The sequence below is a fragment of the Podarcis melisellensis genome (assembly GCF_964234715.1).
Source record: "Podarcis melisellensis genome assembly, chromosome: 4".
NCBI classification, from domain to species: domain Eukaryota; kingdom Metazoa; phylum Chordata; class Lepidosauria; order Squamata; family Lacertidae; genus Podarcis; species Podarcis melisellensis.
The window spans coordinates 82,004,558-82,145,674 of NC_138531.1; the positions used below are offsets into that span (position 1 = coordinate 82,004,558).

The following is a 141,117-nucleotide window of genomic DNA, read 5'->3' on the forward strand; positions in this document are numbered from 1 at the left end:
ATCAAACATTAAAAGTCTGGTACTGTAGTTGTTGTTCTCTTTGACATCTGGTGGGAGGGCATTCCACAGGGAGGGCGCCACCACCGAGAAGGCCCTCTGCCTGGTTCCCTGTAACTTGGCTTCTCGCAGTGAGGGAACCGCAAGAAGGCCCTCGGTGCTGGACCTCAGTGTCCGGGTAGAACGATGGGGGTGGAGATGCTCCTTCAGATATACTGGACTGAGGCCGTTTAGGGCTTTAAAGGTCAGCACCAATACTTTGAATTGTGCTCGGAAACGTACTGGGAGCCAATGTAGGTCTTTCAAGACCGGTGTTATATGCTCTAGGCGGCCGCCCCCAGTCAGCAGTCTAGCTGCCACATTCTGGATTAGTTGTAGTTTCTGGGTCACCTTCAAAGGTAGCCCCACGTAGAGTGCATTGCAGTAGTCCAAGCGGGAGATAACCAGAGTATGCACCACTCTGGCGAGACAGTTCGCAGACAGATAGGGTCTCAGCCTACGTACCAGATGGAGCTGGTAAACAGCTGCCCTGGACACAGATTTGACCTGTGCCTCCATGGGCAGCTGTGAGTCCAAAATGACTCCCAGGCTGCGCACCTGGTCCTTAAGGGGCACAGTTACCCCATTCAGGACCAGGGAATCCTCCACACCTGCCCGCCTCCTGTCCCCCCAAAACAGTACTTCTGTCTTGTCAGGATTCAACCTCAATCTGTTAGCCGCCATCCATCCTCCAACCACCTCCAGGCACTCACACAAGACCTTCACTGCCTTCACTGGTTCTGATTTAAAAGAGAGGTAGATCTGGGTATCATCCGCATACTAATGAACACCCAGCCCAAACCCCCTGATGATCTCTCCCAGCGGCTGCATGTAGATTTTGAAAAGCATGGGGGAGAGGACAGAACACTGAGGCACCCCACAAGTGAGAGCCCAGGGGTCTTAACACTCATCCCCCCCACACACTTTCTGAACACGGCCCAGGAGGAAGGAGCGGAACCACTGTATGGCAGTGCCCCCAGCTCCCAGCCCCTCAAGACCGTCCAGAAGGATGTTATGGTCGATGGTATCAAACACCGCTGAGAGATCCAGCAGAACTAGGAAACAGCTCTCACCTTTGTCCCTAGCCCGCTGGAGATCATCAACCAGTGCGACCAAGGCAGTTTCAGTCCCATGATGAGGCCTGAATCCTGACTGGAAGGGATCCAAATGGTCTGCTTCTTCCAGGCGTGCCTAGAGTTGTTCAGCAACCACTCGCTCAATCACCTTGCCCAAGAATGGAAGATTTGAGACTGGGCGATAGTTGGCCATCGTGGCCGCATCTAAAGATGGTTTTTTAAGAAGCGGTTTAATAACCGCCTCTTTCAGTGGTTATTCAACCAATATATTGCTTGATTGTGAGAAAACCTCTAAGCGGTTTGCAAAGATATAAAATAAAAGATTGAAAATTATCCATTGAAAACAGGTAAAATATTCAAAAAAATAATGAAAATCAAGAATAGTGAAAAAGGAAGGAAACACGTTAACATGTCTCAATAGGTGAATGCACCTGTCAGCCATCAATAGGCAGGGAGTTCCATGTGTAGGTGCTGCTGCACTAAAATATCAGTTTCTTACAAATGTGGAACAAATATTATGTGACACTGTAACAGCGCCAGTTTCTGATATCAAAGCAATGAAGTGGGCTTCTATGGGGTAAGGTGACGTTGCAAGTAAACCTGGTGAAAGAGGAAGTCTCCCCAACGAGTCAATGATCTTTACCCTACTTTCCTAATATCTACTGACTATACAGAAGCTCAACATAAAAAAAACCCAAGATCATGGCCACTGGTCCCATCACCTCCTGGCAAACAGAAGGGGATGAAATGGAGGCAGTGAGAGATTTTACTTTCTTGGGCTCCATGATCACTGCAGATGGTGACAGCAGCCACAAAATTAAAAGACGCCTTCTTCTTGGGAGAAAAGCAATGACAAACCTAAAAAGCAGAGACATCACCTTGCCAACAAAGGTCCGTATAGTTAAAGCTATGGTTTTCCCAGTAGTGATGTATGGGAAGTGAGAGCTGGACCATAAAGAAGGCTGATTGCTGAAGAATTGATGCTTTTGAATTATGGTGCTGGAGGAGACTCTTGAGAGTCCCATGGACTGCAAGAAGATCAAACCTATCCATTCTGAAGGAAATCAGCCCTGAGTGCTCACTGGAAGGACAGATCCTGAAGCTGAGGCTCCAATACTTTGGCCACCTCATGAGAAGAGAAGACTCCCTGGAAAAGACCCTGATGTTGGGAAAGATGGAGGGCACAAGGAGAAGGGGACGACAGAGGACAAGATGGTTGGACAGTGTTCTCGAAGCTACCAGCATGAGTTTGACCAAACTGCGGGAGGCAGTGGAAGACAGGAGTGCCTGGCGTGCTCTGGTCCAGGGGGTCACGAAGAGTCGGACACGACTAAATGACTAAACAACAACAAATACAGCTTGAACAACAACTCCCCACCCCACCCCCTGTTCTCTTGATGTCTCCGCTACCCACCTCTCCTTTTACTCTTTTCAGATTCACTGCTGAACCTTGTTGTGCACTTTCAATAAATCCTGCCCAGGAAAATGCTCTCAATGAAGGGTGCCCACCCAGGATCAATAATATATGTGTGCATAAACAGAAGATGCCTCTCCCTTATACTGCATACCAGTCCTTACCCCTTTACCCTGCAAAGTGATTTGCCTAGATGTCAATGCATTTTTAAAAAAAAAAAACCAAACTGAACAAAAAACAAGGCCTGGGGCAATCTCTCTAGAAGCCCTGGAGGGGTTCAGGAGAACGACAGCCTGTTCTGTAACTGTGTTACTGGCAATCTAGCCATGGTCTGGCAGTCTAGTAATGGAGTTGGCACTCTAGCTGTGTTTGTGTCACGATGCAGTTTGCCTGTCACATTTTGGCACCTCATGCTGCATGAATCTTTGGCGAGTGACTGCGGAACATATTTCACAAGAGAGCACCCAACAGAATTATAAATAAAGCGAATGCATAAGGCTTCGCCTAGATAAAGCCATTATTTTCAGCAATCTAATTTATGTACTCTAGGTATCCATCTGGACCACAAACCACTTGGAGTAGATCTGTATATATCCTTTAGCTGGAGAAGTACATACCATAAAGTTCAGAGCTGCTCAGAGAACATGCACAGAGGTACTGACCACCAAGTTCTGCAGAATGAATGGGAAGGGCTAGTTTGAATGGAGACAGTTCTACTGCACTGTCTTCTCCTGACCATTTGTTACTATCTCCCTAATCTCACTCTGTGCAGTTAAAAAAATTGGCACGGTGAAATATATGTATGTCAGAGCTGCCCAAGGTCCCAGCTCACAGAGGACCAACGCCAGTTCTTGTTACATACAAAAGTCTTTATTAAGGTTCAGTTTCCATTCCAAAGCCGCGGCACGCAGCTCTACGTCTCAACCCTAGACCGCTGAAGCTCCGTCTGAATCTCCTCCCCCCAGACACCAGTTCAAGACCCTAGCCTTGCTCCACCTCTTCCTTTGCTCCTTTCTCCTCTGGGTCCGTCTGCCCGCCGGGGTGTTGCCCTTTCTGGACTCTTCTGATGCTGAAGAGTCCCCGGATTCTTCCCCCTCCCTCCGGCGTGCTTTAGAACCTGGCTCCCAACCCTCGCTCCCAGCTGTCCCGCGCGCCTGGGCATTTGAACTTGGCGCACGCGCCCAGCCGGCAACTTTCCTCCTGACCGTTACGCTGCTTCTGTCACTGCTTCCCCCTTCGGGGGGGCTCGCTGGATCTGACTTCCCCTCTGTTCCCTCACTCAGCGATAGGGGCGTGGTCAGCCCTGACTCATCCTCTCTTTCCCCTGGAGGGGAAGCCGGTCCTGACACATGGGACTCTTCCCCCCCGCTACGCTCTGGTGGGGAAACTGGTCCTGATCTCCAGCTGCTGCTTTGGGAGTCACCGCTGGTCCCTTGCTTCTGGTGCGTCCCTCCCGGGACCCCCTTGCTCTGGCTATCGGTGCTCCCTTCTGGGAATCTTCCGAATCACTGGACAGGCTCATGGACTCTCTTCCCCCACTGTCATCCTCACCTACGCTGCCCTCGGATTGTTCTCCTTCGCTCTCCGCTTCCTCTTTCCCCTGTGCCTCTGCTCCTGAACCCCTGACAATATATATTTACCCTTTTTTGCATATGGCATAGCACGTTGCAAGCTTTAGCTCCTTGCAAAAGATAGAAGAACCTTTCAGAAAGAACTGGTGACAGATGCTTTATCTATAATTGCAGATTGAAGGTGCGGGAGATTTTACCTCTATAATGTATTTACCTGGTTGTTGTTGTTTTTCCAACCAATTCATGTTTGAGGCTAATGGATAATTAAATGAAAGTTATTTGTAATACGATGAAGGCAGGAATAGAAATCTGATGGGCAAATATGCAAATTGTTTCAGGGACTGCAATTCAGTTTCCATGCTCACATGTTTCAAAATAGAAATGCTTTCAAATGATTCATTGACCATATGCTTATCTGAAGATTGCAATCCTGATTCTGATATAATATGGCCTTTTAAAAAAAATGAATACATTCAGATAAATACATTCAGATAAGGTATATTATAATTGATCCAATGTGTTTTACAATGCCTTAGAATATACAGTTTTATTGTAAAAGGATTAAATTGCACTGATCATAATGCTAAGGAAGGACCTAATTAGGAAATTCTGTAAGAATGAGCTAAGACGGGATCGGGGAGAAGTTCAGCTTACATTAAAAGGTGAACCTACTAAATTTGCGCTTTTTGGAACAATATGTAAAATGAAAATTTATTTTCTTTAATGTGTGGGAGTCAAGTTCTTCTAGCTTGTTACCAGTGGTCAATTTCATTTCCCAGGTGTTAGAAGAAGCCACAAGGGGATCATCTATCTTGGACCTGGACCTCACCAAAAGGGAGGAACTGATCAATGAATGGGAAGTACTGGGAAACCTGGGAGGAAGTGTCATGTCCTCTTGGGTTTCATTGCAGAGAGGCAAGGGAAAGCTGAGTGTAGTCAGGCATGCACTCTGGCCTTTAAGAAGGCTGATTTCAAAAAGCCTAAGGAACTACTGGGTGAGATCTCACGGTCAGAAATACTCAAAGGGAGTCCAAGGTGGGTTGGAGTTTCTTAAAGGTGAAATATTGAAGGCACAATTCCAACAAGAGAGGAAAGCGGGAGGCATCTAAAGAAACCAGTCTGCCTGCATAAGGAGCTTACAGATGAGCTGAGATTCAAGAAGGGCATGCATAAGAAATGGAAGGGGCAAATCACAAAAGAAGAGTCGTCAACAGTTGGAGGGATTTCACTCCCCTCACCTCCTGCCTCAAGATGCAGTTCTAGAGAACAAAGGACTGCAGAAGGAGCCCTGGCTGGAAAGGAAACAGGTATGTCTTACATGCAGAAGATCTCACGTTTGAATCAGATATAGCCCACACTAGGAAATGTGCAGACAGGAGATCACTCAGGCCTGCCCGGGCCCATCAGGGGAAGCGCAGCATGGACCACCCAGCCCCCTTTACAACAGCACTAATTGGTGGCAATATTATTATTATTATTATTATTATTATTATTATTATTACTACTACTACTGCTACTACTACTACTATAATTTATTGCCCATCCTTCCCCCCCACCCCCAGGTTCAAAGGCAACAATTACACAATATTAAAAACCATTTTAAACAATTTAACATTACAGAAATACCGTATTTTTTGCTCTATAAGACTCACTTTTTCCCTCCTAAAAAGTAAGGGGAAATGTGTGTGCATCTTATGGAGCGAATGCAGGCTGTGCAGCTATCCCAAAAGCCAGAACAGCAAGAGGGATTGCTGCTTTCACTGCACAGCAATCCCTCTTGCTGTTCTGGCTTCTGAGATTCAGAATTTTTTTTCTTCTTGTTTTCCTCCTCTAAAAACTAGGTGCGTCTTGTGGTCTGGTGCATCTTATAGAATGAAAAATACGGTAAGTTGGGTTCCCAAATTATACATCTCACGTGTCAAAAGCCAGAGTAAAGAGGTGCATTTGCCGAAACCTGTAAAATGACGATGTCAGGTGCACCTCTGTAGGGAATTCCACAACCTAAGGACTGCCATAGAGAATGCCCTCTCCCAGACCACCACCACCAACTCAAGCTTCTGAGAGCAGTGGAACAACCAAGGGGGACCTCTCTGCCAATCTTAGCACCCAAGAGGGTCTGCAGGGAAGAAGGGGTCTCAGTCATCAAAGCATTGTATGCTGTCATTGTATCACCCATGTTAGTAGGAGAGGAAACCTTTATCTCTATTTAGACTCAAAACAAATGGAATCACACTTTGCCATTGATTTCAGTTTAGCTATTTCATGTTGGGATCTCGCTTTGAAACTCCTCTCTTGGAGAACAGCAACCTTAATGTTAGCAGCGGAGTGTCCAGGGAGAGTGAAATGTTCACCTATATGTTTCTGAATGTCAGATTTGTGTCCATTTATTCTTTTGCACCACCAGGACCAAGCCCAACTCTGGCATAAGTGATCCTTGATGGCTTAAGCATAGGTGAGGGAAATATTTGGTCCAATACTTTTAATACTCCCAGTCATGTTGACATGCTCTTTTAAGGCTCCCAGAAGATGCCATTAGTGCAGCCTGGATGTTAATTGCACATAAAATTGCAAAACAGACTCTTGTGGCCATTATTCACTCTTCACTGATTGTCTGACTGACCCAATTCACCAGTTTTTAAAAATAGGCGCAGTGTGAACCTAGTCAATGCTTTCCTTTTCTCACCCGATTAATTTGTTTCTCCCACATGATATTGACAGTGAGTTTCTAGGGACTATACCACAAACCTAAAAATTGCTCCCCCAAATAAATTCTCCTCAGTTTTCTTTTCTGCAAATGGTGATGCCTGATATTCTCTGGATAAGCAAACATTTGATCACTGCCTGACAATATTTCATTACAATATTTGACAATTATTTGGCATATTTGGCATATATTGGAACTCAGGTCCAATATATATTTGGCATATAGGGAACTCTATACTTTTAAAGCAACAATATACAACTTTAAACAGCCATGGCTTTCCCCAAAGGATTCTGGGAACTGTAGTTTGTTAAGGGTATTAAGAGTTATTAGGAGACCCAGACCTTCAGTTTATGGTGCTTGCTTTCACAATGAATGTTTGTTAGGAACTGCAGGAATTGCAAAAGTGTACCAAACTAAGGTTTAAATTAAACAGACACATTTTTATTGCAGGTAACATTTGTCCTTTTGATGAATGTTGTGTGTTAAACACAAATAGTAAAACACAGTTGTTTGGTGCAGCAGAAAACAATATTTGCAAGTATGCAAAATGTCACACTCATATTTGCAATTCAAATATAAGCCCTTCAGACTTTCTGGTGTTTCTTGATTTGATTGGCAGGCATTTCATAATCTTCCCCTCCTGGGTACAGCTATTATTCCCATCTTGGACAACAAACTGAACAAATTTACTTTTCCTTGAGTGTTATCCTACAAAATATTAACCTGTAGAAATAGCTATGATTACAGTTCCATTGAACAGTAACAGTTAAACTGCTGTTAAACTGTGATGATATAGCTATCTATTTTGCTATCATTTAAGGAAAAGGTGTGAGAGAAAGGTAGCAGCATTGTAGCTGCTATCGCTAGAGAAAGGTAAGTCCCTCACCTTCTGAATGAATGCCAAATGTGTATGAACACGATAATGAACTCATTCATATCTATTCGTTACTCAAGGTATTCATTTAAGTTCAGTTTTTCATTCTTGACAAACCTCTAAAATGTTGTAGGTGGCTACCATCTTGGATGAGCAACTGTGGATACGTCAAATTCATGGCGGATATAGGTATCAATGATTGCTAGTTATGGTATCTATGGCTTTAGGTCCATCTGAAAATATGTGAGAAGGAAACCCAGGGCTTGGAACTGGCTGCCAGCTTCTGTCTCCCCTGTCTTAGTGTTGCCCTTGTAGAACTCAGCAGGGAGGGAAAGGATGGGGAGAAAGGTAGAATGAGTGGCCTCTGTCTGTCATTGGCTATGTCTGTGCGTCTGTTTGTTGGCCTCCCTCTCTACTGTCCCCAGCCACTAACTGTACATCTACATTAATTCCCCGCTGCAACAGCACTGGTTCACTCAACTGCTGCACCATTACAGCCTGCCCAACTTATAGCTCTTCCCAACAACTTGTTTCATCCTGATTTGCTTGCACAAATTTGCAAGGAGGTTAAACAAGGTTTCTGCTTATTGAGCATTCATTTTAATCTGCGTGCATGGAGGTGATGATGGAAGTCACCATTATCCCACACTTGCATTCCCCCCCCCCATCCCTGTTCTTACCACAAAATTAAGCTGTTTGGGTTTTAGGGTTTTGTTTTGTTTTGTTTGGAAGCAGGCATGTTATACAAGAACACCCAATCCACTCTGATTTCACAACCTAAATCTGCTGGTATACAATGGAATTGTACCCACAAAAAGTGTCGACAGTCTGGAAGTTGCCTTAGTTAATTGAGAGAAGTGGCGGAAATGACTGGCAGAATCCGAGACCAGGAAGAAGAATCGGTAGAAGAAGGTTGGAAGAAATTTAAAGATTATCTACAGAAACATTGTAAAATTAAGGAATGTTAGAAGGATGCTGGAATGAAGTTATGTGGTTTTAGAAGTAATGTTATAAAGGAGCATGTAAAAATGGGTTGTCAACAGGTGAGAATGTAAAGTTACAATATATTAAGATACATGATTAAGATAAAAACAAAGATGGAAAGGATTTGCTGAATTAACTAATTGAACTAGAATACAAAAAAGGGAGGTGTGAGGAGGTCATGGAAACAAGTAAATGAAAGATAAGCTATGGAAAAATTGATTTGTTTTTAATTGTTTTTATTTTTCAGTTTTTTGTAATTTTTTGTTTTATTATCTTTTTCTTACTTTTGTAATTTTTGAAATTTTAATAAATATTACTTTAAAAAAATAGTTAATTGAGAGAAGGGGACCGACCATAGCTTAGTGACAAAGAATGTGCTTTGTAAATAATAAGAATAAGAATAAGAATAAGGACTCAGGTTTGTTTGCTTGTTTAAATTATTTTAAACCCACTCTTCATTCTGGCCTCCTCTGCACTACACAGTTAAAGCAGTATCATAACGCTTTAAACAGCCATGGCTTTCCCCAGAGAAACTTTGTTTGTTAGAGGTGCTGAGAGTTGTTAAAGGCCCTGATTCCCCTCACAGAATTGCAGTGCTCAGAATGCTTTAACGATAAATCCTTCTTCCTAGGGGACTTTATTGTTTGCGGGAGATTTAAGCATGAGGCTGATCCCCAGCTACTGCTCCTTATAACCGTCACCGTGAAAAGGCAGCAACATATTTGCTTTGATGGTCAAGCCAGGCATCATGCCAGGATTGTACCCAGCGAGCACAAGAGTACCCTTCGAGAAAGAAGCTCTTACACACGCCTTTCAAAGTCAAATGTAATGGACCAGCAAACACGAAAGGTCAAAACAATCAATAAAGTACTCTGTAGAGCTACGGGAGGGAGATAACGTTCCCATGACCCACACTGATTGATTTCCATTTAAAATGGAAACATTGCCGAATGCATATTCCACTCATCCCCATCCATATGTATATCTAGCTCTAAAATGTCACAAACTGACAAGCACTCTGCTTTCTGCATTGCTTCCACTGCTCTGACCTTTATTTCTTGTAGGCCTGCAGGGTGGTATAGAGTTTACTATGGCATAGCGCAGCGCCTTAATGGTTCCACATCTTTTTGCTACTCAAAAAGATGGAAGGTGAATTTGCTCCCAACTGACGCCCTTAAACGCTCCAGCTGACTTGGGTCTGGGTGCCTTCCTAGTGCGTGGAGATCACTGTGACATTTTCCACCGAGTTCATGGGAGGAGGGTTCTGTGTCTCCCAGAGAGAACCAAGCTGATCAAAGTAGCAGTTTCCTTTTTAGAAAGTGCACAGTACACAACAGGCAAGTGACAATGTTAAGGTAAAGGTAAAGGTACCCCTGCCCGTTCGGGCCAGTCTTGCCAGACTCTAGTGTTGTGAGCTCATCTCACTCTATAAGCCGGGAGCCAGCGCTGTCCGCAGACACTTCCGGGTCACGTGGCCAGCGTGACAAAGCTGCTCTGGCGAACCGGCACCAGAGCAGCACACGGAACGCCGTTTACCTTCCTGCTGGTAAGCGGAACCCTATTTATCTACTTGCACCCGGAGGTGCTTTCGAACTGCTAGGTTGGCAGGCGCTGGGACCGAACAACGGGAGCGCACCCCACCGCGGGGATTCGAACCGCCGACCATGCGATTGGCAAGTCCTAGGCGCTGAGGTTTTACCCACAGCGCCACCCGCGTCCCTGTGACAATGTTAGAGCAAAGCTAATCAATTACAGCAGTGACATTTAAATGCAAATCACTGGATGCCTTGTTTTGATATTGTATAAAAACAGTCAAGTATGTACATCCCAAAATTTTGACTGGTTCCAATATAAATAAAGAGCCTGCAGCCAATGAGTTGCTCCCCTCATCTCCACTGTCCTTTTCAGTAAACTTTACGCACTTTCCCCCTCATATTACTCTTTCTCTGTCTATTTCCTACTCTGCATCCTTCCTTCAACCATCTTCCCAACTTATCTCCTACTACTAGGACTACTTCCCAGTCCTCAACCTTTCTCACAAAGGTACTTGTGCCATTTATCCAGCCCGTGTAATGTTTTAATCCCAGACAAATTAACAGCTACCTCTTTCTTCACAGAAACTGGATGGCAGATATTCTGACATGTTTGTACCCAGAGCACTTGAAATGTTTGTGAGCAATCTCAGGAATCTTCAGGAGCCCTATTAAATAAATAAATAAATAAATAAATAAATAAATAAATAAATAATTTATTATTTATTTATACCCCACCCATCTGGCTGGGTTTCCCCAGCTACTCTGGGCGGCTTCCAACAAAACACTAAAATACAATAACCTATTAAACATTAAAAGCTTCCGTAAACATTGCTTCCACTGCTCTGACCTTTATTTCCTTGTATTAAAAGTATTTGCCCAATGTTTTCAAGGATTCCTTGCATCGGTGATGATGTTGTGTTAAAGTTCTTAACCCCTCATTAACTCCCCCAACACACATTGCTGTTGCCACTGCCAGGTATGTTTGGGGGAAAGAGGAGAAGCTCGGGACTCAGCGACTCAAGAGGTAGCCAGCCCTACCATGAGGTAGAGTGAAGCAGCTTGCTCAGACAGCTTCTTAATTCCGAGTCCTAGAATTACTGTCAGTCTCATAGTGGATAAGAAAGCACTGAGGTTTTCTTTGTTAAATGTGATAAGAACTAATCTTTCAACCCCTCTCTCCGCTCCACACACAAAGGTCTTGTTTGACTGCCATGTGCATTTCTAAAGATGGATGTTTCTGGTGTGATTTCATAGCCTCTGAAGGCAGGGACTAACAACTAGTTCAGAAATCTGAAGAGCCAACTGCAAATTAGCCTTTCTGTACGTCAGGGCTGGTGAGATGTTACTGGCCTACAATTCATAGCATCCCAGTGGCCATGCTGACTGGGGCTGCTGGGAGGTGAGAAAGGCTGAACATACAACAACCTGACTTGCCCAAATGAGGTGAGAGAAGCCTTTCCTATTTCTTTATTTCTGCCCATCATGCTGCCGCTACTGACACAGGAAGTGAACTGAGGGTGAGAATGTGGCACCCGTTACAGCGGTACCTCGGGTTAAGAACTTAATTCATTCTGGAGGTCCGTTCTTAACCTGAAACTGTTCTTAACCTGAGGTACCACTTTAGCTAATGGGGTCTCCTACTGATGCCACGCTGCTGCCACGCGATTTCTGTTCTCATCCTGAGGTAAAGTTCTTAACCCGAGATACTATTTCTGGGTTAGCGGAGTCTGTAACCTGAAGCGTCTGTAACCTGAGGTACCACTGTAATATATCACACACAGAGCAGAGAATGGGTTATACTTGAAAAAGTAGCCAGCCTTAGCTGCCTGGTACTTTAAGGGTGCTTAAATGTGCACAGTTAATACTCTGTTGAATAGGTTTTCCTCCCCTTCCCCATATAATAATGTGTTGTATATAAATTAGTGCAGAGTGATTCAAAGGCAAAAGAACACACTGTTTTTCTTCTTTATAAGTAGCAGCATGGAATTGTGCAGTTAGGCGCAGCAGGTGGAAATGGCCTGCAAATATTCAAAGAACAGCTCATGCTGGCAACCGTGCCACAGACATCTTTTAAAGCACTGGGAGAATCAGAGCATCTCATTCATCCACACAAACCTATCAAGAGCTAAGAGCGGGAAATGTCAGTGTTGAAAAGCAAGTGCCTCGTGTGCCTTGCTGTCGGATCGTGTGCATAGAGAGACGAGCAGAAGACACTGCAAGAGTTAAATGCAAGGTTGCAATCCTATCCGTTGAGTTCAGTGGGACTCACTTCCAAGTACAGTGGTACCTCGGGTTAAGAACTTAATTCGTTCTGGAGGTCTGTTCTTAACCTGAAACTGTTCCTAACCCGAAGCACCACTTTAGCTAATGGGGCCTCCTGCTGCCACTGCGCCGCCACTGCACAATTTCTGTTCTCATCCTGAAGCAAAGTTCTTAACCCAAGGTACTATTTCTGGGTTAGCAGAGTCTGTAACCTGAAGCGTATGTAACCCGAGGTACCACTGTAAATAGGGCTGAGCTAAATAATGTACAAGCAGAGATAAGTAAGCCCCACAGGGCGAATGACAGCCACTTGTTAACTATGTCTGCACAGCACTGAACCATTCCTCCACAATCCTCCACAGTCATATGATGCCTGATGATAAAGTTGTGGGCCTCCTCCTTCTTGGTCTCTACTCATTAGATACAGTCCTTATGGGTAAAAACCCTGATTGATTGGGTCACAAAACCATGGACTCAGGGCACAGGTATAGAAACCCAGAATCATAGAATTATAGAGTTGGATGGGACCATGAGGATCATCTACTCTAACCCCTTGCAATGCAGGAATCTTTTGCCCCACGTGGGGCTTGAACCCGTGACCTTGAGATTAAGAGTCTCATGCTCTACCGACTGAGCACAATACCCACCAGAGAGGTGAGACGGCAACTCCCATCAGCACCATGCAGCATGGCCAATGGTCAGGGATGATGGGGGGGTTATTGTCCAAAACACCTGAGGGCATCACATTAGTCACCTTTGCTCTGCAAAATGGAAGCCAACACTGGAAGGCAATGTTGGTAGCTTCCATCATTCCACCTTGGGGATGCATGTATAGGCAAGAGCAGGCCTAGGGAATCTGCCACTCTCCGGGTGCAGATGGGCTATCATTTTCAGCATTCCTGACCATTGGTTATTGTAATGGGAATTGGGGTTGCTTGTGCGTAAATTCCAAACTGCTCCGAGCTGGTTGTATAGCTGGACCTTTTCCCGGTTTGACAGACCTAAAAACACAACTGTCTCAGTCACTGGCAGAATCCGTCAGTGGGCGTTTCCTAAACTTCTTCCAACATAAGAATTCCTTAACAGCCAACCTCCTCCTCGCTTCTCTGCGCGGAAGCCTTCTGCGCAGAGTGGGTGTGCCAAGCGGTGGTCCTGCACTCTCCTCACTGACCTCACTGGAAGAGTCTCGGAGCCTCCCCTCCGAAGTACTCTCAGCCTCCCCTTTCTTCCTGGTGTCACCTTGGTTTCCTTCCCCAGCGGAAGCTCTCTCTCTCTCCTTGCTGGTTCCCTCTCCGGCATCATTAGGGAGCCTTACCTCTCCACTCGGCTCCGATGTCAGTTCCCTGACAGTTATGGTTGCTGGGGCTGCTGGGAGTCCCCCATCGTCTGAAGCTTATCCCTACTTTTAAGTGGTGCAGAGTCTCACACTTCCTGCTCTCGTTCAGTTGCTCTACTATCAAATAATGCACATGAAAACTGCACTTGGAAGATTAGCTTCACCTGGAGAATAGCACTCAACTGAAGAAGCACTCTGATTCACTTTTAATAAGGGGTGTGCATGTGTGTGCTTTCTTCACTTTTTATTTATTGAATTAATTTCTTTAGGAGAGTTTACAATCAAAGAATCCCTAAGCAGTGATTCCATAAGGTGTACATTTATCCCTCCGTAACTCAGCAGTATCCCTGCTTGGAAGAGTTATTTTGTTCATTTCTCCCACGCTGGGTTTGTCTCATTTTCAGGGGAAAGCTGAAGAGCTCTTCGAATCAGGAAACAAACTACTTTCCATGCACTATCCCCCCCCCCCCATATATCAAATTGGCCAGATAAAGTGTGTCACCTACTTTGTTTATAACAGGGACAGGGAACTTGTGGCTGCCTTTATGCCACGGAGCGCAATTCAGTGTTTTAGTATAGACATCTGAGGCCCTAAACACTTGGGATAAGAAGCAGGACCAGTGAGGGCTGTGGCCTAGGGGCAGGTCCAATGGCCAAACAGAGAGATCTGGAGAGCTACATTCAGGACTTTGCCACTCCAGCACTGAACAACTTTGCACCTAGTTATATGAAGGTATTGCTTTTGAATTATGGTGCTGGAGGAAACTCTTGAGAGTCCCATGGACTGCAAGAAGATCAAACCTCTCCATTCTGAAGGAAATCAGCCCTGAGTGCTTACTGGAAGGACAGATCCTGAAGCTGAGGCTCCAATACTTTGGCCACCTCATGAGAAGAGAACACTCCCTGGAAAAGACCCTGATGTTGGGAAAGATTGAGGGCACAAGGAGAAGGGGACGACAGAGGACAAGATGGTTGGACAGTGTTCTCGAAGCTACCAGCATGAGTTTGACCAAACTGCGGGAGGCAGTGGAAGACAGGAGTGCCTGGCGTGCCCTGGTCCATGGGGTCACGAAGAGTCGGACACGACTAAACGACTAAACAATAACAATATGAAGGTATGTGTCTCCCAGAGCCATTTTTGCTCATGCCACCCACCCTGAGAACAATCTGTGTATGTCTGTTCAGAAGTATATCCCTTTGCATGTTCAGTAGAGTTTACTCCTAGGTAAGTGTGCCTAGGATTGCAGACTGAGAACTAGCTAAGATGTTGATTCAAAAAGCCACATCCTTGGTCCCTCCACTGGATCCAGCTCCTTACATCACCAGCCTTCTCCTCAGGTACTGACATTTCTTAGGGGCCCAATTTGCCTCCCTTAACAGGCTGGGAGCCTCCCCAAGGTCATCCAGTTCCCATTCTTCTCCAGGATTGGACCATCCCTTCCATCACATCTTAGCAGGACTTGTGACATATCCTTCTCGAGGTGAAGTGACCAGAATTGTACACAGTATTCTGAGTGCAGTCACACCATAGATTAGTATAACGGCAGGGCATTTTTTTCAGTCAGAACTCACTGGAACTCAGTTCCGGCACCTCTCAGGTGGGTACCGTTGCCATTGAAAGAGAACAAGGGAGGCGTTCATGGTGAGTTCTAGCACCTCATTTTCTAGAAAAATAGCACTGTGATATCAGCAGCTTTGTTTTCAATGTCTCTCCTAATGATTGCCATTTTCAATGCTGCCACACACCGGGTAACATCTTCACTGAGTTGTCCACTGTGATCCCCAAGGTATCTATCCTAGTCAGCCGCTACCAGTGCAGACCCCATGAGCTATAGGTAAAATTTAATTACCTTGCCCCAATTTTCAGCAGGAAGCGAGTGCCACTGAAGTGGGTAGAGGTGATATAGAAGCAGTTCTCCTTGGTAGATTTCAGCGGGTTTGCTTTTAGTGCTGAAAATAGGAGATCAGTAGCAGGCAGCCCCAATCTAAAAATAAAATAAAAATGTGTTCATCACAAAAAGGAACTGAAATGACCATGAATAATTTAGGTGCTTGTTCAAAGGCTGTTTATTAAAGCAACTCTGGACTTGCTGCACAGTCATTTTTGCTATGCCTATCATACAATACGTTGCACTGTTCTGTGCCTTAATGGCTGATACCCAGCTTCAAAACAGAGGTCAGTTTCATTACTTCTAGTCATCCTCCCTGTCCAGTAACAGTGTAATAACAACGCAATGTCACAATACATCAAAGGCGCCACGAAGGAAATTGTTTTCCCCTCCCCTCCTCTGATTATTATGCTGATAATCAGGAGGATACAAGGGAGGTATTTTTATTCAGCTGCAGGGTATAAAATTAAGGTTGGGTCAAACAGGTTCTGGTCAATTTGAGAATGAATGTGTGCACGATGCAGCTGAGTTTTGACAGGGAAACATAAGCAGCTCCCATAACAAGAGACAAATCCTATCCCGGATGGTGATTTTGGAAGTGGTCCATTGTGTGGTTCGCATGCTTCTGTCATCTCTCCTTTTGGATGTAGCACAGCTATGGGTGACTGTGGTGCAGACAGAATCAATGTTTTTGTTTGCTCTAGCACTATATGAATGATGATAAATAAATAAAAACATTCCCAATGCTTTTGATTACGAGGTTGGCTGGTGGAAACTTAAGTACCTGCCCCCCAAAACAGGATTTTAAAATTCCCCTTAAGAGCCTACTGTGTACAAAGTATGCTTCTAGACTTCCTTTTCCTTTCTTGAAAGGCCCATCTGTAGAACCATTGTGTGCGCACATTTGCACCTGTCTAGACGGCTTTGCTAACACTCGCCTGCATCATCTGTTGTCCTCTCGCCTCTCTGGAACTCATTGACTGCTTTTGCTGCTTGGAGGAGCATCGCGGCATCATCGCCGCCTCTGGCGCCTGACCCAGAATTTACATGACAGTGCACACATTTCGCTTTGCTCTACTGTAGCGTGGAAAGTTACATCGCAGGCCAAAGACAGCATCTTTCTGTGTCTCTGGGAGCAGATTGCACATGCTCCCTTCTCCTGCTCCTGCTGCAAAGTTTCTGTCCTTGACATTTCTGGCTACACTTTCCATGGGAAGCTGCATTGTACTTGTAAGAGATATTTTGAACCGATGCGCTCTTTGTCTATGTTGCTTATGTTGTTGTTGTTTAGTCGTTTAGTCGCGTCCAACTCTTCATGGACCAGAGCATGCCAGGCACTCCTGTCTTCCACTGCCTCCCGCAGTTTGGTCAAACTCACATTGGTAGCTTCGAGAACACTGTCCAACCATCTCATCCCCTTCTCCTTATGCCCTCCATCTTTCCCAACATCAGGGTCTTTTCCAGGGAGTCTTCTCTTCTCATGAGGTGGCCAAAGTATTGGAGCCTCAGCTTCACGATCTGTCCTTCCAGTGAGCACTCAGGGCTGATTTCTTTAAGAATGGGTAGGTTTGATCTTCTTGCAGTCCATGGGACTCTCAAGAGTCTCCTCCAGCATCATAATTCAAAAGCATCAATTCTTCGGCGATGTTGCTTATATATGTATTTATAAGAGAACACTGAAGAGGATCTATGGTTAGAACCCCTAGCATGGAATTCACCCTTTTCAGAGGTGCTAGAGGGTTGTTTTGCTTATCTATTCACCATGATACAACATCCCTGACCCTTACCATGTCAGTCCCTGCCAGCTCTGACCCTATCAGTGGATATCTGAAACAAAGTTCTTTTTTATTAAAAAAAATGCCCCAGTGTGCATCATTTTATACTTACTTGCCCTGAACCATATTTGACATTTAATTGCCCAGCAATCCATTTTGGAGGCATCTTCAAATTCCCTTTACCCTAGCATATGCATTTTTGTACACATTCCCTGTCTGGAGAAGAGCACTGCAAAACTGGAAAGAGTGTGGATTTTGAAGAATGGACGTTTTTTGTTTCTCATGTTCTTTTTGAAAGTGTGTATTGGGTAGGTTCACCTTTAAATGCGGACTGAATCGGTTTTCTCCCCACTTCGTGGCAGTAGCACATGGGAGGGCATAAAACTTGACCCCTCCTCACTCCCTTGTCCAAGGACTTTCCAGCCAATTTTGCGTGGTTAAATTCTAAACGAAACAAGGAAATGTTCTATCCCAGCCCTTTCTGTATAATCCACGGCGCTGATTATTTTGACTCTTGAAATAGAGACTTCGGTTTTGGCATGGGTTTGGAGGCAACAGCTGTTTCCATGCCCATGTAGGTAAACAGAACTGTGTAGTGTACGGCTAATGCTGCAATGCATTCCAACACTGACCTTTGCTATGCACTGTGCATCATTTTACTCAGCATTGTCTGTGTTCTGTGGCTTCGTCTAGTAATCCCCTGCGGCTCCTGCAGTTCATGCCATACAACTCCATCTGGACCCAAAAATCTGGTGTGTTTGCTTGTGTTGAAATCTAGCTGTGCATCCCGGTCTTGATTTTGAAAGCATGGGTTGTTGTTGTTGCTTCCTTGAGGTTGTATTTCTCCCCACAGTGCGTGGCCAGGAAGAACACTGTGTATGCATTTGCAGAGTTACCGGTACCTCTTAGGGAACTGAGAAGAGGATAATTACAAAACAACAGGCACAGACCTAGTCATGGTTGATTGCGATTCATCAGGCATTTTGGATCACAAGCAGGTTCAGCTGGAAGCTTTCTCAAAGGACAATATGTTATGACTGTTCAAGGTGGCAAAAGGATGCCCCCTATGTCTTCTTGCATGAGGCAACAGCGGTGTAGAAGTAATATGTGGGTTTCCAGACATGTCCACATGTTACCTTCAAAGAGTGTACAGTCTGTGTACCTATGTACACAATAGTTGAGCTGTGCAGATGAGCATGTGTACATTCTTTCACATCAAACATCATCATCATCATCACCACCATCATTATCATCATCATTTATTGAATACAGTGGTGCCCCGCAAGACGAATGCCGTCCGGGGGCTTTTAAATCGCCCCGGACAGTCCCGGGGCGATTTAAAAGCCCCCGGTTAGGCAGGCAGGGGGGACAAAGACTTTTGCCCCCCACCCGCCTTCGGAAGAGGTCCTGGACCTCTTCTGAAGGCTGGCGGGGGGCAAAAGTCTTTGCTCCCCCCTGCCTGCCTTCCCGGGAGAGCGGGAAGGCAGCGCTGCTTCTCCGCTCTCCCGGGAAGGCAGGCGGGGGGAAGCAAAGACTTTCGCCCCCCGCCGGCCGTCAGAAGAGGTCGGGGGACAGACTGTCCCCGGACCTGGTCTGAAGGCGGTTTCCATAGGAACGCATTAATTGATTTTTAATGCATTCCTATGGGAAACCGTGCTTCGCAAGACGAAAAACTCGCAAGACGAAAAGACTTGCGGAACGAATTAATTTCGTCTTGCGAGGCACCACTGTATCTATATCTCCCTTCATCTAGGGATCACAGGGCAGTTTACAAGATAAACACTGGTACACATGTAGAGACATTCTGTCATTTAAAACAAACAAACCTATAACTAAAATACATTAGTAAAATTATAAAGTAAGGTTTGAAACTAAGCACGACCAAGGAGAAGGAATGATGGGAGCTGGAGTCTAACAACCTCTCTAGAAGGCCACAGGTTCCCCACATTTGCCCTAACAAATGTAGTTAGGCTAGGCAACTGGCCATCGTCGGAAACATTGTCCGGGAAAATCCAAAAAACTTTTTAAAAAAAGCTCAACAACTTTGGCCCCCTCCCCCAAAACTTTACCCAAAAAAGTTCAACTACTTTTCTGTCCATATTTTCACTTTCTGAAATATGGCAGCCCTATTTCAAGAGGCCTTTGCACCACTGAATGCTGCTGTAATGCCCCTATTTTCTTGATGTCTCAATCTGTGTTTTAAAATTTGTATGTTGTATGTTCTATTTTTTTTATTTTTTTGACCGGGAGGTTTATATTCCTCAAGTAAATAAAGAAAATCTGCTAACGCCTGGGGTGACTTTTCTGAGGAGGGTCAGTGGGTCCATTTTTCTGCCACCTTGGCCTGATTCTGAACCACAACAGAGGATGCCTTATATAGACCTCTCCAGAGATCTTACCCTTCAAATCCCATGAGACTCTGAAGGTCCATGAGATTTCACACTCTCCTCTTCCTGTGATGACAGGGAGATCTCAGTCATCGCAAGGGCTTCCTCCTCAGCTTGTGGCACCCAGGAAGCTTCCAAAACACCAGCAGTGGAGCCCAGCAATGGAGGACAGGAGATGGATCAGTGTTGCTTCCTCCCACCATCACGGAGTAAAGGTTGTCTAACTGTTATGGGCTCCCAGACTTCAGAATCAGGGTGGGCTACAAATCCAATAAAGGAGCAGTAAAATAAATACTGTAATACAATTTAATTTTGGACTAAATTGGGCCATAATGTTAAACCATGTTTAAATTATGGCCCTGCAAAGGTTTAATCAAATTGCTGGAAATGTAACCCAAGAAAAGCAGATTTTTACAAGTAAGGTGGTCATGTTCAAAAATACAAGGATTCTCAGATATGGTATTGTCAGAGTTAGCCAGCTTATCAAAAACTGGCAAAGGATCCTGTTGTTATAGGCCTTCTTGGACTATTAAATGTAATAGATATAGATGACTGGGCACGAATTTTAATTTTTATTTTTGCAGCAGAAAATGTGTTGGCTAAGTCTTGGAAACATTATACAAAATGCGATCAGGACGGAAAACGTTTGCCTGAGGTTCAGGGTATATTGGGAATGGAAAAATTAAGACGCAATATTAAAAATTACCAAAATTAACAAGAATCTTATATACAGTATTGTCAGTTTTTTCATGGGCAAGTTAAAGAGACCAAGTCTATGTAATGTTCTGCTTTGCTTGCTGTTGAAAAACTTTTAATAACAAAAATTAAGATGCCGGTGATGTTTTACAAGCATCTGGGATTGAGCATGAAACTTACTTTGCAAGCAAAATTACTTGCAAAACTAATAAATACTAGGGAGGTAACCCCTTTCACCAGGCTTTTATAGAAAAATAAGTAAAAGGGGCTGCTCGCAAGGCCACTTTAAAGGCAGCTTGAACCACATGGAAGCAATACATTTTCCCATGGAAGTGTGTTTTGATGAAGCTAACGTATGGCATACATTCCATATAATTAGAGATGGTATAAAATAACTGCAAAGAAAAATGAAAAAGCCCTCCACGAAATGTCAAGGGGCAACACAATTCTGTGCAATAAACAGCATGTGTTTATAAATAGAAGATCTTGCCAGGGAATCTTGATTACATATTGTGACAGAGTTTTAATATTCCTGGACAAAGGGAATGTGGGCAACGAAAGATTCTTTGAGTTTAGTAAAACAATGGATACAATCTCGCTTTCAAAATATTGATATTGGCGCAGATACAGACAACATCACATGGACTGAACGCGCTGCCGGAGTAACTATAAACACAAGGTTAGAGCAAAGAGCATATTGTCCCGCAAAGCCAGGATCTGAGGAAAGGGCCTCGTGGGGCACCCTACTGATGCAACTCAGGTTCACCATCCCTTTAATAGTGTCAGAGAGTGACTGGCCTCTCAAGGGAATCTCTGAAGATGAGAGGAAGAACAGCAAATATGGATAAAGATAACAGATTTAAGCAGGCTGACCTAGCTAAATAATAAAAATTGAGCAGAAAATAAAATAGACCTATAGATTTAAAAAGAAGAAGAAGAAGGAAGGCTAAACTTATCCATCCTTATTGGGAGCGAGGGTGATGGTGGTTTATGACCGAACGGAGAACATCCTTGTGTTGCCTAGACAATTGGGGGTAACACTTCCTATTTTTATCACAATACACCTATAATATCCAAGGGCATCTTTTTCTTCCCATGCTGTGTTACAAGCCAGTGCTGGGGAAATATGGACTATCACCCAGTTGCAGTGCCAGCCCAATACATTTTGCTGCCTGAAGCAAAGGATGAGATGGCCAGCACCCATTCTATGTGCAGAAGTTGAATCTTACTTCCACAAAGGGGATACCGGTAATACTGATATAAGAAAGTAAGCTAAAACAACACAGGCCTTTTCCTGTCCTGGGGCAGGCTCACCACCACCTGTTTCTTTTCTTTATTATATAAATAAAGTTTATTCAACAACAAACAAAGGGGGATTGGGCAGCAACCTTCACTGCATCTGAGGTCAGCTGATGCACTGAAAGGCTAGGGCAGGGGTCCCAAACCTGCAGTCCATGGGCCGGAAGCGACACACAGAGTTTGTTTAACTGGCCCACAAGCCGCCCCCGAACCGAGCCGCCCGCTCAGCGAGTCCCCATGCGCTGTGCTAAACCAGCGGAGCGTGGCACGGAGGCTCTCTTCCGCGGCTCCAGAAATTGTTTCTGTGCATGCCCAGACACCGAAAATCGCTTCTGGGCAGGCACGATTTCCGGTGTCTGGGCATGCACAGAAACAATTTCTGGTGCTGCAGACATGCGCAGATGCGATTTCCGGTGCTGCGGATCTCTGGGAGTGACCCGGCCCATGCCCAGTAAGCCTTGCCAACCCCTGGGCTAGGGGAATGCCTGGGGACCTCAGGTAAAATGGCCAAGGGAATGTTGGTTTCTGTTTATGCCACTGTGCAGTGCTCTTGGAGTCACAAGACTCTGTTTACATTCCAGAGACATTCCAGGCTGTTGGAAGTCTCACGGAAGACAGGAGTCGGATGTGATGTTACTGGTTTCCTGTTCCTTTGTTTTTCGGTTGCTCTCTGCTCTCACAGAGAGAGGATGTTTCTTTTCTGTCTGTGTAGTGAGAAATAAAACGCTCTTTAGCCATATAGCTCATACTATCTTAGCTCCTTCCCTGTGCTGGATACTCTGCGTAATGGGAAACGTGCCTGGAGCCTTATCAGAGGTTCAGGTTGTTAATCACGTCGGAGGCAATTCTGGAGGACTCAACCGGAGGAGTCGCTCGGTCAAACGCAAGTCTGACAGGGAAGTGCCAAGTCACACAGGCAACTGCTTCACTCTGCCTAATGGTAGGGCCAGCTCTGCCCAGTTGCCTAGGCAATTTAGGACACCTCATGTCTTCCAAAGCTGTGCTGCAGAGGCTGATAGCTGGAAAGCAACTGGAAGGAAAACCCTCAAGAAGCATTAATATGCCTCCTCTGCCTGCTAATGACATCACTCAAGTCCATGGAATTATGTCAATATAATCTCTTAGGGATGGGCCTGATCTCATGTGCCAACTTTACTGAAACATGCATTTCAGCAGACTAAGGAAGTACGAGACATCTGATTTGTGAGTAAAGTATTTATTAGAGGAGATACAGGGAATCATTTCCTCAAAGGGGTTATGGGGTTTTCTTTGGACATGTTAGCTCTCAGAGACAGTAAATTTGAGAAGGCCTGCAATACCTGACAAATGATTTGGCATGTGAAATAATCACTCATTGCCAGCTTTCTGATTCCCCCACAGCAAAACGATGCAATGAGGTAACACAGGAATTATGGCATCCTTCAGAAAGTAGTATTGCAAACATTAAATCCATCACAGCGTCCCAGGCAAAGCCACTTTACCCTGAGAAATAGTGTTATTATGCCTGGTTGCAATAGTTCAGCGCTGAAGCATTTCAGGGCCTGAAAAAACAGAGATGATGTCATGTTGTAAAGCAACAAAATTCCTTTAAGATCTGACATACATCTTCACATGTTTAAATTATAGTTCACGGACGACGATTTTTGCTTTCTTGGTTGCTCAAAATTAGCCCCTTGGGCACATAACTTGTCCAGAGTCCAAAATGCATTCATTTTCCTGTCAGGCCTCCAGAGATCATCATTTCCCATTCATTCCTCTGGCCAGAAGGAAACCTCTGTGGAATAGAATGAAGCAATAAACCTCAAAACATCAAGTAGAACCAAGATACTAGTCCTTTGACTATTGATACATGTGGGTGTGAAACTCTTACTGAAGCAATAAACAACATGTTGTATACCTATCCGCACTACAAACTTATAGTGCTTTTATTATCTTTGCAACTGGAATGGTTTCTTCCCAAAAGATGCTGCGAATTGTAGTCTGAGTGAAGTCCTGAGAATAGTCCTGAGATCCCCTTACAGGACAACAGTTCCACTTACCAGATTTTCCTGTGAAAGTGAAGGATTGTCCTAAACACTCTTACTACAGAATTAAGTCCCGTTGAACTTAGTGAGGAGGGATCTGAAGGAAGGAAGAGAAGAGAGCTTTGAAGGTAAAGTCAAGGAGCTTGTCCTGGATCTGGAAGTAGGCAGGAAATCAGCACAATAAAGGGATTTAAGGATGGGTGTCATGTGATCAAAATGATGAGAGGAGTGAACAATTTTGCCTACAGAGTGTTGTATAGATGTGAGGAGACTGAGGTGAGGACTCGTAAGACCAGAAAGGAGAAAGAGGTCTAGCATCAGCATGGCAATAGAGAGAGAAACACTGTAAAATACTTTTCAAATGGGATATGCAATAAAAACTGAAAGATCATTGATAATGGGCGTGCGTAGTGCTTTGAGTCCCTGACTGAAATCTGACCACAGTCATGACCATCTCGCTATTCTCTTAGAGCAGATCCACACCATACATTTAAAACACATTTCATGCACATTTAAAGCATATGACTTCTCCCAAAGAGCCCTGGGAACTGTAGTTTGTGCCAGACAAAGCTACAGTTCCCAGCACCCTTAACAAATGACAGTTCTCAGGATTCATAGGGAGAAATCATGTGCCTTGAATGTGATTTAGATGTATGCTGTAGATATGTCCCTAGTCTCATCCACTCTCTGCCTCCCCCATCTGCAATATGAGGATGATAATATTGACCTAACCTAAAGGGCTGTTTAAAGGATTAACTGAGATAACGGATAAAGGATGAGGACCCTGTGGCCTTTAAAATGTAGCTGAACTTGAACTCCCATAAGCCCTAGGTAGCATGGCCAGTAGTCATGGATGGTGGGTATTGTAGTCCAACAACATCTGGAGGATCACAGTTTCCCTATCCCTTATGTATATAATGTGGTATGAATACTCAATAAGCTCTCCAACACTACCTACAGCTCAATCCCATGCATGTTTACTCAGAAGTAAGTCTCACTAGGATTGCAGAGGTTCTGTGTTCATGTGTTTGGGAATAAGCATAATTAAAGTCAGTGTGATTTACTTTTGAGGAAACCTGTCTAGGAGTGGATTGAAAGTGACAGACTGAGCTTTTTAGAATCAATGCTCATACTAAAATTCAAAGGCATATTCTCTACTGCAGGGGTAGGCAACCTAAGGCCTGGGGGCTGGATCGCCTTCTCAATCCAGCCTGCGGACGGTCTGGCGTGTTTTTACATGAGTAGAATGCGTTTTATTTAAAATGCATCTCTGGGTTATTTGTGGGGCCTGCCTGGTGTTTTTACATGAGTAGAATGGGTGCTTTTATTTAAAATGCATCTCTGGGTTATTTGTGGGGCATAGGAATTCGTTCATTTTTTTCTTCAAAATATAGTCTGGCCCCCCACAAGGTCTGAGGGAAGGTGAACCGGTCCATGACTGAAAAAGGTTGCTGACCCCTCCTCTACTGTATATTTTGAAAAGTTGTTTTGTCTGTTCACTATGCATTTAGACACCTCTTTAAGATACCGCACCAAAATTTTGCATGATGGTTCCTGAGATCAAATAGGTGGTTTCTATGTGCAGATACAATTGGAAGTCATTTTGAATCAAGATAGCAGACTGAACTTTTCAAAACTGCTCTGGTGGTTTTTTTTAAGTTTCTTAGACTTTACCAGAAATGCCAGATGCTGCTGTTTTGTTATGTTAACATTGTTATAGGTTTTGTTTTCTGGTTTTAGTTGATGATTTTATTAGAATCTGTGTTAGTTTTAATTGTGATACTTGTATAACCTGCCCTAGAATTAGTTAGTGAAGGGCAAGTTGTAAGTACAGTACATATAATAAATGCATAAGAAGTTATGAACAAAAATCCTGGGTTATTCTCACCCCTTACTTTAAAAACTTAATAGTATTTGGGTTACTTTAGGAAACAGCTCAGACTTTGCTTGCCCAGAACATACTGACACATGGGAAAGCTGCTCAAAAATTAGATTTTACCTCAGAAGAAAAGAGCTGAGTTCCCTCCCATTGATTTCCCCATGTCCTCCTGCAGATTACTGAGCCAAAGAACAGTTCCTTCTTTCTCTATTAGGAAACTGAAACTGGGATCACAATGAAAATGATTAATTTTGATCACAGTTTAGCGTTTTGACAGACTCTGAGCTTCGCTTCAGTCAGCTGCAGATGCTGTTAATAAATTTAGATGTGAAATTATAGCCACAGGTGATAAAGTTGTCAAGAAACATTCTTGATGCCTAGAATTCAGATTGCGTTTCCAAGAACACATAAGCTACTGGGCAGTTTTCTGTACTCTGAGACAAACGTCTCATTAGTACCTCATTAACACCAGCTGCCAATGATAGGCAGTTCGGGGGCAAGCTGCTGTTCAGAAAGAGACTCCCATGAGGCCTGAAAAGAAAAAGCTTTGCCAAACGAACAGCCATCTCAGCAGGGTTGGCCCAAGACAACATGCCGCCTGAGGCGAAAGACAATATGACCATATACAGAAGCCAACTATATGGGCACTTGAATCTGACTACAGTACCAGTGTTGGAATGTATATTATTTTGTTTATTAAATTCATATACTGCCCTACATTCGAAGATGACAGGGCAGTTCACAACATCCTCCACCAAACATCAGACAACAGGACGGGTTAAGGGACTCAGGACAGGCCATGTGGCCACAGAGGGGAATGGCTGAGGGTATCTGATGTTGATCCCTGTATCATTCGCCTGAGGCAGCCACCTCACCTTGCCTATTATTTATTAAATTTATATATTGCCCTTCATCTGCAGATCTCAGGGCGCTTATAGTCTTGTGGCACCTTGAAGACCAACACATTTATTATGGCATAAGTTTTCATGGACTGCAGTCCACTTTATCAAACACATGAGATATTATCCTGAATGGCAGGTATTACCGTATTGGCCCGAATATAAGCCACACTCCCCCCCCCCCCCAATTCTGAACGTGAAAAGTTAAAGTGCGGCTTAAATTTGCGACCTTACAAAAATTGGCTTTTACGATATCGCTGCTGAAACAGACATACGGTAAAACGGAACAAAAAAAGTTTTATTGCCGATTTGCGAGCTTGAGACAGTTGTGCAATTAATTCTAATGTCATTCCTCACTTTGCCTGTATTTTACAGCGTTGATTTTTTATTTGCATTTACAGTGCTACAAACAGGTGTTTAACCCACTTGCGGGTCCTCTCTAGTATCCATATGATTTTCTTCTACATTTGGTGTGAGTGCTTGTGGAATTGTAGCAATTGAACAGCAATTTTAGCCATTGTACTGTAACTTTTGCAGGCAGCTTATATTCGGGTATTGCTATTTTTTTCTCTTTTCTCCCCTTGAATTTTAAAGGTGTGGCTTATATTTGGGCCAATATGGCATATATTCATATGGTCAGAGGAGGGATTGTAAACACTGAGGAGGGTGGATAAGTGTCCCATTTTACAGAGGGGAGACCTCTATTTGAAGGGCTATCGGACCAAAAATCCTACGAATGGAGTGCAAGGGTGTTGAATTCAACCATCAACCATCTGGACAGCAAGCGGAGGAATTGCACGAGTCACCTGTTTGGGTCTGTGTACACACTATACTTTCAAAGCACATGCAAAACGCATTCCCTGTCCCCCAACAATTCTGGGCGCTGTAGTTTGCTAAGGGTTGCTCTATGAGAGCCCAGAATTCTTTGAGGGGAATATGTGCTTTAAAGGTCTACCCAGCCACAGTCTTAGTCTAGCCTCGCTTCAACACCATTTTAATGTGTAGCACAGTAGATGGCAGTAGGTGAAGTGGGGACAGGGTTGATCCCAACCATGGCCAGCCCAAGACATTTTGCTGCCTGAGGCAAAAGGCAAACTGGTACCCCTCCATGTCATGTACAGAAACTGCCTGAACTGGCAGATGAATTGCACTTTGACAACAGTGACCACTGGGAAAAGCATACTGATGACAAGACAGCTAGCTATGGGGTTCAGGATAAGTCTCATACATACACATTTCTTCCCCCCAGTGTTCACCGCTGCTCCATTGCCCTGCCTTCTGCTGCCTAAGTTGTCCGCTTCATGCTGCCTAATGGTGGAACCACCCCGATATCTTTTAGGTAATCGCTAGCTTCTAGCATCTCCAATCTCATCTGGTTGTGTGCAGGAGCTCACAGGCTGGAACCAGATTTTGGTTCTAATGCTGCTAACTTAAAGGTAAAGCTAAAGGGACCCCTGACCATTAGGTCCAGTCGTGACCAACTCTGGGGTTGTGGCGCTCATCTCGCTTTATTGGCCGAGGGAGCCGGCATACACCTTCCAGGTCATGTGACCAGCATGACTAAGCCGCTTCTGGCGAACCAGAGCAGTGCACGGAAACGCCGTTTACCTTCCCGCCGGAGCGGTACCTATTTATCTACTTGCACTTTGACGTGCTTTCAAACTGCTAGGTTGGCAGGAACTGGGACCGAGCAACAGGCATTCACCCCGCCGCGGGGATTCAAACTGCCGACCTTCTGATCAGCAAGTCCTAGGCTCTGTGGCTTAACCCACAGTGCCTTACATTGTCCCAAATGGCTCACCACAAGCTAGGTTTTCCATGTAGCTGTCACATGCTGACATGGTTGAGTTATTTTTGCTATGCTAAAGAAGAAAAACTGGTTGCACAATATGGGTGATGCATTTTTATTTTTTTTAATATTATTAGGACATTTGGTCAGATGTTAGTTCTCCTCCAAAAATACTAATTAGACATGAACACTCAGTTCTATCCAGCATCTGCAGGAAAATTCAAGTTCACGACGGCACAACTGATGCACATGCCCAAGGGACCCTGTTTGCACCATTGCCTGCAGATACCTCAGTGCCTATGGGTTTTTTTTCCTGATCTAAGGGAGGCATAAAATGTTTATGAGGATCAGAAACTAGGGTTGAGAGAACGTTCCAGAATAGCAGTGGAATATCAGCTCAGTAAAGACTTCCAGTCCTCTAAACCGGAGCATCTCACCAGGAGCCCAGTAGATGGCAGCACCCCCAGGTTTGGTTTCCTTCTGACATAGGATCCAACTCCACAATTTCTGCCTCCTCAAAATACATTGGGCAAATTGTAAGATGAACTGTCAATATCACTTTGGGCTTCTAAAAATCCACATTTTGAAGTAATGTAATAAATCATCATCATCATCAAACCTGTGCCAAGTGATGCCAACTTAAATCAGAATAACCTGCATTACAGCTGGAACATGTGACACCATATGTGTGCCCTTTCTGGCTACCAGTGCAATTATGGATCTTTAAGGCCCTAAATAGTTAGGGACTGGATTAATTTGAGAACCATCTGCACTGGAGGAGACTCTTGAGAGTCCCATGGACTGCAAGAAGATCAAACCTATCCATTCTTAAGGAAATCAGCCCTGAGTGCTCACTGGAAGGACAGATCCTGAAGCTGAGGCTCCAATACTTTGGCCACCTCATGAGAAGAGAAGGCTCCCTGGAAAAGACCCTGATGTTGGGAAAGATGGAGGGCACAAGGAGAAGGGGGCGACAGAGGACGAGATGGTTGGACAGTGTTCTCGAAGCTACCAGCATGAGTTTGACCAAACTGCGGGAGGCAGTGGAAGACAGGAGTGCCTGGTATGCTCTGGTCCATGGGGTCATGAAGAGTCGGACACGACTAAACAACAACAATATGCACCTGCACAACTGCCTGTAATCTAGGATCTGCTGCTGAGGCCCTGCTTATATGTCCACCAGCAACACCAGTTAGGTTAGTGAGCACATGAGACAGGGCCTAATGGGTGGTATTCTCACAGCTGTGGAACTCTTGCTCCAGTTAACATTTGCTTGGTCTCTTTAGTTCTGGCATTGAATAAGGCCCCAAAATTATATTTTTACTATTGCCTTTCCTCAAGAACATTTAAGTGACCTAAAGCTGCAATCCTAACTCCACTTAATTGGGAGTAAACCCAGCTGAATTCAATAAAACTGACTTCTCCATTGACATGATTAGGATTGCACTCTCATTCAGGATCTCTCTATTTGTCTGTGTCCACTCAATGCTCACTCAATGCTCAATACTCTGCCTGAGGTTCTATTGCTTTGTTTTTCTCTGTACAGTGGTACCTTGGGTTAAGAACTTAATTCATTCTCGAGGTCCGTTCTTAACCTGCAATTGTTCTTAAACTGAAGCACCACTTTAGCTAATGGGGTCTCCCGCTGATGCCGCACCGCCGGAGCGCAATTTCTGTTCTCATCCTGAAGCAAAGTTCTTAACCCGAGGTACTATTTTTGGGTTCTCTACCTGAAGCATATGTAACCTGAAGCGTATGTAACCCGAGGTACCACTGTACATCATTTTGTGAGGGCTCAGCCCCGAAAAGTGACTAATAAATAACTGGAATGGGATGAGTGAATGAATGAATGAATACAGTTCAGCTCCTTTTGATGTTCTTATCCAGCTACTCCCCTATCAGACCTCTAACAACAACAACAACCCAACAGATCTCTATTTATTCACATGAGATTTTGGCTCTTTTAGCTTTGAACAAAAAACACTACTTAGAATCTGTAAAGCTGCTGTGCAAAAAACAATTGCTTTCAGAACTCTTTGAATATTGTACAAAAAGTGACCTAGCCTTAACCATAAACCAAACAAGATGAGCAAAGAGGTTCAGGGGAAAAGGTGCATATGTTTTGATATGAATTGCATGTTTTATATAGATTATTTGGCATATTTTCCAGGCACTACAATCGTTACCAGAATTTATACTCTTTGATTTTGGATTTTATGATTTATGGATTTAATGGTGCAGCAGGGAGGACTGGAAATGTCCCCTGGCTTAAACTCTGGAAAGCCACTGGGAGTCAAAGTGGAGAACATTGAACTAGATGGACCAGTGGTTGGAATCACTATAAGGCGAGTTTCTCTGGTCTGTGGAATTTATGGTGAACCAGTGGTTGACCAGATGTTGTTGGGTACCAATTTCCATCAACCCCAGTCAGTGTGGATGGTGGTCAGGGATGGGAACTGCAGCCACAACACCACAAGGTAGCTTCCTATCTAGAGGACCAAAAGTTCCCCATCTTTGTTCTGTGAGATGTCTTCGGTCCATTACTTGCCATGAGGATCAGTACTGCAGCCTTTGCTTGCTTGCTTTATGCTCCATGAGCTTAATAGAGCTAAGGTGGGGTGGCTGGCAGCTGGAGGGTCTTTATTTAGGTGCTTGCTCAGGATGCCTGCAGATTGCTCTCCTGTTCTTGCAGAGAACACCCTGTCCACTCCATGAAAGTACTGCATGTTCCAAAGCTCCTAGAAAGCGCAGTTCATAAATTGCTCCTTCCTCTGAGTCACTTCTTATACTTTTAGAACCTGAGCACACACTTTGTGACGGAGAAGGGAAGATGATCAGCCAACAAATGCTATCCAAGGTTACAAACATTTGAGTCTCACTAAAGGGCAGAACTACATGTTACATTGAGTCTGAGGTCATGGCACTGCAGAGAGAGACAATGTGCCAATGTTGGACCCTGTCTCTCATCAGACCCTGCCAAGATGGCCAATGGTCAGGGGTAATAGAAGGTGTAGCCCATCAATATTGGGACTGGGGGCACAGGTTCCCCATCACTAACCTAGTCTATAGGTGGCTGCCTTCTCCAATAACATTTGCAGGCTATGCTTGCTTCACATCATTGATCTCTCCAGGCTAGGAATGCTATGAGATCAGAATTCACAGGTGGATCGCCCTAGATGTTTCATGCAGATGGAAAACATTTAATGCAATACGTAGTTCCATCTTAGTGTTACATCAAGCCCAGTAACGAAAACAAAAAGAGAGAGAAATAACCCATAACTTAATTGAACTAAAACACATTGTATGTGGGAACCATAAATATACCCAAAAAATTTTTACCTTGTTGTTATACATAAACTGTTTGAAAAATACAGAATATTTCTTGTTGGCATTCATACGTCTTGAAAGACAACGGAGTGCACCTGCAGGGGTGAAGCAGTGTTAGCAGCACCAAAGTGACCTCCCTGGAGCACAAGCTTGGGCAGTGTGTATGGAGGTCCTACGCTGCCCAGATGACAATACCCCCTTCTTGGCCTCGTTGATGTGGTCCAAAGGAAAGCAGAGTGATACATTTGGCACCAGCTTAGTTGCAGGAGTTGCTGGAAGCGGCTGCATAAGGCACCATCCACCCATCTTAGGGACTCCAGTCCAGATTTGTGTAGGGTTTACTCCTTTGCCTTGTCCTCTCCCAAATATATCCTGCAAGGCAACACAGATGGGCTTCCTTCCCAGGTGACAAGCCTCATCTGCCCATGACTTCCTCTACAGCTCATGCAGAAACCTCCTTCTTGTACCCATGATCGGTCTCATCCACTCAATCTTTGCTTGCAGGGCAAGTCCCTAACTCTCCATGGGTATGAGACCCATCGGCTACCCACACTTGGTTTAGCTGTCCAGTTGAAACAATTTGTGGCCCCTGTCACATATTGGCAGCTTCTAGGAGCCACAGGCGAGAGCTGAGTGCAGGGTGGGGACCCATAAGGAGAAGGATGTGTCCCCCACCAGAGGTACTACCCATCCCCTATCATCCAATACATCCCAGAATACTTGTATTCTGTAATAAAATGCAGAAACTCACCAACACAGTAACACAATACTTTTTTTCTCTTTTTTTGCTTTGAGAAGGCTATAACTGTCTAGGCTCGATGGAGTCCAATAACATCTGGAGGGTCACATGTTTTCCGTTCCTGTCCTAGGTGAATAGCAGTACAAATTGCTAAATGTCTTTTGACCTCTGATGACTTGGTATATCTCATCATAGTATTTTATTCAAAGCTAGGTAGCAATGAGTCTTGTTTATAAAGAAGGAATGCAAGAAATATTTAAATATGAAACAATGGCATTCTGTTTTTAAGACCATGAACCCTGATGTAAACTAGCTTGAAATTGTAATTATTCTTGCTGGGTGCACTCTACCAGTAGCTCCTATTTAATCACTGAAGATGACATTCTGCAATTTCATTCTAATGATGCTTAGAGATAAGTCAAATATGGGGGAATATGAATCTTCTTATGAACTGCCAGTGATATTTTTCTAGAAAAAGAGATGCCTGAATTCACCATGAACACCTCTCTCATTCTCTTAGAATGGCAATAGTGCCCATTTGAGATGTGCCAGAACTGAATTCTGGTGAGTTCCAGCTGAAAAAAGCACTGTAAACTACTATGAAGTACCTAAAGGAAGGGTAGCATAAATATGATTTTTAAATATTCATTAAAGCAGGGTTGATGAACACAAACGCCCATCAGCTTTAACTAGCAGGAGGAATGACCAGGAATAACAGGAGCTGGAGTTCAGCAACATTCAGAGGACCAGAGATCTGTTCTGTATTAAAGGTTTGCATGGTATGATAATTCACACAATTCACTCCTCAAATGTAGCATATCTTTGCTGCTGTAGACATTTTAAAGGAGGGCAGAGGAGCTATGACTCCCATCTTCCCTGACCAGTGGCCCAGCACCCTTTTAAAGCTTAGAAATATTGTCTCCTCTTTTTCCATTTTTCAAACCTGATTGCCATTGCTTATTTATCCAAAACAGCAGCATTCATACATAAGAGATCGGTTCTGAGCAAGCTTGGGGAAACCCCAAGGATTGGAGAACTCCAATTTTGCAGGGGAAGGGGATAACCTCAAAACACACCAGCAGGCATGGAATGCTGACCGACCAGGGGACAAAAAGCCAAGGGGGTAGAAACGGGATAGGGAATGGGGTATCCTGCAGGAGGGCATGGCTGGCTGGCTGAAATGCTGAACAGAAGCCCTATGCAGCGCAGCACAGCATTTTGTTGCAGATCCTGCCTGTTTATTGTGCTTGCCTGAGTGTTATGATGCACGGCCTTACTTTGGCTTCTTACAGCTGATATGGAGAAGGCGCTATTTCAAATGAAAAATTAAAGGCAGCAAGGATTCAATGAGCAGGAAACATCTTTGCTCCTGAAATGTTAATGCTCATGTAGCTGAAGCAAATGTGCAGACATTTCTCTCTAAAGGCAATATGGTCTACGACTAGAAAATAATTGCTTCACCCCAAAGCCAAGTAAACTAAGTCATACAGGTCAACTCCTCCATAGCAGAAGGGGTGTCCCAGGAACAGTGTCTGCTTGCCAAGGGATTACAATGCAGTCACAGAATCACAGAATTGTAGAGTTGGAAGGGACCCAGGGGGTCATCTATTGTCCATCGCCCATTCTCTGGACAAAGGGAAAGGGAAACACTTTCCAATTGCTAGGCAAACACAGAAAAGACTATCAGCCACTTATGGGAATTTGGAACGAGGCAACAAAAATAAAGTTCTATTGTTGTTGTTTAGTCGTTTAGTCGTGTCTGACTCTTCGTGACCCCATGGACCAGAGAACGCCAGGCACTCCTGTCTTCCACTGCCTCTCGCAGTTTGGTCAAACTCATGCTGGTAGCTTCAAGAACGCTGTGCAACCATCTCATCCTCTGTCGTCCCCTTCTCCTTGTGCCCTCAATCCTTCCCAACATCAGGGTCTTTTCCAGAGAGTTTTCTCTTCTCATGAGGTGGTCAAAGTATTAGAGCCTCGGCTTCACGATCTGTCCTTCCAGTGAGCACTCAGGGCTGATTTCCTTCAGAATGGATAGGTTTGATCTTCTTGCAGTCCATGGGACTCTCAAGAGTCTCCTCCAGCACCATAATTCAAAAGCATCAATTCTTCGGCGATCAGCCTTCTTTATGGTCCAGCTCTCACTTCCATACATCACTATTGGGAAAACCATAGCTTTAACTATACGCACCTTTGTTGGCAAGGTGATGTTTCTGCTTTTTAAGATTCTGTCTAGGTTTGTCATTGCTTTTCTCCCAAGAAGCAGGTGTCTTTTAATTTCGTGGCTGCTGTCACCATCTGCAGTGATCATGTAGCCCAAGAAAGTAAAATCTCTCACTGCCTCCATTTCTTCTCCTTCTATTTGCCAGGAGGTGATGGGACCAGTGGCCATGATCTTGGTTTTTTTTGATGTTGCGCTTCAAGTTATATAGTAGGGGCAAAATGTAAGCTACACATATTCCAAATGAACTGTGTTACTTTGCGAACAGCCCTGCCTTAAGTTGTCCCTTTGTGGCTGGGCTGAGGTTTCAAGACAGTTTGGCAGACACAATTTCTCCCTTTGCTGCAAATAAAAGTGGAAGAAGACAGTGGAATTGTGTCTCAGAATTTCTATAGGGGTGGAAATCTTATGCCACCTAGAACAGAACGAGTAATCCCAAGAGTGCCTACATGGAAAGGGCTGCTGTTTAAGGTTCTCTTTGTCTGCCCAGCCATTTTCTCTGAAAATACAGAGTGGTAAATAGTGTAGTTAAAGCAAATGGGCTGTAAAAATACAAGCTGCTAAGCCCAGCCTTAAAGGGGAAACTTAGGGCAGAGCTGTTCCTATGCATGAACAATATGGATATAGGATCTGACTTGCAGGGAAGGCTTGCAGCTCCCTGAGACAGAGAAGTTAAAAGATGGCGCTGGGAGGGGGTGGTGGAGATCCTTTATTCAGAAGGTCAAGACATGTGGTCTTAGCTCTTTGCTCATATTTACATAAGGGGGTGGGCTTTTACCAATCCTTTCCTAGGAGGTCACCCAGCCCAATCCCCTGCCCAGTGCAGGATGGAGCTGTAGCATTCCTGACCGATGGCAGTCTGGCGAAGAAAAGCTCAGGAAGGCTGTTCCAATGTCAAAGAGCTCATTCCATTAGGAAGCTTCTCCTTAAGCAAGAACAGGTGTGGGAAAGCTTTGGCCTTCCAGAAGTTGCTAAACTAGAACGTTCATCCTCCATAGCCATGAGCATGCTTGCTGGAGCTGATGGGTGTTGTAGTTTAGCAACATCTGGAGGGCCATGCTCGCCTGCTCCTCTTTAAGGTGTAGACCAGAGTTTGCATTTGCAGGAGCATCAACATCCTGGCTTGAAAGCCTCTCCCTTGAAATGGAGTCCTCCCTAGCTAGTAAATTTTACAAGGGCAGCCGCTGCAGATATACCAGCTAAGGAAGGGCGAAATTTCAAGCAGGTGGAGCCCTCCTAAGATTAAGGATTTTGTTTCTAGGCACACTGCAGGAACACTGTTCTTGACTTTTGAAAATGGGCTGCAAGCTGCATTCTACACCATTCTGTTTACTCCTGATTTTTTATTATTTGCCTCACTGAGAGTGGGAGAGAATAAGGGAGGTCAGTTGCTGTCAGGAAGCATGAAAGGTCGTTCTGTTTACGATAATTGCGAAATTCCAAATACTGAAGAAATTGCGAAATTCCAAATTCTGAAGAAGTGTGCATGCACACGAAAGCTCATACCAAGAACTAACTTAGTTGGTCTTTAAGGTGCTACTGGAAGGAATTTTTTTTTGTTGCGAAATTCCAAAGTTCACATCAGGGCAACACCTTCAGTTGGCCAACCTTAATATTATTTATTAGGCACACAGAAAAGTCCACATTAGACTGACGCCTTTATTGAGCCAACCCAAATGCTTGTTCACTATTTCATGGCATTTTGGCTGCCCTAAATAAAGGTACACCCCACCCCCTTTACCGACACGATTGTTTTCCTTATAACAGCTCCCTCGGCTTGCAGTTGCGAGACGTTTCTCCAATGCTTACAACCCATACTAATAAAAACGACAAAAGAAATAAAATAACCACCAGCGTTTCAGCGAGCCTCTTAATGAAGAAATTCAGCAAGCAAAAATTAGCAACCATAATGGAAGACTAACAAACGAACAAAATTAATCAAGCCGCTTTACTTCCACCGCAGACCCAACCACGCGGGGGGTGGTGGTGGTGGTGGTGGTGGTGGTGGTGGGTGGGTGTGTGTGTGTGTGTGGGGGGGGTGTGTGTGTGTGTGTGTGTGTGTGTGTGTGTGTGTGTGTGTGTGTGTGTGTGTGTGTGTGTGTGTGTGTGTGTGTGTGTGTGTGTGTGTGTGTGTGTGTGTGTGTGTGTGTGTGTGTGTGTGTGTGTGTGTGTGTGTGGTCCCGCTCGGCGGGCGTGGCGAGGGGCGGGGCTTGTAATTGCAGCAGGCGGGGTTGGAGAGGCGACCGCGGGGGCGTGGCTAACGTTGCTGTGGGGCGGAGCTTCGCGGCGGAGCTTCCCTGCGCTTCGCCCTGGGGGGCGTGGCCAGCTGCGCCGCTGCCTGCCGCACTCGGGTTGCTTCTATGCATTGGCGCGCGAGCTGTTCGGCGCTGCGAAGCTGCTGCTGCTGCTGCTGGGCTGGTGGAGATGCTGCAGTAGCGGCGACGTTGGCGTTGGCTGGGAAGCCCTTTGCTGCTGCTTCATTCATGGTGGCAGGAGGGGTTGCCGTGGCTTCCGCAGCCGCCTTCTCTTGCCCAGGACCAGCCTGTGATGACCCCGGGCGTATTTCGGGCTGTTTGAACGGCGGCGGCGGCGGGGGGGAAAGGGGAGCTTGATGAAAGCGATGTCTCCCCAACAGGATCACATTGGGCAGGGGCGCTCTTCCTCCCTGACCGGAGGGTCCCGGCTCTCCGTAGCCTCCGACGCCAGCAAGGTGAGTGAACCCGCCGCCTCCCCTTTGAAACCCTGCCTGGATCGGGGGACAGGGACGAAAAGCACCTCCTCCTGTGCAGACAAGAGACAGACCGGTGGCCTCCTTCGCCCTTGGGATTTGCAGCGAAGGCTCCCCGCTAATAATAATAATAATAATAATAATAATAATAATAATAATAATAATAGCTTAACCTGCCCCTTCCTGAAACTTGCAGGCTGGTCCTGTACGCGCAGCTCGGGGAGCAAGCCCTGTCGGTTTCCAATGGAGCTTTGCTCCCCTAGGAAGCCGGGCTGGCGCTGCAGCCTCTCCGCGTGCCCAACTTAAAGCACGCTCGTGGGGAAGCAGCTCCTGCAGAGTTCAAGTAAACAGACCTCAGTGGCAACTGCAGCCTCTTAACTGGTAGGGAGAGCTCGAGTCTGTGAAAGCCCCTCGTTCACTTTTTTCATGACCCCCCCGCTTCCCCCCTATGTCATTTTCTCTCCCTGTCCATCAATTTCGGGAAATAATGGGGGGGCGGTGTACCCCCCCACCCTCGATGTCTCCTCCCCACCATTTCCAGTGGGTTATCCTTGTCGATGCATTTGTCCTGAAGCGTGCTGGTGGTGGGCGGGGAAGGTCAGGGTGGTGGCGGCGGTGCAAAAAGCATCGCTGCAACCTGCGAAGGTTCCCGGTCCTTAAATGCTGCGGAAAAACGGTCCTGTGCGCGCAACGCGCACGTTTCGGGAAAGCGCAGTAGATGGAGGTCGCTTGCGCTGGGGGGAGGGAGAACGGGGCTGCGCGCCTCGCGGGAAATGTGCTGCATAGCTGGCGCGGGGGATCGATCGATCTTTCCCTCCCCCGCCCTTGGTAAGATCTCCAACGGAGCGCCCCGCCACGCCGTTTCTTGTCGTGATCGAGAGAAACCACCGAGCTGCTGTTCTTGGCACATCGCGTTCCTTAAAAGCGCCACCAGGGATCCCCCGGGAGGCGCGCGATCGCCTCGGTTTTCTTCCCCTCCGTCCCTCCCTCCGCGCCGCATGCGTGCTTCACCTTCCCTGCCCCAGGTTTGCATGCCTGGATTGGTGCGTTTTGCACTTGACGGATGGACAGACGCGGTTCTGTTTTTGAGAAGCCGCTGCATGAAGGCGCTCTCGGGGCTTCTCTTTCTTTCTGCGCCGGCTGCTCATGGACGTGAGGCTCGGCGACCGGGGGACTTCGGGATCGGTCTGCTTTGAAGGTGGCATCGTCGCGACAGGCGGGCCGGGCGATCTCGTCGGGGTGGCATTTTCTACATAGATGCTGGCTGGATCTGTGGTGGCTCCCTTGGCATGTATTGTTCCAGGTAGTCTTAGATCCTGGACTTAATGGTCTTAGTCTCTACCTTCTCACCCACCAGTACTGTGTAATGATTCACTAGCGCTCCCCCACCATAGGAATGTGTATTAATTCACCTGCTTCAAATTGTGGGGTGATTGAGGGCCCACCTACTCATTTTGCTGAATGGGCACCTGGATTGTGTCCTAAAGTCCTGTCCTTGTGGTGCCATTTGATGCCTCTAAATGAGAATGGGACAAAAAGTGGAGAAGTGTTGGCATTCCTGGTTTGGCTCTCGCCTGCAGCTGTATTTCTATTTAAAATTACATATTTTAAATAGAGTTGTGCTCTTGCCCAGTGCAAGCTTATCTGAGATGTATGGGGAAATAAACCCCCATTGAAAAAATAAGCATAAAATATTTGTGCAACAACCCTGTAAGGCAGGCCAGTATTGTTATCCCCATAGTAACGACTGCAAGGTATGAGTGAGGAACTCAGGCTGAGAGATTGGGTCTGGCCTAATGCCATTTTGTGGTTGATGAGATTTCTGAACTTTTTGGAGAAGTGAACGGGAGGTGCACTTGTTCTTGCTTTTGCACGATGTTGTGGTTAATGTGTTGTTTGAATCAAGACCTGGGAGACCAGTGTTCAAATCTCTATGGGACTATGAAGCTCATTGAGTGACCTTGGGCCAGCCACTGTTTCTTCTCAGCTTAACCAACCTCACAGGGTTATTGGGAACTGTGAATGGAGGAATGATGGGATTTAAATGGAATCTCTGTAATATACGCTGCAGCAAGGCTGCAGATAGATGGCTGCATCTTTTTAACATGTGTGTTCTGTGTACCTGCAGCCACGTCCAGCTTCTCGGCATGTCTGTGAGACAGAATAATGCAACTATAACTGTATGTGCAGCTGTCACACAGTTTTCTCTGCAGAAGTGACAGTAGTACAGGAAATCTTGCCTTTCAAATAATGGCCCCTTTCTCTGCATGAAATCTTAGGGTATTTCCTGGAGCAGGCCAGCAGATGATGGAGAGGAGGAAAAGAGTTGGGTAGTTCCTCTTCCCATCACCAAATAAGGGGAGTTTTAGACATTCCCTGCTGTTTCTGAATTGACTTTGGATAGTACAACGTTTTACATTGGCGTACGAATTGATTTTTATACCTGGTTTTTGTTATACTGCATAAGATTCCATATCTGCTTGTTTTTCCTTAAACAAACTCTTAAAAACTGCCCTAGGATAGTAATAAAGGACATGAACTTCTGCTGACCTAAGAACTTAAGAAGAGCCGCACCAAGGGTGCATCTTGTTCAGTATCCTGTTCTGGGAAGTCTGCAAGCAGGCATGAAAGCAGCAACAGTATTTGTCCTGCCCACCCCAGCAGCAACTGGTATTCTGAGGCATCCTGAACATAGAGGCTCCTTTTAGGTTTTGCAAACAGGACCTGCCGCAACAAAATTTTGCAGTGCGGAGTGCTGCTTTTCCGGGTGCTGGCCAGCCCGCTCCATCACCTTCAAGGATATTCTTTTCTATTACCCCTCCCACTTGGTTCTCTGTGCACTGCCCCTCCTCCTAGGCAGCTTGGCCACTGAGCATGCTCAGTCCTCATTGGGCTCTTTTGGATTCTTCTCCCTCCCCAAATATTTTTGCTCTTCTGCAGATCTTGGGTTTCCTCCAAAGCCTGCTGCTACCTCGCTTTTGTGCATAGGTGGCACTGTTTTTGCAGTGCCAGAATCCACATGCAGCAAATGAATGTGCTGTTAGAGTATAAATAATGTAATTGTGGTGCCCTGAGGCTGATGGGATCTGTGGCAGGGGAGCATGTATGTGAAGTCTGGTATGTAGGTTGACTAGTAATATACAAAAAAGGCTGAAATCTTAAATCACACCCCCTGACCAAATAGAGAAACCTGTGTTGGGAGCTGGTTGTGTTGGAGTATTGCTTTTTCATATTCTTCCACCTCTTCTAACTCTTAACATTCAAAACATGTTTTGGGATGAGCCCTGGTTGAAAGTAAATGCTGCACTTGCTGTATTGACTCCGCTCAATACAGTTACACTATTTCTAGAGAACTCGTACATAAATTGATGGCTAAAAAAGACCATTTGTAAAATCTGTACTGTGTCCTGAAACACTTTTGCATATATGTTTATGGCAAATGGTGGTAAGCATTTCCTTTATTGCGTAGTCTACTGGTTTTCCAGTGGAATCCTGATCATGATACAGGTAACCTTTAACAACGTATAGGAATTCACTGCCTTTTTATTGTTTCGGATCACAGGATCTGTGATCTTCCACTGCTCATCCTACAGGAGCTCAGCTTAAATTCTGGAGGTTAGTATTGGGTTATCAGTGTGGTGTAGCAGATAACATTTCAGTACTAGGCGCGAGAGACCCAGGTTCAATTATGTGTTCCACCATAAGGACCAGCAAGTCTCACCTTTTTGGAGGGATCACTTAGCTCTGGCCCAGCCATACAGTAAGGTGGGCTGCAGCATGAAAGAAACAGAATACAGTAGATGAAGACAGGAATTAATGCTATAGCATCAGCTTTGCCAGCTGAGTATCTTAGGTTCAATCCCTAGTATCTCCAGGTATGGCCGGGCAAATGCGTGTCTGATAATAATAATAATAATAATAATAATAATAATAATAATAATAATAATAATAATAAATAATAAATTTATTATTTATACCCCACCCATCTGGTTGAGTTTCCCAGCCACCCTGGAAAGCAGCTGCCAATCAGTGCGAGTGAGATGGACCAATGGTTTGATTGAGTGTAAGGCAGCATCCTATTTTGTTAATGGAGTAGCAAGATTTTTAAGAGGTTAGGTATATTGTTTGGGTATGTTCAATGAAATACAGGTAAATTAGAATAAGCAGAGTGTTATCAACCAAATGCACCACTCTTAAGTCATTTGGATCATCTGTTGTGCTATAAACACCTAGAGAATTCCAGTGCAGAAACTGCACTATGCTACAAAATTTCCCTGCACTTCAGAACTTGCTTTGGTGTGTGGGCTTGCCTTTGTGTGTGAAACCTGGCAGAAGAAAGAGTGTGATTTATGAGTCAGATATGTTGGGGGCTCAGAATATGTTTCAGCATACATTCTCTCCCCCCCCCCAGTTTTTTAAAAAACTGGCCCTGCCAGATACTATTCCAGAATAAATAGTGCGAAGACTAAAAGGAACCAAGCTGGGAAGGAAATCTCCTATTTGCAGGGTTTGCATTAAAATGTCATTAAATCCCCGCAAGCGCATTCTCCTTGGAGAATTGCTGCAGCAGGCTGCCAGATTGCTTATTGGGATTTTAATGCCTGCCTGGGTTATTACAGTACACTTCATAAATATTTCCCGTCCTGATCATGTTGGGGAAAGAGGGAGAGAAATGGGGACTCCATATATGTAGTTTTATCCTGGACCACAGCCCTCAAGCACAATGTGAGACTCCTGTCCTGGTAAACTTTTTATTTTTGCCCATTGCATTGGCCCTTCAGAGTCAAGGAATTTGAGCATCTGAAATCCTGTTCGACTGTAGTTCTGGTGGAAATAAGAAATCATGCCTTAGCTTAAGATCAGAGGGGTAACTGTGTTAGTCCTTTCTTATAAAAGCAACACAGAAATCCCAATGAAAATCCTCATCATTATATATTTTACATGTCTGTTTATTTGCACATATTTTAAAATTTTATATATGGATGTTTTATGATGGCCTATACTTATAATGCCTAGTAAAGGTTTGGCAAACTAAAAGCAACACACATTCTTGAGGCACCTTAGTGACTATCAAATTTATTCTGGCATAAGCTTTTGTAGATTGGAGTCCAGTTAATCCAGTGCATTTGATAAAGTGAACCGTAAGCCACAAAAGCTCATACAGTAATATATTTACTAGTTTTAAGGTGCCACAAGATTATTTGTTAACATCGATACTGTATGGAGAATAGCTGAAAATGTTTTATTGTAGTACTGCCAATGCCTCCTATATAGATTTTTATTTCTGTGTGGGGCCAGGCTAGATTCCAGTGAGTATTTGAATTACCCATGTCAGACTATTAGTAAGAGCATAAGTATATGAATACAAGTAACTATAAAATGAGACTGCACTATCTTGCAGTATCAAAATACTGCAGCAAGGAAACATTTGCTCAGGTATGTATTCTCACTATGGTTGCCTGTGACATCCTGTTGGGAAGCTTTAATACAGGGAAGGAGTGGGTTCTTATTCCATGCATCTGATGTGCCACAAACATTTAAGTTTCCTTCTTTGATCTCATCCTCCTGTAAAAAGTTTCAGTTCAACATTGGCATGCATGCTTCTTGCCACATCTTTGAGACAAATGGGATACTTGTGGGAATGAAATCTTCTGACCTTGGGGTTGTATCCAATGTTCGCCCTTCTCAGAGCAGACCCAATGAAACGGACTGACTTAAATTTAGCAGGTCTGCTCCTGAGTAGAACGTATTTAGATACAACCCTCGATTAGCAAATGTGTAAGTGGGAAGCCTCAATCCCGTATGAACAGAATTGAGCACACTATAACGTTCTGTAGTGAGTCTAAGGAGTTGCTGGTTTTTAGATAACGGTGGCAGGTGAATCAGTGTAAATATCAGCTTGTGAACATGTTCTTGCGTAATTTCAGATAACGTAGAGCTGAGTTCTGATAGCTACTTACAAACACACCACACAGAAAATGTGTAGTGATTGTCCACACAATGAACTCATTTCCCTCTGTGGCTAGTAAGTATAACTAGCTTTACCATGTGGCCAAATTGTTAAAAATACCTGGTGGCCCATATCTGTCCCATGGTGAGATTATAAGTCATCACCATGTGGTGTTCTCCTTAAATTGCATAGACACCTTATATTTTAAAAGGATGCCTTGCAGTCATAACACAGGTATGCCCCTAATGCCTTTGAAAAGGAGCCTGTTTAGGCAGTGTTACTCTGTAAGATAGAGCTGTTGGTTTGGTGTTAGCAAGGCTGGGGAAAACTGGCTGCCTGAGCCCTACATCCAAGGATCACAGGGCGGCTTACAATATAAAAACACAATAATACATAACTTAGTAACAGTAACAACAACAACATAACCCCCCCCCCAAGTTTAAAAGGCCATAGATTGTTTAATTAGCCACCCCCCAGACCTCTCCTGGAGGAGGCACATGAAGAAGGGCCCCAGAGTATGATTGCAAGGTTCGTATCTGTTTATATGGGGAAACGTTCAATTGTAATATCTGACTAACCAACCTCCTGGGTGTATTCTGTCTCTCACAAAATAAATGCAGAATGCATACAGATCTGGGTGTGTGAAAATATGCCGTGAAATGCATCAGTGTTTAATAGGTTATCCCTAAACTGGAATAGACAGGATAAAGTGGGTGGGGTAGATTTTCTAGGAATGGAGTGAGAAACTATGGTTTGTGTCAAGCTTCTATCAAAATTTGGCCTATTAATAATTATCATTGTGAAGTCTGCTACAGGTCTTCTCTAATCACATCTTTTGAAACCAAGAGACAAATGACATTGTATGCTGGAAGATCTGTGGCTTCCCCCAAGTGGGCTAACTCCCCTTGGTATAAACAGTGCTGAAAAAATACAGTTACTTGATGCCAATGGTAGAAATGTGAACTTTTTAGGTAGCCAACATTTTTCTTCAGTGCTGGGACTTGGGTAGTTGCCTCAGAGAATTTGAAAGAGAAATTCTGTGATCTGGAAAGGAGCTTGTGAGTCATCAAACTGAATAGAGAGGAAGATATTTATATTAATTATCGCATCATGTCTTGTGCATCAGAGAGAGAGTTTAAGGTTGGTTATTTAGTGCAAATAATTTAAATTGGTTTAGGGAAGCAAATGCTTTGAGAATAAGACTTAAGCACTTCAAACAGATGCACAACATATTGACTAGCAGGGGTTAGAAATTTGCAGTGACTTAAAGGCCCCTGTAGTATGTAATAGGCACATTTTTGAGAACTATTATACACATTTCCTTTTAGGAAAACAACTTTCCTAAAAGGTAACTTGTATAATAGTTATGCAAGTCAGAATTATCACAAGTGTAGGCTTTTCAGCATTCTAGAAGTGTTTATACATATTTAGTAGCAGCATGGCAGGCAGAAATTCAAAAGAGGAAGCTTTCTAAAGTGTAATCTCAAGAAAAGCTGCATATTTCGAAATTCTTCCTCATATCTGTTTGGCGCAGGAAAACAAAGGTTTATGTACCTGTTAGTGACCGCTGCTCCCCATGTGACAAGCTGTTCTTGTTCATAGATCATTTTTCTATGTGAATTCATTCACAAACCTAAGGACAGTTTGTTATAAAGCCGGTTGCTGCCAGGACAGCTCAGGCGTTGTAATCAAGTGAGTACATTACATACTGTGACAGCCATGTGTCGGTCCTTTGTATTCTCCATTGTTTGTTATCAGAGGTGTTCATAATACTGTACTGTACTGTAGTTGTGTTTCTCCGTATCTCACATTTGCTTTCTGCTGGAGCATAGCTCAGGGTGACGTGTGGCTGGCTGGCTGGGACTGATGGGAATTGTACTTCAAAATAGTTGGAGGGCACCAGGTTGGCAAGGCCAGGGGATTCCGCCCAGCTTCCTATGTAACCTTGTGTATGTGAGTCGGGAGGAGGTAGGATGCTTTTTCAAATAGTATTGCTTCAGATGGCTTATCTCTTTTTGCCCCGACTTCTTCTGGGCAATAAGATTGGATCCTGTTTTGTGTGTCTGAGTCCTCTGCATTTCTGTTTTATTTGCTTTCCTATGCTTTTTATAGAATCATAGAGTTGGAAGGGACCGTAAGGGTCATCTAGTCCAACCCTGTGAGATCCAGGAATCTTTTGCGCAATCTTGAACCCACAACCCTGAGATTAAGAGCTTCATGCTCTGTTGACAGAACTATGTGTTTTTATTCTTATTCTTTTATTCTTACTGGTTTTTAGCTGTGTTTTTGTGTTATATATACCATTTTTTGAAACTTTAAGCTATTTATAGGTGCTTTCAAATAAATAAAAATACAGGATTCCTTTAAGGCTGCACATTTCGGAGCTCATCACATTGATCACTGAAACATTGAACGTCTATGTAAACATGCCTCAAACAGAGTTGCAGGGATCTTGAAATGCTTCCAAAAACTTTAAAAATTGATTTTGTAAGGGTCAGCAGGTACGATCAGGTTCAGTTCAGGTACTGGGTTAGGTTGTCTCCTTCTGCATGACTTTCAGACTGTGTCTATCAAAAAGCGTTCATGTGAGTTAAGAAAGATGTAAGATTAGCAACAAAATGGCACCAACAAGTTAGTTAAAAGGAATATGAAGATAAATGTAATTAAAAGAAATGATAAATTTTGGATAAATACTATGTTAAAACTAAGTATGTAAAAGTCAGGAACTAAATTATCTAAAATTGGGGATATAATATTGGAAAATTATATTATAAGAATTGAAATAAGGTAATAAATTGCTGGGTAAAGTTCGAGATTTTGGAATGCAGGAACGAGAGCCGTGAGGAAGTCCAAAGAGACGAATGAAATGTGGATATTGAAAAATTATATGTTATTTCTTATGCTTTCTTACTGTTTAAACAATTTTTTAAAATAAATATTATTTTAAAAAAACAACAAAAAGCGTTCATGTGGTAATTATTGCTGAGACGACAATGGAATTCCGGCACCCAGATAAAATGGGAACGCTGACAGCGGCCAGGGTTCACTTTTTGGCCTTGTAGGAAGGAGGGTTGCTCTAGCCTTTGACATCTCTGTGATGGAAACTGGAGTAGAAAACCAGTTCAGTTTTTAGACTGAAGTGCCGGAGTCAGAGGGATGTTGGACTCTGTATCTGTTTCTGTGGTCCTTTGTTTTGGGCCTCCCCATTTGGGGGCCTGTTCTCTTCCTGGAGGCCATTTTGAAGAAGGAAATGGCAGCCAAACAAAGTCACTCGCTGTGGGATCCCTGGTTCAGTGGACAAAATGTGAAGACAGGAAGAACATATATTGAAACCCTGTTTAAATATGGCCATATTCAAACGAAATTAGCATTTCATGACAGGAACCATGTAAAGTGAGGTAAGTTCATAATGGAGGGAACATACTTCGTTATATCCCATAAACGCACGGGCAAAGGCTGCATGTACAAATGTAACATTGGTTGTACATCAGTGCCAAAGTTTCCACACAGAACCCTAGAAAATTAAAAAGGCGGTTCTGCCTTAGGCCTCTTTGCAGAACTAACCACAAGACCTGAGTCGCTTCGAACGAGGCAGTCGGTGTTAACTTGTCTTTTGGTTTGCAGCTCAGGAATTTCTCGAGACAGCAAGGCCAAAATATTAAGAACTGGAGCTAGTGCAAGAGGTATTGATGTTCGTTTTTTGGAACTGTGTATGTATTGTGGCAGATTTATTTGTCTCCTGTCTCACATAAAGACATGTATCGGTGTGACTGGCTTCAGGTTTGCCTGAACTAAGATGTCCAAATTTGATTTTTAGTGTTCCTATTTCGTTGTTTCTCAAATATGGAAAGATAAGAACGAAATGAAAAGAATGTTGACCAATGAACAGGAGAAAAAGTGAATTTTATTTAAAACAGTGTTGACTGTGTCTGAGAACTTCTTTCAGATCCACTGAGCACCTACATGTGGTATTTCTAAATAGAGCTAGAAAAACTCTAAATTTTGCTTATGGCAATGAATTCTTACATAAACTCTATACAGGGCGCTTAGAAATTGAAAACATTTCCCCTGCTTTGTTTTGAAGCACACACTAGTGAAGATTTTTATTATTACTGTATACCGATTCCTAGGGTGGGCTATAATTGGGTGATACCTTAATATATTCTGTTTTTGGCTTGGTCCTGCACAGTTGCCTATGAGTTCAGTGTTGCTATGTGTAGGATTGTACATGTTGTAATTAGATTAAAGATAGGATACTTATTTACAAATTAATAGTGTGCCATTGTACTTCCATGCTACAAACATTATAACTTTCATTATTACCTAGGTGAAAATTTGAGTAGTCTTAGGCTGTGACACTAAACACAATTTCTTTGGAAGCTGCATTGAAATCTTGGGCAATTTTATTATCCCAGCCGTAGGCCAATGTAAGTTCATCCAACAGCAGCTATGTGTCAGTTAGCACAACATACCATGTTTAAATCAACACTAATATGCCAATAAAAACTGCAATATCAAAAGCAGAGAATACATTCTCAAATTGCCCAGGATAGCTGATTACATTAGAAACAACCCAATTGGACCTTAACCTCTGTTTAGCTATTGCAAAAGATGCTTCTCCCCTGGCCACAAACCCATTTCTGTGCGCATATTTTATTCTCTGTGTCCAGTGATGATATTTTTTTTAGGAGTGGCCTGAATAAGGAACATTCTAGTAAAGACCAAAGTTTGTTTTTCCTCTTTCTTTAAAATATTTAGATACCATTTTTCTATTAAGATACAACTAGAGTGTAGAACAGTAATAAAACACATAAAAATATCAAACATAGAGAACAATCACTGCAGAGTGGGTAAATGGCTTAGCCTTAGGACCACCTCTCTCCATATGCAGTTACCCAGACTTTGAGATCATCCACCAAGACCCTCCTTTGTGTGCCTCCTCCACGAGACGACCCAAGGGTGACAACACAAGAACATTCCTTTTCTTCATTGGCTCCCCATTTCTGAAATGCTCTCCCCAGGGAAGTTTGGCTGGCGCCTTCATTATACACCTTTAGGCACTAGACAAAAACTTTCCTCTTCTTCCAAGCATTTGACTGATTGACATCCTTCTAAATATTTTGCAGGAGAGGGGATTATTCACTTGTTTTTGTTCTTGTTTTTGTGTTTTTTATATTATAATTTAATGTTGTGAACTGCCCTGAGATCAACAGGTCTAATAGGACTGTATATAATTTTAATAAATAATAAAATAAAATAAAAGTGCAGGCAACCAGCAGGTAAAAGAATTAACAGGCCCAGCAGCTTCAGCCACAAATTTATCAAGGAGGAATCAAAATAGGGGGTGGGGAAGCTGTGGCTCTTCAGATGTTGCTTGGTTACAATTCATGTAGGTCCTGCTGGCTGGGGTTTATGGGAGTTGGGCTCTCAACAACATCACTTTTGCTACCCTTTCTATATGAATTACTTTAAAACAAGCAAACAGGTGGTCTTTACACTGCTCAAAAGGCCACTGAGACAGGCTTCCCTGGGATTTCCAAAGTTCAGCCACAGAGAAGTCTCTGCCTAGTTCATGCCAAACATCCACATATGTTAGTGGAACATGTAAGAGAACCTGCTGTCCCAGGCTCTTTCAGGAGGAAGAGTGGGATATAAATTGAATAAATAATAACCTCTGAAAGTCATGATGAATGGGCAGGCTCATATTGAGAAGACCATTCTTCTGGTATTCTGGTCTCAAATCGTATTATTATTATTACTGTATACCGCCCTATACCCGCAGGTCTCATATTGGACAGGAATGGTGAATATGGCTCATGGGCTGCATTCAGCCTGTAAAGTTCTCTTCGGGGGCCTGCCAGTCCTCTGCCAAACTTTGATGTCTCTTCTATTCCCGATTCCTTAGCACTAAGTCATATTAGCAGGGTGCCATGCCAGAGAGAGAACAGGTTATTTTGCAAGCTAAGTGGAGGGCTTTCCTACTTGTTGCAGTGCTGGACTGGGAGAAGTGCTGCAATCGTGAGGAAAAATAATTGGTTCTGATCTTCAGAAACCTGTCTCTGAAGAGTGATCTTTTCTTACTCATTGATTCCCCTTCCACTGCTGCTTCTTACTGATCGACAAGCATCAATCCTCTCTGTATGTCTGGTATGTATGTGGTTGTGAATGACTGAGAGCCTATGTTTTAATGGTATAGCTTCTTCTTGGTTTCATAATAAACCCAACTACTGGTGATTGAGTCAGGTTGTGCAGAAAAAATATATTCCTGGTGAATCCAGTAACTGGAATACAGAAGTTGGTCATCCCTTATCTGGGTAATGCGGATTCAACATTGTCCATATGTGATGTGAATGGATACTAGTGTAGCCTGCTGTAGGGTAAAGATGTTTAGGACTTTCAACTTCTTCCTTGGCTTTATTTATATGTTTTGGTATTTCTTCACACTTTGAATGAGTTTCACTCTGGGTGAACTTTTAAATTCACTTTTGTCGTCATCTCGTTGCCCTTGAGAGGGAGTTCATGCTGAGAAACAGTATCTGAGAGCCAGTAATTTGCTTCAAGCTTTCCTACATGTTTTGAGGTCTCTGAGTGGGGTTTCTTCGGCATTGGAACTTGGCACATTTTGCATTGGCTCACTTGCAAAGAGACGTATCCCTGGTAGCAGTTTGGAACACGATTAGGACTGTCTGAGCCATGTCATTTTAAAAAATCCTGCTGGGAAAGCCCTGAAGTCTAGGAGGATGGGCACACTCTGCCAAGTGTTAATCTACTTGCTTTCTTTGTGTACATTTCTGTGTGCATGCACACTCTTCTGGTTAAACAGAAGCTGAAATAAAGAAGCATGTCAAAGTTGTGCTGCAACACTACAACGTCGTAGTCCTGGGCTGAAAGCCTATTGGCAAAGTGTCTTGTTTAAAACATCCGAGTTTTTTAAGCAAATGGTTCTTTCCACCCCAGTTTGATTAAATGGCAAGTGATCTCCTGCTGGCAAATGTAAATTATAGCCATAGTCTTGTATAACCTTTTCACCCTTCCACTATTGATGATATATAATGTACAGGCTTTTCTTTTCTCAGCCTTGCAACAACCCTGGGAGCTGACTTGGGATGTAAGAAGCTGCTCTGTTTTTGTTCCACTGCAGTTCATATTTTAGTAAAAATGATATTATTCATCTTGCTGTTTGTAGCGCTGAAATTACATAAGTGACATTGTCATTATGTTATTCCATCCCATTCATTTTATTGCAAAGGAAACAGTGCAAATGTGGTGGTGGTGGGGAAGTTATCAATTTCATAGTTTGTGTTTGTGGACAGAAAGCAACAGTAACAGTGAATACCAATTGTATTCGCTGGATTGATTTCCATTCCGGGCATGGGATGAATAAGTGAATATTGCCAATTTGTGCTTCAATTTCCTCCAGACTTCTCCAAAATCCCTAGAGCTAAATGAGTCACAGTACTCCTATTTTCTAGGGCCCACACTATGTACTCTCTTTTCTGGGCTGTACTTAGTTTCTTAGGACAGAGGGAGCAGTTTCATACTTTGACTAAAGGACTTCTAGCCCAGTATTGTCTCCTCTGATTGGCAATTGTTCTCTAGAGTCCTCAGCAGATGCCTTCTAATATATGCAGAAACATTTGTATGACCACTCCCCACCCTCTTAATTTTTAACTTTTCACCTATTCTTGGGTGGGGGGGAGTTACTGGTTTTGCTTTTGCTTTATTGTGTATTTTGCATTTTCATTTTGTCTTTTTATGTTGAGAACCACCCTGTGATCTTTGAATGAAAGGTGGTACACAAATGTAATAAAATAAATGAATAATCTAGCTTTCGGACAGAAAACAAAATACAACTTTCTTCCACAACTGTTCTTCGTTAGTGTTCTTTCTTTCAGTTTGCAGTGCTTGACTTGGGAGGAAGCCTTTCCTTTTTATTATGACTGTTTTCCATAAATTTTTGGGTGCAAATAAAAAAAAGCACTTTTTACTCCGAGGAGCTTACAGAATAAAGTTAACTGGCATCCAGCTCAGTTCTATAGTTCAGGGCCTTAGTAAAGGTGTTGAGTATGTCTTGATTCAAGCAAAACAACTTGATTCAGACCATTACTCCAATATCACAGACCCTTGCACGGCACAGCATCTGTGTAAGATTGCATCAGGCAGCTTTGCCACTGTGCTTTGTGAAGCTGTTCCCTTGACAGTGAAAAACTAGAGGCTAGAGCCCATGGAGCTTTGTATCAGACAGAATTAAGTGTTAAGAAATATGCTTTTCCAAACACCAGATAGTTTGTGTTGACAGCCCCGGTATGCTAATATTAACTTTCAATGGGTTATCTGTTTCTAAAGTCTTTAATTTGTTGTACCCCAGTTTTTAATTCAAAGACAATGGGAGCCAGGAAGAAAGTGATATCCCATAGTCCAAACTCTGCTTCATGTGTGTGTCTGTGTTTTGTCTGCATCAGTTTGTCCTGTGAGATACCTGCCTGCCTGCAGGTGAGAGTGTGCCTGCTAAATTTATATCAAACTAACTATCAGCTAATCTTTCTACTAAAAGCTAGTAGAAATGGAAGAATGTTAGCATCTTTCTGGAGGACAGCCAGGCTTGAGGTGCTTAAGGCTGTGGTTGCAATCCTTTCCCCAGCTCAGCTCCTATCCTATTACTTCATTAGTTCTAACCCTTCTCCCCACTATTTTTGTACTCGTGTCACAATATGTGTGTATAGGAAAACCCTCAAACCCTGTAACCAAATCTTCAGTTTGGGTAGGGTTGATTTATGAAACAGGATAAAGAAGTAAAGAAGATGATTTATTTATTTATTTATTTATTTAAAAGCATTTATAAATTGCTGAATGTTTAAAAATCTTAATCAGAATACAAAAGTACATGTAAACAAAACAGTATGATAAAAAGAGAGACAAAAATCAGTAAAGTAGTAGTATAAAAACAGATGAAACACAGTAAAGATAGGGTCCAATCTTATGGGTCCAGGGCAGTAGTAAAAAAATGCCCTTTTTTGTTTCACTACCTATTTTGTATGATATGGTGCCATGAGTAAATTTCCCCCCAGATCTCTTAAGTGGTCTTACAGGTCTGTACAGGGGCAGTGATCTTGATCTGTTCACAGGTAACCTAGTCTATTCAGTGGATCAAGTGCTTATTTCATGGCCACTGGCTGACACGATCAAATGCTGTACAGTATTTCCTTTAGTTCAGGAAATAGCAATGGAGACAATGGCTGCTTCTAGGTGACCATTTTAATGAGCGTACACTCTGATCTGTTTGTGGAGAGATTTATATGTTGCTGTCTATTCGTCCAGATTTGATTCTGGGGGAGATTAGACAACATTGTGTCAACCAAGCAAGTGGTGTTATCCCATACTCTCCAGTGTATTTTCCTATGACTTTCTCTATATAAAAAAGTCTGAACTTCTGGGGAAGCAGGCATTTTTCACAAGAGCTCGAAATCAGCTTTAGTTGTGCAACTTGAATTTGTTGGGATGGGATAAAATTCTACCTGGAAATAATGATAGTCTGAAGGAGCCCAGTATCATTCCTAAAGTGTATATATTGATTGAAATGCAAGTAGGAACTAATGGGCCTCAACCCAGGCTCAGATACAGTAATGGGAAAATTTAGTTGGATTATCTGGGTTCTCCCCACCCCTCAACTCAAGAAATGTATGTGCAAACTGGCTAGTAATTCCTGTACGGCAGGGGGTTGAACTAGAAGTCCCTTGGGGGTTACATCCGATTATATGATTCTAATAAATTTTGAGGACTGGTAACTTGTTTGCAAGTCTGCATATACTAGGGTTGTCATCTGGCTAAAGAAAACCTAGCTGATTAATCATATAAGTGTTAATCTATTTCAGCACTTTAATATTGTTGTTTATTAATTGCCTTCTGCGCAAGCGTTTCAAGGTGATGAACAATAAAATTGTGAAATACAGTTAACACAAATGAAATACAAGGGATAGATTTAAAAAGCAAAAACAAAACGAAATCGACATCCATGTTATAGACCCATTCATCTAGTTGGGAAAGCCTGTTGGAACAAAACTGTCTTCAGTTGTTCCAAAAAGGGCAGATGGTGAGCACTTGTCATCTCTCAACAGGAATGCTGTACCACAGAATAGGGACAGCCACGCTGAAAGCCCTACTCTGAGTTAGTATGAAGCAGACTTTGATATCTTTGGAACTTTTAGGAGAGCCAGTTTCTCAAGTAACCTGATCCTGAGTTAGTATATATGAGAAAAAGATGTAGTTCTAAATTTTTAAAAAAGTTACTTGTTATTAGATTATGCATGCATATGTTGCAGTTAGGCATGAGTTTAGAGCAGGGGTCCTCACTGTGGGGCTTGCGGACACCAGGGTGCCCCCAATGCCCCCCATGGTGCCTACAAAAAGGTCCTGTGCCCTTTCCTGCTCCTTCAGATGTGGCAGCCATTTTGTGTTTGTCACACACCTCACAGCCACCATTTGTGACTAGCGCCTGCACCGCTTCCTCAAAAATCCAAATGTGCACACTGGTGCAAGAAACCTCACTATCCTTTCGTAGAGGCCTTCTCCCTTCTCACGCACTGGACTGAATGCCTCTTAACATATGCTTGCAATCTGCAGTTTATAAGTACTTATATTAAACACTTTGCCAAAATATTTTACATTCCTTTATTTAACCGATTAAATGATGCCCTGACACCTACCAATCTGTATAAGGCTACAATCTTGCAGTTACTTATTTGGGATTAAGCTCTAAGGAAGGGAGTGGTATTTCATTTTTTTATATTTGGTGGTGTCTCGGGAGACAGTTCTCTTTTCTCTGGATTTCATCAATCCTGCATGTTGGACATAGTTTAGTAGTGTATTTTTAACTAATCCCAGAATGTGTCTCATGCTGATATTTTTGTTGCTGCGAGTGGAGCATGTTACCATGAAGCATTAATTGTGTTATAGTGGAACCTTATGGAAAGCAGGTTTCCTATAGTGAGTGTATGTAATATATATACAAATATAGCTAGCAGCAGGTGCCAGACTGGGACCTCCAAGCAGCAAAGTCTTGTAAAGTCCAGACAGGATATGGTTATTAACAGTGGGCACATTACTCTGTCATCTTTATCTTGTTGTTGAACCTTAATCCATTTTTAAGGCAGAAAACTTTGAGTCTGCAGACATACAGTTTACTTTCTGTATATGAGAGAGGACACTTCCATAAGAACAAGTAGGATCTGGAACACAATAATTGCCAATTAGTACCAGAGATGTAATTAGTCAGTGGGCAAACAAGTTTAGTAACTCTTCCAGAATAAAATGTGCTAGAGTCCAGTAGTCTTCTATATTCCCTTACCTGGCGACCACCACATTGCCAGCATGGAATATTCTGCAGACATTTCTCTCTTAGCTTCTGAGAACTGGTGAAGCCATTTCTGCCAACCTGATGTTTTAGGACCTTCAAATGGAACTGATTTGGTTGTGGTTGTTATTTTTTCCCCTTTTGTGTTTTTCTTCCATACAGCTGCTATTGTGAAACATTTCTTACATTTTAATTTTGTTTCTGTTTTTCATCAGAAAATGAAGAGCTTGGCCCAAAGGCGTCAATCGGCACCATCCTTGGTTCTCAGCAAAGCGCTGACCAAGTCCAGAACAAGTGTCAGGTAAGGTGGAATGTGTTGTTTCTGGCTGTACTTTTTTGCAGGTTTCCTGGCCCAGATCATAATGTGTTTTTGACAAGTAGTTAACCACACAAGGCTGAAACGCTGTCTGGAGAGAGATTGTAAGACACCCCCACAGCAGCATTTTCCAGGTGGTATTCATTCTGAAAAGCACGTACATGTATTGAGCAGAATGTGATCAAGACTTCATAAACCAGGCTTCCCATATTTGAATATATCTTGGATTAGAATGTTGATAATTGAAAAGTTATTTATTTACTTAAATGTATATCATATCTTCCATTCAACTAAGTTTTATTCAGAGTAGACCCATTGACATTAAGGAACATGACTAAGATCCGTTAATTTCAGTGTTCTACTTTGAGTAAAACTTAGTTTCATACTACCTCAAGGCAGTATATACAGACCTGCTTACATTTAGCAACTTATGAATTGCCCAAGGAAAGTTTTGTTCTAGGTTGGCCTATAAATGGCATACATACTTAATAAGATTTTCTAGTGGGGATCTTTGCAAGAAAATTAGTTATTTGAAATAAAGTGCAAGTAGTATACGGCCTGCAGGCTGCATGTAGCTTACATACCCTTTCTGCAATTTTTTACCTCAGTTTGCTCTCTGAGGACCCCTGTCAGATGCTGAGTGGGAGCCCATTGCTATTTACCGAATGAACATTTTCCTTCCACCCTTTCTCCCAATTGATCCCAGTCGGCAGTGTAGCTAGCCGCTCGGGTGCCGGGTGCGGCGCGTGTGTCCTGCAGCCGGGGGCAGGGCAAGCTGCCCATGGGGGCGAGGCGCACTGCATGGAGCCTCTCCACCACCGCCTCCTCAGCTGTAGGGCGGCTGAGGGAGAGGTGGTGGGCAGACACAAGTCCCACGCTGCCGTTTTAGGCAGTGTGGAGCCTTCAGGTGCTCAAGCCACCACATCACTCCCAGGAGACATGTGTGGCTTGGGCATGCTGCAGGCCCTACAGTAAGTGCCAGCCACATTTCGTTACATTTGTTAACTGAACTAAAAAGTTTCGTGATCCCAATTTTTATTAGTATTATTTTTTAAAACTCTTATTTTTGTCATTCTGTCACCCCCCCTCAGTGATGACACCCAGGACGGACCACACACCCCACACACCCCTTCCTCCGCCATTGACCCCAGTTTATCCTTTCCACCATCCTATAGGCAGGTTATGCTGGAAAACTGTGTGTTTGGTCTTAGGCCTTTCTAGTCCAACCTCGACCATACTGGCTTTCCACTGAAGACATGGCCCCATGTTGAAAATGATTGATGGGAGTGTGGTTTCCTGCCTTACAACCAACCTACCCATTGTTTTGCTGTGAAAATTGCTTTCATTAGTTATGGATATGTTAGTTGGCTTATGAAGCTTTGAATTGTGGCGATAATTCTGGCCGCAGTTACAGTGGCGGAGGAAGGGGGCGAGGGGGTGGTCCACCCTGGGCGCCGCTGCTGCAGTCATGAGCAGAGGATCCCTCTGCTGCTGCTGCAGCCGCGAGTGGAGGACCACGCAGCCGTGAGCAAAGGATCCTGCCACCGTCCATACGGTGCTATCTGTAGCGGCGCATGCGCTGTTGGGAGGTTCGCCCCGCCCCTGTGGGCAGTTCGCCCCACCCCTTGACACCCCACACCGGGTGCCGGAGAGCTTCCTTCACCCCTGCGCAGTTATCCATGCGCTAGGAACAATTGCAGATAACTCAAATGAGCTGTATAGGAGACTATCTTATCTGCTAGATACAGATAGGTAGCCGTGTTGGTCTGCCATAGTCAAAACAAAAAATTTTTTTTCCTTCCAGTAGCACCTTAAAGACCAACTAAGTTAGTTCTTGGTATGAGCTTTCGTGTGCATGCACACTTCTTCAGATACACACTGAAGAAGTGTGCATGCACACGAAAGCTCATACCAAGAACTAACTTAGTTGGTCTTTAAGGTGCTACTGGAAGGAAAAAAATTTTTTGTTTTATCTGCTAGAGATGGTGGGTTTCAAACTTCCCATCTTCAGGGAACCACTTTCACATTGACTTGCCCGTCCCAGAAAGCCTGTCTACTGAATTCCTTTGCTTGTGCAGCAATCTGGAGCATATAGGGTGCAGTCAGTTCATGCTGAGCACTGCATTGTAAACTTGCTCTTCATGGACTGAGTGAACCATAGAGCACCTCTAGTACTTTTCAAGGAAGTTTGTACTTGATAGACTCGGAGCTCAAACTAATTTATATGACACTGCATGCGACTTGAGATATATCTGGATGATAAGATTTTACTAATGCTTGTGCAGCATTTTCTACCTGCGTTGTCTGTCTTAAAGGGCTTATGTATCAACTATCCTCAGATTAACTGGCACTGGAGAGATATGTTTCTCTCTCCACATTTTAATGTTCTATCCCAATAACCTTTTGAAGCAATTCCTACTAATTTATATGATAGTTCATATAATTTACAGGGATTGCATCTGTGAAAGAAATTGGCAAAATTACATAGGAGCACAGTTTCAATGAACTCTGAGCTCAGTTCAGTTGATCATTTTTTCTCTTACTCGCCCGTCCCCCGCTCCCCATATTTCCTTCTCTGATTAACAATAAATCATTTTCTTCATCAATAATCAAACAAATGGTGTTTTGATTTTCTGGTCTGTGCTCGGTAAATGCTTGACTCTTGTGGATAGCTCCTTTTTATAAGCAGAAAAGAGCAATGAGTGACATGACCTCTGGTATGTTCAGATCTTCAAATATTTTGTTTTTAAAGCTGTCCTAATACTTAGCACCCTTTTTGTAGGCAAAACATTGATTTCAAGCTTAAATGGATTATAACTTTATTCTGGCACTAAATCCTGTTGTTGATACTTAGTGCACTGTCTTTTTAGTGGTTGATTAATGATCTGTAGATTACAAAACTCCTTTCCAAATCCAATTTACATCTGTGGGGGATTAATATGAATAGCCTTTCCTTAGCAGTTGAGTCATTTCTGTATTTATTAAACATAATGAGGGAGTTTGGTCAGGAAATATTTAGAAAACCTAGTAAGTTTATAGCTTCATACCATTTTATGGTCCATTCTCAAATGTCTTCTTAGTACATGTATATAAATAGTACCTCAACATAGCATTGGCCTATGGGATTATCCCACTTCCTCCTCCTCCTCCTCCTCCTCCTCCTCCTCCTCCTCCTTTAAAAACTCTTAATGACTGTTACTAGGATCCAACTATTCTAACGTCTGCATTAGCATTAGTAGGTGGCATTAGCATTTTATAGAAATTACAGCATGACTGTAATCATGCCCTGGTTAGATAAAGGTAGAGGCTGTTGACTTAGAATCATAGAACCGTAGAGTTGGAAGGAAATCTCAACAAAAGCATCCATGACAAATGGCTATTCAACCTCGGCTTAAAAACCTCCAATGAAGGAGAGTTCACCACGTCCCTAGGAACTCTTTTGTTGCAATACTATGAGCTACAACATGAGTCTGACCAAACTGCGGGAGACAGTGGAAGACAGAAGTGCCTGGCGTGCTCTGGTCCATGGGGTCACGAAGAGTCGGACACAACTAAACGACTAAACAACAATGAGAAAGATAGATGGATATTTTTGTGCACATCTGCAATTTCCATTTTGTAGAAAGAAACGTGGCAGGAGGCACCCTATCCTGCTCTGTCCCCAAGGTTCCAGGTTGATACCTTCAGAAACATTGGATGGTGTTCCCCTGCAAAGAATGGCCCAGCCATGTTTGTTAATTTCATTGGGTGTTGTTGTTAGTCATTTAGTTGTGTCTGACTCTTTGTGACCCCATGGACTATAGTATGCCAGGCACTCCTTTTTCCACTGTCTCCCACAGTTTGGTCAGACTCATGTTGTAGCTCATAGTATTGCAACAAAAGAGTTCCTAGGGACGTGGTGAACTCTCCTTCATTGGAGGTTTTTAAGCCGAGGTTCCACAGTTTGATCAAACTCATGTTGGTAGCTTCAAGAACACTGTCCAATCACTGTCCCCTTCTCCTTGTGCCCTCCATCTTTCCCATCATCAGGGTCTTTTCTAGGGAGTCTTCTCTTCTCATGAGGTAGCCAAAGTATTGGAGCCTCAGCTTCAGGATCTGTCCTTCCAGTGAGCACTCAGGGCTGATTTCCTTAAGAATGGATAGGTTTGATATTCTTGCAGTCCATGGAACTCTCAAGAGTCTCCTCCAGCACCATAATTCAAAAGCATCAATTCTTCGGCGATCAGCCTTCTTTATGGTCCAGCTCTCACTTCCATACATCACTACTGGGAAAACCATAGCTTTAACTAGACGGACCTTTGTTGGCAAGGTTTTTGGTGTACTCTTGAGTAAAACTTAATTCACTGCCACCCATTATTTCCTTTAGTATTTCCTTTAGTAGCAAAGCTGGGTAATAAGTGTTGACATAGACATAATTAGAACAAAAAACGTGGCTACTGAGAAACAAGGGAGAGATATTGGAATCTTTAGGGGAATCCTGAGATTTGCAGAATTATTTTTTAAATCCCTAAGAGGACAACATTTTTTAAAAGCCCAGTGACAATTGATCATGCTTAGCACCAACATATAAAGTTCAGTTTCTCTTGGAAAAGGAAAGAGGGAAACAGAAGGAGGAGCAAAATGGCTTGATTGAGCTCCTTATAGCTTATAGTATTCCATGGGACGACTGGCACCAACATTTCTGGTTGGGACTAAGGATCACAGCATCATTTTATTGCAGAGCCTCCTTGCATAAATATAACATAAATCTAGTTAAAACTAGGATGCAGTCTACTTGCTAATGGCAGTGTACCAACTGACTATGGGAGGTTTAAGCACACAATTGATAGGAGCCACCCTACCCTTGACCCATCATTATTATTTCAGGCTTGTCTGGATTCAGTGTCAATTAGTTTTGCCAGTTCATAGTACTGATAGGACAGCATTGGTAATATTCAGATATCCTTTCTATTTCTATGTTTGTTTTTCCTCTTTCTTCCATCAGTGCTGGAAGTTTTTACAAAATACTTGCAGAATTTTCCCTTTAAAAAGGACTTTTGTGGGAAATGCTAAGCTGGTTTGCACTAGATATGTTGAAAATGACAGTCCAGGTTTCAGCAAAAACTGGATCTTGCATTTAAATCTGTGAATATCCGATAAAAGGATAGCTGGCTGTGAGTATAGTACACAGCTGTAATCCACTTGTTTACCATTGGGACTTCATTGTGTGGGAGGCATCTCAATGCTAACTCGTAATGCGGTGCTTGAGATATGCCTGAAACCAAATAATTCTATTCTTTTCCAATTCTAGTAAAAAAAATTACTAAATGAAGACCAGCTAACAAAGCCCTGGTGGTTTGAGCTATGCAAATACAGAACTTTTGGGCCAAAACTGTTTTGTTTTCTTCATACTTGCTTCCACTTCTACCCTGAGTGAAAGCATTTCAAAATTGATTTATTATTATTATTCATAGCCATGGTTGGAGGCAATATGCTTCTGAATACCAGTTGCTGGAAACTGCAGGAGGGGAGAATGCTGTTGTCCTGCTTGAGTCTTGCTTGCAGGTTTCCCATGAGCATTTGGTGAGAACAGGATGCTAGACTCGATGGCCCACACAAGCAGGATTGTAGCCTACCCATCATCTCCATTGTGTGGCAAACAGGTTGCACTCTGGATGTTGTGGACTGCAACTACTATTATCTCTATTGGCCATGTTCACAGGGGCTGATGGGAGTTGAAGTTCACAACATCTGGAGGATACCACGTTGGCTAGTCCTGACCTATATAAACAACATGGGAGGGTACTGTACAAAGCACAGACAAAAACACAATAAAATTATAAAAGGACCAGCCAGCACATCAGAATAGTGATATGGAAAAACAAAGCTAGAGCAGCAGAGCAGGTCAAAGAGCAAAATTCCCTAAAAATTGCCAAGAAAACGAAGTACTGATCTGGCACCAAAACAACAACAATGTTGGCACCAGCTATTCTGCATAAAGAAAGCTGATCGCTGAAGAATTGATGCTTTTGAATTATGGTGCTGGAGGAGACTCTTGAGAGTCCCATGGACTGCAAGAAGATCAAACCTCTCCATTCTTATGGAAATCAGCCCTGAGTACTCACTGGAAGGACAGATTGTGAAGCTAAGGCTCCAATACTTTGGCCACCTCATGAGAAGAGAAGACTCCCTGGAAAAGACCCTGATGCTGGGAAAGATTGAGGGCACAAGGAGAAGGGGACGACAGAGGACGAGATGGTTGGACAGTGTTCTTGAAGCTACCAGCATGAGTTTGACCAAACTGCGGGAGGCAGTGGAAGACAGAAGTGCCTGGCGTGCTCTGGTCCATGGGGTCACGAAGAGTCGGACACGACTAAACAACTAAACAACAACAACAATAATTCTGCATAGAGAGGGCATTCCACAAATGGGACAGTACCACAAAAAACGTCTTCTGTGCCAATGGATGATGGGAACATGGTTAAGAGCCCTCTCTGAAGATCTGGATCTGGTAGGAGTTCAGCGTATAGAAAGCCACAGTTCCTCATTTTTGCTCATTTTTTACTTGGGTCTCCAGCTGTTTTTGGAGTACAATTTCCATCATCCTTGACCACTGGTCCTGCTAGCCGGGAATGGGATATGGATGGTGCTGTGGTCTAAACAACTGAGCCTCAAGCTTGCTGATTGGAAGGTCGGCAGTTCGAATCCCTGCAACTGAGTGAGCTCCTGTTGGCTCTGTCCCAGCTCCTGCCAACCTAGCAGTTTGAAAGCTACCAGCGCAAGTAGATAAATAGGTACTGCTGTGGCGGGAAGGTAAACGGCGTTTCCGTGCGCTCTGGCTTCTGTCACGGTGTCCAGTTGTGCTGCATGCAGTTTACTCATGCTGATCATATGACTCGGAAAGCTGCCTGTGGTCAAACGCTGGCTCTCTCAGCCTGAAAGTGAGATGAGCGCCGCAGGGTCCTTTACCTTTACCTTTTAACATGCTAGCTAGGGATGGTGGGAGTTGTAATCCAAAAACAGCTGAAAGGCCCAAAGCCACCCCAGTCTAGAATTATCAGAAATATATCGCTGCAGAATGAGACTTTATCACTGCACTATGATTATTGTTCAGAGACCATCATTTTAAGTTAAGCAACCTGTCTGTACATTTTCTAAGAGAAGATGGTGTACTTTGTACAGGCTGTAACCTTTTAAAAGGTTTCAAGTAACTTGTGGTTTTGAAATATCCTTTTGTAAAGATGTCAGAAATGGAAATCCCTATGATAGGCAATATAATACAGTAGTCTAGAGATGAAAACTACTTGTTCTAAAGGAAGAATTTTTAATAGACTTTATAAATAAATGTATTAGAATCCTGTTTATAATTTGAAGTTTAGATTTGCAGACACTGAGAAAAGATGTGGGTTTTTAGGCATTTCCCTTACTTTCTTCTATCCATGTTGAAGAATACCAAAGATCCATGTTTCATGGAAATCCTGCAGTTGTTTAAATCACAGTAAATGATTTTGACATGTTATTTTATATCCCTGTGCCAAATGCTAAGTATTTCTAGATAACAAAGATCATGTGTATTATCTGGTAATGCAATAGGCTTAGCTCTACTATGGAGATACAGTGTGTACCCTAAAGAATTGCACAGAGCGTTCTCAAGGGTTTAATCAGAAGACATGTGGATCATCTGAGCTATGTGACTCGAAGTTGATGACGGAGATCTATTAAATATAAATTGCAAATTGCCAGAAGGCCTTAATTGTCCAGTCCAAGTAGACAGTACTTTGTCCAAACTATTGTGAATAACAGCTTTGCCATTCACATTATTTTACATTTGTGTAAAAATGAGTTGTGTAAAATGAGTTTGACCAAACTGCGGGAGGCAGTGGAAGACAGGAGTGCCTGGTGTGCTCTGGTCCATGTGCTCTGGTCCATGGGGTCACGAAGAGTTAGTCATGACTAAACGACTAAACAACAACAATCATACAGTTTCCTGTATTTTGGTTGGTATTCATGATAAACAAAAATTTAACTTTCTCATGAGTAATCATAGTACACTAAACTGGTATACCTAATCCTTAGTGTTTGTCTTGTAGATTACCCTAAGCCATTTTAATGCATAGACGAGAGGTTAAACTTGTGACCACGTTGGCTGGGATTGAAAGGAATTGAAGTCCAACAACATTTGCATGGGTCACAGTTTTCCCATCCCTAGTGTACAGGAAGACCTCCCCTCTGGAATGACTACAGCTCTGGGAGAGCTGACAGCAGCTATAAATGAACTTGTCAAGATACTGGCTGGGTTCACATACAAGGGTAAAACATGGTTAGTTTTGTAACTCCGGTTCACTCAACAAATTGTAAGTCATCTCAAGATGAACAGACAAGCAGGGGTGTAGGTAGCTGCTCCGGCACTCGGAGTGGTGGGGGCAGGGCAAGCTGCCCACTGGTGATCCATGCCTGGCAGGGGCAAGCCCCATGCTGTCGTTTCGGGTAGCGTGGGGCCCGAGCCACCATGTCATTCCCAGGAGAGATGCGTGGCTCAGGCGCACTGCAGGCCAGGCTCCGCGGTAAGTGCTGCCCCCCCCCGCGGTGTGCCATTTTGACACCCGGGGTGGTCCACATCCCCCACACTCCCTTCCTATGCCCCTGCAGACAAGCCATGGTATGGTTTTTTCCAAAGCTTGATTTGTTTTCCAGCCGCTATTACCTCATAAAAGCACCTGGGTTGAAGTGGCCAAATAAACCATGGTTAGGCAAATGCCAGATCATAGTTAAAGTAACCTCTGGCCCTGCAGAATGTTGAATCAGATGCCCCTTGGGGTTCCTTATCCCTCTACAGTTCAATGATTCTATGCATCCATGGCTTCATATCTGCTGGGCAGGGTTCAGACCTTCAGACAAACCACACTTTAGTTGAACAAATCATGGCTCAAAGTTATGTGTGAACCAGGCCACTGTCTCAGGTCTTGACTCTCTGAATTCAAAATGTGTGGGGATATACATGTTGTCTGTCTGAAATAATAATAATAATAATAATAATAATAATAATAATAATAATAATTTATTATTTATACCCTGTTATCTTGGGTATCCCACACATTTTGGGACACGGGTGGCGCAGTGGGTTAAACCACAGAGCCTAGGACTTGCTGATCAGAAGGTTGGCAGTTTCAATCCCCACGACGGGGTGAGCTCCCATTGCTCGGTCCCTGCTCCTGCCAACCTAGCAGTTCGAAAGCACATCAAAGTGCAAGTAGATAAATAGGTATCACTCCGGTGTGAAGGTAAACAGCGTTTCCGTGCGCTGCTCTGGTTCGCCAGAAGCAGCTTAGTCATGCTGGCCACATGACCCGGAAGCTGTATACCTGCTCCCTTGGCCAATAAAGCGAGATGAGCACCGCAACCCCAGAGTCAGTCACGACTGGACCTAATGGTCAGGGGCCCATTTACCTTTACTTATCTTGGGTAGTTAAAAAGTCACCGTAGTTGTGGTCCCTTCCCTATTTGTATACTAAAGAAGATAACGAGGCTTTTTGTATACAAATAGCAGGGGAACAAATAGCAGGGGAGGTGGATAATAATGTCTTAATGCCCCTTCTATAAAAACTTATGCTGATTATCTAAAAAGAAAATAAGTTCTACCTAGCTTTATCCATTACTGGTTTTCTATACAGGAAAGTGTTCAAGCATGCAGTCTCTACCATTACTACTTACAATTTCTTTCTTGTAGCGTAGTCCAGGAACACTTTTACTTCTCTATCTGCTATTTATTTAGACCAAAAGTCAAGAACATCATAGGCTTTTTTATGATTTTCAATTTTCTTCAACCTGAAACCTGTTGTTCAGTGCTGGCTGACAGGACACATAAATGGGGTTTGAGCCAAGTGATCAGCCTGTTGGAAAAAATGGGGTAAAGCATGATGCCTCTTCTCTCCCACCTTATCTCCATCCCAGCTGCCCATCTTGTTTTAGGGCAAATAAAAAGGTCAGATTCAAAAGAGCCTTTACAAAGGACAGGGAATGTGGAGCACATTTTTTTCAAGAGGGAAAGATACAACAGTGATGGCTATGGAAGCAAATGATAACTACTGAAGGTACCACAAGCCAAATGTTTACTGCAGTCCTAAGTGGAGGTGGAATATGCATACATCAGAGAAGGAGGAAGAAGACGAAGTTATTTTCAATGCCTGGGAACTGCCGTGGAAGAAGGGAGACTGTGAAGCATTTTAATTTTGTTTTGAAAGGCTGTGTGTGTGATAATGAGAGCAAGCACTCTCCTTTTACCTGGTTATATCTTTTAGAAAATAAACTTTAAGATGGCACCAAACCCTCATTGGCATTGTGTTTTGCCACCAGTTATGTGGGCAATATTCAGGAACTTGTGTTAAACAGTTTCCCCCAGACACACATGTATGCACACTCTATTGTTGTGCTTTTGGATGGGAGGTTTTTAATATTAGCAAATATTCCTCCAATAATGCTATTTTCTGTGCACTCATTTGAAGTTAAGCCCCATTGGAAACACATAAAGATGCATCAGTTAGTTTGGGATTACTTAAAAGGACCTCACAACCAAGTGTGCCACTGGTGTGTGTAATAGTGGGGGGAGGTGTGTGTTATATGCACCGAGAAGGGGTTGAGTGCTTCTTCATCTCTAAAAGCACATAAGACAACCTCTGCTATTGAGTTTCAGAAGTTAAAGCTTTGAAAATATAGCACACTCACCCCCCTACAGCCACTTTTGCAAGCAGCTGAAGAATTGCTATGTGTAATATTATCACATTGAGTAATTGTGCTATTGTATCTTCAGCTGCAAGTCATAGACAGACCCTGCAGGGAGCTCTACTGAGAGAGAATTACAATAATCTAACCTCATAGTTATGAGGGCAAATGTTGCTCTTATGGAGTTGTCCCAGGATAAATAAGGATATGACCTGCACACCTAAGAAAACACCTTTGCTCATCCCTGCACTGGCCTGCATAGTTAGAGAAGAGATATAGTAAAATCAAGTGACCAAGTTCTCTTAAAAGCCAGAGACTAGGAGAAAACCCTGCCCTTTCCTCTTTTGATGTTTATCTTCCAGCAGAAAGCTAATGCCTGACGATACATATAATTTCAGTATTTTTCCATTTACTTAGATTGATAAATCTGATAAACATGGCATGAGGTATGATATGGGAAACGTGGGGGTGGGACACCCAGAAAAATAAAACCACAATCATTCTCATGTACTGAGAATATATTACACTCCAAAACTTGAGCAGTTTAGCTCTGTGATAGGAACAGCTTGAACTTCTATCCTTGCTACTTTGTTATTCCAGTTTTGTTTTTCTCCCTAATTTTTCTCTTGTTCATACCCCTTGTAGCAAACTTCAAATAGCAGTTACAGATAGGTAGCCGTGTTGGTCTGCCATAGTCAAAACAAAATAAAAAAATTCCTTCCAGTAGCACCTTAAAGACCAACTAAGTTAGTTCTTGGTATGAACTTTCATGTGCATGCATCTGAAGAAGTGTGTATGCACACGAAAGCTCATACCAAGAACTAACTTAGTTGGTCTTTAAGGTGCTACTGGAAGGAATTTTTTTATTTTGTTTCAAATAGCAGTTTCCTGTTTGGGATGTGCTACCTGCATCCTGGAGTGCAGGGCTGACCTAGGAAGCCTACTATGTGCCAAGCCAGTGCTTTGCTCCCTGTTACGTAGACCATACTGGTGTGGTTGGTGCTGTCATGCGGCAGGATGTCTTTACCCATGCGCACAACATTCTGCGCATATGAAATTGGCATGCTAGAGAGAAAACAGGAGCTCTTCTACATTAAACTCTCATGCTTCCCACATAACAATCAGAACTCATGGGTTAACTTCCTTTGGAATGTTTCTTTAGAAAGTTAACCCATGAGTTCTGGTGGTTAATGTTGGAAATGGCCTTGAGGCCACTCAAGGAACAAATGGCAAAAATATAAGCAGTCCAGTTCCAAGCTTGGTTCATTGGAAGTCATAACACTGCCCTTTCTCAAAGTCAATGTGACTGATATTTCCCTGTGACTTTAGTATATCACGGCTGGATCCTAAAGGAGAAAGGATAATAGAAACAGATCTAGCTATGTATAAAAATGTGGGAGTGGGCAGAATGCCAGCAAAGCAGGGCGCTTAGTCCTCCTCATATGAATTCAATTACACCCAGTTCAAATGACTGACAATGCTATTGCACAAAATGAAATTTTGGATCCTCTAATTCCTGTTTCATTTGGGTCAATTATGATGCTAGTATGGGTTTTTTCCCCCTCTTCCAAAATTCTGTGCACTTGAACGCAGGGTATTTTTTGTGCAATAATAACGAGATAAAATTTCATTAAAACTGTTAATAAGGGACAACATGAACTCTCTGAGGCCTCCAGTAGGCTCTCTCCTCCCTCCCTCCACCCCAACCTCCAAGTTAACTTACAGACTTGAAATCCCTGTCCTCCGCCTCCTCCTCCTGTGGTTTTCTTCCTTCTGTTTTTGTAGGACGTTTCAATTCTACGGTTATTACATAAAAGTGGCTTATGGCTGTGTTTGTACACCTGGAAAGTGAAATGGGCTGTTTCTCTCTACACACACACACACACACACACACACACACACTTACTTTTTTATTAGAGCAAAAGGTAGAGTGAGGAAAGCAAAAGGCAGAAGGAAGGTTCCAAAAGTGCATTTTCTGAGAATAACTTCATTTTATCCAGTGTGGATCTATAATCAAGTTTTCTTTCTGCAATAACTTTGACCCCTTCTAAATCAAAGGGAAGATTGAAAATGTTTTGCCCAGCTCTGAAAATGTATTCACAGAATTAAATTTCTAGAATGTTTATTAGACCAGCATTTGACCAGTGTTCATCATACCAAATAGGGCATTAAGAAAAAGAGTAGAGATGTGACTAGCAGAATACATTCTCCAACTAAAGAAGTTTCTGAAACTTTTTATTGGAAAACTAGAAGAGTTCCCAGCTAAGTGACCCATTATATACTGCTTCTAAATGGGCTTAAAATGAATTATTTGCTCTGTGTCTGCCTTTTTGCACAGCAGGTGAGTTTCAAGAATTGGGAAGACTTTCTCTGTCATCTTCTCAACCAACCAGTGTGATACTTCCAAATAACAACCTGCTAAGGTTAGATTCTCAACAGTCCAGTTGGCGTATATTTGAATGTCAGCCTCACCCACCAGTCTCTTGTACCAGGTCATATGGAATCTGGGTCATTCTGCATTTACCACAGCTACCAAGTACCTTGGTACTTGGGTTAAGTACTTAATTCGTTCCGGAGATACGTTCTTAACCTGAAACTTCTTAACCTGAAGCACCACTTTAGCTAGTGGGGCCTCCTTCCGCCGCCGTGCCACCGCTGCACGATTTCTGTTCTCATCCTGAAGCAAAGTTCTTAACCTGAAGCACTATTTCTGGGTTAGCGGAGTCTGTAACCTGAAGCATATGTAACCTGAAGCGTATGTAACCCAAGGTACCACTGTACAGAGGAACTGATTTAAAGTGAATAATCACTTTAGTATAACAGAACAATTCCTATCCAGTGGGACATGTATTTAAAATATTGTCTAAAGATCTACAGATCAATCAGGGTTATAGTTATTCATGTTAAGAGCACATCCATTGTGGACAATTTGTGCTTGGAAATTTTCCCACAGTATCCGCACAATACCACCCTGGGCTCCTCTGAAAGAAAGAGTGGGAAGGTTCGATTTGTTTTTTAATTGTTTCTATTTTTCTGTTTTTCTATTGTGATGTGTTGCCTTGTTTTGGTTTAATTTGGTGTTTTTTCTTCTTTTCTTTTTGTAACCTTTAAAACTTCAATAAATATTACTTTTTTAAAAAAAAGAAAGAGAGGGATATAAATTCAAGAATAAATGAGTGTGTGTTGTCATCAGAATACTAGACCATACTTTTTTGTTTTGTTTAATCTGGATTTCCCTTTAGTGCACACTGGGTGCACACCTTTAGTGCAGAAAATCTGGTGAGGTAGAAATAACCCGATATACTTATGTAGTCTCTGCTGCTGTGGAATCATCCCTAGCATGCTTTTTGGATGGACTGTTTGTCAGGTGTGTGGCGATGGTTCAGGGGATAGCATCTTTCGCCACAGCCATACTCCTCTTTACTCCTCGCATGAACAGATTTGTCATGCTCTGTAATTATATACAAAAAAGTCTTCAGGGGCTGCTTAGTGCTATGAGTGGGGTTTCTACTCTTTCTGCAAATTAAGATAGTGCCTCTTCCTTAGCCTTCTCCAGCTGATAATCAGCATAAGCTTAAAGCACCCAAGAATCCAGTTGTGCTGCTGGGAACGGTGAGAGGATTCAAATAACTCTTGAGCCACATCTAACTGCTTTTTCAAACTTCCTGAAGATTGTTCTGCAGTAGGAGAACAGTTTTTTTTTTGGTGGGGTGGACAACAAGAATAGGCAACATCTCTGTGCAGCAGGAAGGCCTCTTGCCCCCTCTAGCTGGTTTCAAACCCCACCCAACCTTTCTGATGCTACAGGTGACTCTTGACATTACTTAATTTACAGAAAGATTGAGATTGGCGTATGAACACGCTACACTTAGAGAAAGAGGCAGCCCCAGAAAATTTTAAACATTTAACAACATTGACAGGACTAATTTAAAGCACCGATTTACAATTAACATAATTTTGTGATTCCCAGAATTAAATAGAGAGTAAAGGGGGGAAATATGGAATGCAATTTAAAAAGATATAATTTAAAGTAATCATGGACTGGGAGGGAGGGGAGTCAAGTGCTCGCGAGAGCAGGATATAATGTGAAAAATTTAAGTATGTTATATTTATATAAAATGGAAAGTTAATAAAAATGATTTTTAAAAAATAGAGAAAGAGACAGCCCCATTTGTTTTTATTATAGTTTTTTTAAAAAAAGAACAATCAAACAAAATAGATCATAGAATAGAGACATAGAATCATTGAGTTGGAAGGGACCATGAGGGTCATCTAGTCCCTGCAATGCAGCAATCTTCTGCCCAACATGGGACTTGAACCCACATCCCTGAGATTAAAAGTCTCCTGTTCTACCAAATGAGCTATAATCCTACAGGATAGGGGAAGGGGAAGTGATTATAGGGAGGGACCAAAAGCCACACCTAGGAAATAGTCTGTCACACTCCATGCACTGGTGTGGACAGCCCAAGCCTCAAAGTAGCAATGGATATGTTGACTGAAAAAAACAGAAATGCGTAGACTCTCGTGTACCAAATGCTCTCCCAGCAACTGTAGATTGGAATGACCCATTTGCAAAATACAGCCTCTGCCTGTACAGGGTCTAATTCTGTGGTCTTGATTTGACCTTCCAGAGGCTCTTCAGTCTTTTAATATTCAGTTTGAGTTCCAGATTCCAACCTGGACTTCAGTTGTATTGAAAGATTTCCCTGGCACCAGTGGTGGAGCTAATGCTTTTTCTGAAACAATGGCGTAGGAAATGTATATCATACTGTGGAATGTGGCATCTGGCCTGTCAAATGGAATTGATTAACTAGAAAAGAGAATCTCCAGTTCAGACAAGCTGCATATTGCATATTTATCTGTAGGGGCTTCAGTGGTAAAAACAGAACTTCACAATACTGCAAACACCAAGGCATCCTCTTCCTATCATGGGAGGAAGAACTGTCTGGTTGAGGTGCCAAAGATTTCCCACTTGTAGATCTGTATCCTACTTTGGAAATTTTGAAATGTACTTTTAACCCAGTGTACATTTCTGCAGTTTCCTTTTACTTGCATGTATACATTCATAGGGTTGAGATGTTAAACAGTGATGAAGAATAGGGTTGTGGTTTTTTTAGAAAGAAGAATCTAACCTTTTTCTTTCCTCTTCTGAACTCTGTTATTTGAGTTCAGGATCTAGTTGTTGTGATCGACATGGAAAGAACAACAGAGAGATCTTTGTGCTATTTAAAAGAGATAGCAGTGCTATTTAATTGATGTAATTGTTACGGGAAAGCTGCACAAGGTGACTTCTGCTATGAATAAAACTTTAATGAGAGTGGTGGTTTGGGAACAGAGGGTCGATTCTTCTGCAGTCTCTATTTCAGCATACATCTCTCTTTCTATATTTATAAATATTCTTCTGGGTTGATAGGTATGCTCTGTAGACAAGTTGCTTCTACTCTTTGGCACGGTTGAGTTCAGTGTTTAGGGTGGGATAGATGGCCTCTGAGTGATCTCTCCTCCTCCTTGCTACTGTTAGTGCTGCCCGTCCATTAGTCCTCTTCCTTCAGGCCCAATTGCAAAGCCGTGCCAGAGGGAGAAGGTAAGGCAAGTGGGATTTAATCACCCATAGAGAAAAGCAGGTGGACAGGCAGCAACAGCAAGGAGAAGCAGGGCTTGAACTGTGCTAGATTGGGCTGATGGGAGTTGTAGTTTAATACATCTGGAAGGAACCAGGCTGGGGACAGCTGTTCCAAACTATGGAGGATATGTGCTCATGGATTTTGCTGCTTAACTTTTTACTACAGAACCTTGAAAGCCATTTTCCTCTCAGTCTTGGATTCTTTCATCTTGCTAGTGCTTAAAATCTTTTTCCAGATTCCTCTAGCCACCTCTTTTACTTTTCACTTCAAACATTAAGCACTGTGCTCTGGCTCAGGACTCCTTTCTCTCTCTCTCTCTCTCTCTCTCTCTCTCTCTCTCTCTCTCTCTCTCTCTCTCTCTAAGCTTTTTTATGACTTTCAATTTTATACATTTTAATAATTTTATAACCATTTTAACATTTCAAAACTTGACTTCCTTCCCCCTCTTTCTGCGGTTCCTAAAATTAATTTTTAATATTTTCTGCATATCCAAATTAACTTAATTTGCTCATTTATTCATCTACTTTAAATATATACACTTTTAAAACTACAGGTTATTACAATAATCCTGCCAATGTTCTTATATGTTTGCAGTTTATCTGTAAATATTCAATAAACCATTTTCATTCTTTTATAAAAAGTTTGTTTTCTCGTTTTTCTGGTAAGTTTTGCCATTGGTGGCTCAGGACTTCTCAAAGCACACCTGTTCTGAGGTGTGCCAGAAAGGCAGGTAGACTTACGGCTCAGGACTGCAATACCTCAAGGACTGCCTCTCTCCATAGCAACCTACCCGGACCCTGAGATCATTATCTGAGGCCCTTCTGCATGTGCCATCTCCACGAGAGGTTTGAAGGATGGCAACATGAGAACAGGTCTTTTCTGCAGTGGCTCCCCGTTTGTAGACTGCTCTCCCTAGGCTGTTTGCCTGGTACCGTCATTATACATCTTTAGATGCCAGGCAAAAATGTTCCTCTTCAGCGAGGCCTTTGGATGATTAACATCTTATCCCCCTTTTAAATGTGGGAGGAGATGCGAGGAAAGGAGAAGAATTGGTTTGTTCTTTTTGTTCTCGTTTTTATCGAGTATTTTGTGCTTTTATATTGTATTTTTATGTTTGTGAACCGCCCTGAGATCAGCCAACAAAAGGCAGTATACAAATTTAAATTACAACAGCAACAGTATTTATCTACTATATTTTCACCATGCTTTTTCAGGCAGTGATTGGAATGTGGAGGGGAAGGTTAGAGGAGAAAGATCAGTTCTTCAAGGCCAGAACAAAATGGTGATCCATAAGATGGCTTTATATCTGGTTCTGGCCAGTTCGATCTGTCTATTGCTGGTGTTGTTGCTTGAATAACAACAGCTGGTGGTTCTTGTTCCACCAACCGATGGATGGCATCTGGTTGTTCTGCTAGTATCCTTTTGAATAGGCAACTGTCATTTGGAGAGGAGTTGTGGTAGAGCGACTCGTATTGTTTGATTGTTGCAGCCACAGTGATCTTTCTGGTAGAAGCGAAAGTGCCATTCCAGCGATCCTTGGTCCCTGAAATATACTTGGAGTTGAAAGTGGATTTCATGCTCTTTATTCAGCTCATAGTGGTGAGAGGGATGGAAGTTCCCCCAGAATGTCTGCTTCATATACATTATTTACACAATGGGCCCCACGTGATTGGCTAATTCCAGGATTCTCCTGTAGGCCAATCAGGTTGCGGATTCATTTCCACCTGGAGCTGGATTGGGTGGCTCCTGTGAACCAATCAGACTGCTGCATTCTGGGTCCTATTGTTCTAGGACCAATCAGACTGCTGCATTCTGAATCCTATTGTTCTAGGACCAATCAGACTGCTGCATTTTGGATCCTATTCAACTCTGTACATAACAGTCCCCTAAGAGGGAGAGTGAGTAAGGCGGCACAGGTAGAATGAGTTTGAAGCAAGCTCCCTGTTGCTGTTCCTTCTTTGATTGTTGGAACCACAGTGATCTTTGGAGAACAGTCAGTCACCATTTGACATACTGGCTTTATTAAGCTATTTTGCAAGGCATGTGCAAATAAACGCTGATTTCCAGTGGTCTGGCAGATCCAAGCTTTTCCAGATGTTGTTGGGAATTGTTTTGTTTGGCTATCAGATTCTGCTTTTTGTTTTTTGCTCATGTGGATAATTGGTGTTTTTTATATCATGGAAGTTTGTGCTTCTTGATGCGCTGTTTTAACACCAATAAAATGCTGATAATAAAATCCCGATTCCTAGTTGCATCTTTTCCAAAAAGTGCTTGTATAATGGTATTATGATAGTGGCAATTTATTGTCAATTCCTTTCCTAATCATTGCTAGAATTGAATTTGCCTTTTTCACAGCTACCACACAATGGTAGTCAATGTCTTCACTGAGCTATCCACTATGACCCCAAGGTTTTGTTCCTAGTAAGTCACCATCATGGGTGTAGCCAAATGGGGGCTCAGAGGGCAGTTTCCCCCCCATCAATAAAACTCAATAAAAATACATAGCAAACTGATGTTCTGCCCCCACCCCCAGCAAAAGACCTGCCTCCCCCAACAAAATCCTGGCTACGCCCATAGTCACCACCAGTTCAAAACATATGAGTGTATAGGTGAAATTTAGGGGGGTGTCCCAATTTTCAACAGGAAACTGACCCTGAGCCCAAATCCTGCTTGATAGGGGCCCGTAGCTGCTTTTTCTTCAAAATAAGTGTCCAGTTTTTAGCACACGTCCCCTCAGAATGAATACAGTTGTTTAACCAGTTTCTTGGCTGCTGCCCTACATTGGCTCTCTAAGGAAGATAAAAATTCAGCTTTCATCTCTACAGGTGAAATGCTTATTTAAAACTAAATTTTAAACTGGCAACAAAATGTATTTCAGGCACAGAGGGCTGCATCCTGTCTTAGTAGCGAAGAAGGGCCTTGCTGAAGGGCCCTTTATTTTTTATTTTTCAAAATCATAAGCTTTTTTAATCTCAGAACTACTTCGACTGTTACAGATTGGCCATTGTTAAACAAAAGGGCCGCATTCTTGGAATGAAGCTGTCCTAGAGCTGAAGGGATCCGGTTGATGGTAAAATTTCAAAACAAGGTTGGCTGTCCTTAGGAGAAAGGAAGTTTGATGCTTTCCTGCATCCGTGTACTGTCTATTAATAGTATAATACAGCGACTTCATTGGAAATCTGGAAAGTTACTCTTATTTATCCCAACTTCTCAAAAGAAAAGAATCAAAACAAAAAATAGCTGGCATTTTTAAAATAAAATGTGTCACAGAGCAAAGTTATTTAGGCCTACTCAGATGTAAGCTCCACTGAGTACATTGGGAATTGCTCTCAAGCAGTGGCCTTTGGGGGAGAACTTACCTGACCTGGCAGGTGAATCAGCACAGCTGCTTACTGGGAGGGTGGGGTAGCAGGAAGGGTGTTAAGGTGCAAACACACCAGTAGATCCCAATCTGGCACCCCTGCCAGTGTGTTTGCCCCATGCTGCCCACTTCACCCTCCTCCTCCTCTTCCTCCCAGTAAGCGCAGCATCTCACCTGCTTGGAGATCAGGTAAGCAACTCTTTCCTCCAACACCATTTACTGCTGCTCCCAGGTAAGTAGGTCACAATCCTGTACATTAAACTATAATGCTGTGTCCATTAACCCAAGTGGAAGATCCAATGAATTTAGTGGAGATTACTTCTGAGTGACGTGATCATAGAATTAGAATTATAGAGTTGGAAGGGACCCGAGGGTCATCTAGTCCAACCCCCTACAATGCAGAAATCTCTACATCCTGCTCCCCATCCAATTTCAAACCATACTAGACCCTGCTTAGCTTTGCAAATGCGCTGGCAGTTTTATTGCTGGTCTCAGACCTTTTAAATAACTTAAGTATACTTGGCCTCTCTGTTTTTAAATCTGTGTTTTAGCTGTAGGTGGTGCAGTGAGTTTTGCTTATGTTTACATTTACGTAGTTTTCAACTTTATGACTTTGTCTTAAAAAGAACATAGTACCAAAACAGTAGCACTACTTCACTATGATGGAGAAGAACTAAAAGATGGGAAATCAAGTAATTAAACCGTTCTACTTCACAGGATTGGAAATGGACATTGGGGCTGTTAAGAGATGCTGTTCATCACTAATCTCCCACTCATGTACATCAGGAGACACTCAAACGGGTTGAGCCTTAAAACAGGGTTTAATTACAGATACAGGAGCCCTTAGAAGCTTTGACAGCATTTTACCTGCCCACATTAGACAGGCTGACACTGCCACTGTCTTTTATTAGGAAAAAATAACCACAAATCCGATCAGGGAAGGGAAGCAGGAAATGGAAAACAAAAAAAGGGGAAGCTACAATCTGACAGCAATGCTGTCTAGTTGGCTCCGTAAAAATAAAGAAAAATAGATTGGACAAAAGATGGCACAAAAAGGCCTAGTGTGGAAGCAGCAAGTCTTCTCTTGCAGCCAGAAAGAGTTTGTGATTTTTGGTTGTTGTTTTTCGTAAGCTTCCCAGAGGTTTCTGGCTGGTTGCTGTTGACAGCTGGATTCTGGACTCAATGGATTTTTGGCCCTTCGAGGTTCTTCTCATGCTATGGTTTTTTGCCAGGCCAAAATGGTTGACCATTCTGAGGGAATGATAGATGCCATTTATGGTCTTGTCTCAGAGCATGAATTTGCTTGAATTAAGCAGGACTTGTTTGTGAGTAAATCTTAGACTAAGATATTGGTCACAGGGAAGGGATGTTTCTGTGTAATGGGGATAAGGACCTTTTTCAGCCAAGAGCCACATTTCGTTGTGGGCAGCTTTCCGGTGGCCACTTGGGCAAAGCAATGGATGTGCATCTTACATTTGCACAATAGGCTACATTACAAACAACAAGAGTTCCCAGTTCCCAGTTGAAGGATACCTTCCAGCCAGGCAAAAGGATCCAAGGAGGTTGTGGCCTATGGAGAGTCCTGAGGTCCAAATAGAGATGCCTGGAGGGCCAAATTAGGTCCCCAGCCCTGAGGTTTTTAAGCAGAGGTCGGATGGCCATATGTCATGAATGCTATAGCTGAAATTCCTGCATTGCCGGGAGTTGGACTAGAGCAGGGGTCCCTTCCAACTCTACCATTCTATGATTCTATGAACTCCAATGTGGAAGTGAGTATATATAAGGATGTAATACTCGTAAGATGCCAGCTGAATATAATTTATATATGTGGTCAAATGGATTAAATCTGTGTTTTCTTGCAACTGTGACACCGCCTTCAAGTGGTCTATAAATAGCTGTGGTTTATGTTTACTTTTTGCCATATTCTTCTGTCCTCTGATACGTAGTTTGGAGGTTCATTATAAGATAATAGCTCTGAATGCAAATGATGTAGCAGGCAGAATTAGTTAATTATCAGCACTTTGAAGTCTGCTAATAATGAGAAATCAGTTTGGTTGCTAAGATCCAGTTAGTTACATGTTTAAGTCACATTTTTTCAAACAAGCTTTGAATTAATAGTGCACCAAAGGTTTCTTCTCAAGAGGAATTGTTGTGAGAATCTGAAAAAACTGGCCATGAAATAGAGCAGAGGCTGCCATCTGCTCATCAGAATAATCTTTTTCAGAGTGAACTTGACCTAGCTTTGTCATCTTTGGATAATACCAAAAGAGAGTGTCACAGCATCGGTCCTCTCAATATGTGGCATGAAACGTTATTTGACACAGACTGGGTAGTAAAGGAATTAGAGCAGGAATAAAATAAGCTCAGGCGGAATGAATTGTACATTAGAGCATTGTGGTCTAAGTGGATGCAACGGGCCCAGTGTTAGAGTTATATAGGTTAGCTGATGCTGGGTTCCCCATCTGAGTTTTCCCATTTCTGTGGATGGCCATCTGTCATGGATGGTTTAGCTGAGGTTCCTGCATTGCAGGGGGTTGGACTAGATGACCCTTGGGTCCCTTCCAGCTCTTAAGATTCGATGATGTATAAAGGAAGGAAGACATGAGTAAGTCAAGTGGAAATGGCAACCCTGGTATAGATAGATAGATGTTGATAAAACAGTATTTAGTTTTAAATATTTATTCTAAGTTGAGAATTCTCCTTGGCCATACCATTATGAAAACTAACTAGGTTGGGGGTACCAGGGTTTTCCTGTTCTAGTCCAAATGCATGATAAAAAGTTTCCCCTTCCGCAAGCACAGACTTCTGGGCATGTGGCATGACTCCATTGCCTGCATTGCTCATAAAATCGTAGAATTGTAGAATTGGAAGGGACACAAGGGTCATCTAGTCCAGGCTTCCTCAACCTTAGCTCTCCAGTGTTTTTTTTGCCTACAACTCCCATGATCCCTAGCTTGCAGGACCAGTGGTCAGGGATGCTGGGAATTGTAGTCTCAAAACATCAGGAGGGCCGAGGTTGAGGAAGCCTAAGTCCAACGCCCTGCAATGCAGGAATATCAACACATAGTCTCTCATCCAATTTTAAACCATACCAGGCCCTTCTTAGCTTTGCAAATGTGCCAGCAGTTTTATTGCTGCACCTCTTACAAAGGTTAGGACTCTTATAAGGCTACCCAGTGGTCTTCATGGAGGAAAGTGCATGAAGCATATGCCAAAATCCACCCTGAGTGGCCTGCATTTGCACAGTTTGTCCAATTGCCAGTGAGGATGACTAATTGAAAGGTACATGTTTGAGGTGTCTGGTGGATAAGTTGACATGTTCAACTTAAGTGGGGAGGAGGAGAAACCAGGTTTGAATTCTTCAGACATGAATGCAACAGTTCTGGTGCTAGGAATGGTAACCAGACATCTTTAATTTACCTTGCTGCCATGGTAGGTGTCCCTTGTGGGATATGGATTGGAATTTGCTTTTGTGTCCATCAGTAGTGCTGGAAGCAAAAGGTATTTTTGTCCCAGTCTCCTAAGATTTTTTCCCATTCCCCATCATTTGATGGGTGAAAGCCAACCCATGATAGGATTATCACCAGCAACTTGACTCTCTGATAAGAAGAGTGAACCATTATGACTCAGCGCAGGGATGATTGTTTATATTAGTTTCACACATTCAGGTAGTAGATGACTACAGTTGTCACTCAAAACTAGTGGCTCACGTCCCTTTTGCAATAGTGAGAGTTTTCTTTGCACAGAAAGGCTTATTCCATTAGGATGGAATAAAAATATATGAAAGCTCCCCCCCTCCCCAATAAGTCTTGTGTAAAATTAATTGGAAGGTGGTTTCCATGGCTCATCTAGATACAGGTAGATATCCTTGACTGTATTACCTGCTTCTGTCTTCCTGTTATCTTCCTTTCTCTCCCAGTCCCCTTTTTCACAGCTAAAAAAAATGGGTAGGAGATACTCTTAGATGGAAATGGTTTTATCTTTGAACAGTATGTTTTTAATTCTAAGGGCATAGGTTGGGGTGGAAAATCTGCTAGTAACAACCTTGATACTTGGCTAGAAAATATATTTTCTAGATTTTTTAGACTGCTGAAGATTCTAACTGTGCAACATACCCGCTGCTTGCTTTGATTTCAAGGCATTCTAATAATAATAATATTAATAATAATATGGTGATAGTTTACAGAATTCCTATTTCCAAGGGGTTATATATCTGGTTTCTGCCCAATTAAATTATTAGCATGGGGCTCTTGCAAAGAAGAACGAGCAATTTGTGCAAAGTTGAGCTGAAAAACACAAAGTGAAAGGAATGCCACAGTTCTCCATGGTCCTTTAAGGTGGGAGTTGCTTTGGCAAATGGGACACATTTTTTTAAACAAAACCTTGCTAGATTGGACCAAAGCTCTGTTTCTGGCAGTGGCTGCCTGGAGGACTCTTCTGAGAGCTTTGCAACTTCTGCAGGCAACAATTCTCTCACTGTTCTCTATCCCCAGTATCTGATATTCAGAGGAATATTATAGGCTTGTAAGTAGTTATTTGTGTGCTTGCAAATGGCTAAAAATTATTGTCTCTGTTTTGTGGATGGCTTGATTTCAAATGTTCATGGTACTTCTCATAGATCACAATGTTATAATTACCATATGGGGTGAGGACAAGCGAGGCTTGTGGAATTCTGACTTGCCTAAAATCAACTAGTTGCCTTGTGGCTAAGGGGGGGTTTGAACTAGGGACTTTGGCACACAACTCAAATTTTTGTCTGCTGTGCAGAAATAGTACCACCAAATCCTCCAGGGCAGCCCTTAATCATTCTTCATTCTTTTAAAAGTGCATTGTTACCCAATCTAGATTGGCTCTGTGTTGTTCCATTTCCCAGTATTTAACAAGTCCATTGCTATCCCTTTGCTACACTTGATTTCTATGCCTTGTACTGTAGATTGCAAAAGCCCAGTTCCAGTTTTGCTTCAATGGATGTTGCTGCTAGTGCTTCTGTTTAAAATTATAGTAGGTTAGTAGGTTTCTAAGAGGCGTCATGATTTATTGGTTCTGTTTCATCTAGCAATAGATATTAAAATGTAGTATTAAAATAACCATTTTGGCATTCACATAATAAAGATATTGGTTTTATTTAGAAACACTGATGAAAGCTTTGGAGGAAGAAACTTTGCTTGTGGGCTCTTGGTTTAATTTTACTAGTGCAGATGATGTCATAATGATGTGAGACCGACAGTGTTTGTTTTCACTCTGGTCACAGCAGGATGTTCTTTTCAATATTTAGCTGCTTCTTAATGCTGGGCGCAGAGTTATCAGTTACCCATATTACACAAAACCTGACCAAGCTCTTTCAGGATGACTTCAGGAACCTGCTAGCTAAGTCAGAGGTCAGGATGTCACATAATGAGGCAAAGTAGGGAATGGGTTTAGGCAAAATGCCGGATTTTGCCATGAAGCTGCATTGTGCAGAAAACCTGTCTTTGACCAATGGTGCTGTCCAAGCAGGGCTTTGGAGTCCAAGGCCCTATTTAGCGGCATGACCTGAAGGGCTACCGAATGCAGTAGGGTGAGCTTAACCACATAAAGTAAGTGAAGTAATAATTACCGGGGAGGGGGGTTAAACTGTTACATACAGAGTCTAAGATTACTTACTGCACCACTGTCTTTCCCCTTTTGGAAGTTTCCGTTTTACCAGATATATTTTAAAAAGGAAACAAAGCTCTGTTTGAGAATTACACTGTCATTTGGGGAAGGGGCATGGGCATGAATTGTCCACATCCAAGATGACACATTCCTTGCTTCCTGTCATTTCCTGTGTTCTTGGAGCAAGTTGGCTAAATCCAGAAACTGGGGAGGTGAAGCTTCTGTCAGACTAAAGCTGTCTGTCAAAATAACTTGGGGCCAACTAGATCACACTTGTTTTTCCTTAAGTAATTAAAGGACCAGGGGAATCCAGTTCTCACTCTGAAGGCAGCACTTGAGAAGGAGAGAGTTATCCCATACCATTGCTATATAGCTCCGTTGGTTAGAGCATGGTGCTGATATCACCAAGGTTGCAGGTTTGATCCCTGCGTGGGACAGCTGCATATTCCTCCATTACAGGGGGTTGGACTAGATGATCCTCAGGGTCCTTTCCAACTCTATAATTCCGTTATCCTATCTTGTAATTCCCTGCTGATAGCAGAATGGAGATTGCTCTCCTCACATACAGGGCTAGGAAAATTAGGAAAAACTGGTACCAATGGGGATCCCCCCCCCGAACCCCCTCCAGACTGTGTGGCTAATCTCCATGTTGTCTGCTTACTGGGTCCTGGGGTGGGCAGTGGTTTTGACCCATCACAACAGGCCCTGATCCTGGGGAAGCAGTGCTGGGCTAGGTGGCCAGCCTTTGGGAAATTCCCAGGCTGGTCGCTTGGGGAGAAAGAGAGAATTGTTCTCTACAGTGAGCATTTGCAAAGATATCTGGGTCCCTTGTCCCTGTAGTCAAGGAAAATATACAAAGCTCCCTGCTACTTATTAAGCACAGGTGTAGTTTGGACCTCAGTCACCAGCCTCTGGGTTTCTGTCAGTGACTTTCTGTTGGCCAGCCATCTGCCATGCTGCCCTGGAGCTAGATTGTATGTCTGACTTGTGGATAGTATCCAGGTGCTTCAAGTGCTAGGGTGGTCCTTGGTTCAGTTCCAAGGCTGGCAGCTGCTATTTTAAAAATATAACCAAGCAGTTATAGGGTTCTTTAAATTTCAGGAAAAGGTCATTCAGAGTTGACTGGCTTGGTGATGCACCAGCAGCAGGGACAACTGCACAGCAGGTAGAACCTTTTCCATCTTCCTGCTCTGCTTTCACTGCTGCCACCTCAGAAACGACAAGAGAGATGCTGAAGGAACCTCCCCACCTACCTCTACTTTAAAGCAGCTCACCTTGATGCCAGACTTCTTGATGGGTGGGGAGAAAACAAAAAAAAGTCACTGGGTTGATGTGGATGGTTTTTGGGTGAGGGAGGGGGGTTTCAGTGTTGAGCTTTTATTTTTGTCTGTTAGTGGGTGGGAGTATTGTTTTGTTTATTGTCTGTGCACTGCTAATGTTTTTTTAATTATTGTTATGGGGTGCTGGTGGGTTTTTTATTTCCTCAATATATCGTATGGCATATTCATAGAACTGTAGAATTGGAAGTGACCACGGGGGTCATCTAGTCCAGCCCCCTGCAATGTAGGAACCTTTCACTAAATGTGGGGCTCGAATCCACAACCCTGACCTGAGATGAAGGGTCTCATGCTCTTCCGACTGAGCTATTCCTCACCAGATGTATTAATGTGTCATATACCCCTCCCCACTGCTTTTCAAGGTATAGTGTAAGTCACTTGAAGAGCCTTTGGGTGACAAGAAACTAATAAATAAAAAATGTTGAGATGAATTAAGCAAAAGCTTACCTCAGTTAGAAAAATTAAGGTCCCTATCGCACATGCACACACACATACAGAGCACTGAAAATTCAGGGGTTCTGGGTGAACAAATAATGTGATTTAACTGACAAACCTTTGTTTCTCTTCGTTGTTGTTTTAAAGAAGAATGCTTAAAGTATTAATAGCTGATAAGAAAGAATACATAAAATACTAACGATAAAGAATCTAACACCCTATCCCTACACCTTTTGGGACCCTAAGCAAGTCCCAAAAGCTCAGGATAAAAGCACAGGATGTTCCCCTTTCCCTTATGTCAACCCAATAGAATTACTTGAAAGTGACCTTTGATAACAGTCCACCCTGATGCCTGCTAATGCTCTCTAACTTGCTTGCTGTTGGGTTCCCAGTGGGTGGTGGAAATGGAAAGTGGCTTTTCAGTGACTCATTCAGCCACTTACCTCAGCCTTTGATCTTACACCTCTTCCAGGATCAGAGGTACTGTGTAGGCACCCCCAAACTTGGCCCTCCAGCTGTTTTGGGACTACAACTCCCATCATCCCTAGCTAACAGGACCAGTGGTCAGGGATGATGATGCCTGGTGTAGACAAAGCGCTGGAAGTGGAAGAGGGCTGCTGCCCTCATGCCCTGCTTGTGGGCTTCTTGTAGATAGGCATCCAATTAGCTACCATAAGGAACAGGATACAGGACTTTGGCCTGATATACCCAGGCTTTTCTTACGTCCTTAGGATATTGTATGATTTATTTTGTTGATGGAGAAGATTACCGATCAAGTCAAAGTTGGTAGGAGCCAAGCCAGTCTGGCATATTGGCTTGGTTGCTTTCCCCGTCCCCCTTAAGTATACAGAAACTTCAGCATGATTTTATCTTAGGGTCTAGTAAATATGCTTCTGTTTATGTACATTCTAAATGGTTTGGCTTTAATTCAAGCAAATATGTTCTGAATGTTTTACTTCGTGTGAGTTGATATCAAAATGAGGGATGAGAGCAGGCTTCTCAGTTCCTCCCTGTTTACATTACTATTTATTTTGGAGGATTTTATTTTATTTTTGTAAATGGTATTATCTGCACATGCCTGGAACGTGATGGTGGGGGTCCTCAGTTGGTGGCATTTCTGTCCATTTTCTTATTTTATGAATAAAGTAAAAACAAATAGTTTGAAAAGAGAGAGAAGAGCTTTGCTGCTTTGCACCCTTTGGTGCATAATATTTCTCGGTCAAAAGTTCCACGGTACACTTGATTGAAGCTTTAACCCTCTGACTTTACCTTTTTAATTGCATGTTACTTTGGCTTTAATAAAGTAGCTCTCAAAAACTGCGCACACCCTTTGGCCCCATTTAAAGCAGTGGTTTAGCAGTTAATCTCACTTCCCAGGGAATTCTGGGAATTGTAGCTCTGTGAGGGGACTAGTCTTTTAACAGCTCTCAGCACCCTTAACAGATTACAGTTCTACGGATCCTTTGCGGGTAGCCATGACTGTTTAAAGTGATGTTATACTGCTTTAAATGAATACTGCAGGTGGGGCTTTTCTACACTTGCTGCATTCTTCACACTGCACCTGAAAAACCTCTTTATGCATATTTGCCCTTCTGGATAATAATGCAAGAATTAAAAAAGGAGAAATTGCTTATTATCCCACTGGGGTTACAGTTACTATTTGTGAACGTCCTGAACCTTGGCTGTTACAGGACTTCTTAGTAATAAAGGCTTTCAAAATTGTTCACATCACCTCAACTACCCTTTCCTCTGCTTGTCTCTCACCTCCCAGTTTGAGCACACTGTTCAGACATTATCACACCATCCAGTTTAGCATGTGAAATTTGAAGCTTTAATGATTTCTGCTTGCTTTTGTACATAACATAGGAGACTTGCCAGGCAAAAATCGAAATGAGACCGAAAATCCCGAACACATTGTGCCACCAAGGTGTACCATAAAAAATAATTCTTGAATAAGTTTCCATAAATGCTGAAATCCCCATTAGCTGAATAATCTGAGTTCAGTACCCTGGTATGACCCAAATGCACCAAGCAAAGAAGAGTAGAAAAACTTCTTTGTGCATTTACTATCTTTAAAAAAAAATGAAGAAAAGAAAAAAGATGATAAATTGAGGGTTCTCCCTGTTTCTGAAGTAATGTCCCTATGTCTTCAGAAATGGGTACTTTTTTCTACCTGAGCTTGCATGAAGGACTGCTGTTTATTTCTAGTTTTCCCACTGTACCTATTTAACAGCAGAATGCCAAGCAAGAATTCAACAGATGCCATTTCCTTTACACTTTAGCTTCAGGGTTCCATTTCCATACGACTTTGTCAAAAAACCTTTGAACATCTGCTGTGGAATGCTAGTGTGTTGCAGAGGATTCGGGGGTGTTATAAGGTTGCATACACAGTTAATGTGGAGCCTGCTCTTCTGGGCCTCCCTGTTGACTTACATGAACTGAACAAGCAACCTAGAACATACCTCATATTCACTTGCAAACAAGAAGGTGATGGGCAATCTTATTCATTGTTACTGATCTTCCCACTGAAGGAACCCAGCTAAGTATGGAAGGAACCCCTGTGTTTCCTAGAACACAGTTTGAACACTGCATTAGAGTATTGTGGTGCGTCAGCTATTGACTCGTTGTCATAGAGGCCTTCAAGGTGCAGAGGCCTTCCAGGAAAATAATGTGGTAATGGAATCCAAATTCAAAAGTTGTCTCAAGCTGTAATCTGTAGTGTTTTAGTCACACTTGATGAATTGCACATCATTTATAATTTTTGTTTAGTCTAAGGGCTGCAAATCCTATCCATTAATGGGCAGTGGTGGTGACAACAGGCTTACTTTTCATTGTTTAGGTCAGGCATAGGGAACCTGTGGCATTTCAGATGTGCCTGGATTACAATCTTCATTCCCCAGGGATGAGACTAAGAGTGCCTCTCCCACCAGATAGCCTTACCGGGTTTATGATCCACCCTGGGTGAGGGGCCACCCCACTCTCCCCAGACCAGCCCTGCTTCATGAGTGGAATGGTCAGGTTTATGAGAGCTCTGAGTGAACTCCTTTTTTAGCATAACTGTCCCTCCCCCCCTTTTCTTTTCCCTCTCCTACTTTCTTCCCCTTTCTGCTCTTTCTCTTGTCATCCCCACTCTTCCTTCTACCCCACCCACTCTCTCTAGCCAGGTGGGGGCAGGAAGAAATTTCCTGAGCAGCTTTGTGGCACAGTTATTCCTGATGATTGACTATGCTAGCTGGCTGGGAGTATCACAAAATCCGGAGGGCACCTGGGTTGCCTATCCCTGATTTAGATTAATATGTGGTGGAATAAGATAATAAGTACCCAGATTAGGACAGGGTTTCTTGATTAACTGTTCTCCTTCTTGAAGATTTAAACCAAGGAGAAAGGGGGCCTGTGATATATGGAGAGAAGGGTTTTGTCAATTTTGCAGAGTAGTTAAAAATGGCAGATCTGATCCAAACTGGATATTAAACCTGTTTGCTAACCTAACTGGGAATTAACCCACACAGTCAGCAGTTAATCTCTGCTAGTTTATGAATTCACCAGTTAGATTCACCACTGTAGAAGTGAAAATATTCATCAGACTTAAGAAATAATAAAATACAGCATTTTTGACCCAACAAACAAATGATAAGGCTGGATTCTCACAGTCAGGCAGCAACTATCTGCATCCTCCCTGTGGTTATAGTTTGTGTCCTCTCAGCACCAGCTGTTAGGGTTTCCCAAGTCAGCATTGTCATTAGACACCTCTGAATAATCCAGCTGCACTCAGCAAGGGCCATAACAAACACCAGGATGGTGAAGCCAAGAAGCATCCAAACACAGCATGAGGCTCTCCACTCAGGGAACGTTCCTGCAAAGTTCTTTGGGTGGTCAGCTGTTTCGATTGTTGTTGTTCCCAGTAAATAGGATTGGGTGGGGAAGGATGGAGGATTCTGGGAAACTGTGTGCTCAGCCAGATGCAGAAGGGGTGTGTTTGTGTGTGTGTAAAAATCTGGATAAAGGAAAGCTGGGGACCAAAACTGGGTTTTCCCAAAGATAAAATATTGCCCCACACATCTATGATACCAATAACTAAATCACAACTTGGATAAAACTGAAGAATTGTAATTTAGCAAATTTTGATGGTAAAATTAACACTAGAGGGTGTTGCGTGGGGTGTCACTGATATTCAAATAAGAGTTTGTGAGGGGGTTTTCTAAATACCGTAGGTTCTGAGTGTGACCATTTTCAAAGATTTGATTTTTTTTTTTTTTTGTCAGAGTTTGGAGGAAATCCTGTTCTGATCCCTGAAATGATACCTGAATTTCACCTCTGTTCTGAGTACATGAAACTTGTTTGGTTCTCAGCAGGATTTCAAATTTGAAATGGTTTCTTCATTCATATTGCTGTGTGGACAAGGATGGCACGTGGATTCTTTGGTTCAGCTCACACTGTCTTCCTTTCACATTTGCTACAGGGAAAGTTGCTTCTCTCCCATCAGTCCAGAGACATGTCCGCTGGTGCAGTCCTTCCTTTGTCCCAGCAGAACATTCCTTATGGATGGACATGTGCAGCTGAAGACGGGCCTGCAGACCCAGGAACGACACCTTTTCCTCTTCACAGATATCCTTGTGGTCGCCAAACCCAAGTAGGTCCAGTACTGAAGAAAGGACTCTTTGAGATTCCTGATAATTTTCTTTACAAACTACTTTTCTGGGATTTGAAGCTCAGAATATTCCTGTAGTTACCTTGTTGTTACTATTTATTTAGCCAGATTTATTACACCTAATACATGGGGATAGCTACAGCCACTGTTGACTTGAAAGTAAAAAGCGTGTCCAGTTCTATTAACAAGAGTGTACTTTTTGCACATGGCACTTAAAAGGAGCCCTTTTATTTAACTTGCTTAATGTGTCTCTTTTGAGCATTGTTATTTAAAGCTTTCACAAACAAATCCACATGTAAGAGGAACAACCAGCTCATTTGTTGTTGCAATAGGGCCCTGTACGGTTTTTAGTTACTGCAAATGCAAATGTCATCTAATAATTATTTTAAAAATGTGAGAACAACCCTGCTTTGCTGAGAACTCTGATCCCTAATTTAAGCATGCATTTTTAGCACCTTGGAAACCCAATCACTCTGCGACTAAAGAAGGCATAACTGTAGTTCAGGAGTCAGTTGCAGCATTACATTCCATATCACCTCCCATCTTCTTGTAAGACCTTAGCCACAACTGTAGCTGTTTCCAGTGAAGAGGTTTATTGCTTGGGCAGTTGCACTGGTGGCGAGTGCATGAATGCAGCCCATGCAAGCCCATTCATGGTGGGCCTGGGGGTTTGCTATTTTATGATTTCATTGTATTTATTAATTGTGCAATTGTATCTGTATTTACGGTAGTTTTGTTGTATTTTTTGGTATTAATCTGTTCACTGCTTTGGAGGCAAAAAAGTGATATATCAATAAACCAATGATGGTCCTACCTACTATACCAAACTTTCCCAACCTGGTGCCCTCCAGATGTTTTTCACTTCCACCATAGACGATGGGTGTACACCAAATTGGGGAAGGCAGTACAACACTTACTATATGACATCAGGCTTTTTCCTTCTTAGCTTCTTCCTCGCATATCATCACATGTGAAAGAACCCCCAAGGATTGCCTGAAACCACAAGCTCTACAGGAGGCTGGAATGCTAGAGCTCCAGCTTGTAAATTTGATTTAATTTGTGTATGGCTGAGTGAATAATCCAAGCTCAGTGTCAAGCCTGACTGCACACAGACGGCTTACCCAGACTCCTCGGTGCTCTCACCTTCTGTTTCGGAGCATCTTCCAAACAGGTCTTGCTAATACAAGATCATTAAAGCAAAAGGGTATACTCGTGATAACAAAGCAGAGAGTAGTATTGAATGAAGTTTTATTCAGAGCAGACCCATTCAAATGAATGAACATGACTAAGTTACATCCATTACTATTAGTGGGTCTGCTCTAGTAAAGTTTATATGAATACTACTCACTTAAATAAATCTATTTATGAGATAGTTATCGATAGGAACTCTCTTTGTTTTTAAACCACTCATTATTAAGAACTAGATAGATTTCCTTACCCGAACTCACTGCCGCTTGAACTTGTCGCAAATGCACTCTGAACCCCAAAATCAAATTAAAGAAGGATTTTATTAGAAATATGAAGGAGGAGACAAGAAGGGAAAATAGGTTGGTACTTTAAGAAAAGAAACATCAAATACCAAACACCAAACTTTTCTGTCTATTAGATGCCCCCATGTATTAGACGCCCCCTATTTTGGGGGGCTCACATTTAAGAAAATAAGCAATTGGGGGGGGATATGCCAAACCAAATGTCACTCACCCAACTGGCATACGCTAACAATCGCAAGCAATGCAAGCCAAATTGCTGAAGCGGAAGCCAATCCAAAGCAGCCCTTGACGCATCCGCTAATAACCCACCCATTTGACAAAGCAGCAGCCAATCCAAAGCAGCCCTTGATGCATCCACAAATAATCCACCTGATTGACAAAGCAGCAGCCAATAGAAATGCAGCCCTTGCAGCAGACACCATTCACCCACCCAATCGCTAGATCCTGCTTACGGAGGCAACTACCCATGTATAAGACGACTCCCCCCCTTTTTTTTACTTTATTTTGGAGTAAAAAACCCTCGTCTAATACACGAAAAAGTAAGGTAACTAGTTAATCTATGGAAAACATTGCATGTAGCCCTGTTACAGTCACAGATAGGTTCACCCAATGCATTCTTGATGGTCAAAAGTGGGGATAAAGGAATATGGACATCATATCCTGTATTTTTCATGTTCACATCCAAGTGGCTTTGATTGACAGACTGCCTGGCACAACTAATGTGCTGAATGCAGCCCATGCAAAAACTCTTAATGTTTTTGAAAGCCAAGAAGTGAAGAGAGCAAGTTGTTAATTAAAAAGGCGATTGCCAGGTCTGTTGCTGATACACAGGATATATAATCAAAGGCTGGCTCAGATTGTGTACTCAGTAGTGACAGGAGTTAAATGACTCGGTTCTTGGGAGGAATGGTGACTTACATGCCTCAAAGAAAGAAATTCTGACGGGGAAAATCTGCATCTCCATGACAAAGTAACTGTTGATGTTTATCAGAATACCAGACTTCCATATTGCTTCTGTGCAAATTTTAATTAATTTCAGGCGGAACAGTTCTATATATGTTTACTCATAAATGCAGGATTGCTTCCTCATGTTTCTTTTGCTATCTTGTTTTCACATTCTAATCCACTACATAAGATCTTAGTATTTTTATGTTATAATCCATACCTCTGAGTCTGTGTGTCAGCCTTCTCCTTGCAAACTGCTGTGTTAAAGCACACAAGAGGGATACATTAAGATAAATAATGTGTTTGGGGAATTTTTCATCTAGAAGTTCAGAGGTTCCTCACCTGTATGTAGTGCATAAGGAAATGACAATTGCTTTTCCCTGCTTACAGGAAACTTGAGGACCTTTGTGATGTTGGCAGCTATAACTTCACCTTCGATCCTGGCAATTTGCATATCTGGCAAAGATATGGGAGGAAAAGATCAAGAATGAGTGTAGACTTAATCCCACTTCAGAAATAACACCTCATGGATTCCATCAATACACAAATTAGCCCCTCTTTCTGGCATCTGAACATGCAGCCTGAACATCTGTAGCAGAGAAGCTGTATGTGTGAAAAATTCACATGATCTGGGAGAGGCTTTGGAGGGAAGATAAAAAATTCACAGCGTGCTATGATTTAAAAGAGAACTGCATGAAAATGCTCTATAGGTGGTATTTAACACCTGTCAAACTGGCCAAAATGTTCATATCTAGGCGAAACATCTGTTGGAAATGCAGGGAGGTGGAAGGCACATTGTTCCACATGTGGTGGAACTGTAAAAAGATTTAAAAAAAAAATGGGTGATGATCTATAATGAACTTTTAAAAAATTGTTTAAATGCTCTTTTCCCAAGAAGCCTGAAGCCTTCCAGCTAGGAATAATGAGTAATGAAATCTTAAAGAAATTCAGGAGAATTTTCATGTATGCTACACTAGCAGCCAGAATTTTAATCGCAAAAGGTTGGAAAGGAGAAGCTGTCCCATCCAAATTAGACTGGCAAAACAAATTGCAAGAATATGCAGAACTAGCCAGATTATCAGCAAGGTTCCAAGATGTTACCGATGAGAAATTTAATAGAGAGTGGGATGTATACAGAGTTTATTTAAAAGAACATTGCAAAAATATAAATTTGTTGGCAGGTCTGGATTGACTTTCTGCATGTAATAGGAGAATCTTATAAAATTATCGTAATTGAAACAACCTAGAAGAGACAAAGTTTAGTGTGCAGATAAAGAATGTAATCTGGGAACCACAATGGGGGGACTGGAGGTCATGTTGAATCCAAGTACAAACTGTTACAACAAGCACCAACTATGGAATGAATGAATGTTTGTTTATTTTTATTTTTATTTTCATTTTCTGTTGATTACTTAGGTTACACGGTTTTTAAAACCAATAAAACATATTATTTTTAAAAAAATCACACATCAGGAGCACCCCTGTGTGTTCATCTGTAAAGTATTTTTTTGCTACAGATTTGCTATATGTACAGGTGCCAGAGGGTAGGGTCAGTCAGTAATACCCCCTCTCAGACTGGTCAAACATATGGGTGTAATTTCTGAAGAGGGCTATAGAAATGGGAGCATCCACCAGAACAGTTACCGTCTAGAACACAGCTGATTTGACTGTGCTGAGGAAGCAAGAACATACGTTTTGGTGAATTGGGGCATTTCACAGACACGGTCACCACAAAGATGGGGCTATAACTGAATAGAACTGAAAGGATATGGCGGGGGGAACTGAGGTAATGATACACGTGAGGCGGTGGACAGAGGCAATTAAAGAAATACTTGGAAGCACTAGTCTAAATATGCTATTTCCATAGGAATTAAAGTAATGTTCATTTGAATCATGCTCATTAAAAGTAAATTACCAATTGAGCACGGGACAGATCTGGGTTACAAGCAAGATTTTATAGTATCAGAAATTGGGAGCAGCTCTTGTTGCTTTAGCCCATAGTCCTAGGTGTGTAATGTGGTATCTGGCACCTGGGAGGAATCTACTCAACTTGCAGTTTGCATCATGGAACTTTGTCTACAAGCTGATCTCATGACTACAACATCCTACTTGATTTTAATACTTATTTATTTTTCCTTCCTGTGTAGCATCTTGCCTGATTAAGAGTTCTCAAAGCTTTCCCCAATTTTGTGACAATCTGCTTGTTCTTAATAAGGGCATTTCCCAACAGCAGATTTGGAAGGAGATTTTAAACAGAGCAACATAGCTACTTTTTGCTTTCCCTGTCACATTGTGATTGGTTACAAAAAAAAGAGGGGTAGGAAGTTTACTTAGTGTATTTGAAATGTCGGTTCTTATTCAGATTTTATTTGAGGCTGGCTCCTAGGAGATGGCCATTAGTACCGACTCCATTATTGTAAACCACCTCTGTACCGTTGTTGATTCAGGCAATTTGTGTTGAAGTGGTTTCAACAAAGAACTGAGCTGCTTTTAATTGTTTAATTAGACAATTAATTGTCAGCTTGGCGTTCTGTGTTCAAGAGAGCTTTATAGCTGCCAACTTTTTGGCTATTGCTTCTGTGGCTTTAATGGCTGCTCAGTATGTGGAAATTTAACAGATAAAATGAAGCGTTTCCTGGCACGGGGATAAAGTGATGAGGAAAAGCTGTGTATCTCAGATTTTCCTGGGAAGATCCCTGCCAGGAAAAATAGGTTAGCCATAAGAATATAACATTTCCCAGAAATGAAATATCTGAAACTGAGATAGCAGAAGGGAGGTTTGGTGTGGATGTGACCAAAGTCTTGTGGCACCTTATTTTAGTCCCAACATTCAGTTTCATTGGATGCCTTGGGTTCCCATACCATGAGAGAAGAAGATAAACTTTTGTTTATCTAGTTTTTCCAAACCATATATGTATCTTCCACTTACTTACCTTTAAAAAAAAACAGAATATCTCCCAGTGTTGTAATCATTTCTCATTGGGAGGAATGCTCTATAGTCCTGCTGATTTACACTGCCATTTTCTGCATCACATTAACCCCTGATAATTTCAACATTAAATGCTGAACTAGGAGCAGGAGCTATGATAGGGAATACAGATGTTTAATTCTCAGAAGGCGCTGTCTACCTAGAATGCCTGGGGAAACATCAGTGGAACTTGAGAGAATTGTCTAACGGAATGGCTGTGATCTTGCCCAACTCCTGTTCATTTCGGTGAGGTTTTCATTGGAGGCTCTTCCCAGTGAGTTGTGTCCAGAGCTATGTTTACATCTGTGGATATTTGAACTGGTGCCAGTTCCTCTGCGGCACAGCATCCAGCCACAGCTGTTAACAGACTAGATATTAAAAGCTTTGGAAAAGTAAGAGCATCATAAATGTAGGTCAGTCCTTTGAAATCCACAAGGGTCAAGTGCTTTCACATTGGAGATCTAGATTGCTGAATGTGTTCTATGTTGTTTGTACTGCAAATTAGACTAATACTGAAGAAGGAATTCCACTTTGCCTATCCCTCCCGGGGCTTGTTCTGCCCTTGCTTAGCCTTTGGGAATCCTCTTGAAATGAGCCTGGGAATGTGGAATTAAGGCTCATGTGTACCTTCCCCATAACGAGAACATGGAGAGATACCACATTTATTTGAATGTGAGATCTTCCTTACCCTGTGATAGAGATCAGCTACAGCACCTTATAATGAGAATGACTGGTATGTGTGTGTATGGTATGGGGGGATTAAGGCATGCTCTCAGTTTCTAATGCATCAGATAACAATAAGTCAAACACTTCCAGGCAGAAGTGACTGTTAAACAAGGCTATTTGAACACCAACTGGAAGGTAGGTCTTCTCTGAACTCCTAATGCAAGGCTGATAGAAACTCTCCCATCAGCATTTTGGTTCATGGGGCCTGCATATATAAAAGCGAAGGTGTCTAAAGTGGCTTGCGGTATAAAAACACAATATAACCAACCAAAAGCAAGGCAAATTAGAAATATCAATACTAATATCAGCAGCAAAACCACACAAAGCAGTAATAGCAAAATTGTGAATATGCTCAAGTCTGGCGTCTCTTCCATGTCAGTGGTAAGCCTGCTTGTCCCATTGATGCACATCTGACAAGAGTTGAGGGAAAGGCCAAGTACATGTGACCTTCCCCATACTTCCTACGTCAGCCTTTTTATGCTTCCACACCAGGCTTCACACACAACTGAGGTCAGCAAGTCTGTTCATTTTCGTTTTTATTTATATTAATGAGCTGCTTTTGTACCGAATGACTCGAAGTGGCTTGAATACCAAAGTGGCATCAGAACATTCTCTGACCTTTCTTGACATGGCTTTGAGATTACCCTTGTTTCCACTTGTAAGGGCAGATATATACTTCATTGTTTTTCTTGAAATACAGCATTTGGCAGCAGTCTTTGTTTCACTAGAGAACTTGGTCAGGTCCAACGAAGCCCATTTTTGAATTGGTGATCATCTGTTAGTTCACCCTTTTTGCCTCCAGGGCTGTGGCAGTTGCCACTCCTGTGTGTAGTTCCAACAGAGTCCATTGTTTTTATAGTTTTTCGCTGGCTGAAATGTGCCTGTTTCGTAGTTATTTCTAACCTTCAGTTGCCAGGGATGTACTATAACAGACTTCTTTTAATTACAGGTCACACTTGCATTTCAAACTGAAGAGCCAGGCGCGTCTCTGTGACATGTGGACAGCTTCTTGCCTGGAAGAGGTCTGTGAAGGTAGCACGGACCTGGAGAAGTCTTTTGTTTTAGGATGGCCCACCACCAACTGTGTTGCCAGCTTCAGGTATGAGAGACTATTTGCATTGTTTGCCCCCCTTCCTGGCTGCATTCATCCAACAGTGTTAAAGTTTATGAATGACCAAGAGTTGAAAATACCCAGTACCCTTTTTTATGAATTACCCCGATGAGAGACCCTTCATAGCGCAAATGAAATTGGTGCCAAATCATGATTCCTTCTGCAGCTTTTAATGAGTGGAGCCTTCTGGGTCTTGCTTTTTAAAGTAACAGTTTTGTGGCAGTTCTTCAAATGCACATGAAGTTATAATTTACATTCAAGTCATACTTACTTTTCTCATGGTTTTTCTGGTGCATTTGTGGTATAGACCTTCTGCCTGTACAGTTTGACTGTCATGGCCTCTCTCAAAAGATTCTGGAAATTGTCATTTTGATAAGGCTGCTGAGATTTTTGTTAGAGATCTGTAGTCACCCTCACAGAGCTTCAGTTTCCAGAGTTTCTGGGGAGAGGGATGCTATTGAGGTCCTCCTGGTGGTCCCCGCAATGGATATAGAGCAGAAAAGGAAAACAGTTGAGCCAGTTGGCCAGTCTGATTTTCTTTTAACAGCCAAGAAGGGCAGGAGAGATGAGAAGACATAAGATAAGTTGGACCCCTTCTGGTACTAGTATCAATTACTGTCCATGCCTGAAGGAAATGAACTTCTCCTTATGGAATGGACTTCACCTCCCAAATCTGCTCTGAAAGGTTGGGGAGCAGATTTTAGGGTGTGTAGAGGTCTTGAGGGCAAACATAGGAAGGTGAAGTCCCATTTTGTGAGTGGGAGATACAGTTGTGCAGTGTTGGATTCTATCCAGTGAACTTCTGTCATTCTATTCTAGAAATCCATTGGCACTTCACCAGTCATAATAAAACCTTTATTTTTAACAACAGCAAAATGAAGTCTAATTATATTGAGATAAATCCAGGTTTTTATCATACCCTTTGGTATCTCTAATTCTAGGTAAAGATTATATTTTTGCTTTCATTATTGGAGAAGACTGGGGCAGGAGGCTCCCCTAAGAAGATACTTGGAATATGAGTGACAGTATAGGGCAGGCTTGTATGTGGAAGGCTTTTTCTCTGAGATATTCTGTCCCAGGCCAGAACTATGTACGTACAGTGGTACCTCAGGTTACATACACTTCAGGTTACATACGCTTCAGCTTACAGACTCTGCTAACCCAGAAATAGTACATCGGGTTAAGAACTTTGCTTCAGGATGAGAACAGAAATCGTGCTCCGGCGGCAGCGGGACGCCCCATTAGCTAAAGTGGTGCTTCAGGTTAAGAACAGTTTCAGGTGAAGAACGGACCTCCGGAACGAATTAAGTACTTAACCCGAGGTACCATTGTACCTTGAATCAAGCCTGGAAACAGATTGGCAGCCTGGCTTATAAATGGCAATGTCTGTATCTAGAGATAATGTATAAGGTGGCACTCTTTTATTTCTTGCCAAATAAATTTGACAGAAAAGTTTTGATTGTCTATGCTGCAGTCCACAACTAACTTAATAGGAATCTCACTTATCTCCACTTTTACAATTTTAGAGTAAGTAGGTTCTGGTTTATGGTGATAGCGTAGCTTTGATTTTATGAAAAAAAACATGTTTTAATAGGTACTTTTTCTTGACTGTCTTTTGTTGACTCTGAAATAGTCTGACTTTATAAATATTATGGCCTCTGTTAAAAAGGGAATTTTAGATTTTATGTAAGCCAAGCCATTCACAATGGGAGGTAAAGAGGGCATTTGAAGAATTTTACAAGAGTTGTTGTAAAGGAAAATCCAAATATTTATGAAGTGCATGATGTGGAAGCAATTTATACTTCCCTTAACATCCTCTGAATCCATGGGAGGCTTTGAAACACTTTCTGAGAGATGAAAAGATACAAAGACAAGAGGTACATGAATTGATGGGTCGCTTGCTAAGGCCACAGCTATTGGTGCCATTTACCAGCTGGCCTCATCCAACCAGTTTAGTTTCTCAGCTAGCTCTCAGCTTGGGCATGGAAGGAAGGATCTACTTGGTAATTTTGATTCTAAGCTTTTATTAAGTTGGGAAATGTGGTACATAGCTATCATTTAAAACTTGTTGTTGTTTTTTGTTTCAGTTCCATCGAGCAGAAAGAGAAGTGGCTTACTTTCCTACAAAGGTATTTCTGTTTTGCCATAATAGCCCATACAAAGTATTGTCTGTCATTTTGAACCTAGGACAGTTCCTTGTTGCCATCTAGTTGATATGTAGTTTCATTTTGTGCCTCCAGAAATTGAAAAAGTTTTGTGAAAGTAGATTAGAGAAACTGGCATGTTGCTTAGATAGCAAAATTGGATGGAGCTTTTCTTACTGAATAGGATTTAATTTTGCAGACTCCAAATCTACCATTTGAAGGGAATAATCAAACTATTTGTGTAGAAGAGGTCCTTCTCATTTTAAAGGTGCTTTTTAGAGGCAAACCGTTTCAGAAGAGCTCTTCGCATTTAGAGCATCAGCATAACATATTTTCCCTTCTATTATTCTGTTGTTTCAATCTCTGTTTTGTTAAACAATTCCATTTCTGCTTGCTTTGACAGCCGTATCAAGGAAGAGAAGGAAAAAGACTATCCCAAGAGCATTCCGTTGAAAATCATTGCAAAGGATATTGGAAGCTGTGCATATGTAAGTGTTCATAACCCGCGCTGAATGAAGAGCGCGTCAGTGCTATTGTTGTGCCTGTTCCTTGGCAAACAGCTGTGAAAATTCAAATGCTGCATGATGTGTAACACTTATTTCTGAGAACAAAATTTAGGTGTTTGTTTACAAGACCATTAACCAATACAGCACAGAGCCTTTGCAGACTATGGTTTCACATTACATGAACAAACCATGGGTTTGAACACCATACCCCATCTCATCTGCTATGATGGCAAGGAGGCAGTCAGGAGCATCTGCTTTTAAACTAATCAGAACTCCCTACTGCATCCAAACATGGGGGAGCTCTGGTTAGTTTAAACTATGGCTAGTTCAAACCATGGTTTATGACCTTGGCTTCTTCACAAACCATGGTTTATGACCACGGTTGAACAGCTCTTACTGCCAGAAAGTTCTTCCTGGTGTATAGTTGGAATCTCTTTTCTTGTAACTTGAATCCAGTGGTTTGGGTCCTACCCTCTGAAGCCGGAGTTAACAAATTCCCTCCATCCTCCATGTGACAGCCAGTTAGATATTTGAAGGTGGCTATCATGTCTCTTCTCAGTCTTTTCCTATTTCCTGTGTTGGAGACTGTTCAGCAAAGAGAAACCCAGCATCTTGCCTGTTGTTGTTTCTACAGATATATGTAGGAAACCTCTAAAAGGCATCTCAGAAGCCCTTTGAGATTTTCCCTATGCTGTACTCGGTACTCAGAAAATTCTAGTCTCCTGTGTGAATTCTGCTGGGGAGCATTCTCCTAATGCTTCCTCGTTCCCCCAAAATTTCCTTGTATATCTTAGAACTGAATTCCAGCACTGGGATTTTATCCAGTCACATTTTACCAATGGTCCATGATCTTCTTTCTCATTTTTTATCACTCTGGCTCATTATAAAATTGGCTATAAGGAACTGAGGATCAAAGCATGTATTTCTGATTATATCCTCCAAACAAAGGGCAATCATACTGGTTTAAGACAGTTTGAACAAAACTCAGCTGAGATGTTTGGGGAGCGGCATCTGTCAGTTTTGTGTACGCACAAAAAATGTGCAGTAGTTCAGAACCTTTACAACTGAGTCACTGGCGGCTCCCTTGGACTGGTCATCCTTGAAGTACAACACAGTAGTGCCAGAAATATCACTGATAAGGCAGTAGAGTGGCAGATGGAAGCTTCCTAAAAATCTGAACACTTTCTATGAAGCTCGCCTTCCCTTTTTTTGCAAGAGCAGCTGGAGATCTTGGGGAATTGTTTCATTTTATGCTAGAGTAAGGGCTAGTTAGGGAGGAGGCATATGCAGCACAAATTATTTTATTATATTCTCTAGCCAAAGGCAAGCCTTATGCAAATGTGCTGACCTACTGCTGCGTGCCAGATGTCATTGCTTTGGGAAAATGTTATTCCCCCCCCCCTTTGTTTATGTTCTGATCATTCAGCTATATCCCCAGGCAAAAATAGACTGCGTTTGTACTCCTTCGCTTAAGTCTTTTTGTCAGTTTATTATTTTTCAGTGGCTCATGCAGAAGGCTGTATTTGATATTTTGCAGAGAAAAACCTGGCGCAAGATTCTGAAACCGAGAAGTCCTGTGGACATTTTTTTACTTTATTTGTCTCACTATCTGCTATTGCTTTTGCAGTTAATTATGTAATTAATTTTAGTGCATTTCAGTGGAAGAGAAGCGTCAAAAGCAATGTAGAAGATAACATTATTCACATAATGTTTGCTGACTGAAAAAACAACAATTGCATCAAGCACTCCTATTCACTTACATGATTTCTGTTAGTGACCTCAGACAAACATGCAAGTTGTGAGAATTTCTGCTGTGGTTTCAGTTTCTGATGGAATTCTTCTATCTCCCTAAGCACAAGGGTGGTTTCCATGCAGCCATATTGTATAATTATTTAAGAATACTTTTGATCTGCCCTTCCTCAAAAAGGTTTATGGTAAAGTTAAATGTTGCTTCATCAGGTGTGCTTCTTGGATGTAGATATTACATCAAAGTTCCAGCTAACATTTCCTCCTGCAAAAGAATAAGCTTCATGCAGTACTTAACTACTTTTAAAGTGCTGTGATTTGGGTAATAATGTTCTCTTCAACCTCTTTTCTCCCCCAACAGTCAAAAACCTTAACTATAACCAACACAGACACAGCAAGTGACATAGTCCTCATGGCCTTGCAGCAACTTGGAATCAACGTGAGTATTCATGATGTAATTTTAAAAAATGTACTCTTTAACAACTTGCACTATTGGCGGATGTGTGCTTACCTTATCCCATAGGTAGTAGAAAGCTATAGCACTCTCTAGCTTGGGCCACCAGGAAAAATCATTGGTGGGGGAATGAACATTAACAGGACCCAGAGGAAATATATTTATTTTTCTGAGTTTTAATCTCTCCCCAATCTCTTTTCAGCAGAAAAGACAATCCACCTCTTTGCCTTAATGAATCTGTGTGTAGAAGAAGGCTTGGCTCTTGTTTCCACTTAGCCACCCACTTCTAAAGCCTCAGTTGGCCCAAGAACTCATTCAATATGTACAAAACCTACAGTGTGGGGCTCTGGACCAAGATTGTAGCTGGAGTCTGGATAAAGCAATTTGTTCTGCCTGAAATGATTTGAGATTCTTCCTCTTGCCTTAATTTTGCTTCTTAGGTCAGAGTTACGAATTGCCAAATCTGGTATATGCCCTGAATTGTAGGAGTCCCTTCCATTAGCTGTGGTCCTCTGTTTCAGAGCCATGTGTATAAATAGCAGGACAATTGCACTGGGCTTTGAGCACTGATTCTGTGAGGAAAAGAAACTGCATGGTCTGCAGGCCACTGAAGTAAACCCTGCAATGGTATTGAAGTAACACCCATGGTGCAAGATGTGTATTTTAAAGAAGACCAAGAGCCATGGGGATACTATCAAAGACATAACATTTCTTTCTTTCACCTATGTAATACCTAGCATAAAATACCCCATCTCCTAATACCACTCTGCTGCATATTTCCATACTCATGGGAGCAGGAAACCACAAATTATAGTACCAGTTTCTGTGACTGCCCTGTATAATAGGAGCTGCCTTAACTGTGGAATTGCATTTCTTTATTTTAGTTTTATTTGGTTTTCTTCAATATAGAATTACAAACAACAAATTGCAATACCTGTGTGATTGTGTTTTTAAAGGGCTCTGAAAAAGAATATCAGCTTTGGGTGAATTCTGGTAGAGAAGATGCTCCATATCCCCTTATTGGTAAGTTTCTGGGAAGTTTATTTGTTAGTTCCTTTTCTATCCTGTCCCCTCCTCAGGGCTTATGAGCACGTAGCAACAGCCAAAAAGCAAGCAACACACACACACACACACAAAAGACCAAAAGGAAACCGAATCCTTACTTGCACAAGTTTGGTTGTGGAGAGCCAGCAATTTTTATGGTGTTCTCCATTTGGGATTTAAAATATGAAATATATGCATCAGTCCATTAAAGTTCCCTCGGGAGGGTGGCTAGTCCTTTTCAGCTGAAGATGACAACCAACTTACATGAGGCACAGGCCTACGGATGGTAATGTAGGTCTAGATCCACTTCTTTATTTCTGCAGACTAGGTAGGTAAAAATGTCTAGGATGGTGGTGTGTTTGCCAGTACATCACTAAAGATAAATAATTGACCAATGAAATCCGAGCATCCTCCCCCCACCCTTGCAGTTAAGAGCTATTGTAGTTACAGGCTCTTAATAATAGTAGTACTGCTTGATTACTAATAACCTGGACATTTTAATCGAGAAAGATACCCATTTGTCTTCTTAGATTCTGCACATGTTCTTTAATTCTGAATCTGTTGGTGCAAAATATCAGGAACAGTCTTGAAAAGCAGATGGAAGGATGTTGAGTTCACAGAATCTCTTCCCCTGAAAGTTAGAACATAATTGTCTCTTATTAAAACTGTGCCAGATACTAAAGTGATACTCCTTTTTTACATTCCCCCAGAAGCTCACCTAGAGCCCTGTTTCCATCTCTACTTGATTTGCAGTGGGAGTTGCATAGATGCAGATCAGAATCCAAATTGGTGGCCCTTGTTACTTCAGCTTTGTTCTCTGACTCCCATTACACCCACAAACAGAAACCGGAAACGGTTTCATAGCTTCCAAGTACATTTTGATTAATCCTCTGCAAAATTTCACAGAAGTGATCAAGCGTGCTATTCCAGCATTAGACAGGATGTGTTTGAATTAATTTTGGAATATCTCCTTTTCCTTTTGGAGCCATAAAGTGCCTTGGCTGTTCATATTTGTTGTGATCTGAAATGTACTTCTCTGTGCAACTCAGCAGTGGCCAGACAGATGCATCTGGAAGCTCCCAAGCAGCCGCACAACCACCCCCACTTGTTTGTCTACATGGTGGTTCCATTTAGCTACCATGGCTAGTAGCAGCTGACAGATCTATACTCAGATCCAGACAAGGGCAGTGTAGTGTAGTGGCTGAAGCATTGGGCTAGGACTCAGAAGATCCTGGTTCATATCCCCACTCAGCCATGAAGTGCACTGGGTGATGTTGGGTCAGTCATGTTTTCTCAACCTAGCCTACCATAGTTGTTGTGAAGGTGAAGGTCTATGTATGGTACCTTAACCTCCCTGGATAAAAGGTGAGGTAGAAATGTAATTTAGAGGAAGGGCTTTTTTTCAGCCTGAACCTGCCAGAAATCAGATTGGGCACCTCTCAGGTGGGCGTTATTGCCATTATAAAAGAACAAGGGAGATGTTCAAATTCCAGCACCTCTTTTTCTAGTAAAATAGCACTATTTAAATGCAATGCAACATTTGGGTGCCTGGGGAAACAGACAAGATGGCATTCCTCACCTCTCCTAATTCCAGATGCTGAACTTTATAGGACTGCCAGTTAGGTATTATTTCAGCACTTGCAGTGGAACAGTGACCTCTATTGCACCTGAGGGCAGCACCTTGTCTTAAAGGGTACAAGAAGGTCTTGTGGTGGGAAAGATGGAAGTAAATGGGCAAAAGAAGCTAAACCAAGGAGCCCTAAGTTGAAGCTTCATCTGGTCAACTGGGCCACCAGAAACACATCCTTTGGCTGGCCAGTGCCAAAATGCACGTGTATGGGGCATTTCATTTCCCTCTGTTTCTGATGTTTCGGCTTATGCAGCCAAAACAGCAGGCTTGGGAGAACCCTGAAGTTTGCCAAAGTAAGGGAAAGAAATATTTAGATAAACCCTAAAGGCTTGGGACCCTAAAGGCTTGGGACCCAAAGCAGCCCAAGGACGGTTGAATGTGTTCAGTGTCCATGCAATGGTGACTGACTGTTGAGGTCAAGAGAGTAAAAACCAGGAATACAGTGGAGGAGAGGGAACCCCAACCTGGGGGCATGCCATGCCGCAGCAGTCTAAAATCAGGCGGGTAAAATGAGCACCAAACTGCTAGCTAAGGTTTCGGGAAATGAGGGAGAACAGATATTGAGGCTTATCAGAAGAAACATTGCACAGAGATCATAGTGTAGTGTAAGTCTGATAGAGAGCATTTATTCCGAGGCTGCTGTGTGTTTTCTTTCTTTGTTTTTAAAGAGATAATAAATATCATTGCAGCATCCTTGGGAGGTGCTCATTTGTTGCCTTACCGCCACTCAGTGAAAATTAAACCCTCTTCCTCTTTCTTTGATAAGGACACGAGTATCCATTCGGAATTAAAATGAGCCACATTCGCGACACTTTGCCTCAGACCCAGGAATCAAAGGACTGCGTCTGCCCTCTGGAAGTTCAGGAGGCCATCCTAATCGAGCAGCTGCCCCGTGAGCGCCAGTGCCAGTTTGTAATCAAGCCAAGGCGCCTGGCCACTGGCCATGAGCTGAATGGTGAGTCTCTCTGCTTACAGAAGCTTCGTTCAGAGAACATTTGTCAGATTAACTCTGTGTGGTAATAAGCCAGCATCCATCCTGGAGAATGGGCAAGAGGAAGCACAGGGGCAGGCTAGACAGGGGGTCATGCCAAACAAACTTCTTACTCCAGGGTTAGGTGGAGGTGGGGGTATTTTAAGAATTCTTTTCTGATTAGACCAAAGCTTACGTGAAGCCAGCCAAAGCTCGCAAGGAAATGGCCAGATTTCTTCATTATAGAATCTGTGCTTGTGAATGACTAGAGCTTTTGTTCAAAGCAATCATACTTCAGCTTCAGAAGGCCTCCTTGGCTAAAGAGAGAACACATTGAGTCTAGTTGTCCCTTTTTCCACTGTTTTTTTTTCCATAAGTGAACATTTCTCAAGGCTTACCTGAATGGTTTATCCATACTTTTGCAATTTATTTATATATCATCAATTCACATATCTGGTCTCCTCTTGAGGGCCTTGGGGAAGTAACAATACTTAAAACAAGGGGGGGTGAATGGGGGATGGACTGCACATTTGAACTCTCTCATTGCAGTGTTGCATCAAAGGTTGTGGCTTCTGGAACCTCTTTTTTGTGAGTTGAGGAACTCCTGAACATTTGCAGAGGAGCTCCTGTGTGTGTCACAGGATTCTGGAAGGTGTCTGGAATGCCCATGCAGTTCCCATGGGATTCCTGTTGAGCTTCTCACTGTTACTTCCTATGACTTTGGCCTACAGGAGGGAATGGGCTTCTTTTGAGAACTGCGCTCCCTCAGATGTAAGCTGTCACGGGCTGCCTACAGACACTGGCCAGAGCCGGAGCCAGTGGTGAATGCAGCCACTCACTTCTCTTGCTTAGCCCCCCACCAACACCTCTCTCCTTTCCCCACTTTCAGTCATGGTGGGGAAGCTTGTTTGCTAGATGAAATGCTAGATAAGCTTCCAGTTATGAATTTGGTGAGTGGGGCAGTCTGGATGAGACGCTGGGTCCCATCCAGGCCCTGTTTATAATCTTGTGGGAGAGGCTGCTGAACCAGCCAAAACAGTTCCTTTGTTAAGATAATGGCTTTGGTTGGCCAGTTACGTACTGCTATTTGCTATATCCAAAGAGGTGGCTCTGTTGGCATAGAGATGAATGGATGGACCATTTCCAATCTCACCTGACTGGATGCTACCATCATTTTAGGATGGAGAACAACAGGACGGGGCGGGGGGGCTGTGCAAGAGAGAGTTGTATGTATAAGAATTTGGCAGAAACTGAAAGCTGGGGACACAGAAGCATGTCTTGCTTTGTGCTGATCTCAAACTGGCTGCGGGGGCTTTCCTAGAAACCTAGTGGGGAAGCAAGATCTGTTGGGATGTTGACGGTGCAAACTCCTTCAGCCTGTGCTCAGGTTGTGTATATGGGTAAATGAAACCATATATCCTAAAGACACCACCATCTCTACTGACCATAATTCCATGGAAACTGAACCCTGGGTAAGCACAAGCGCCTCAGCACTTTCTTGCTGCTCAGAGATTGGAGTTGCACACAACAATACATAGAAGAGTTACAGATAGGTAGCCGTGTTGGTCTGCCATAGTCAAAAAAAATAAAAAAATTCCTCCCAGTAGCACCTTAAAGACCAACTAAGTTAGTTCTTGGTATGAGCTTTCGTGTGTATCTGAAGAAGTGTGCATGCACACGAAAGCTCATACCAAGAACTAACTTAGTTGGTCTTTAAGGTGCTACTGGAAGGAATTTTTTTATTTGTTTTAATACATAGAAGACTTTGCCTACTGTTTTCAGGACTACAGCTTTGCATTGTTTTTGCGTAACAGAATGTATTGCCACTATCTAATGTAAGCAAGTGTATTATAGCATAGCTGTTCCAGTCACAGAAGACACCTGCCTTCTCTGCCCTCCTGCCCAGGCTCCTTGCCACATGGTTTGCGATTTCTCAAGCAAATTTGCAAGTATAAAGGACATGTTTATTCTCTTACCCATCACAGTCAGCAAAATGCTCCAAGTGCATCGACCAGGGCACCCTACTTGTGAAAGCGGAAGTAGTTTCCAAATTTAGCCTCTCTTATGACCTCTACAAAGACCTCTTTCAGATTCTCTTCTTTATTTTGTTTGGGGTGGTGATAATTTCCACATTCAAGCTTCATATAATGCTTCTCTGAACCTCCAGTATCTCTGTTGCATCCACACACTGCCCCTTCTTATCCACATTCATATTATGACCCTTTATAGCTTATCTTTTCCATCTGGTCTGGGCAGACACTTCCTGCCAGGCTGAAAAATGTAGGTCCTTTTCTTCTGTGTTCATCAGGAGTTTGTTCTCTGTTCTCTGCGGAGTTATTTGGCAACAGAAGCACCCCCTTGTGGTTATTCAGTGCTACAATAAGAAGCATTCATCAGTAAACCCTACCGGACGTGCATATACAGTATTCATTCTTTTTTCTTGAAACAATGATGGCTAGAAACTTAAGAATCTGAGCAAAGCGTCTGAAACTCCCGGCTTTGTTGCTTTGTGAAGTGGTTGTATATCTTTGCTATCTTTAGCCTCTACAATTGTTAAAAGTTAGCAGTCCAGAATCCAGAGAGCAGTCTGTTGCTGCATCATTGCTGCAGATGTTGATCTGATTTTTTTATATATAAAAAACAAACAAACATCAGTAGGAGGTTATTGTGAGCTGCATATAGAAGTGGGTTGTTATTTTTAAAAATGTTAGTGCAGATGTCTTTGGCTTTTGTTACAGAACCTGACCTTCCTTTGTCTCATTGTACTTCCTTCTGGACATCTTTTCTGCCTGCTGAGATGCCATATGGCAGCTGCCCAGGCTTTCCAGAATTCACCAGCAGTGTGAAATATGTTTGCATAGGAATTAGATTTTCAGTCGCTTCCAAAATGGATGTGCATTGCCTTGCAAGGCAGACACTCTACAGCTCTGCTTTTTGACACAGTCAACTGGCCAAGTCACAACTTGAGTACAAAAATATATCCAAACCATTCTGTGTAAAGAAGCCTTTCCTTTCTGAGCAGGTTTCTACACCCCCTCAATATTCATGGGCAGATGTCCCAACATTCGCTTCTCCACACAGTCTTTTATATTGATATTGCTAAAAATCAATGTGATGTATTTTATCATTGCAGAGGGTCTGCCCTACAAGTACTTATATAGCCATCTCTTACAAGGCAACTGAGCACTGACATTTGGTCTCAAATCTTAGTAACTGAAGAAACACAGAAGTCTGCTGCACAAGTAGAGCTGTAATGTTGGATACAACCCAGTATTTTTGGATCGATTTCATGCCAATTACATTGATGCAAATTACATTTGTCTTCTCTTGCCTACGCAGCTTCCCCCATTCTCTCCAAATGCTGGTTTTAACTTATAAAGTGCTAATCAGCTGCAACCCAGCACTTCTCCATGGAGCTCACATAGGAAAGGGGTTGAAAGTGAAACTGCCCAGATCATAACGCTGCTATACATATCTACAGTATTTGCCTGATGCAACCTTACTGAAAATCAGCAGGGCCTTCGTGAACTTGGGGTTACGTCAACTGCTTCTGGTTCCAAGAAGATAACTGCTACTGCTGTTCTCTCCTCTGGCCAGCAGCCATGGCAACACAGAGGGCGCAGCTGGTGGCTGAGTCTGGAGGCCTTGGGCTCCAGAAAGGTGATTGCTGACCTTGCCATCCAGTGCAGCATCAGATTCCTGAATGGTTAAGTTTCTAGATCTCATGGTTTGTAAAGACAATTAAGCAAAGAATTCCTACCTCAAAGTTTGCATTCAAAAGCAAGCCAAGCAGTGATAGTTTTCACCAGGCTGCTAGGCAGTTGGCATTGTTTTCATTTTTACATCACTGTATATTTTGTGGAAAGAATTCGCCAGCCAAACAAGTTTAAGTCAAGTGCTGCTGACTTTTAAGCTTTAAGTATTCCTCTCATTTCCATAGTTAAAGCAAACTTCTGTAATTACATGCTGTACAACGAAAACAATTTTCCCCTGCCTGAAATCATATAGGGTACTATTGCATGATCAATATTTTGCTGTATAACATGGCCAGGGATGGGTAACCGTTTTGGTTCTAATGATCTCACTGCAATTTTTTTATCATTATTATATTTCTTTATTTGATGGGTTTCTAGTCTGCCTTTTAGCTTATATACACTCTCAAGATGGTGGCTTTGAGAGATGGAAGGGTTTGTGGCTAGAGCTGGAGGAGGTACATGCGCTTGAAATTCTGTGCACTATCAGAACTTTAAAGCTTCAATCAGAAGTGGTCGCCTTTTTGTACAGTTACATTGGACATAAGTAGACTTTCTGTGCTCCTTCCCCCTATGAAGTGAAAGCAACATGGGGAAAAACAAAAACTACCTGCACCTGCAAAGGTTTTGGGGTGGTTATATGCTTTGTTTGCAATAAGTGCATGTCCTGTAATTTCCTACTGAAATACCATAACTATTCATGCCACAAATATTTGAGGTAGCCGGGTTGATCCCACTTGCATTGCACTAACCCACCCCACCCCCACAGTAATACTGTTGCAGCACTGGGGAAGTAAAGCAGAATAAAGCTGAATAAATCCAATCCTAATGCAATATTTTTGTGTCAAGAGCATGTTGCGGAATGTAGCTGCAAAATACCCATCTGGAAAAGGCCTTGGTGAGCTGGATTTTTAATTCATCGTATGAATGCAGCCATTGCTAAACACAGTTCTAGGAATTCCTCTTAAACCCATGCACGTTACCATATAGTGTGGGTGCCAAACGGAAGACGGTTGGATCATCGCAACCACTAAAGAGAAGGAAATAAAGGATATGACATGAATTTGTGTGGTGTAGTGTAACAAGAAACCTCTTTCTTTCTTTGCAGAGTGTAGCCAAAAGCCACTTAAAAGGAAAAGATCCACTATAAACTGGGCCTTCTGGCGGGGTGCAGAAGCTCCTCCTTCCCCAACATCTGCCCAAGGGAAGCTATTCGGACACCCTCTGCCAGATAAGCTGCCCAAGCCAATCTTTGTAAGTATCCCATACATTCAGTGACTGAACTTCAGTAGAATCCCTTTGGGGTTTTTTGAGATTATCTATGACGACTCATTTTACATACCTGTGAAAAAGAGGGCGTGTCCTGGAAAAATAGGACCTATGGCAACCCTAAATATGCATATATATATTTCTTTTTCGTTAACAGGACATGCTTTCTTTCCTGAACCAAGAGGGGCCTTTCACTGAGGGCATTTTCCGACGTTCTGCAAGTGCAAAATCTTGCAGAGAGCTAAAGGAGAAGCTTGATTCGGGAGCTGAAGTGAATTTACTCAGCGAGTCCATTTTGGTGATAGCCTCTGTGCTTAAGGTAGACAGGCGTTTGTCCTCCTTCATCCCCTCTGCCACCCTCTAAGATTCATGTTATGGATTCTGTAGCCTAGGATGTTTCTTTTTTTGAACCAAGTTGGACTTCCAAAATAGTCATCTGTGTTGATCTTATCAACAACTGGATTATGGGCATTCTTGAACTATTTTTGGACTCAATAGGATTTCCTCTGGGCAGCCAATTCAGATCTGCTCTTCCATAATTGAGCCATCCTTTAGCCTTCTGTTGTGGCCATGGTAGATCTCTTACTCTCCTCTATTGGCAGGTCCATAGTGCAGGGATGGGAGGCCAGGATGGTAAAAAAATTCCTGCCCGATCCTGTGATTTTACAGGGAAACCTTGTTAGGGATTTTAAAGAAAATGTAACATCTTAGTAAGGAGAGAGAGAGAAATCAGAGCAAGTGTCTTATTATAGAGCCTCCTGGTGGCTTTCAGGATGTTCTGTAATGGAATGTGGTGCTGTCTAGATTAAAATAAATGTTAGTAAATAGAATGAGCTACTTGTGGGAGAATAAGCTGGGATAACTGGGGCCACAGGATAACTTCAGAGTGGGATAGGTTTCAAAATTAAAGTGCTTGATGCCAAACACATGCTGATGGATGGAAGAAGGAATAGCCACCATGACACCCTCCAGATGTTGTGGGTCCAACTCCCATCATCCCTGGCCATGCTGGAGGGCACCACATTGGTCACCCTTTCTTTAATACAAAAGGAGATGTTTTCTTTGCTCCTTTGGAATTTTGCCCTTCTTCCAAGGAGCTCAAAGGGGCTACCCAAATAGATTTGTGTAGTAAGCCTCGGAGGTTGATTGGGCTAAGAGGTGCTGAACTGCATCAGGCTACCCTGGCTGCGTTGGACTTAGAGACATTTTATGTGTTATTCTGCACTGGCTGATAACAAATTAATTTTTTCAGTCTCAAACCAGTGAAGGTGCTGTTGCACTCATGCCCTGCTCATGAGCTTCACATAGGAATCTGGTTGACCGCTGTGCAAGCAGAATGCTGGGCTAAACAGACCTTTGGTCCAGCAGGGCTGTTCTTAGCATTATGAAGTAATTAGCTACTGTTTCATTTACTCTGTGAGAAATGATTCAAATCCATCCATAGCAATCAAAATGGTTCAGACAGGACCAAAATTATTCAATGATGCACTAGTAGACAATCGTATGGTCTACAGGGATTTTGTTCCAGCAGTTCCATGGTTTTCTTCTTATGAAACAGTCCCCCACAAATAGTTGCTCATCCAAACTTTTCTTCCTTCTTCCTTAGGATTTTTTGCGTAATATCCCAGGCAGCGTTTTCTCATCCCAGCTCTGTGATCAGTGGGTTTCCTTAATGGATGAAGGGAACGATGAAGAGAAGATAAAAAGCACCCACAGGTAGAATTGCTTGTGTAACCTCCTGTGCTGCTTCCAAAATGAATATCCAGAAAAAAGCAGAATGTTTGAGGTGCAGTTCTCGTTGCAGACAAGCTTATAAATTTAGATTTGATTATTCAGCATTCCATTTTGGTCCCCTGGTCAATATTCTCACCTGTTCATGGCATGCAGGAAAGAAGATACACGGTGCAGATCTCTGTGCTTTAAAATAGAATGTGGGGAGATTTATTTCCTTTGTGGATTTCCACTTACCATGAAGTGGGCTCCAGATTGGCATAGCTAGGAGGCTAGGCTGGGGAATGGCAGAAGGAAGAGACTTGAGTGAAATTTTTGCAAGCAGTCTTGTGTTCTGAAGAGTTGTGTGTTTTGTGTGTTGCTAGGCTAATGGAACAACTACCTGGAGCCAATGTGATGCTGCTGCGTTACCTGTTTGGAGTCCTACACAGCATAGAAAGGCAGTCTGAAGACAATAAGATGACTGCGTTCAATTTAGCAGTGTGCATTGGACCCAGCTTACTCTGGCTACCAGCTGCCACAAACTCTTGGACTGAAGAAGAATTCACCATGAAAGTAGGCTTAGAAACAGTTCTGCTTAGAGGTTCTGCTTCAGAGGTTCCCATAAAGTGGCAGAAGGGCCAGTTAGTCTGCCTTAAAATTAAGCTATTTGCTGTGTAGGCAGGGCAACCTTAGTGAGTTCAGACCCTTGCTCCTGATTTTCCCCAGCTTTTTAAGCTCCAGCATTTACATCTTTCCACCATTATATTACCTGTTTTACTTTCCCTACTTCATTGGTCTTGCTCTGTGCACCTGGCCAAAAAGCTGGTGAGATGCATTACTTGGGAGGTGGTGGTGAAGAACGTCTTAAGTTTCTAACCTAGTACCATAGTATACCCTGTTCCTTCTTCAGATATTGCCTTTAGATTTAGGTGTCATACATAGCTGCTTTTGAAGAAACAGATGAGCCTGTGAGCAGTATTCAGCTAAGTTTTACGTATGGTAGACCCATGGAAATTAATGGACCTCACTTAAATATGTCCATTAATTTCAGTGGGTCTACTCTGAGTAAACCTTGGTTGACTACTAACCTGTATTACTGAGACAGTGAAGATTTGTGATGATCCAAAATCCCAGTACAACTTTTGTACTGGGAAGGCACAGTTGCAAGATGGGATTTGGGATGCAAATAGTGGCAAAGAGTTTGCCTCCTGGTGCCATTTGCGCTACCTGCTTGCTTGGAGCAATTTCTTCAGTTCTTCCTAGTTTCTTCTACCCACAAGACACTAGTGTGAGGACAAGAAATGTGACTGCATGGCTCAGATTGAGGTCAGGAATAGGAAGTAATGCTTTCTGCCGTCTGTCTGGAATCACCTTTGGAGGTGCAACTAGGAAGCACTGAACAAAAAGCCTTCTCCACCCAGCCACCCCTGGCAGCAGCAAGGAACGCAACCTCTGCTGGCAGTAGGACCATGTGAACCAACACCAGAAGCAACAGAAATATGTGGGCAGGGGCACAGCTTCAGGAAATCTTACCACCACCATGACACTGACCACTCCCAAGCACCCAGCTTCAAGGTGCTGTTGTAGCAAAAAGGACAAGCTATGCACATTTCTTTTTAATGTCTCTGTTAGAGACAGGAAGCTTAGATGGATCTGTCATTAGCTTTAAGACCACTTTTGTACAGTTAACAGAATCAAGTAGTAAAGTTCTGCCTCGACTGTAGCCAGTGAGAGTTTGCTTGTGTGCATATTCTCTCACACACAAAAAAGGAATCAAAATTTTTATAGAATCTTTATTTGAGGAAAAGAGAAAGACATTTCCCCCTCTGTGCAGAGAGTTTTTGTTTGTGGACAAGTAGCCAAATGTGCAGCTTCCAGTGTGCAGCTTGAAGTGTTTTAATTTTAAAAAAGAAGAAGAGGAGGGGATCAAATTATTTTGTTGAATGCATGCATTTGCCTGAAGCCAGTGATGGCTCCTGTGCTCTGTTTTGCCCCCAAAATGAATAAATGTTATTTTTGTTAACTGAAAAGACATGCCCGCACAGATGTTCAGCTAGGTGCTATTAAAGTCAAGAGCACCAGTCACCCCACCCTGCTTTCCATATGCATCCAATAACTCTAATAGGGCACTTTCAGATTCCAGTCCAGTCTTTGGGAGGCAGCCTAGAACAAACAGGTTGAACTAGGAGGATTTGTGTGGGAGGAAAAGAACTGGCACAGAAATGAGAGCACACAACAGATGACAGGAGGCAGGCAGGCAAGGGAAATGTTCTAGCGCTAAGCAGAAGAGGAAGGCGTTGTGGAAAGAGCCTGTCCTGTGCCAAGGAAACAGCAGGGACTGGAAGGAAGGCTCATTTGCTTTAAAAAGTTCGTGCTAATACATATATATGCTTTCTGTAAAAGAAGCATTTGCATAAGTGCACATTTGTCTATAGCATACAACCCCAGAATTAAAAATGATGCGCTACATAATGTGATATACAGAATGTGATAATGGGAGGAACAAGAGGAACTTCTTGAGGATGGACCTGCCAAGGGAGGGCCAAGTTGGAGCTTTGTAATAAACTATGTGGTTTTCACAACTATTTTTCTTTGCTTGCAGGCTTCTGTCCTCATAGAGTTTATGATTCAAAATGGAAGCAGGATTTTTGGGGATGAAATTAATTACATCTTTGCAGCCATGATGCCCCAAAATGACAACCAAGAAGATAGTTCAGGTAAAATAAACTTTTTTAAAACAAGTAAAGTGGAGAGAGAGTGAGAGTGAATGTATCTAGCATTTTGACTTGGACTCCATAGGAAGCCTGTTTGGCATCTGCTCCATAGTGGTTGTAATATGTACTCCAGGTCACAGTATGGTACAGGGAAGTGGGCATGTGTGGTCTGGATGCAAGGCTCCTGGGATCAATTCTCATAAAGCTGACTGAGCAGCCTGCAGCAAGTCCACTGTCCTCTGTCTCTGTTCTGAACCATCACTGTATGGCTGTGAGAATGACCAAATTTAAATTAAGAATGGTAAAATACGTCGCCTGCTGCAAAATAGTCGATAAAATTCTGCTTATGTTTTAATTAAGCGATGTTGCTTTTGATGGAGTGAGTGACACCTGAGGGCGTGCTGACACCTATTTCATCCTCTTGCAGATCTCTCTTCTGTTCGTCTGCATGACTCCTCATCCGATAGTTTGGAAAATGAATTGAATGACTGCGCAAACCTCAATAAAAAAGAGGAGGGGAGCAAAGAGGTGGTGTCCCTGAGTGACATAGATTTGGACCTACTGGAAGCAGAGGATCCCCAAATCCGCTGCACCTCGTCAGGAGAGCACTCTGAAAGTGAGTCTGGGTATTCATCAACACCCATTTCTGATGCTCTCGAACCGCCTTCTCCCACCACCTCCACTTAAGTTGAATATTTGCTCAAGGGTGAGCTTATCATCCCTGGGCACTTTCCCTTCAGGGTCTTCAAGGGGAGACTTTGAAGGGGAAGCGCCCAGGGATGATAAGCTCATCCTTGAACAAATAAGTGGCGGTGGTGGGAGAAGGCGGTTCGATGCATCTCTCTTTTCACTGCTATGGCTTTCTGGATCATCTTTGCCCGCATCAATCCCCATAACCCCATGACCTTCCACAAATCGCCACAAATCTTCTGCCAAGTTGCCAACCAAATCTCAGCCAGTGTCCATTTCTGCGGGCTTCCGCCACAAATCTCCATCAGGAGAGCACTCTGATGCATCTACAGATGCATCAGAGTGCTCTCCTGATGGAGATTTGTGGCGGATTTGGGCGGGGGGTGTCCTCTGCTTCCGGCGGGTCCAAATCAGTGTCACTCAGGGTCAACATGGAGTCCCTACTCCTGTTCTCTTGATCTCATTTTTAAGATGCATCAGAGTGCTCTCCTGATGGAGATTTGTGGCGGATTTGGGGGGGTCATTGATGGAAACTTAAATGAAACTCCGCCTGAGTTAAGAAACCCACTGATCACAGAGCTGGGATGAGAAATACAAGGAACTCTGCTAGTTTCACTGCTATGGCAAATATTCCGTCTAAGTGGAGGTGGTAAAATGCACAATCAAGAGGAAAGGAGAAGTCATTTTCTTCAGGAAACAAAGGACTCGCTTTCAGAGTGTTCTCCTGATGAGGTGCAGCAGATTTGGGGGTCCTCTGCTTCCGCAATATGACACCATGGCAGTCCAAGTCATAAAGGCAAAATGTCACAGACATTTCCACACTTTCTTGGACCTTGGATCAGGGGTTGGCTCTTTCTCTGGCCTGCGTGAAGAGAGTCTGGAGTGGCCTCCGCCCCAGCATGTGGCTAAAAAGCAGAGCCTCCACCATGGAACGAGAAAAGAACTGTCCCGTTAAAATAACCTTGGAGTCACAAGCGTATCCTTTGGATGCCAGGAGAGTAGTTCTTCTGAGGGAGCTGGGCAGCTCAGCAGCCTTTCCTTTAGACACTTATCCTTGACTCTTGATTTTAAGGCAGAGTTTTGGTCAGTCTGGGCTCCTTAGCTATGGTATCATATTGCTCTTTCGAAGCTTCAAGGCGTTTGGTCCAATGGAAGTCAAGGATAAGTGTCTCTTCAAAAAAGGGAAAGAGCCTCCAAGCAGGAAGAGTCCAGTCTTTCATGGTGGAGGTTCCGCTTTTACCCACATGCTGGGTGGAGACAAGAAGGCCTTTTGTGAGGAGGCCACCCCAGACTCTCTTCACACAGACCAGGGAAAGAGCCAACCCCTGATCCAAGATCCAAGAAAGTGTGGAAACATCTCTGGCATTTTGCCTTTATGACTCTTGGATTGCCATAGTATCATATTGCAGAAGCAGAGGACCACCCCAAATCCGCCCCAAATCTCCATCAGGAGAGCACTCTGATGCATCTACACCCACCTCAGATGGATCAAACCTCCTTCTCTCACCATCTCCATTTATTTTCTGTCAAACTGTACAGAAGCCTACAAGCAAAGAAAAATAGTTGTGAAGACCATCTAGTTTATTACAAAGCTCCAGCTGGGCCCTCCCTTGGCAGGTCCACCCTCAAGCAGTTCCTCTTGTTTCTCCCATTGTCACATTCTGTATATCACATCTGCCTTAAGAGAAACTCTTGATTCTACAGCACTTGTACATTCCTGTACATTCCTCTTGTACAGCACTTGTACAAGAATGTACATTCCTGTACATTCTAAACATTTATTTTAAGGCAGTTTCACTCTTAAGGCAGAGTTTCATTTAAGTTTCCATTGACCATCAGTGCTGAAGACAGCACCTGGCTTGGGTCTATGTTCAGCACTTTGATTAAGGGAGGAAGGCTGCCTTTTAAGGGCAAGGGGGAAATGAAGAGCTTTCTTCCTCTTCTCCTTCCTTGCTTTGCTCAGCCAAAAGCTCCAAGGCATATGGCCCACTCTGAAAATGAGTCTCTGTACTCCACATCAGGCTATGCATCTACACCCATCTCTGATGGATCAAACTGCCATCTCTCACCACCTCTACTTATTTTCTCAAGGGTGAGTTTATTATCCCTGGGCACCTCCCCTTCAGGGTCTTCAATGAGCTCTCAACACCATCTCTCTGTTCATTGCTATGGTTTTCTGGATCATCTTTGCCCACATCAGTCCCCATAACCCCATGACCTTCCACAAATCTTCCACAACAAATCAAGTTGCCAACCAAATCTCAGCCAGTGTCCATTTCTGTGGGCTTCCGCCACAAATCTCCTTCACGACAGCACTCTGATGCATCTACACCCATCTCAGATGGGTTGAAGACCCCCGCTCTCTATTCACTGCTATGGCAGATATTCAATGTAAGTGGAGGTGGTAAAATGCACAATCAAGAGGAAAGAAGAAGTCATTTTCTTCAGCAAAAAAAGGGGACATTTTTAATTGAAGCATAAATCCTGCACTCCTATAACTTACAACTCCCACGTTTCGTGTGCATCTCCTTATTGTGTTTAATTTGGATATTACATTTTTCTTTCCCTTGTGAATTGTATTTAGGATTGTATAATATATATTGATAAAACTTTGCTATTGTATATGTTCTGAAATAAATGTGTATTTTTGTACTTGCAAAAAACGCTGCTAACTTTTTGGGTGGTTCGGGCTCTGGTGGTGATGTGTATCCATTGAGTAGTGTATTTTGAAATAAATATAACATTTTTGCCATAAAGCTGCTGGGATGAAAACTGCTGGGCAAATGGCATTGTTCTTGGCGACTTTTCATGTTTATCTCTTCAAAGAATGAGACGTTCCTTTGAAAATAGAGAGCACAATTCATAAATAATGCAGTCCTCACAGAAATAAATTGCAGTCATGCAAGAGTCCCCACACCATTGCTGGATATTCCTGAGGATGACTTGGAAGTTATCCAAGTAATATTGAGGGTGATCCATGTCCGGTCATCCTCTGGTTCAGTGAATATGATGAGGAGGTTGGGACATCCATCTTCAATTGCTGTTATAAAGACTTCTGGGTTTAAACAATCTGCTCCTCTCCTCTTCCCTTGGGGTGGCTTGGAGAAATTTGCAATATAATGACACATGTGGATGAATTAACATATATAAAAACTTAAAAACAATTGCAAATAAAAACAGTGTGTGTGTTTTTAAAAAAAGACAGAACAAAACTCTAAATATAAACAGTTTAAAAGAGCAACACATGCATAAAATCAACTCAGATCCAGAACTGATAGCAACTGGAATAAAGATTTTTGAAGCTTGTTGGAAAATGAACACCTTTAGCAGGTGCCAAAGAGCCAATGGAGATGATGCCTGTTTAACGTGCAATGGGAGGGAGTCCCCAAGAGTAGGTGCCACCACCCTAAAGGCCCAATTTTGACAAAGGACCCCTTGAAACTGGGATAGCTCAGGCAGTAGAGCATGAGACACTTAATCTCCAGGTTGTGGGTTTGAGCCCCATGTTGTGCAAAAGATTCCTGTATTGCAGGGGGTTGGACAAGACTAGGTGATCCTTGTGGTCCCTTCCAACTCTCTGATTCTATTATAGGGTGTTATCTGCAGGGTGCTCTCTCCTGTAGAACACAGCAATCATTATGTAGTGGATGGTGTAGCTACAAGGTCTTTATCACACTCGGCTCACAAGTTACGTTACCAGTCATTCATCCATAACTGAAAGTCTAAAATCGGTTTGTGTACATGTGAACTGAGTCCCCATCTATCTTTTCAGATTGCAAAACAGTGGCTCCTTCTCTTTCCCTCGCAGCTCCCTCTGGTACAATGGCTTCTCATTTCTGTTACCCCTCTTCACCTCTGCCTCCCCTTTTTGTATTACTTAAACCTTCCTGGAATGGTTTAAGTTGCTCTGCTGGAGTGACAGAACAACAGCCAGTGAAACACCCGCCTATCAAAAGCAAGAGGAGTCTTTTGGGCTGAGGGTGAAAGGCTGTAATCCTGGCACCAGTTGCTTCATGACGTTTCCTTGAAAATGTGAGGCTTCAGAAACATGGCATGCTAAGATTCTCATCATTTTAGCAAAGACTTCCTGAGCCAGGGGAGGGGAATGTTGTTTGGTGGGCTCAATGCAGCCTAAGTACCATATGTTTATCTGAGCATATGGAAGAATCCAGAAGGGATGTCTAGTTATCTTTTCTCATTGTAATAGTTTGGGATGGTGTCAAAATTTGTGGTAGGGGGAGCTGAAAAACTCATTCCTGATTTTCCAAGGAGATCTACTAAAATGGCTTAAAATTGTTTTGCCCTTTGTCTTGTTTCATGGGTTAAGGCTCTGTGTAGGTGGGAAATAGAGCTGACCCATGTGTGAGTGATTAAAAAAAAGAATTAGCTGAGTGTCTAGATTCAAAATGTGGGGCTTTGCACACTTTCCAGCAGGACAGAGCCCATAGCAGAATTTAAAACACTCTTGGAGTTAAGCAGCAGCAAAGTGTGGAATATAGATTGTTCATCCCTTTTGCATATCCTGTTTAGTCTGCTTTAAAGCTCTTGCCCCTCTACCCCTTTAGCAATGAACAGGCCACACACTGTTGAAAAGCTTAGAAGCTTTACTTATTAAATCCAAAGATCAGGTTCATGTGTTATTCCATGCAGCAGCAAGGATAACATAAGTAGATTACTTGTGTGCAACAAGCGGAATGTAGTTTCAAACATGCAGTCTGAACTTGGACCAACTTCAGACATGTCTGTCTTGGTCGGTTACATGGTGTGGAGAGAGTAAGAGAATGGGAATAGAAGCAGCTTCACTTCCTCACAGAGAAGAAGGGGCATGACCCAGCCAAGTCTAGGAACAGAACTCTACAATCTTAACCCCTTCATGCATTAACTGAGCTATCTCAGTGGTATGAAATTGGATCCCAGTTCAATTGCTCTTACATACTAGTCCAGGGGGTGGCTCTAGCTATGGTTGGCTTCCTCCTTAAACCCTTATGTAGAACTGCAGGGAGGGCCAAAGTAGGGCTGGTTGTCTCTGTCATTGACTCTGGTGCCATCTACAGTTAGCCTCCCTGCATTCCACCTACAGTTAGCCTTGTCCTGCATTCTAGCTCAGTGGGCAACCAGCCATCACTGTAGGAAAGCAAACTGTGTTTCTTCTGCTGGAAAAAAAGTATTGGTATAAAAAAAAAAACCAAAAAGAGGGAAGGCTACATCCCTAGTGCATACTGCCTGAGAAATCTCCACTAAAGTAGGTTCACTTTCATAGTTTCCTCAGGCAGAAATATGGTCTTTGAAATAGCTGGCAGGAAAGTCTGATCTTGAATTGTTGGCATCCATCTGTCTCAAGAGACAACTGAATGCGTCTCTCGGGGGAAGTCAGACCACTACATTAGGGTGGCCTCCCCAGTGTGTATAGAGGTCCTGGGCTGCCCAGGAAACAAGACCCCCCTCTTGACCTCGATGATGTGGTCCAAAGCAAAGCAGAGCAATACATTTGGCACCAACTTGGCTTCAGGACTTTCCCGAAGGAGGCGTACTAGGTGCCAACCAACCATCTTGGGGACTCCATGCCAGATTTGTGTAGGATTTACTCCTTAGTCTTTCCTTCTCCCAAAGATATCCCACAAGGCAGCGGATGTTTAGGGTCAGAGTTTTCTTTCTCCTGGATAGGCTACCTTTCCAGGTTGATGAGCCCCAAATGTCCCTCACTTCCCTCCAAACCACGTGCCTTCTTGACCAGTGAACCCAGTATTGGTCTCGTCTGCTCAATTGGTCAAAGCCTGTCTTTGCATGCAGGGGAAGTCCCTAACTCAACCATTGATTTGAGACCCAGCGGCTACCCTCACTTCGTTTAAATGGCCAGTCGAAGCCGTTCCCAGGGGGTGGCTGTTGTCGTATTCTGACAGCTTCTGGAAGCCACAGGTGAGAGCTGAGAGCAGGGTAGAGATCAAAGGTGGACAAACTACCCCAGAAGGAGCACAATATGTCCCCCCACCAGAGTTACTACCCCTCCCCTAACACAAAATTTACATCCCAAATGTGATGTAAATAAATATGATGCTCATTACTTACAAAATACTTTACATCCCCTGTTTCAAAGTACACTTCCTGTGCATTTATCAACATCAACTGCAACAGCAGGCGGGCACCATTGATCATATTTGATTAAACACAATATTAAGCACTATCACTATAAATGAAATGTGTTGTTTTTTATGTAAGGGGAGGGGAGGGCAACAATTTACCAGCCAGCTGATAATTACATACTTGCAAATGTATATAGCCTTGGTGCAGCATGCTGACAACATGTGAAATGTATTCTGGACTTGCGAAACTGTGATAGATTAAGAGGGAAGGTGGGATATCCATCACCCTCTGGCTGTGATGAAACAGACACAACCAGGCCAAATGCTTTGAAAGGAAAAACGAATTCTCAATACAAAGCCTGAGCAGATTCGGTGACTATTTGAGTGGCAATATTTGCTCGGATTTGTAGCTGCCAGGAGAAACATAACATGAATCCAGGGTCCTGCAGATTAAAACATTTTGCTGGCGAAACACAATAGGCCTATTTAAAGTGACGTTACAGCAAAATTATTATTTTATTTACTGAATTCCCATGCCGCCCTTCATCCAAAGATCAGAGGGCGGTTTACAATATGAAAACACAAAAATGCACACCATAGTAACAAACAAAAGCAATAAGCCACACACACAGTTTTAAAGGTCATTGATTGTTTACTTACCCCAAGGCCTGAGAAAGAAGGAATGTTTTTGCTTGGCGGTTAAAGCTGTGTAGTGAAGGTGCCAGGTGAGTCTCCCTGGGAAGAGCAGTCCACAAGCGGGGAGCCACCTCAGAGAAAGCCCATGCTTGTGTTGCCACCATCCGAACTTCTCACACAGGAGGCACATGAAGGAGGACCTCAGATGAAGAGCTCGGAGTCTGGGCTGACCTGTAGAACATCATCTTTGTATACGTGGTGCTCCAGCAAAGTTTACTCTGAATTTGTTCGGTGATGGTGATGATCAAGTGAAAACCACCTATCACATCATTGGTTGCTATGGGCCACAAGTGAAGAATATCATTATGATGTCATGCTATGAGGTCAGCTCTTCCAGATGTTAAGACTTAATACTGAACATGCAGTTGCAGCCTGACTTTTACTATCGCATCTAGTTTTGCCTGTGGTGAATTGTTCCGGCAATGAAATATCTAGCATTAATATTTGTTTTCTTTTATTTTGAATAGGTTAGTTTATATTTTCATAAAGAAATGGTTTTTTCTTTCTTTTGCAAATACAACAAGTGTTAATCTATTCCCCCCCCCCAAGCAAGTATGCCAAGGAAAACTTTAGAGATACTTCCCTTCTTATCTTAGTTTGGTAAAAAAAGAGAGAAAAATAGTAATATTTAAGATTTGCTCATCCTCCCAGCAGCCTCATTCCATATATGAGGAAATAGTAGACAAGAGGTTAAGAGCATTGCCTGAAGGCACATTGAGGGAATTGATGTGAAACCCAGCACTGAGTATTCGAAAACTTCACCAGTGTCTCCAGTTTTGACTTCTCCTCTGTAAAGCAAGGTCACTGTGATTAAGTATAAAATATGATTGCGTCAGAATTTCACTCCTGTGGCAACACTGGAACTACAGGAACATTCGGCAGAATGCATTTCATAACAGGTTATTTGACTTGAATAGTAAGTGACAACAGGATCAAGTGAAGGGAAATGTTTTCTGTGTTGAAAACGCGTCTCTTAAATAAGGTCACTGAATGGCTAAATTCTGGACTATTTAAGCTTGGCTACGGCTGGTTGTCCCCTAGAAACAGGTACCCGCCTACTTGTCCCCTAGAAGCAGTTGACATTTTCAGTCAAGCCACAGAAATATTTTGATGTGATGGAAGCCCAGGGCAGCCCTCCCGTTGAAGGGAAGTCCATGTTCAGCATACAATTCACATTAACAAATTGAGCTCATGTGCCAAGCTTAATAGGCCTCATGTGGTAGACGTGTCCCATTTGGAACCCAAGAATGATGCAGACCCCCCTTCTTTGTAAATGTAGATGAATTAATCTGTGTATCCACTGTGACAACAATATTGCAGCTGTACTAGCAAAGCGAAAACATTTGTGGAGGCCGACACGCCTAGCTCTCCACCTGAGGGACGCTGCCCGTAAGTCAGGGAACTCTCCTGTTTAAATGCGCTTCAGATATGAACTCACCAGGCGTATTTAGGGAAGGAATGACACGGTTTTTTTGTTTTATAATAAATAAATACTATCTTCAGACATTAGCAAAGCTGAATAAAGTGTAGTTGAATGAGGGAGTGGCTGAGTGGGGAGAGAAGAATAAGTCAAAGCACTAAGAGATCTCAGCAAAATGACTTTCTTTTCTTTTCTTTTTGCTACTGCGCACACTAGGCATCTTCCACATCTTTGCCCAGGGGGCTTTTTGTTAATTCTGGCCTGGCCACAGGGCTGAGGTTGTGAGAGTCTATGATTCTATGAGACAGTGACTTGCCTAAGGGTAAAATGCAACTTACAATGGCATGTTTCCCTTGTATAACATTACTGCAGGGTATTGGCAGGGGAGAATTGGTAGGCAGGAGTGGGTGGGTCAATGTGCAATCCTCCTCTCACTCCTATTTCCCCAAGTGAGTTATTTTTAATCATCCCACCACCCAGCCAGGCTCTGAAATCATCCTCTGGTGTGAGAATTAGCAGGCACAGGAAGACTTCAAGTACACCTTTCTCTTTGTTCACCAATTCTCCCCTGCAAGTGTACAACTTGCCATACATTATCTCCTGAAAAGGGTCTGGGAATGTGCATTTGCTGAAGTGATGGCTAGTTCCCGCCCTAGGTGAACTGCCTGGCTTCCTTATGGAAAGTGGACTACAGATATTTAAATAAATCAGCAGAAGTTGGGAGGCAATCATAAAGCTGGGTATGCGGGCAAACAGCTACGCAATAGGACTTTTCTGTTTCAACAATGGATAGGCAATGTAGGTCAAGGAGCTTCCTGTGACCCTGCCTGCCCGTGTCTCGTTCTGCCGCTATGGTTTCCGAGCCAGCTGAAATAACATGGGCAACAGAGGCTGTCAATCCCTTGTTGACCCCATGCAAATCCAACATTACACTCAGCAGATTGGGCCATCACTCACAGTGATGTGAAGCAAACCGAAAGATGTGGTCTGCACTGTCGAGTCGCATTGCGAGCCGTCGTGTTAACGGCACACGACACTGTGGTGTTGTACATAGCCTGGCAGCAGATTGCAAAAACTGCTGATGGGCTTGTGCTAAAGAAGGAACAAATGTCTCCCAAATTGTAGCATATATCGAACCTTTTCCTGGGCATCCTATGCATTGTGTAGTAGGGATGCTTCAGCGACTCATATTTGGGAATTCCAATACCTCTCCCAGACTAGCATGTAGCTCAAAACTAACATATCCACGTTAGGCAAGCTGGTGCCCTCAGATGTAGTGGGAAGATGCTATAGAATTGCAAGCAGCAAAGGAAAATTAAACTACTACTAGCCTGGTCTTGCTGAGTGAGATTCTGGCCCAGTCAAAGGTTTTGACATCTTTGTGTATCCTAATTGTGTCTAAGACAAAACACACATTATTTTCCCTATGGTCCTAAAGGTAGCAGATAATTGATGGCTGCCACTTCCCTGCTTCGTGCCGATCAGATATTTGTTTCTAAGACTACCCCCGCCCCAATGTGTCACACATATTTGCTCATTTTATATGCTGTGATAGTTTGCCGCTCTCGGGAATGACAGAATCGCCTCCCTTCTGTTTTACGCATCAGTCATTCAGCAGCGACGCTTCTGGCTGAAGAGTGTGTTTCTGTGTCAGGCAGGAAAAGGTTGACAAGTTGAATACTTATTAGCTCCTGCGGTCAACCCTGCAGGCCCGAGTGCAGACATTTGTTTCCATTAGCAGACTGAATAAATATGACATAGATGAGACAAGACCTCCCCGCCCCCAACAAATAAACATAGAAGACATGAGTAAACAATAGAGATGCTTAAATGCATCTCCTGGCATTGAATAATTGTAAAGAGTTGCTGCTTTGAAATTTGGCAAATTACTTCTACAGCCTTGTCACCTCTGTTTGATTGAATTATTCAGGGGCCCTCTCTGCAGAAGTCCATTTGCCCTTTCTCAAGAGAGTGGCTTTGTGGGCAGGCTCCCAAGCCTCCTCTCTGAACTGGCCTATTGCAGGCCAGATCATCCTCCTGCCACCAAATTGGCCAATGGTGGCAGGAATTACAGGGCATTTCCTTGGGCATGGGACCAGCTAACCAAAGGTGGCGCTTGGCCCTGCATGCCCAGGGTAGGGATAAATTCCCATCCTGCTGGGCCCTTCAGTCCTCTCCCCAGAACAATGGCTCTGGGGTTGGTATCTCTCCACCATCACTTGTTGTGAAGGCTGATGTGTCTCACTACATTATCAATATTTGCATATCCATAGTAATATGCCATTGCCTGTTTGTTGACTGATGTTTTCCTCCAACGTCAGCTTGTTGGTCAGGTGGTACAGTATTACTCCTAGTCTGCCATTCTGGAAGGAACCAGGTTGGCAAAGGCTGCCCTGTTACCTGGAGGACAAGGCAGATGCAACATTTTCACAGCAGATCCAGGAGACCCCTCACCTGTAGGTTGTGTCTCCCTTTGCAATTTACCTTGCAAGCAAATGTCTCAACATGGCAAATGTTGCTTCCTGTTCAAACATAAGAACCTTACAGGATCAGGCCAGCAACCCATGTGGTCCAGTATCCTGTTCTCCGAGTGGTCAGCCAGATGCCTATGGTAAGCCCATAAGTAAAATGAGCACAGCAACACTGCTATCAGGTTTGCTCCTCCACACCTCCTGCAGGTGGGCTATGTACCTTAAAAATATAAGACACCATATGCACATTTATCCTTCATATTAAAACAAAGGCAAACAATCAACTCTACTATTCTATGATTTTTAAAAATCCAGCAAACTGGCCAAGGGCTTGTGAAGGAGTAGAGGCAGCATGTTTTAGTGATTTCTTCTTCTTCTTTGGCAACCACTCATAGCTGAGTAAGATTGTCTTCCAGAGACACGGTCTTAACAGTGAGTCCGCAAGTGACTATGCAGGCCAATTCTGGATCAACACATCCTCCCAAAGTGGGGACATAGGTTTCTGGGCGAGAGTTGATCATGGTGAGAGTTTGCCAAATGTGCCTTCCTCTTAGCACATTTCTCCCTTTTGTCCTGAGTTTGAGTGTCTTCAAAGCCCATGACACCTTTGGTAAAGGCTGTTCTCCAACTGGAGCGTTCACAGGCCAGTGTTTCACAGTTGTTGGTGCTTATACTACATTTTTAAAGATTTGCCTTGAGAGAGTCCTTGAACCTCTTTTATTGACCACCAGCATTACACTTTCTATTTTTAAGTTTGGAATAGAGTAATTGCTTTGGAAGAGAATAATCATGTCATAGGTACACAGCCATGAGCACTTTCCACTATTGGCTTTTCCCCTGATTCAAACAGGACTGTGCTGAAAACATGCAAAACTCTGCTTTCAGAGCCTACTTTGGGACAGAAATTATGTTACCCTGCTTTCAAGACGCAAGTCCTGGTCTGAATGTGTTACTTCACCCCCTTTGAACCTTGAATACTTTTCTGGGGAGGGGGTGGGAACCTTATCTATCTGTCCAACTGTTACATTTTGGAGGCAGGCTAATAATCTTTTCAAAGTGGATATTTAAAAGAGCAACAGCCATGACCTCGGCCATTTTTACAGCAAAGCAGGCAGTGTCAAGTCTCCAACAAATATGATCCATCTGGGCTGCCCTCTTCCTTGACTCCAGCGGTATGTTGACTTTCACTAACAGGGTGGATAGCATCACCCCTCTGGCCCCTGTCTTTTCTGAAAAGCATTTCCAGCAGGGATGGATGGTCCAGTTCTTTGGAAAGAGACACCAGTGGAAGTGTCAAAGTCACCTCCTGGGCACAACGCAGGAGACCGGTGGCTGGCTGGGTGTCTGAGTCAGCTGAATACACAGCATTAACTGCCCTGTGGGCATATTTACGTTCCTTTCAGTGCCAGCTCCCTATAAGCAGAGGCTTGTCAGAGGAAGACATATTCTTGCTAAGTGATAGCTCTGGAAGTGGTATGCCATTTGAAGCAGCTTTAGCGACAAGATCAGGCAATGGACCAAAGCTAGAGAGATGTCTAGAGACAGACACCTACAAGGGGCACGCGGAGAAGCAGAGTCCAATCTTGTGGCTAACAAATATAACTGTACATTGACACACAATTCTCACCTTCCTTCATACTAGGGGGGCCGGCAAGTGACTTTGGAGGTTAATAGGATTAATAGGATTAGTAGGCAACGGGCATTATGATAATTTTCCAACTATTTGCAGAGATGTTGCAGCATAGGTCTTAATACTTGGGTTCTGAGACAAGTTGATACTCTGTCAATTTCCCTACCTTCTACAAATCTATACTCTGGAAGCTCCTCTATTAGTATACCAGACCAGGGGAGACAACACGCCTCCTAACTAGTTTGGGATTCTTCTTTTCTCTTCAAAAGAGCTATCCCCTCCTGACTGAATTGAGACCCAAGTACAGCATTCCCTTACAACTCCACTTCTCCTTTCTCAAATTCAACATCCCAGTTCTCAATTGTCTGTTTGTTCTTAAAAAACACAGGAAACCCTGTCTTTCAATCTATCCCCCAGCTCAAAGACTTCCTCCCCTGGCTGTAGATATTTCCTCAGGGCAAATTACACAGAGCTAAGAGGCTATACTTCTATCCAGCTGAACGCCAAGTACCTCAGCTTTTGACTGCTTTTCTTTTTCCCTAAGTACTAGCTGTACCTGCAGCCAATCAAAATGAGTCTCCAGTCCATCACTCTGAAAGTTAACACCACCATTGAGAAGATGCCTTTGCCAGGAGTCCTTTGAAGGCCTATCAGAGGACCGTTCTCTATTTGAAGGTGAAGCAGATGGGGCTCGCCCACCCAGGAAGGTAGCTGTGATGGAAAGCTAAGGTAGACCAGTGTTTGGTGATGCAGTGCTGCGGAATTCCACCAGGACGTAAGTTACAGGCAGATGTCATGGACTGGTTGGACACAGAGCAATGATGGGAGGAACCAGCTGGGAGACCACCAACACCCCCCCCCCCCCAGAAGAAGGCTCAGAGTCCAGGGAGGAGTGATGGGAAAACAATGAGTGGTTAGAGGGAGAAGGCTATGAAGAGGAGGTGTCAGAAGCTGATGAGGTAACAGGGCTTGGTGAGAAATGAGTGTGGCAGGAGGAGCCCAGAAGCTGAAGCAGAAGAGGAGGTAAGCCAAGAGGCAGAGATGGGTCTGGCTGGAGAAGCTGCATGGGTGTCTCCCCCTCCTGCTGCAACAAGCTCCCCTCCCAGAACCAGCAGAGGCATACAGAGAGTGGAGCATAAGTTAATGCAGGCACAGTCTCAAATTGCTTGGGGGAAACCTGGAAGAGGAGGGGACTTAGGCAGCTGTGGGGAGGTGGGGACTTTCAGCCTCAGAAACTGCTTCATGGGGGCAAGATCTGCCAGAATATGAGTTGCTGTTCTCATTAGGCCTGACACTCCTGTGCTGATCCTGTTTTTGCTAATAGTTAACTCCAATTTGCGCAGTGTGGTTTGCTGTTGCTCGCTCCTATCAGTAGTCTATTTAGGTCTGTTTAGGGAAGCTTTTAATGTTTAATAGGTTATTGTATTTTACTGTTTTGTTGGAAGCCACCCAGACTGGCTGGGGAAACCCAGCCAGGTGGGCAGGGTATAAATAATAAATTATTATTATTATTATTATTATTATTATTATTATTATTATTATTATGGAGAGGTGTGTGTGTGGGGGGGAGAAGCTAGGCCAACCCTCCCTGCCATCTCCTCCACAAAGCACCCCTCTTGTAAAAGTAACCCAAACCAGCCTCTCTCAGAACTGGTGCACCCTTCAGCTGTTACATTGAATTGCCTCTGTACAAGGGCAAGTTCCAAGGCTCTTGCCATTTAAGCAGTTGCATTGGCTTATAAAGAAGGGAAGTGACTCTATTAACACTTTAACAGAAAGGGGGAAGTCTCTGTGCTAAAACTGACATGGAGAGCATTGTTAATAGGAGATGGCCAGCTTGCCTATGCACACGAAGCAAGGAGAACTAAAGGTAGAAAGAGGAAAGAGACTTTTGTTGCCAACTCAGATCTTGCAGCACAAGAACATTTCTTTCCATCTCGACTGAAACCGGCTTTCTAAAACATGCAAAGGAACTCGCAGCTTGCCAGACATGAAGCCCTGAAGTCAGGCTAGACAGAGTATTATCATATTCGACTGCAGCCGCCTCCTTCTGCGCCTACGGGGCCTTTGATGGCTAGAAGTCTTGGACTCCTCCCGTGAGAATTACTCAGAGGAAATGTCAACTCATCCCGCATCGTTCCAATTTATTCTGCAATTCTCTTCCGCTCCCCATCTCGCAGTAGGAATGCTGCATCGGCTGCTGGCTGGGAAATTAGCCCAACGGAGCAAGCCGAGCCGCTCTCTCTGCCCAAAGCCAAGGAGAAAATTGAATGGAGAGACTTCTAGTCTGTCTCCTCATTAGGCCAGCCAGCAGCAGCAGCAGCAGCAGCCTTTACTTTCTCCAGAGTTGCTGCAGGACATGGCGGGCTGGCGGGTGAAGAGAGGGGAGCCAATTTGCTACCCACGCTTGTTAGCGTTCAGCACGTGAGTTGATGAGTTTAAAGGCCAGACAGCAAAGTTCTTTCAAGCAGCAAACCTAGACAAACCTTCCCTTTACACTACACCAGCGGTAAGTTGGGAAGCAGAAAGAAAATTGCTGTGCCCTAAGAACAAAGGGTAACTTATTCTCCTTCATGGCACACAGAATAATCTTCAAGATCTTAAATTTCCAAGGCAGAAAACCAGGCAATTAATTTTAAATGCACTGGCTTTGCAAGAGAGAGATGTTTAATTCTTTACCTAATAAGAAACCTATTTCCCTATACTACAAGCTTTTCAATAATATTAGCACTAGGTTTTTCTCCAAGGAGTGTAGACTGCTGCTGTTCAGGTTTCCAGCCATCCATGCCTTTTTCCGGGATACTCCATTCCAGTCCCCCTTCCCCTGGTTTCCCATCCCCTTAACAGTGAGTGAACTTTCTGCACCCACTGAGCAGGGTCTTTTCAGTTGTTCTCCACCGCTTTTTAAAATGTTGTCTGAACTTTTGGAAACCTTCAGGTTTTCCAGCTTGTTAATACCACCTCCTCCTGCTTTCTTGACAGTGGCATTTCATCTCTGGGTGTCCAGAGCAGCTCATAGCGCCAGAAGGTAATGAAAACTGTCTTTGGTGGTAGGGTTCCACCCTGCCCATTATAGGTTAATGAGGCTGAAATGTGGAAACCTTGTTATTTTATGGGTGGGTTTGATTTTCTGTTGTCAAGGTGGTGTGTTAGAGCATTTTGTCACGTCCTTGTTGGACACAGAGCTTCAAGGGCATTCTCAGAAAGTGGTATAGACTAAAAAATAAAATTGCTGAAACTAGCTCCTTTATTTGTTCACATAGCAATTGACTGAATGAGGGAACAATTAACTGCACCGTAAATGCTCTGTACTTACCTTCTGTGTAAAACTTGATGGTGCGCATGCACGCACATGCACACACACTGGAAAGTATAGTTTTCAGGCATTTTTCTTGTATGGTATTCATTCATTCATTCATTGAGTTGGAGGAGGTCTATACAACCCCTTGCTTAACACAGGAAATCTAGAGCACATTCATGATGCACTGGGGTGAGAACTATAATATATCCTGGAGATTCTTTAAGTTCATTTTTTCTGTCTCCTGATGCAAAACACAGACACACCATGTGATAGAACCCAGGTTTGATTTAAAAAGGCACCTACCTATTCAGCAGAAGTATGTGGCATAACCCTCCTCTGAAGACATTAACTCCATGCGCATGGAAAACTAGCACATCAGGACTAGGCTATGGAACCCTTCATCTTGATATGCTAGTTGCTCTGTGTGCAGGGATTTTAACATGGGGAAAATATTCACTCATTCCAACCCCCGTTTGCACTGCCCAGGATTATAGCACATGCTTTCTATGAATACACACTTTATCCCCAGAAGGCTCTGAAATATACCACACAAGAATAACTCCACAAGCTGTCAGCCAAGTCTTGCACCTTACGTATGACTATATCTTAACATGCTGAAAATGCAAGTTGTTTTTGCAGCAGAATTGTGCCTGTGATTCCTCAACATGTGCATGCAGTGTGACATTCCAGTTCAACACACATTGTAAAGCCTTCAGGACATGGAGAATTGTGAATTCAGCACACAGGAATCCACTGAAATTATGTCTGCTGATCTTGATGACGTGGACTTGGCTCTCGGTAGTTGAATAGTACCTTAACTTAAAATACTCTTTGCTGTTAATTCTTAAAAGTCCAGGTTTTTTTTTAAAAAAAAAACACAGTTCTTCCACTGGTCTTGCTTCCAAGGCCAACAAATCTCAGTCCAGTCTTTGGCAACAGCTTAAGCGTAGAAAATTTGATGGATGATGTAGCTATTCAGGTTCCGTACTACAGCCACAGTATATGGAGCAAGCAGGAGTTAGTTGTACCCCCTTGTCCAACCCATTTCTGACCTCCCAACTTATACTGTAAAAATATCAATGATGGCAAATCTTCTAAACTGCAATCTGGACTCTTGAAACTATTAGCGAATTCTTCCTCCACTTGAAACCAATAGCTGATAAAAGAAACACAAAGCATAGCCAAGAGTCCAGGAATGCATTTCTGACTACTCTATTAAAGCCAGATGTATTGAGCTTCCATGTATTGAGCTTCCATTAAACACAAGGATACTCTCAAATCCTTTTTGCAAAGGCTTCACAACTATTTTTGCCAAGGCAGAAAGGGCAAACAGAACACTCAACTGATCTGTGAATAGCGCTTAGTGATGGCGTTTCTCAGTCAATTCATTCAAACACAGCAAAAAAGATGGGCTTTTTTCATCGGAAAGGGAGTTGTACAATGTAACCGAGATGAGAACACAGAAGGAACAGTGCTACCAGAATTGTCCTTTACCCCGACCTGATAGAAAGAACAGCTGGCTATTTTGTGAAGCAACTTTGAAGAACGCTGCGAAATTCTTGTTTCCTTGTCCTTTCCATCAAAGCTGACATTTAAGCCCAGCAACTGCAGCAAGCAAAACATTACAGATAAAAGCACTATTTTTGGAAATACCTTAGTGCCATCAATCAATTTTCAAGTTCAATGGACTACTTTGTGTCCATTAGTGATCATTTTAGAAATATGATACACAGAAATGCAAGCCACATTTAGCCAGAGACTGTATAACTTATGAGCATGGTTTGTTTGTCGTTAAGCTGCTAGGTCAGGTTTGGACGATCCAATAAACCATGGTTTATCTGTGAATTAGGCTATTGAATGCTGAATGCTGAATGGAGTCCGACTTTCATATGTTAGCAAACCATTCATTCTATTCCAACAAAGCAACCCTATGGACTCAGAACGAACTCCCCAACAGCACAAGAGTTGCATGCCCAAGACAGGTTGGTGGGTAGCATTCAAACCCACCACTATGTTCCTGTAATAATAGAGGAAGACACCAGCTCCCTGCCCATTTAGGCCTGCAGACATCCCACTTCAAATAGACAATATCACCTGTTTTGGAGTGGATGGGGAAGAATACAGATATTCAAGCATGTAGTGGTACTGTGGAAATCAAATGCTTTTCCAGCCTTGTAATATAGTAACGGGATGCGGGTGGCGCTGTGGGTTAAACCACAGAGCCTAGGAGTTGCTGATCAGAAGGTCAGCAGTTCAAATCCCCGCGACGGGGTGAGCTCCCATTGCTCGGTCCCTGCTCCTGCCAATCTAGCAGTTCAAAAGCACGTCAAAGTGCAAGTAGATAAATAGGTACTGCTCTGGCAGGAAGGTAAACAGCGTTTCCGTGTGCTGCTCTGGTTTGCCAGAAGCAGCTTAGTCATGCTGGCCACATGGCCTGGAAGCTGTACGCCGGCTCCCTCAGTCAATAAAGCAAGATGAGCGCTGCAACCCCAGTGGGCCACGACTAGACCTAATGGTCAGGCGTCCCTTTACCTTTAATACAGTAACAGTGCACATACTATTTTAGACATGCTTAAATTTCTCTTAGGACAGAACCCACATGGTCAAGAGTTTGCCATAAGTAAGGGATGGAGTTGTCCCTCCATTAGGTTTACATAGCTTTAGATGTGGGCATATCAACTCCTACGCCCAGACAACATTAAACGAGACTATGTTATCACAGGCAAAATACACCAGAAGTGTGTAGGATTTAGGTAACAAATAATGCAAGTGTATATTAATATGCTTCAGGCTCTGAGGATCAAATGAATTTTGAAATTGGAATTTCAGGCCAAAATTATGTGCAACTGTGAATTTCCAATTGGAACTTACTTCAATGGGACTTACTTCTCAGTAGAGATGTATAGGACTGCACTGTTATTCTCCAATAAATTTGGCTCCGCTTTCACTGCTTAACACATTTGCTAACTAAACCTAAAAATGAAAGAGACTTCCTAATTACAAAAGCAATAATAGAAAAAGAATTTATTTTCAGATTATTAAAACTGAGAAATACATACATCTCCGAGTAGTCCATCACCAACATTTACAGGATAATTACAGGACTGGAAAGAAACATTGGTCTCTTTCTGCCTAGCTACCTAGGATTAATTCAAGAAACATTTTCTTTTCAAAGGAAGCACAGGTAAACTTTGCATTGAAATGCCACCACAGAAATGCTCTTTACTAATCTAAAGCTTACTGTGTTTGCCACTTCACAATCACATTCATTTGATATTGTGGCAAGTTGCTTTAGGATAAAAGATTTCATCCTACAGTATGCAGAGTATAATGTTTCTGTGTAAATCATTGTGGCTCATGTTGGAAAAACCAACGTGTGCATGAAAATCTTCTCTGCAACAAAAACACCAACTCTAGAGCATTTTAAGTCGTATTGTTTATGCATTTATTCTGTGCCACTGGAGTACAAGATGCCTTAAAGGAGACAAAAGAGGCAGAGCAGGATAAATGTGGTTCTTTTTCATTATGCAACTGTACAGTCCTCATGGACCAGTGGAGGAAGACAGTAATTATTATCATCTCCCTTGGCTTATTTCATTTCTTGATTTGTTCTTTTATGCCCTGGTGCATACTGGAAATTACCTCGGTAAATGTGTTCTCATAAGGTGTTATTTCATGTAATATGCTATTCTAGAAGAAATCATAAACAGGTTACGGGGCCAGAAATCCGGAAGGCCCGTATGCCAAAGCCCTCATTTGGATAATCCCGCAGTCAGAAGACAACTGGGGATGAGGAACTTCTCATTAGCAACACCCATTTATGGAATTCTCCCCCACAAAGAGGGGAGAATTATTAGCAGTAAATGCTAATAAAAAGGAAGCATTCCTCTAGGAACAAAACAGCACAGTTGGTGAAATCCTCTGCATTTTTGTGTAGAAGTTACACAGTGTAGAGGTCACACTGAATTAAATGGAACTTGCTCCTAGATTGGTGAGTATTGGACTGTAGCCTGTGTGTCTAACATAGTCTTTCTAAGCGGTCTCTAATTTTAGATTCAAAAACTCTAAGGCTAACAGATAAAGTTAATCTTTACAATCTAATCTTTATAATAAAAAATGCATATTTGTGTGTATTCTCTCATTCCATTAAAACATTTAGAAATAAGTTATAAAAATATTTTATGTCCCCAAAAATACCCTGAAGGCCTTATTTTAAAGAGTTATTGCTCATATCCATGGACTGGCGGGCATCAGCCACAGCATCAGGCACTCGAACAGTCATATTGTTCATAGACTTCTTCAGGCAGATCTGACAACCCAGTCGAGATCTACAGAGGAGAAAAGAGCATTTACATAAACTTGTATAAATGCATGAATGTGGCAATATTTAGGGGAGGGGAGGAGGTAAATTCAATGGGTTGTATCCAACAAAGTTTTACTCTGAGTACTCCTGTTGAAATTGATGGACCCAAATTAGTTATGTCTATTGTTTTCAATAGGTCTCCTCCAAGTAGGATTAGCACTGGATACAGCCCATTAAATATGATATGTACAAGGGCAGAAATCAAGGAAGAAAAGGCTTAAATTCACATAAATTAGCTTGTTGTAATTCTTGTTGTAGTGTATTTTTCATTTCTGTTGGAAGCCGCCCAGAATGGCTGGGGAAACCCAGCCAGATGGGCGGGGTACAAATAATAAATTATTATTTTTATTATTATTATTATTATTATTATTATTATTATTATTATTATTATTATTATTATTATTATTATCTTCTAACAACCCTGTAAGGTAGGCCACCATTACTAACGTTTTACAGTGGTACCTCAGGTTACATACACTTCAGGTTACATATGCTTCAGGTTACGAACTTTGCTTCAGGATGAGAACAGAAATCATGCTCTGGCGGCGCGGCGGCAGCAGAAGGCCCCATTAGCTAAAGTGGTTATTCAGGTTAAGAACAGTTTCAGATTAAGTATGGACTTCTGGAACAAATTAAATACTTAACCCGAGGTACCACTGTACACCTAAGGCTGAGGGAACATTTCCATTCCCAAACTGTTATTCTAAGACTGAGCTTCTGGGTTGGTTGGTTGGTTGGTTGACTGACCAAATTAATAGGCATGGAACACCACAGGAGAAGACTATCTGCCAAAAATGTCTGCTTGTCAAGTCACACTAAGAGAAACTGACAAGGGAAATGTTTTTGGCTGATAGTGAAAACCTGCATTCAAAAATATAAAGAAACTCAAGAGTATGGATTTGCTTTTGGCTCTTTCGTTGTTTTGAACAGTTGATTCCAAATTTTAGAAGAAGTCAAAGAAGCTTTAGAGCCAGAGCCAATCTTACAGGTAGGAGCCTGCATCATAGATTGATAAAGTAAAGAGTAACCCAGAGGATGCATGGCTGCTTTTACTTTTGGGTATCATGATTAACCATCACAAAGGGAATGTGTCATAGGAAGCTTTCTAGCCATGCATTTCTTTCCTTCCCTGGCAAGGCAGTGAGTACATCAGAAACTTTTGCTTCCATTTTTAGTTAACTACTGTTTAGTCCTAAAATGTGGTTAGTATCAACTAAGGTTTGTTGAAACAAGTCAGCTTCATAATCCATAGTTTGAAATTGTCTTGTTTCCAATAAATCGAAGTTATGATAAGCCACTGTTTGCAGGGTTCATATACTTAGTATGACCTACTAGGTATGTCAGTTCTGGAGTGATACTATAAGATCATTTGGTAGATTTTAAGCTGGTTTCACGTTACCTGTCTGTCAATCCATAGGCAAGGTCCAGCATATCCATTTCCTCATCAGTGATTGCATCTAGGTTTTTAAATATATTGTCTTCAAAGATTAAGTGGCAAGTGGAGCAGGCAAGTGTTCCTTCACATGCACCTAAAGACAAACGTAACAATTAGGCAGACTAATAGGCAGACATTTAAGACTTCTGCATTAAATTCTACTGTCGGTAAGATGACTTAACAAACTGTGCATAAGATAATACTGAAGCTAAGATGAAAGGAATTGGAGAACCTTTGGCCAACTTTGCAAATCTTTCAGAAGTAAAGACAGAATGTAAAGCAGGCCTATTTCCTTTGCAGTCTTCGCTGCTGTATTTCCCCCTGCCCTTTGCTATCATATCATCATATCTTAAAGAAACTGGGTATATATTTACTATTCAAGTGGAGGGTAATATGTATCTTAAACTTGACAAGTGGGACCGAATGCAAAATGTTACAGCTTGGAGTGCCTCCCTCCCACTGGAGAGCCAGTGTGGTGTAGTGGTTAAGAGCGAAAGACTCGTAATCTGGGCAACCGGGTTCGCGTCTCCGCTCCTCCACATGCAGCTGCTGGGTGACCTTGGGCCAGTCACACTTCTGTGAAGTCTCTCAGCCCCACTCACCTCACAGAGTGTTTGTTGTCGGGGAGGAAGGGAAAGGAGAATGTTAGCCGCTTTGAGACTCCTTCAGGTAGTGATAAAGCGGGATATCAAATCCAAACTCTTCTCCCCTTCTTCTTCTTCTTCTTCTTCTTCTTCTTCTTCTTCTTCTTCTTCTCCTCCTCCTCCTCCTCCTCCTCCTCCTCCTCCTCCTCCTCCTCTTGTCCCACCCAAGACAATTTGCATTCTGTTAGCCACTAACCACTCTGTTCTCATTGTGGGTGGGTGTTTGTGTGGGGTGTTTCATAGTGGTCCTGTTTTGGCTACAATTATATTACCAGCTGAGTTTGCAATTAGAAGGAATGATTTTGTTTAAAATGAACGTAAGGTGTTCCTTAAACTTCTAACATAAAAATAATTCATCAACCACAGAGGGGTTGCAAAATCCTGGCTTTCTTTCTCCTTGTTAAAGATATTTTAGAAAACATGAACTGCAACAAGTATTAATAACCAAATATTGGGATAGTTTCTGTGAAATATGCATCAGGTAATAATCGGCAACAGAAATAAAGCCAAAATCATTAAATATAAAAATGTAGTTGTAAACACCATCTTAAGAGCAACAGAGCATTATGCTAAGGGAGGGAAGATCTGCATGAAGCAGGCAAATATGTTTTAGTCTTTCAGGAGCAGTAAGCTATCTAAATCTGCAATGCCCCCTAGTGACAAAATTAAAGACACATTCCAACAGGAAAACTAACTTTTTCCTAACTTTCTAGGTATTGGTTGTTTTTCTTGTTTTCCCTTGTTAGTTAGATAACTGAAAATTTCATATATTGGCATGTCAAACAGTATAGTATGGGCGCATCTTACGCACATTTAACTTGCATGATTTCAACCAGAGAAATTGGAAACATATCCTGAATAATAAAATACAGTTACCTTATAGTCATGAGGCAACCCATTAAATTTGGAAATCTCTTGCAAAATGCACTGTACTGCAGAATAAAATTAAACCAACAAAATTTTTGGGAAAAGACAATTTCTTCACGGAAAGCTACCATTTACCGTATTTTTCGCTCTATTGGACGCACCGGACCACAGGACGCACCTAGTTTTTAGAGGGGGAAATCAAGGAAAAAAATATTATCCCCCCCCCAGCCCCAAAGAGAAATGGAAAGGCTGCACGCTTCCTCTTTAGCCTTGAGCAGCATCTTTAGCCTTGCGCAACGGGATGGATCGTGCCCGCTGTCCACCGGGGCTGGACTAGATGACTCCTGGGGTTCCCTTCCAACCCTACAATTCTGTGACCTCAGAAGTTGTTGGGGGTCTCCACCACTAGAGGCTTTTAAGCAGCGGTTGGGGGACCACCTGCCTGGCGTTCTTTAGCTGTGATTCCTACATTGTGAGGGGGCTGGGCTAGATGACCCTCGGATGGCCCTCCCAACTCTATACAGTCCTACACTTCTGCGGCAGGAGATCCACAGCCACTTCACACAATGCCCACTCCCAATTTTCACTGGAGAGACATGTGGCTTCACTGTCTAGGTAGGTACCCCCCTACCTGCCACTCTTCCCTCACCCCACTTAAGCCGAGGGAATTCCTGCCCAGAGAAGCTCCCAGGTGAGGCAAGGGTTAAGATCTACCTCTGGTAAATGGCTTTGTATCCTCCCTCTTTCCCTTTTCTCTTCTTCTTCTATGCTAGTTCCTTCTCTTGTGTTTTGTTTAATCTGCTTTTATTGTATACTAAAATAAAAGCTGCAAAGTTTCCTTTTTTATAATATTCCCCCTCCTCCAAACTAAAACATTAATCTAGATAAAAACACTGATCCAGAGGAAAATAAGGGGGTGGAGAAAGGACGAAAAAAGAAAAAGAGGTAGAGATAGAGAGATTTTTAAGAAGTTGGCTTCTTTAGCCTTGTGCAACCTCCCGCGGCTGGAGAGGCGCGCAAGGCTAAAGAGGAAGCCCAGGCAACAAGCAGGATGGATCGCACTCGCTGCCCAGGTCTCCTCTTTAGCCTTGCGCAGCCTCCCACGACTAGAGAGATTGCGCAAGGCTTTCCTAGAGGAGGGAGAAGGGATTGACTGGCCACATCAGTCCCTTCTCCCTCCTGGGGAAAAGCCCGCAAGAGCCGCGCGAAGCTTGTGTATGGCTCTTGGGGGCTTTTCCTGCTTGCCTCCCCCCCTGTAATCACTCCATAGGACGAACAGACTTTTCCCCTTGGTTTTTAAGACGGAAAAACTGCGTCCTATGGTGCGAAAAATACGGTACTCAGAGACCAGTGTCAAATGAAACTCATGCCTGTTTCAGAATGCCCTATTTTGGTTAAAATTCACTGGCTTTGGAGCTCTCTAGTTAAAACTCATCTCTCCCATTCAAATCAGTAGGACCTAGAGGAAAGCGTCCAAGACTAGATCCAACTAGTCAAACAAAGTAAAACAATATTTCCTTCCCCTATGAACTCGTATTCTCTAGTTACAGGGAAGTACTTACCAAATCCATCTATATCTAGGTTGTTATCAATCACAACATCTAGAAGAGAGTCTCCAACCTTCCCTTGGGCTGTTAGCTTGTCACCATCACGATTTATAAAGTGCACAGTAACTTTATCTTCTGAGCTGAAAAATAATAAAGAAACAACGATCTTTAGCAGCCTAAAGAAATTGTTCCTCTGCCAAACAACTCTTGATATCAGAAAGTTTTTCCTGATGTTTAGTCGGAATCTCCTTTCTTGTAACTAGAAGCCATTGGCTGCAGCTCCCTCCTTACATCATTTATTCTCTAATCACCAGGTTGAGAATCACTTTCCTTTTGTGTGAAGACAGAGGCAAAGCAGGTGTTGAGTAGTTCTGCCTTCTCTCTGTCACCCAATAGCGTTTCTACGTCTTTTCAATGCAGAGGACCTAGCACATTCTTGTTCTTCCTCTTACTTCGGACGTAGCCAAAAAAACCTTTTAAAATTATTTTTAACCCCTCTTGCAAGCATGAGCTGATGTTGAGCTTTAGCCAGTCTGACCCTCACCTTGCAACTGTTGCCTACTCATGTATACTCCTCCCTTGTGTTTTCCTCTTTCTTCCACTTCTATACATGCCCTTCTTAACTCTCATCTTATTTGTAAATGCAGCCACACCAGTTTCCACAAGATGCCTAAGGATATTAGTTAAGCAACCCAACAACAAACTGGGAATATTTGTGGACCACTTTGAGGAGAAAATTGGTTGAAGATTAGAACACTTTTGATAAATATGGATCCTTTAATGTAGTTATAAATATATTTAGTGTACTTAAACATATCCTAAAACATTTTTAGTTCTCTCTAGTTGAGACTTTTATTGTAATTGCTCAGTTTCTTTAGTAGTCATTGCTATCAGAATTACTGAATGCAACTTCTTATTGTGATCCCCTTAAAGTGGAGAATGTTCTCTGAAAAAACTCAACTTAAAAACTACCGTCCTATCTCACTCCTAAATGTGGATTATAAAATTTTTGCAGACATTTTGGCAAGTAGGTTTAAGAAAGTTTTAAATGAAGTGATTCTTAAGGACCAAGCAGGCTTTCTCCCTGGTAGGCATTTATTTGACAACACAAGAAACATCATTGACATTTTGGAGTTTTTACAGATTAATTCAAACACAAGAGCGGTGTTGATTTTTATTGATGCGGAGAAGGCCTTTGACAACATTTCTTGGCTGTTTATGAAGAAAAATTTGGAAAGGATGGGAGTAGGGCGGGGGTTTGAAAATGGAATAGAAGCAATTTATTCAGAACAAAAGGCTAAATTGATAGTAAACAACGTGGTGACAGAGGAGTTTAAAATTGAAAAAGGGACACGACAGGGGTGCCCTCTATCTCCTCTGTTGTTTATTTCAGTCCTGGAGGTGCTACTGAACATGATTAGAAATGACCGGTTGACACAGGGAATTGTGGTCGGAGAGAAACAATATAAACTGAAAGCTTTCGCAGACGACTTGGTATTAACATTACAGGAGCCAGCCTCTAGTACTAAAAGAGCGTTAGAATTAATTTCTGATTTTGGTCGGGTGGCGGGATTCAAGCTGAATAAACAAAAAACTAAAGTTTTAGCAAAAAATTTGACAACTACTGAAATAGAGGAGTTCAGAAAAGAAACAGAACTAAATGTGGTTAAAAAAGTAAAGTACCTAGGGGTGCACTTGACCTCCAAAAATTTGAATTTATTTAAGGACAACTATGAGAAATGTTGGTCAGAGATAAAAAGAGATCTGGAAACATGGTCAAGATTAAAACTTTCCTTGTTGGGCAGAATAGCTGCTATAAAGATGAATGTATTGCCGAAAATGCTATTTTTGTTTCAGTCCCTCCAGATCGTGGATAAGGTGGAATGTTTTGGAAAATGGCAGAGGGATTTATCTAAATTTGTCTGGCAGGGCAAAAAGCCCCGAATAAAGTTTAAAATACTAACAGATGCGAAAGAAAGAGGGGGGTTTGCCCTGCCGGACTTGAGGTTATATTATGAAGCTGCAGCCCTCTGCTGGTTGAAGGATTGGATCCTATTGGAGAACACCGACGTCCTTGACCTGGAGGGATTTGATAATGCTTTTGGGTGGCATGCATATTTGTGGTATGACAAGGTTAAAGTTCATAAATTGTTCAAAAACCATATTGTCAGAAGGGCAATTTTCATGGTCTGGTCAAAATACAAAGACTTATTGGAGAGTAAAACTCCGAGGTGGCTCTCACCGATGGAGGCCAAAGCACGTAAAAGACTCAATATGGAGGCCCACTGGCCTAAATATTGGGAAATAATTGAAAAAATTGGAGATAAATGGAGGTTACAGAGTATGGAAAAGTTAAAAAACAAGGTGCGAGATTGGTTGCATTATGCTCAAATCCAGGAAGTTTTTAAAGCAGACAAAAAAGTGGGTTTTCAGGAGGAAAAATCGAAACTAGAAACAGAGTTGCTTGAGCCAAAATCCAAGCTAATTTCGAGAATGTATAACTTGCTGCTTAAATGGAACACACAGGATGAGATTGTCAAATCCTCTATGATAAAGTGGGCACAGGACTTGGGGCATAACATTATGTTTGAAGACTGGGAAAGGTTATGGAACACCGGAATGAAATTCACGGCATGTACTGCCTTGAAGGAAAACATTATGAAAATGATATACCGGTGGTACATGACCCCAGTCAAGCTTGCAAAGATATATCACCTGTCCGATAATAAATGTTGGAAATGTAAGGAAGAGGAAGGGACATTTTTGCACCTCTGGTGGACCTGCCCGAAAGTGAAGGCCTTCTGGGAAATGATACATAATGAACTAAAAAAGGTGCTGAGATTTACCTTACCTAAGAAACCGGAGGCCTTCCTTCTGGGCATGGTAGACCAGAGGATGGTCAAGAAAGATAGAACTTTCTTTATGTACGCTACTACAGCAGCGAGGATTCTGTTGGCAAAGCACTGGAAGACACAAAATCTACCCACATTGGAAGAATGGCAGACGCAGCTGATGGACTATATGGAGTTGGCTGAAATGACTGGCAGAATTCGAGACTCGGGAGAAGAAGAAACGGAGGAAGTTTGGAAAAATTTTAAGGACTATTTGAAAAAGCATTATAAGTTGTATGAATGTTAAAAAATGCTCCTTTCTAGGAAGGTATACCTTCAGTATCGGCAAATTTCTGAATTGATAAATAAGACACTATAAGACAGAAGTGAGGTAACGAAATATTTTTATTGTGTGGAAATTAAAAATTAATGCAATTGTATCAAAATGTTTACAACAGATAACACGATAAAATGGAAGATATATTGTTATGTATAAAACAAGTCAACAAATTGCTGAGGTTTTGGTTACACAGGGAATGCAGTGCTCGGGAGATGGGGGAAGTCCATTGGATTTACGGAAGTATGTATTTGAAAGTGGAAATTTGTTTATTAAAAACCTAATAAAATATTTATAAAAAAAAAAAAAATAAAGTGGAGAATGTTCTCTGCTTAAAAAGCCAAGGTATAGATGAGCTCCAGCTACCTGCATACTGTCACTGTACGTGAGCAGCAAAATTAGCAAGAAAGCTAATAATTATTATTATATTATATTATATTAATTATATTATCTTATATATTCTTATATACATATATTCTTATATACTTATATATTCTTATATACATTCCCCGCCCAACTGGCTGGGTTTCCCCAGCCACTCTGGGCGGCTTCCAACAAAATATTAAAATACAATAGTCTGTTAAACATTAAAAGCTTCCCTAAACAGGGCTGCCTTCAGATGTCTTCTAAAAGTCTGGTAGTTGTTTTTCTCTTTGACATCTGGTGGGAGGGTGTTCCACAGGGCCGGTGCCACTACCGAGAAGGCCCTCTGCCTGGTTCCCTGTAACTTGGATTCTCGCAGTGAGGGAACCGCCAGATGGCCCTCGGCACTGGACCTCAGTGTCCGGGCAGAACAATGAGGGTGGAGACGCTCCTTCAGGTACCG

The 141,117-nt window shown here is 42.7% G+C and overlaps 2 protein-coding genes and 1 long non-coding RNA gene across 7 annotated transcripts in view; 1 reads left to right on the forward strand and 2 right to left on the reverse strand.

Moving 5' to 3' along the window:
- The first annotated feature begins 37,025 nt into the window (after positions 1-37,025).
- Positions 37,026-112,750, forward strand: ARHGAP20 (Rho GTPase activating protein 20). Of its 5 annotated transcripts, XM_081909822.1 has the most exons (16): positions 37,026-37,426; positions 54,960-55,045; positions 86,609-86,779; positions 93,876-94,025; positions 96,125-96,166; positions 96,585-96,669; positions 98,795-98,872; positions 99,844-99,910; positions 102,328-102,516; positions 107,392-107,537; positions 107,710-107,871; positions 109,159-109,268; positions 109,649-109,838; positions 111,868-111,894; positions 111,955-111,982; positions 112,407-112,750. In XM_081909822.1, exons 1-16 carry the CDS (start codon positions 37,328-37,330, stop codon positions 112,664-112,666), a joined length of 1,890 nt encoding a protein of 629 aa, XP_081765948.1. In that variant the 5' UTR covers positions 37,026-37,327; the 3' UTR covers positions 112,667-112,750. The 5 variants fall into 5 exon arrangements, with proteins under 5 accessions (XP_081765948.1, XP_081765947.1, XP_081765951.1 ...); XM_081909821.1 differs by having other exon boundaries at positions 37,032-37,426; positions 111,868-111,982; positions 112,407-112,749; XM_081909825.1 differs by lacking the exon at positions 37,026-37,426 and adding an exon at positions 38,216-38,272 and having other exon boundaries at positions 111,868-111,982; positions 112,407-112,749.
- Positions 112,751-115,107: 2,357 nt separating this feature from the next.
- LOC309369403 lies at positions 115,108-119,723 on the reverse strand. The gene is made up of 2 exons (XR_014168097.1): positions 119,410-119,723; positions 115,108-115,507 (listed from the first exon to the last, which is right to left on the reverse strand). It is a non-coding gene; the product is annotated as an uncharacterized lncRNA (long non-coding RNA).
- An 11,553-nt stretch (positions 119,724-131,276) lies between these two features.
- The window catches only part of FDX1 (ferredoxin 1), a 16,940-nt gene continuing 7,099 nt past the window's right edge, over positions 131,277-141,117 (reverse strand). Inside the window, exons 2-4 of the mRNA XM_081910197.1 lie at positions 137,139-137,263; positions 134,030-134,159; positions 131,277-132,595 (exon numbers count right to left, since the gene is read on the reverse strand). Coding sequence (XP_081766323.1) covers positions 132,475-132,595; positions 134,030-134,159; positions 137,139-137,263 — 376 coding nt within the window. The 3' untranslated portion in view covers positions 131,277-132,474. The remainder of the gene's footprint in view (positions 132,596-134,029; positions 134,160-137,138; positions 137,264-141,117) is intronic.

Excerpts from the sequence above, each read along its gene's own strand:
- ARHGAP20 (XM_081909821.1), top strand. The coding sequence starts at position 37,328 with ATGAAAGCGATGTCTCCCCAACAGGATCACATTGGGCAGGGGCGCTCT. Across the intron at positions 107,538-107,709 it reads AGCTGCCCAAGCCAATCTTT|GACATGCTTTCTTTCCTGAA; the intron begins GTAAGTATCCCA and ends TTTCGTTAACAG. Across the intron at positions 109,269-109,648 it reads AAGATAAAAAGCACCCACAG|GCTAATGGAACAACTACCTG; the intron begins GTAGAATTGCTT and ends GTGTGTTGCTAG.